The sequence below is a fragment of the Euleptes europaea genome, chromosome 4 (genome assembly GCF_029931775.1).
Source record: "Euleptes europaea isolate rEulEur1 chromosome 4, rEulEur1.hap1, whole genome shotgun sequence".
NCBI classification, from domain to species: domain Eukaryota; kingdom Metazoa; phylum Chordata; class Lepidosauria; order Squamata; family Sphaerodactylidae; genus Euleptes; species Euleptes europaea.
In genome coordinates, this window is record NC_079315.1 from 91522104 (window position 1) to 91666282 (window position 144179).

Sequence of the window (144179 nt, forward strand, 5' to 3'; positions counted from 1 at the left end):
TAAAGTCAGCAAAAATCTATGCACTCTTTTAAAAGATTATTTAAAAAGAACAGTTACTATTTTATTACTATGCAGCAACATAACCTTAAAATAGTAGGTAGAATAAAGTTAAATAATTAAGTGAGACCAGTCCGTCAGATACCTTGGGAGACAAAGAAAAAAAGAAATCAGTCCTGTGATTATGAGAGTAAGCTCCACTGAACCCATTTGGAGTAACTTGCCAGTAAATCAACAAAGTGTTGGGTTTCATGTGGAATTTCAATAAATTGTTATTCCATTATTATTCCCAGTAACTGCTGGTTTTGGGTGGTCTTTGCTTATAATAGCTATAGTACCTGCTATGCTGCTGTACTTGTAACTCACTTTAAGAAAGAAAATTCATGTCCATAGAATGATTACAATTATTAACAATTTATTTATACTTTTTAGCATTACACAGATAATTTTAAAGTACACATTTGGCTACCATTGAACAAATATCTCTAGAATGATATGTGTTGGCAATTAAAACAACAGTATGAATAGCATGTTTGGTGGATTAATTCAACACTGGCTATTGAAATTAATAATTTAGGGTTCTTATATAAGGCTGATCAATAAAGGCAGTAATTAAGCCATAGAATATTGCATATATAAAGAGCTCAAGGTTGCCATAGAAACTCTTTTGAGTTCTCCTCAATTTGCAGATTTAAAATTTGAGACCTAGCATTACATTAACATAGTATTTTGTATTGAATACATTTGCCAATTGAAGTTTATTTGAGTGCTTGACAGTTCTAAAGTGCCTAACACTGGAGTTAATTTCAGTTCAGTCATAAAAAGTAAAAGTATTAATACTCAGGTCACAAAACATCCAAGATGAACTGTCTTCCATGTAATTATGAAAAATTGATAGCATTGCATCAACTTCTTGAAGAAACGTTTCTTTTCTATTTGTCTGTATCTGAGTTGGAAAGAAAGGCAAACTTAAAACCATTATACTCAACTAAAGGAGTAAAAAAACCTCTATTAATGGGTCTAAAAACTAATCTAAAATCTAAACATCTAATTATCAGCAAGAAGGAAGTCCATGAGACAGTTAATGCATATTTATTCTATCTTTTAGTGTGAAGGTTTATCTTAGACCAAATCCTGAGTTCTTCTGGGATTCCTGAGAGACAGAAGGCGACAGGGATAGGGTTGCCAATCTCCAGGTAGTAGCTGGAGATCTTCCGCTATTACAACTGATCTCCAGCTAATAGAGATCAGTTCACCTGGAGAAAATGGCCATTTTGGCCATTGGACTCTATGGCATTGAAGTCCCTCCCCTCCCCAAACCCTCCCCTCCTCAGGCTCCACCCACAAAATCTCCAGGTATTTTCCAACCTGGAGCTGGCAACCCTATACAGGGATCATGGCAATGAAGGTTTTTGTCAAAGGATCAGGACCATAGCACTAGGAGATTCCATGGCCTCTCTTGCATTTTCTAGGTAATTTCTGCTGTATGAAGAGGGACAGTCTAAACTCCAGATATCATACCCTGCCGCTAACAAAGCCCTGACAGATATCACTGAGGGGAAGCTAGAATTCCTGTTTGGTTGTTCTAAAGATTCAGGCCACTGTGGTTCAGAATGCTACCACACCACAGTCTCCTCCAGCTTCTACCAAAGAACAGCACAGGTAGAGATTGTTCAGAGAAGTGCTCAACCATTGTTCCTTTCAGAGAAGTGTCAGGAGGCTCAACCTGCTGGATAAAAATTAAGTCAGCCTTCTGCAAACAGACACCAGTGTGATATCCCTTCTCTATCCACCACATTTAAAGCTTAATATACGAACAGTGCCATCCCGGGCAGAGTTAGAACTTTGACTTTGTTGGACTTAGAAGGCTGCAGCTTTGCTTAGGATAGCACTACTAGTCTAGCTGTGTCCTCGTTTTGAACTCAGTAATGAACTCTCAGCAAAATTGAAGACATGGGGTTTGATTCCAGGAAAAAATTCTGCTTGTGCTAGACTTCTTGAGCCAATGGAAATACAAGAAACAGACTGTGGTAGCTACTTGTGCTAGTCACACGTATTGTATTTGTATTCCCACTTGTACTTCTGCTTGTGCAAGACCTTGTGCAACCAACTTCCAGGTGCCATGATTAGGGTTGCCAGGTGGGTGGTTTTGGTGGACAATTGCTCGCCAATCCACCCAGCCACTCTGGAGATGTGGCCAAAATTTGGGGGTTTGAGTGCTAAATCAGCCGCAGCGATGTGGCGCTTCCAGAAGTAAATCCGGAAGTGATGTCATTGTGTGTGCACGGCCGCACGTGCCAGCCCCGCCCCCTAAAACCTCCTGTCAATGTAATAGGGCTTGGGTTTCAGAAATGGGAAACAAGGCATGAGTATTAAACATGACATATTAAGCAATGCAAGAAATGTTATTACTAGGTAGAAATAGAATGCCATGAGAGCAAGTGAAAAACATACAGCGTCAGATAATCCATATTAGTAGTATAGTCCACAGTTCTGTTCTGTCTACTGAAATATCTTCCTGGATCTTTTATAACGCAGCCCTGTTCCTTTATCAAAATGCCCTCCCTAACAGTTCTGTTTTACATAGTTTACAGAAAGCCAAACGTGTAGGAGCTTTTCTGACCTCCTCAGGCAGGCCATTCCATAGGATAGGGCCACTACTAGGGTTGCCAACCTCCAGGTACTAGCTGGAGATCTCCTGCTATTACAGCTGATCTCCAGCCGATAGAGATCAGTTCACCTGGAGAAAATGGCCACTTCGGCCATTGAACTCTATGGCATTGAAGTCCCTCCCCTCCCCAAACCCCGCCCTTCTCAGGCTCCACCCCAAAAAACCTCCCTTTGGTGGCAAAGAGGGACCTGGCAACTCTACATTCCTGTTTAGTATATATCTGCTGAGTTACTCTGCCCATTTGCTGTCCATCTCATTTCACAGGAAAATTAAACCAGATAGCAAGGTATAAGAATAACTCTTAAATCTGAAGGTTCCTGATGACTGCCAAATGTATGAAATAATGGTGTCTGGATTTGGAATATTTACTATATTTATGAAAGGGCGTGTTTGGGGACAATATTGATTTCCAACTGTGCATCTCTAGACTATAAGATCAAGCTCTGAAAATAGCACAATAGATTTCATACCCTTAGTTTCTGATCATAACCTATTAAAATAAAATTGATTGTCACTTAGAAGTATTGACATAGAAGCCTTGCCTTGTTTTCACATATTATTCTGTTATTGTACTGTTTCCTAAAGTGCATTTTAGAACTGCATGTTTGCGCTAGTAAAGGCCTGTACTGCATTTTCTGAGAAAGACCGTTTTTCATTGGTAAAAAAAATTCCTTTTACTGCTAAGCCTCTTTTTTGGCTTCCATCCCAGAATGAACTTCAAAGTCCTTCACTTGGGAATTATATTTAAAGAGCTACAATTTTTATCTGTGGATACTGGACCAAATTAAACCCAATGAATGTTCATTTATTTCTTTGCTTTTAGGATACAGTATTCACTACATTTAGGATTTCTAGGTCATACTAGATCTTGACATTTATTATAAACTTAATTATATCGAAAAAGAAAATTATAAATATTGTTACAATTAGGCAACATTCTAGAAAGACACTGTAATCACTATGTCACACTAGCGTTCTGCCCTGCACCCCCATTCAATCTGGTGTCCCCTACGTGGTGCACATGAGCACCATGCAGGGTTGCCAACTCCAGCTTGACAAATTCCTGGATATATGGAAGTGATGCCTGCAGAAGGTAGAATTTGGGGAAGCTCATCAGGGATGTAATTCAATAGAGTGCACCCTCTGAAGCTGTCATTTCCTCCAGGGAAACTGATCTCTGTAGTCTGGAGGTCATTTGTAATTCTGGGAGAACTGTAGTCCAGGCCCCATCTAGAGGTTGGCAACCCTAGCACCAGGGCACCTGCCTACACTAGGGTTGCCAACCTCCAGGTCCTAGCTGGAGATCTCCAGCTGATGAAGATCAGTTCACCTGGAGAAAATGGCCGCTTTGGCAATTGGACTCTATGTAGGGTTGCCAGGCGCCCGCTGATGGCGGGCAAACCCCCAGGAATTTGCCCCTCTGCCCGCCGACCACCTGAGGGTCGGCGGGCAAATGTCCACGCGCGCATCACTTCCAGTTTAGAACCGGAAGTCCTGCCTCACAAGGGGCCTTATACCTCTTAGTTTGAGTGGTAAAGGGCCGCTTTACCACTCAAACGTAGAGGTATAAGCCCCCTTGTGAAGTGGCACTTCCGGTTCTAAACCGGAAGTGACGCACGCACGCTTTCAAGCTACAGCCTCCCGCGAGAGGAGAAGAGGGACCTGGCAACCCTAACTCTATGACATTGAAGTCCCTCCCTTCCCCAAACCCCGCCCTCCTCAGGCTCTGCCCAAAAAACCTCCCGCCAGTGGCGAAGAGGGAACTGGCAACCCAATGTGGCAGCAATTTTTTTGTTGAGCTCACCACCCTATAGCAGCATTTCAAAACTGCCTGCAGGGTCAAAAAGGTTGGGTACCCCTGCCCTAAAGCATCCAAAGTCTTTAAAAACTCAGTGTGTCAGCACCCATCTGGAAGGCTAGATTGTATCAGCAAATGTGCTAAAACTACATTGTCTTGTGCAAAGAAGTCTACTGTTGGTCCTGAATTTACTGCCAATCAATTTTATGGGGTAGCCCTGAGTTCTAGCATTATTAGAGGGATAACATTTTCCTTCTACTCACTCCTTCCGTATTGTTAATAATTTTATGAATTTCTGTCATGTCGCCACTTAAATTTGTATTCTAAGCTAAACTAAAAAGCAACAGACAGCCTTTTTTGAAAGGAAGATATGCCCATCCCTTGATCATTCTACAGTATTCTTATGGAGAAGAGACAACCAGAACTGTACATATTATTTTAAAAGTTGCGGCACCATAGATTAAATAAATGACATATGATAATAGGTATTTATTTGCAATTCTTTTTATACTAGTTCGTTAAAAAAAGCTTTCTTTACACTCTTGAGTTGATGTTTTGGTTCAGTGTTTGAGCATCTGCTTGGCATACAGAAGGTCCCAGGTTCAATCCTTGCCATCTCCTAGAAATTGACCCTTGTTTACTCACCATGAAGGGTCATTCTCTCTGAGGTAAGAAGGGCATCTTCAGATCTGAGTGATTCACGCGGCTTGCCCGGAGAGGCAGGAAGGAATTTCCGTTTCCTGTTGCACGAGTGGGAATCCATCCCTTCAGTTTCTTCTCTTACCGAGCTAATAACAAGTGAATAAACAGGAGCAGAAAGAAAACACTAATAACATTGTCAAACAAATTGTTAACTAGTATAACTGCTAGTAGGAGCCCCGTGGCGCAGAGTGTTAAGCTGCAGTACTGCAGTCAAAAGCTCTGCTCAAGACCTGAGTTCGATCCCAACGGAAGTCAGTTTCAGGTAGCCCGCTCAAGGTTGACTCAGCCTTCCATCCTTCCGAGGTCGGTCAAATGAGTACCCAGCTTGCTGGGGGTAAAGGGAAGATGACTGGGGAAGGCACTGGCAAACCACCCCGTAAACAAAGTCTGCCTTGGAAATGTCGGGATGTGACGTCACCCATGGTCAGGAATGACACAGTGCTTGCACAGGGGACCTTTACCTTTATAACTGCTAGTAACTGATAACTAATTATAAGTGTAGACTAAGGATAGCCACATATGTGCGAGAAAGGTAGAGGTATATTAGTAACTGAAGCTCTTTCCAGACACCCCTGTCCATCTTCAGCATCCTCCTGTTGTACTTGTTCCACTTCTTGCCTAGCCTTGCAGGTAAATGTTTTTGACTTGTCTCTTCAGTGCCTTGTTCTTCTTCTTCCGGGTGGGGAAGATGCCCTTCTTACCTCAGAGAGAAGGACCCTTCACGGTGAGTAAACAAGGGTCATTCTCCACTGAGGGAAGGGCATCTTCAGATCTGGGACCTCCAAGAGTTGTCCGTTTCAATAGGGTGGGAACTTATTCATAAGCCACGTGCTGGAGGACTCTCCTCCCGAAGGCTGCATTGGCTGAGGAAAAGGAATTTATCCTATAGTGCTGGACAAACGTGGAAATAGAAGTCCAGGTTGCGGCCTTACAAATGTTTTCCACCGAGGCCTGACTCTCCAAGGCTGCAGAGGTGGCTGCGCTGCATACAGAATGAGCAGTAATGCCATCCGGAACTGGAATACAGCTAGATTTGTATGCTTGAGTAATGCATTGTCTGATAATCTGACTGATGGCTGACTTCGACAGTTTATTACCTTTGCTTGATGGAGCCAATGAGATAAACAGTGCCTCGGTTTTTCTGATCGCCTGCGTGCGCGCAATATAAATTTTAAGTGTTCTTCTAACGTCCAGGGTATTCCAGTCTTTCTCTTTTGCACAAGAAGGATTTGGACAAAAGGATCATACGTGCAACTCCTGACTTCGATGGAAGGAGGTATTTATCTTGGGAACAAATGCCGGGTCAGGGCATAGGACAACTTTGTCTTTGTGAAATACGCACAAACCTTTATTAATAGACAGGGCTCCCATTTCGGACACCCTCCATGCGGATGTTACAGCGACCAGGAACAAGGTTTTCATTCTGATCAAGGCCAACGAGGCTTCTCTGAACGGTTCGAAGGGCGCCTTTGTCAAAGCTGACAAAACTACATGTAGACGCCATGTCGGGAAATGATGCACTGTGGGGGTGAAATCTGAGATGCCCCTCTTAGGAAGGCTTTGATGTGGGGTGCTTTGATAGTTCGAAGCCTTCGAGCTGAGTGATCACCGTCGCTATTGCTGCTACCTGGCGTTTTTGGGTGGCCACCCTAAGTTTTTGACTAAGACTGTCCGGCAGGTAGGACAGGATCTGAAAAGTGGTAGGGTTTAGAGGGTCCAACCTCTTCCTCCTGCTCCATCTAACAAAGGCTTTCCATGAGCAATTATATACTCTCTTAGTGGACGGTCTTCTTGCCTCCAATATAGTGTCCACAACATCAATGCTGTAGCCTGCGTCTAAGAACCACTTCCTCTCAAGAGCCAGGCGGTCATCCTGAACTAACCTGGGTCTGGGTGGTAAAGAGGGCCCTGAGACAGTAAGTGCAGATGGACAAGAAGTGGCCACAGATCCCCGATAACTCTCTCAGAGCTGGGTACCAAGGCCTCTGGGGCCAATCTGGGGCCACTAGGATCGCCACTGCCCTTTCCTTTCGGATCTTCCGAATGACCCGTGGTAGTGACGGTACAGGTGGAAAGGCATAAAGAATGCCTTTTGGCAAGGGTTCATCAGTGCATCTGTCTATTCCGCCTCCCTGTTGTAAAATCTGGAATAGAACCTTGGGAGTTGATTGTCGTTGCTGGACGCAAACAGACCCAGAATCGGAATTCCCAATCTGTTGGTGATCTCCTGAAACACACTCTTGTCGAGGGACCACTCCCCTTCTTTGATCTGACACCGGCTCAGCCAGTCGGCTTGACTGTTAAGGACCCTTCAGATGTGCTCCACTCTTATGGATTTCAGGTACTTCTCTGCCCAGGCTAGGATGGGCTCCACCTCCCGGTGTAATCTGGAGGATCTGGATCTCCCGTTTGTTTAAGTACGCTTTCATGGAGATGTTGTCCGTGCGCACTTGGAGGTGATGGCCTTTCAGACTGGGTTGGAACGCGAGTATCGCTTTCTGGATCGCCCTGATTTCCAGCACGTTTATGTATAAATATAGATGGATAAATACTACATTTTAAATTATATATAATTTATATATAATTTTTAAAAATAAATATATTAAAATATATACTTTGATTATTTGTATTGCTTTTAAACCTAAACTTAGAATCATAGAGTTGGAAGGGACCACCAGGGCCATCAAGTCCAACCCCCTGCACAATGCAGGAAATTCACAAATACCTCCCCCCTTCTCACCCCTAGTGACCAGAAGATGTCCAAGATGCCCTCCCTCTCATCATCTGCCTAAGGCAGGGGTGGGGAACCTCTGGTCCGTGGCCTGCCTGCAGAGGGCCCCCTGCCTAGCCCCTCCCTGCTTCAACCCTCAGCAGGCGCGCGCTTCCCGCGCGGTCGCCAAGGGCCCCCTGCACGGCCCCTCCCCACTTGAACCCCTGGCTGGCTGGTGCGCACGGTTCCTGCACGGCGGCCGAACCCCCTGCACGGCCCCTCGCCGCTTCAACCCTTGGCTGGCTGGCGCGCACGCATCCCACATGGCCGCCAAGGGCCCCCTGCACGGCCCCTCCCCACTTAAAGCCCCAGCTGGCGCGCGCTTCTCACGCGGCTGCCAAAAGCTCAATGCACGGACCCTCCCCGCTTGAACCCCTGGCCGGTGCGCGCTCCCCGCGTGGTGGCCAAGAGCCCTCTGCACAGCCCTTCCCCGCTTGAACCCCCAGCTGGCTGGTGTGCACGCTTCCCGCGCAGCCGCCGAGATCCCCCTGCACGGCCCCTCCCCGTTTGAATCCCTGGCCGGCAAGCACTTCCCACACAGCCAAGAGCCTCCTGCATGGCCCTTCCCCGCTTGAACCCCCAGCTGGCTGGCGCGCACACTTCCCGTACAGCCACCAAGAGCCCCCTGCACAGCCCCTCCCTGCTTCATCCCCCAGCTGGTGCGCCCGAACTGGTGGTCAGTGGCAGAGCATCTGCTTTTCAGAGTTTGTGGCTCAGTGGCAGAGCATCTACTTGGGAGGGGGTGTGGATCAGAGTTAGAGCATCTGCTTGAGAGGGGGTGAGGATCAGTTAGAGCATCTGCTTGAGAGGGGTAGAGCATCTGCTTGAGAGGGGCTGAGGATCAGAGTTAGAGCATCTGCTTGAGAGGGGCTGTGGCTCAGGGGTAGAGCATCTGCTTGGCATGCGGAAGGTCCCAGGTATAGGATGGACTACCAAATGTGCAGCATCTCTGTGTACTCTGTGCCCCTCCCCAATCTGGACCCTTCCAAGTTCAATCCACAGCATTGCTGGCTCGGGCAAGAAATGAACAGAGGTGAGTTGGCATTGCCTTTCTCTGCATAACGACTCTGGTATTAAAAATACTGTCGAAGGCTTTCACGGTCAGAGTCCATTGGTTCTTGTAGTTTATCCAGGCTGTGTAACCGTGGTCTTGGAATTTTCTTTCCTGACGTTTCGCCAGCAACTGTGGCAGGCATCTTCAGTAACACACTGTGTTACTCCTCTGAAGATGCCCGCCACAGTTGCTGGCGAAACGTCAGGAAAGAAAATTCCAAGACCACGGTTACACAGCCCGGATAAACTACAAGAACCAATGGACTCTGGTATTCCTTGGTGGTCTCCTATCCAAGTACTATCCCGGCCCGACCTTGCTTAGCTTTTGAGATCTGATGAGATCAGGCTGGGCTGGGCCATCCAAGTCAAGTTCCAGGCAGCATGTAAAATTTCTCAATAAAAAAAGTGTACTTCATAGTTTCTCTGGGCCAAAATGGGTAGGCTGCCAAGATATCCAAATGGCCCTTGGCAAAAAAAAAAAAAAAAAGGTTCCCCACCCCTGGCCTAAGGTCACAGAATCAGCACTTGAACTAAGAAGAATATTTTGGGTCCTGGGATCCCTCCCTGCAAACCCATCCTAGTCTTCTCCAAGCATCACCAACGGCTTCTCGCTGCCCAGCCAGACGCGGCTACAGCGCATGCGCAGAGTGAACCAGTCGCGCGGAGGACTGAGGGGGAGGGAAAACTCGAGGCCGCTCTCTCCGATGCCCTCACTTCCTACCCGCCTGCTTTCCATCCGGGGCATAGGGAGATCTCAGCGGGGCAGTTCAGGTTTACTTCCGGATGGTTCCACCTCCCCTCTTCCCCTTTTCTCTCCAGAGAGAAGGGGAAGAAAACAGAGGAGGCCGTCGGGTTGGGACCGTGCTGGGCTTGGCCCAGTCCGCTGCTTCTCCCGCTCTCCGCCCGGCACCAGAGTAAGTGCTGGGCGGCGGGAGGCTACGGGAACCGAGGCGGAGAGGCTTGTTGCGGCCTGGGCCCGGGCCTAGCCCAGCGTCGGTGGAAGCGAGTGAGACGCTCCGGGCCTGACGGGTGCTTGAGGGAGGGGGCTTGTTTAAGAGGACCTGGTTGGGGGGCTGGAAGTGCGCGCAGGGATCCTTGCAGGGGCTCTGGCGGGAAGAGGTGTCGTGGTGGCGGCAGGCTGGCGAGTTGCTTCTGGCTCGGGCTGGTTTCTGTGACAAAAAACAGCCGATCGCGAGAGAAGCCAGTGGGCCTGTTCCCCATTTCAGTTAGGTGGAGTTATCAGCAAGCTGGGACTCGCGCTGCATTTAGGATTTCCCAGTGTCCTGCTTGCCCGTTAAAGGCAAGCAAACGTCTGTAGAAAAGGGCAAGAGTCCAGTAGCACCTTAAAGACTAACAAGAATATTTTCTGGTAGGGTATGAGCTTTCGTGAGCCACAGCTCACTTCTTCAGATACTGAAGCTACCAGAAAATATTCTTGTTAGTCTTTAGGGTGCTCCTGGACTCTTGCCCTTTTCTACTACTGCAGAAAGACTAACACGGCTACCCACTGTGAAGCAAACATCTGATAGTATATTTATGCTGCTCAAGATCAATTGATCAAGGAGCTTCTAAGGGATAAAAGAAAGGAAAAGGATAGTATAAATAAAAACGGCTCTGGGTTTTCTTTGTTTATTTAGTCTTCTGATTGAGAAGGTTTCGTGCTTTGGGGAACTCTGATAAGTTCGGGAAAGCCAGACAAGTTTCTGTAAAAGACTTGTTGCCCACCACTGCGTACCTTTCTTGGTAATCTGTACCACCTGTAGGAAAGTCTTGAAAGTGATCTAGATTGCCTTTTCTGTTCATATACTGCAACAGATCCTGCCAGTGCTCTGTGTGACTGAATATGGGCTTTAAAATGTTTCAAAATCCTCTGACGTGCACAAGAATCCAAAGGAAGAGATGAAGGGTTTCTTTAGTCAGATCAATGGAAACGCCTGTCTTTAGATAGGGTGTCAGAAAGCTATTACTATTCTTATCCATTGTCTGCTTATTGTTGTTAGACCTGCCAGAGAGCATCTGGTTTGATAATTTCTCAGTCAAGAAGGTGAATTTTGTGAAGTGGGACTCAGTTCTAGACTTTACTTTTTGAGATCCATCAATGCATTGCTTTTGTGTTGTTCTTTGGATCGCTTACACTGCACAATTGCTTTGTCTAATTCCTCAAGATCCATTGTTTTTTAATCATGCATGCTGCAAGCAAGTCCTTCCAAAAACAGTAAAAAAAAAAGGCATCTTGTGATCTAGAAATGGTCACAACCGTTGGTTGAAAATCATGGGTGTAGAGGTTCTGTGAGAAATCTGGTTCAATGTATATGACAGCTTTATCTCTGCAGATTAAAAAATAATAGAAGGGACAAATGTAAGTTATTATAATTAGTTATAACTTCATTTATAACCGGCCATTCTCACTGAGACTCAGCGTGGATTATGAAATATTTAAAAAGTGAATAGAAAGGGCAGGGAAAGGTGTGTTGCAGTGGCCTTCAACCCTTGGAATGTGTTGAGCTACCCACATGTAAATTCATAGACACGTTATATCAGATTAATAGGATGAGGGGAAGCCAAAGTTATACAATTACCAGGGTATGGGCTGTGATAGGTCACAGCAAATTAAGAGATTTGGGGGCAGAAAACAGAAAGCTGGGCACCAGGTGTAGTGAAGAGCAAGCAAGCCGTCAGAGCCATGGAGTTATATGCTCCATCACTGAGTGACCTTGTCATCCTGCAGCTCTACTCTGCATGCACTCAAAGACAGGCAGGAAGCATAGCATTCTTAAGAGTATAAAAAAGCCATGCTGGATCAGACCAAGGCCCAGAAAGTCCAGCAGTCTGTTCACACAGTGGCCAATCAGATGCCTCTAGGAAGCCCACAAACAAGACGACTGCAGCAGCATTATCTTGCCTGTGTTCCACAGCACCTAATATAATAGGCCTGCTCTTCTAGAGAGAATACACATCATGACTATTATCCATTTAGACCAGTAGCCATGGATAGCCCTATCCTTCATGAACATGTCCACTCCCATCTTAAAGCCTTCCAAGTTGGTAGCAATCACCACATGCTGGGGCAGGGAGTTCCACAATTTAATTATGCGTTGTGTGAAGAAATACTTCCTTTTGTCCGTTCTGAATCTCTCACCCTTCAACTTCAGCTGATGACCCCGCATTCTAGTATTATGAGAGGGAGAAAAGCCTCTCCCTGTCCACTTTCTTCACACCATGCACAATTTTATAGACCTCTATCATGTCTCCCCTTACCCACCTTTTTTCTAAGCTAAACAGCCCTAAGCATTTTAACCGCTCCTCCTAGGGCAGTTGCTCTACTCCCCTGATCATTTTGGTTGCTCTTCGCTGAACCTTCTCAGGCTCTGCAATATTCTTTTTTAGGTGTGTTGACCAGAACTGTACACAATATTCTAAGTGTGCTCTCACCATAGATTTGTATAAGGGTAGTATGATAGCAGCAGTTTTATACTAATTATGGCCAGCATGGAATTTACCTTTTTCACTGAAGCTGCACACTGGGTTGACATCTTCATCAAGCTATCCACTACCACCCCAAGATCCCTTCTTGGTCTGTTGCTACCAGCACAGATCCCAGCTGCGTATATGTGAAGTTGGGATTTTTTTTGCCCCAATATGTATCACTTTACACCTGCTCACATTGAATCTCTTGCGATTTTAATGCCTATTCCTGCAGTTCGAAGAGATCCTTTTGGAGTTCTTCACAATCCTTTTTTGTTATAACCATCTGAAATAATTTGCTGTCATCTGCAAACTTGGCCACCTCACTGTTCACCCCCAGCTCCAGGTCATTGATGACCTGGAGGTCTCTCAACAGGCCCACTAGCAGCAGCCCCTTCCAAAAGACAGTAAACAAGAACTCATTCAACTAGAGGTGTTAAGATGAAGTTTTAGGGCTAATTGACAAATTAGTAAATCACTGGGTCCGTATACTGCACCCAGGAATTGTTAACAAATTCAAATGTAAAATTGCTACTTGCCTTGCAAAGATGTGCTATTTGACACTAGAGTCAGTCTAGTTAGTAGAGGATTGGTATTAGTCTGTTTAACTCCATTTTTTTAAAAAAAGTGGACGCACATAGGGGCTGGGAAATTACAGGCCCATTAGCCTAATGTCTCTTTCAAAAGAATGGTGGAAGTTAAAATTAAATATATAGAAGACCAACCTTTGTTCAGACTAGGTTGGTATGATTTCTGTAAAGGGAAGGTCTACATCACCATTATTTGAGAGTGAGATCTGGTTGACATTATTCATTTGAGTTTTGGAAAGTTTTTTTTTTTAAAAAAAACAAAGTTCTTTGCAAAAAGGTCCTGAATAAACTTATAAGACTGGTAGAGTTATATATAAAAAGTAGAACATGGGACTAGATGTTAGGAGACCTGGTTCAAAAACTTTTATGCCATGAAGCTCACTGTGATTTTGGGCCAGTTGCTCTTTCATTCTAACCTACCTTACAAGATTGCTATGAGTGTAAAATGCAGAGGGATGATATCTATGGCACCTTTGAAGGAATCTAATAAAAGCAAGAGAATGATCCTATCGCTGTCTGGTTGAATAATGGAAAAGTAGAACATTTTTCAGAGTTGGAGAGGAGCCAGTCCCCTGAGGATATGGAATGCAACTATTGATACTTAAATTATCTTAGAGTGAACAATTAGTCAAATTTACATATGACGGCCAAAATTATTTAAGTTGTTACTGATAAACGTAAGAGTGTTGTGATGCACACTGAACCAAAAGAAAAATCCTAAGCATGTGTAGACCAGTGGTGTCTGCACTGTCATCTTAATCCCTTTATATAAATCTGTGATGAAGCCACATTTGGAATCCTGTGAACAGCTCTGATTGCTGCATCTCAGAAAGGATGTGGTATAGCAGAAAAAGTTACAGGAAGGGCGACACAAATGACCAGTGGTTTGGAGCACCTTCCTATGAGGAAAAACTGTAGTGTGTGAGATTTCTTAGCTGAACTGAATTAATTGAAGTTAATTAAGTGACGTCCTGCTAGAGATTTATAAAATAATGCATGGTCTGGAGAAAGCAAACAAAGAAATTTCTCTCCTGCATAATAATATTACGACTTAGGGCCACTCAGTGCACTTGATTATCATAGATTCAGGGCAGACTCCAGGATGTCTCTCTTAACTCCATAAGTCAATTTTGTATTGGGTAATCTGCTGCAAGATGCGATAGCTTTTGGGTTACACAGCTTTAAAAGGGGACTAGACAAATTTATGGAGGATAGGCCTAGCAAGAGCTATTAGCCATGACCTGTTCATGGTGGCTCACAACTAGAATAATAAACCAAAGCAACATAAAACAGACGTTGAGTTCCTAAAATTATATTTAGTCCTCAGGCTAGAAACAGACCATAATCAGCTAACCAAGATGGAACCCCTTAATTTTCAATTCAATTCAAACCCTTAATTAAATGTTAAAATAAATGTTTTGGCCCTGATAACTAAAGGAAAGTAAGGTAAGCATCAGGCAAGCCTCACGGGGCAGCACGTTGAGCACACTGAGCAGGGTTTGAAAAGAGGATCTTACCTACAGGCTGCCCATTCATGTTTTCAGATTTCTAAGGCATCTTCAGAGGAGTAACACTGAAGGACACTGTCCTTCAGTATTACTCCTCTGAAGATGCTGGCCACAGCTGCTGGCGAAACGTCAGGAAAGAAAATACCAAGACCACGGTTACACAGCCCGGATAACCTACGAGAACCAATTTTTAAATGAGCTTTTATTGGAAATGTCTTTCCAAGGTTTTAGAACTTAAAATGCTTTTTTGTATGAACCCTGAATGGGGAATTTGTTGATGTCTTCAGAACTGTAGAACTGCACATTTCCATTATTTTCAAGAATTGCTTATCTGAAATGGTGCTGTACATATTTGTGCCTTAATTATAAAAAATGATAATTTTTAATGCTGCTCATTAAAGTCTTAATTTCTTGGCTGTCAAAAATCAGGCTGAATTTATCAAAGCTTACTAACAACAACATAACCACTGTGATTTTTTTCTATTGCCTCACTTCATAATTTTTAAAAAAATATTGATTATAGGTAGAAGAATACATGTTTACTTTCAGCATAGAGGAGCATGTTCCCAAATTCTTCCAACTTGGGTCGTCCACCCTTCCCTCCAGAGCACCAACGATACAACTTCTTCAGTAATCTTCCAGTGAATATACCTCCTGTTCTTCTTTTTCACCAGCAAATTATTGATCATCCGCAATTCCAAAGTTCAATGTAAGTGTTTCTGGGAAGTGGTGCATGGAAAAAAAATGTTTAGCCTACCTGCAGGGCTGGACTTATTAAATTAATGATTTCAGGGAAGTGAGTAATTTCCACTTATTCAATTGGACTTTGAGGCCATTTTTGTTTATTGGAAATCAAATTTAATCAATCATCTTGAGAAGTTTGTTTTATGGTGCATAAGGCATTTGTAGATTGTTAAGAAACTGTTGTATTATTTCATGTAAGTTTCTGTAGTATTCCTTAAGCAACTGTGTAGTTATATTTAAGATAACGCATATGAAATAATCCTGCATTTTAATCTTTTTAGAGCTCCAGTGAGTGGTAACCTTTCAACTGTCCCTCCTGTTTCACCGCCGCCGCCACCCTTCACCTATAGAAATGGCAGCCCGGTGCATACATCAGCCACACCCACATCATTCCGAGGCAGAAAGTAAGGACACAGTGTGTAATTATTGGACTGTTATTTTGTCGCCGTGTAATATTTTCTGCACTGTGGTAATAAGCTGGTCCCCATGAAAGTGGCACCACAGGGTCATCACAGACAAGTCAGAGCGGTTCCTCAGTGGAATAGGCTTCCTTGGGAGGTGGTAAGCTCTCCTTCCCTGGAGGTTTTTAAGCAGAGGCTAGATGGCCATCTGTCAGCAGTGCTGATTCTATGACCTTAGGCAGATCCATGAGAGGGAGGACACCTTGGCCATCTTCTGGGCATGGAGTAGGGCTCACTGGGGGTGTGAGCGGGAGGTAGTTGTGAATTTCCTGCATTGTGCAGGGGGTTGGACTAGATGACCTTGGTGGTCCCTTCCAACTCTATGATTCTAAGTTAGCGACGTTTGCATACTTGGGACATTCTCTAGGTATGCATAAAAATATGACTTCATAACTTAACGAGATCATAAAAAGTCACCTTGATGAGAACTAAAAATTCTCCACAAGTGATGTGGTAACAGCAGTTGAGAGTTAAAGGGAAAAGTAGGCTATCAGAGGAGGAAATCAATCTGTTCAAGCCCCTGAGAAAACAGAATCTTGCAGGTGGGGGGGAGACAGAATGGTTGTCTTTTTTATTCTGTACATTTTTATCCTGACCTTCCTCTAAGGCACCCAGGGTGGCACAAATGGTTCTCTCCCCTGCTCTGTTTTATCCTGACAATAACTCTGTGAGGTAGTTTAGGCTGAGAGCGAGTGACCGGCCCAAGGTCACCCAGCGAGTTTGCATGGTAGAGGGAGGATTCAAACCTAGGATCTCCCAGGTCCTAGCCTGATACTTTATTACAGTTGTTCTCCCCTCCCACAACTCCTTTTGGGCTCCCAGCTTCTAAAAATATAAATTTAATAATAAAGTAGACCCCTGCTAACAAGTCATACCTCTTTCAATTAAAAGGAAAAAAATATTTAGGCTTTGTTCACATAAATAGTTTACTGAATTTGCTATCTCACTAGATGTCCAGGAATCTGAGTGGAAAGTTTAGGGTCTTTGTTTGTCCATATCGGAAATGGTTGCATGTTTTCCTACTCTTGTTCTGTAATTGTGGCCATGAAAACCGGGAAGAGATTACTCCCTTGCCACAGTCATACTTATAGGTGTCTGTCTGTTTCTTGGGTACCTGTACTGGAAACAGTGGAGTGGTACAGAGAAGACCAGAGCGATTCTATGCCTTGGTCACTGACCAGTATAAAACTAATGTGTGAATTTGCCAAAATACTTTATGTACATGGCTTTATTTATTTATAGTGTAGTGAACTCTAAAGGATTATTTTTATTTCAGATTCCAAGTTGTGTTTGATGGCATATTCAACACTTGGTTATTGTTTTTAGCAGGACACATTTAGAATTTTTTGCATGTATAGATTTAGTGTTTTTTTTAAGCGAGAGGTCCCATTCAATGCTGTGGCCAAACCATGATTTGGCTGTTATTAAAGAGCATTTTCCAGCCTCTAAGTTGGCATGAGCTGGTTCTCTTCTCCACTTCCTGGGCATCTACTTTCCTAGTTTGATCAGAATGATAAGTATTTAACAGCTTTCTTAGGGTTTTACTATTTCAACTACTGCTGAATTGACTTCCCTCCTCCCCAATATTCTCTCTGAAATTGCACTAAGGATCAGCTTAAATCTACTGATTATCTGAATTTCTGGGCATCTTCTTTTCATCCAGTGTTTGGTACCTTATCAACATCCTTCTGACAACTGTAGCTTTTCTAATGTCAGAGGCCTCCTTGACACTAGGACTGTAACTCAAAGATCCCCTTCTCTACAAGCAATTGACTACAGTTGTGACTCTAGTATAATGGCAGGATTGCCTGCAGGCACGGCAGGAACTTTGATCAGTAGTTCCAGCTCTGGCGGTGTTTAAAACAGCTTAGATGCTGTCCAGATAACTGCATTTTTCAATGTGTGTTTTGAAAGTAACAGAATCATGCCAACCTTGTGAAGGTTTTTGGAAGCAAGGCGTTTTGTACTGAGTTGACTGTAATAAGTTGAATGCAGATTAACTGCATTGATCTTTAAATATTTGCCAAATGAAATAGAGGTTCTTTTTTGCCCAGATCAAACACTTTACTGTCTGTACAATCTAAACCTGCACAGACACATTCTACATTTTGAATGGCTGTTGTGGTAAGTTTTTCTTTCTAAGCTCCCACTCTTTATCCACTTGTTTCACTGGGTGCACACCGCACACAACTTCTTACTTCAGCACTACTTGACGTTCAGAATGACTTTTGTGAATAGTGTCTATTTCAGAAAGAAAATTGTATGTATTCTGCACAAGAATGGCTTGAGCAGGTTTCAACTTTGGGGTAGTTAAAGCTGCATTTCATTTGCGTCTTTCCAAGGGACACACATTCAGCAGTTGTTGCATTCTGCATCAGTAATTGATGCATTCTTTTGGGTTCCATGCAAGATTTTCTTTTCTCTGAATCAAGGCTGGGCATCCCTGTCTTTTTAAAAGAATACATGATCTTGCGGGAATGTTCACAGTGATTAATTGGTAGCATTTACATTGTTTGCAATTAGCCTGCTTTATTATTGCATATTTATGTGCCAGAACTGGAGTAGCCAACACTTTTTAAAACATTTTTTTAGGAGACTGAAAGAGCAAAATGTTCATTATGAAGTGAAGCGCCAGCGGTTTCATTCGCCTCACCGTGAATCCACTTCAGCTAGCCAAGCAGTGCCTTTACCAGAAGATCACAGGCGTTCGTTCCCCGGATCAATTCCCTTGCCATTACTTCATGCGCATTATATCTCAGATTTGACTGGATGCGTGCCGCCCTTACAAGAAGCCTCATTTCCTGACCCTATAGAAACTGCGCTCCCTGTGGCCAAAGATAAGGTAAAGCCAGTGGTTCCAGTTGTGCTCGCTATTCTAGTTCCGTTTTCTGCATGAGGCAAAAAGCTCCAGTCTACGTGATAGGAATATTTGATGTGCTGTAAGAGGGACTGGAGTATGCCTGGAGAAATTAAGCCAGTCTGTTGGATAAATTCACTGCTCTGTAAGTAGGGAAAGACTGGGCAACACTGTTGTTCCTCTGCCAGCATAAGTGCAGTGGCATCCTCCCAAGAATAGGAGTGAGTGTGCACCAGGATTTCATGGCCAGTAGATGTTGTCGTTGAATGTGTGTGGGGAGGGGGGATATCCCTGGAATGTTTCTAAAAAAGCACAGCCTCTTCCTTGATCTCTAAATGACTAGGCGAAGGGCAGGCAGACCTCTGGGAGGTCATATTAACCAGACTGGCCTGCAATTGGAAGAAAGATGCATGCCCATTCTGGAAGTTGATCAAGGAAATATACATAATTCCTCTTTACTGCAGAGTGAAGCCTGCCTCCTATTCTAATCATATCTGAGGTAGGTGCGTCTGACAGAGGCAAACTGTGATGTAAGAGTTTGCAGTAAAAAAAAATACAGCTAACAAAGTCCCCCATCCCACCCGTCAGTTGAATTGGAGATCTCAGACTGAAGCCTTAAGTTCTGTTCTGCTTACTGAAGATCCTAGTAATGCCATCTTAAGCAGATTTATGACCATGAATTCTAAGCCCATTGAGTAAGAAGACCATGTCTCTGCTTAGAATGACACAGTGGGTTTTGTAGAAAAGCTTCCCCTAGTGTGGAGTGAGTTGAACCATTAGTAATAGTTTGTACCCACCTACTTGTGTGTCAGCATTAGCTTGTTTGTGGCCAGAATGGCACTTCAGAAACGTGTCTTACTTTGGAATTGGAAGTGTACAGTAAAGTGTATAGTAAGATGATTTTGTATGATCTTTTTCTGTATCGAACAGTTAAGTCAGCAAGTACTGGAGCTATTTCAGGCATGTCAACAACAAACCTATGACTTGAACAAAAAAGAGCTTTGCCGGACACAACTCCAAAGGGAGATTCAGCAGATCTTTCCGAGTATGTTGCAGGTCTACATGTTTATTATATACATTTTAAAATAAATGACTCTTCCTAAACGGTTGAATTTAATCTTAACGCTTTCTTGCCCTGCAGATAGTAGACTATTTTTGGTTGGATCCTCGCTGAATGGATTTGGTACTCGTAGTAGTGATGGTGATTTGTGCCTAGTGGTTAAGGAGGAGCCAGTAAGTAGAAAAAAAACTTTTCACACAATATGGCTAACCATGAAACTAATTCTTGACTACTGTTTTGTATTGACTACTGTATTGTATCTTTCTGAAAGAGGTCTAAAGAAAGGCCACGTTGTAGCTATTGGAAATGATGCCAAAAATGACACCAGAGATCTTTTACATACTTAAACACAGTCTAAATTTCCAGTTGCTGTACTGATAGCCACGTTCTACTGTGAAGGAGAGACCAGATGTCCCTTTTAAAACAGGTGCTAATGAAAAGTATCACTATTTTCACAAGAGGCACTAAAATCAGGCCTTTAAGGATTTCTGTAATTTTTTAGGTATTTGGTTGATAAAATTGTTACTGCATTGTGCACGGTCAAATGTTAACGTTTTTGTGTTCTTCGCGTCAGTTCATAACCCAGCTGTTAATCTTTCTACCTGGTGAACTGACAAGTACATAGGACATTCTTTACCACACCCATACAGTAATGTGTAAAATGATGGGTTTGCGCAGTTCTGAGTATGGTGGGAACAGATGTGCCCACCCATTACTGTATGTGAAGAGGATTGACGGTAGACCTCATACTAATTTGGGGTCTGCCATTTTATTTTTGCTTTTAACAGAAAATGTTTTTACCTGTTATTGTAAGGTCCCTTGAACCACAAGGAAATGCAGGATGTTATTAAATGTTTTATTAAATATTTAATTAAAAGTTTACTGAAGCAGGGAAAGGATTCTCCCCCCACCCCCAGGAAAAGCCGGCAGGTTGTCTTTTGGGGGATGGAGGGTGGGATTAATGATGCATAATGTGCATCATTTAAAATTGTATCTATTCATAGAAGTGGAAAGCACAATTCCTCCAAGTAATTTGAATGAAATTGCATTTCTAGGCACTATCATTTGTAGTAAAAGTGGTGTTTTCCTGCATTACATGCTGCATTTGCTTTAATCATTTTTTTAACTGTATTGTTCACATCACTTATGAAAGTCCCTAATGACTGACTAAACTAGCAGTGCTAATTGCGCTAATATGCCTTATATGTAGTCCTTTCAATTTATGTTCTAGGAACAATAATCGGTTCCTATGCACTCAATTAATTTAGCTGTCTCCTCTATGAATGTAAGCGAAGGATTATGTGTTAGCATGATGAATGTTTGGTGGTAAATTATGGGGGGGGGGGAATGATATTGCTTGAATGAGCCCTGTAAGTTTTGTTACGCTAGGAAAGTTCAGTACTAGGAAATGCCTAAGATGTTACAAGGGAAATCTAAAAATGATCTTCTTGTTATAATTTTATTGAAACAAAATATTCATATGTTGTTTTTGTGTCCAGCGGTTCATAACTATAATTTATTTCAGATGAATCAGAAGACTGAAGCAAGACACATACTCAGCTTACTCCAAAAACTCTTCTGTAGAAAACTTTGTAAGTTCTACTCTGTTATGTGGTGGAATGACTGGTGATACTTTACAATATTCACAAACAGGTTGGGGGTTCTTGCAGAGCTTGGTGACTTTGGGTTGTATCCAGGGCAATGTTTCTATGGGTGCAAGGACTTCTGACCATGGAGCATGAATTCCTTAGGTTCCATGTTGTCACTGCAGTCTTTCCCTCCCCTTGTCCTGTTCCTGGTGGTCCCATGTCCAGGAGCAGGATTTCAGTGGACTTTTCAGCTGCTGGGGCGGGGGTGACCAGTGAAGGTTGCAAGCAGATGACTTTGCACCTGCAGAAATACTGCACTGGATCCAACCCTGTGTGGGACATACCACAAGCAGAAATGCTTCTTATCTGGCTCTTTCAGCTGACACAAGGCATGGAATGGTTCTTAGTCAAAGTACGTTTGGATGATGGTGAGGCATGCCTTTTTAAAATTTTAACTGACAAAATTTTCACATGAATAAATGATATAATTAATAAATAATATCCAGCAGCCAAGGGGCAGGCTGGAACTTTTCTCCTGTATCTGATTTGCATCTGATTTGTATGCAGAAGACACCAGGTTTAATCCCTGACATCTCCAGTTCAAAGTCTCAAGCAGTAGGTGACATGAAAGGCCTCTGCCAGAGTAGTCAATGTGTTGTGAAGCTTTGTACTGGATGATGACCCCTCTTTCTCTTTTCTCCCTCCCCCGCAGCAAGCTACATTGAGAGACCTCAACTGATTCGAGCAAAAGTGCCAATAGTGAAGTTCAGGGACAAAGTCAGGCAAGTACTTGCAATTACTGCTGTTCTTAATTTAGGTCTTGGTTCCCAAAGGTGGTAGCCTATACTTGAAAACAAACCGAGAACGTGGTTTATTTTTTAATTGTTTGTGACGTATTTCATAATGGTTGTGTTCATCTTGTCCATTGCTTGGCATTGCTGCAGATATGTTCACATTCCATTGAGGTCTGAAGATGTATTACCTTTCCCAGCCTTTTGTTGTCTTGTCGTCTTTGATACATCCCTGAATGCCTTTATCCTTTTCCCATTAGAGTAAAATGCTCGCTAGGGTGATAGGCTGAATTTACTTTCTCCAGCAAACACGGATGGCTTCCATTCACATTTATAAGAAAATGTAAAAGGGATAAAATTTGATACTGAGGTAGCGGCTACTCCAGTATTACCACAACACTGAGCCAAGTTTGTTTGTTCATGGAAATATTTGTACCCCACCTTTCATTTTGGCTCAAGTTTAAATGGCTTGTCTGTTGAAGCAAGGCTACTTAGAGGGTGGTTGGATCCACCCCATTGTCTAGATGAGGGCATGACCTGCCCCTAATATGTAAGCTACCTAAATGGGGAGAGCAGCTAACTTGGAGACAAGGGGGTTGCAATTGGACAGATTCTCGCAAAATCCTTGGAAGAAGGTGTTCTTTAGTGCGCACTTGTTATTTCCAAGGGACACACTGCTCATTATATCTGAGCTGAATTCTTAATAGAAGAGTGCATACCTCTGTTTTGTTCTAGTGTATCCTTCTCACCTACAAGAGGTTTTGGCTAAATCCTTGCTTAATAACAGTACTTAGCAGGAATATAACACATCCAGTGTCCAAAGTGCTTAATGTACTTCTTTTATTTGTTGTTACTTCTTTGTGATCCTTAAAACAATCCTGTTAGGTAGGACAGTATTTTCTCCATATTATAGATAGGGAGGGCAGAGGCTGCTTAGAGAACTGGTGGCAAAGGCAAGATTTGAACCGGGATGACGGGTCATTCTTGTAATTGCACCAGCTCCTGCTTTTCTACTCACTGAAGCATAAAATAAAAATGTCACCATTACTATTCAAGACAACTCCAAACTGTACTAGCTTAAAACAGGAGGGAAAAGTGTTTTTGAAATGGAAGTTAACCTAATTTCGTCAGAGGGAGAGATGATTGTACAATGCAGCTCTTTACCATAGCAAATTCATATTTTGCATTTTGCTTGTTTGTTAGAAATTGCAGTAATTAGGTGCTTTCTGTATGCTTTTTAAAAGCGGGGTGCAAATTCCATAAAAAACGTTAACAAAAGCACCAGTCTATTACCCAGTTCACATTTTTTTCATGCTGCTAACGATAGGCTGTCATACAGGGCTTTAAGCCATTTTATTTGAGAGCCGGTGGGGTGAGCATGGGTTTTGGACATCCTAATCCCCACTCTGCCATGAGGTTTGCTGAGTAACCTTAGGCCGGTCGCACCCTTTCATCCTGACCCACCTCACAGGTTTGTTGCAAAGGTAAAATAAAAAAGGAAGAACTACATCCAGGAAGCATAGAGAAGTGGAAGAAAGGGCAAGATATAAATGATTAGGTAAATTATACTGGCAACAATAAATATTGAAAACTAAATTATTCTGGTCCTGTTTAGTTCAACTACATGCCACAGCATAATTCATTTGTGTAGGAATAAAATACAGATTCCATTCTACATCTTTGCCTCAGTTTTTAGGTAACGAAGAAATATAGTTTTATCTACAAAAATCCAAAATATTCCACTAGTCAGTGTTTTGGTTATGACAGAACAACACAGGTTTGCTTGTGAAATGGTTGTGTAAATTTTTATTCTTCCCTCCCCAGCTGTGTGGAGTTTGACTTGAATGTAAACAATGTTGTAGGAATAAGAAACACATTCCTTCTCAGAACCTATGCATACAGTAAGTGATCTGTAGATATTATTTTATATTCACTGCCAAATTTCTATAGACCCTCTTTATTTTGTTCACAAACGGAGAGGTTCTCTGTATGAGAGGAGTAAATCCTATGCATGTGTATTTGGGAATAAATCCCATAAATGTAAGGATACACAGCAGAGGAAATATGCATAGCATTGGGCTGCAACTGGGGCTTTGTAAAGAAGGGGGCTAGAACTATTGTTTAGTAGCTAAATATTTCCTGTTCACCACAGTGCTCTGTTAGACTAATCTTTGATGTGTGTGATAGGTCTAGATTAGCTTGATGAGGTAATTATTTATTTTATGTATGTGACACCATCAGTATACATGGTGGCTTGCAGAACAGAAGCTAAAAAAAAAACCCACTACTCCAATTTGAATGTCAGCAGTGCAGGGAGATGATAAAGGAGGAAGGTAAAGAGGTAACAGCGTGATCCAATGCAGTTGCATGTACTTGCCACTGAGTTCAGTTGGGGCGTTCTCTGTAGTTGGTATGGTTAGGATTGCCGCCTTAGGTATATTTCATGTACCGCCTTTCAACTAAAAGTCATGGATAAAAAATATGCTTGGGTTGGGGAGGCAGTGGTGGGTGAACCCGGAGAGGTGGTGTTTATGTTTAGATTCTCTAATGAGCCATTAGGAAAGCACTGAATTGCTCTACCTGATCAGCGTTTCTCTTATTCACAGTTGAGAGTCGAGTTCGTCCATTAGTGCTGGTTGTGAAGAAGTGGGCGAGCTTTCGTGGCATAAATGATGCCAGTCGAGGCACTTTAAGCAGCTATAGTCTTGTGTTGATGGTTTTGCACTATTTACAAAGTAAGTATGTGTGTAGCTTTTGAAATGTTTTTCCCCTGCCCTGCTTTTTTGATTTTCTCCCGGCTTACCTTTAACAGCTATTCTAGAACTGTAAGAGCATCTTCTGATCTTATAGATCTTTTCCCCCTCCTTTCTCAGAATGCCGCACTTCTCTATACTACTTAGGTATATTTCTATTTGCTATTGAATGTACCTAAACTGAGGCTATCGTATTTTGGTCACGTCATGAGACGACAAGAGTCACTGGAAAAGACAGTCATGGTAGGAAAAGTTGAGCGCAGCAGGAAAAGAGGAAGACCCAACAAGAGATGGATTGACTCAATAAAGGAAGCCACAGCCTTCAGTTTGCAAGATCTGAGCAAGGCTGTCAAAGATAGGACATTTTGGAGAACTTTCATTCATAGGGTCGCCATGAGTCGGAAGCGACTTGACGGCACTTAACACAACACACACAGGCCTGAATTGGACATAACTTTCTCCTGTCTCGGGAAGATTTTATAAGTTAGTCACATCTGCCTCCCATCTTAACATTTGACAGCTGCATTTGTTTTTTAACAACAACAACAAAATGGGACTGCTTTCTTGCAGTCTCTTAGATACAACTTGAACAGCAGGAAACAACTTAGAAAAAACAACAACCCAAGTCTCAGCTGAGGATAAACGTTTCTGTTGTCAGTATTATCATTCTTGTCACTGAAACGGGATTTTAAAAGGGGGGTTGTGTGTGTCGTGAATGTTAACAAAGAGGCTAATGCTGCTTATATTATTGTTTATATTCCCCTAGCGCTTATGCAAAGTGTTTTTTGAGGTTTATTCATTCTCACATAAATTCTGTGAAGTTGGGTTTTTTAGTGCCCATGTAATAGATGAGAAACAGAGGTTGGAATAGTGGCAAGGAGATACATTTTTAAATATTCCCAGAAACTCGGTATACTTAACTCTCTGTGCGCATGAAATGACTCACTGAATTATTGGCGAATGATAGATTCAAGTCCATCATTTTCTCCCCGTGCCTTGATTATGATTTGCCTAATTTTTGCTCACTTAATTTTTTTAATTCTTTAAATTTTTAATTAAAATGAGAGAAGCCCATGTACATAGCCTCTGAGCTGATCACAGAAAGAGCAAGATATAGTTATGATCTGCAGACCTTGCTTTTGGTTGGAAATTCATTTACTGCTGGATTTTTAAATGGGCTGATTGGGGAAAGAAAAGTGAGATCCTTTTAGAAATATAATTTTATTTTGTAGTCCATCCTGTTGCAGAATCTACCTTTAGAAATTAAATGCCTATGGTTTTAAGCTTATTTTGTAAGCCCAAGCGCCATATGAGCATTAACCTTTTCAGACAAGTCTCTAAAAGGCTTGCAGTAATGGTAGAGTAAACTTCTCTTAGTAAACGCAACACGCAAGTATCAACTTTCTGACTATGATAGTGGCCCAGAGAGCTTCTTGAGGTGTGTCATGGGGTTTGGGTGAAAGTGTCCTTGGAGAGAAAGAAAAATAGCATTAAACCACAATTATGTTGTTAAACATTTTTAAAATAGCTGAATGTCATATTCTGAAACTAGGGTAGCCCTATTCTTTATCACCTCCAGCCCCACTTAAATCTTTTCAAAACTCCATTTTATAGGATCCCCCTGTCTTTATGGGTGGACGTTTTATTAACTGTTTCCAAACTATGGAGGAACAATTGGGATATTATTAAGGTTGCCAGCAATGTGTTGAGAAATATTTGGAGTTTTGGGGGAGGAACCTTGGAGAGGGTGGGATTTGGAGAGGGACTTCAGTGGGATGTAATGCCGTAGAGTCCACCCTCTAAAGCAGCCACTTTCTCCAGGGGAACTCTTCTTTGTCATCTGGAGATCTGTCATAATTCTGGGAGATCCCCAGGCCCTACCTGGAAGATGGCAACCCCCGACATCATGGACATTCAGCCAAAGAGTTGGATCCAGTCTTTCTACTTTTGATGCCTTCTTGATCCTCCAGCAGCCCCTGCACTCTCCCCTCTCCATTCCCAAGGGTCAGCAAACAGCATGTGATATGTGGGGCTTCAGCCAGGAAGGGCAGAAATCACTCCCCATGCACCTCTTGTATGTGCCATCTTGCAGTAGCCCATCCATGCTCCATCCCACACTATTGTGGGGATCTCCTGTCCTTTATGAGTAGATTTTTGGAAGGGTGCCAGAAGCTGCTGGGCAAAGGGGAAGAGGCAAAAATCTCCACAAACTCACTCCTTTCATAGAGATATTGGATCCAATCCTATTGAATTATCTAGAATGTGTAACTCAACTGGAAGATGACTTGGATCTGTATAGCCATCAGTTTGGATCCAACGATGGGCAAGTGGAAGCCCAAACAGACTAAGCACAGTTGCACTTGTGCAGGAGTTTGTGCAAGGCCCAGTGCTTTCCTCTCTGTAGGTTGCAGTGCCAAGAAATTGGCTTGCACCAGATTTCATGCAGATGGAAACCGAAGTGGGGGTACAATAAGTTTGGCTCGGCCCAAGTGGCCACCGCAGTCCCTTTCTTGTGCTTCCATTTGTGCAGGAGCTCTAGGGCAAACAGACATTTTGGGCTGGATCCAACTGGTAGAGTGTAACATTTTGAAGTTATATCCCCAATATTTACTTGGCTTTTGAAATCATGTAGATATTTTAAAAGGAAATTGGTAAGAGACAGCTTTTTATTCTGTTTTGGTATTGACAATAGCTGTTTGTTGTGCATGGGCCAATTGTGTTTTCTGTATGCAAAGAAATGGGTAGTGTTAGGAAAGCCATTCACAGGTGGCGATTGTATTTTCATAGTTTCAGCAACTTTTGAACTGAGCAGTATTTGTTTTGCTGAAGTCCAGGTGGTACAGAATGCAGTTACAGAAGAAATTAACGTGTCTTCCTAGAGATAAAATGACCTTATGGCCTTAGATAAACCTTGTGTAAACTTAAACAGTAACGTATTAGTAGCTGAAATTAGTACTTTCATATTCTAGAGAGTTTCACACAAATTTATGCAGGTAATCTTAATTTAAGAGACCTAGTAATTGACACTTTGGAGTAACTGTTTATCCTAGACCTTCAGTTCACACCACTGGTGTAGCTGCTATGTTGTTTTCTGTGAAGTACATGAATCACAGCAACTTTAAACTTTTTTTTTATAGCCCTACCTGAACCTATCCTTCCATCCCTCCAAAAAAATTACCCAGTAAGTGCTTCTTATAAATTACTACATAATATGTTTATAAAAACTGATTATATCTACAATACAAATGTTGCTATTTAACTATTAAATTTGGGTAATGGCAAAACGTTCCTTGTTTGTTAGAATCTCACAGTGAGCCACCATTCTGTCTCTCTGTCTGTGTGTGTGTTTGAAAGTGCAAGATGAACTTTCCCTTTGTGTTGTCTGAGCTACTTTTATGGCCATGCTTATAGCCAGGAAGCAAGACCCATCAAATTCAATGGGATTTACTTCAGTTGAGTGTATAGCCAGGAAGCAAGACCCATCTAATTCAATGGGATTTACTTCCAGTTGAGTGTACCTAGGATTGCAGCCTATTCTCAATGTGTTGGTACATGTGATCTCTCCTACGTTTTTTGGCATGACTACACGGTGGGTTCTCCTCTTTCTTGGTGCTGTTCTGGATCTTAATGCTCATGACACGTTAGACTTTGGTGTTGTGGTTCACATGCTCCCAAGCAAATGCCGTTTACTTACTTCTGGAGTGCTCACAGGCCTCAGGATTTTCCTGGTTCAGCTAGTGTCACTTAAGGGATAAATGGTTGAGGATTGTCTGCCCTGCCACTTTCCTGTGTATTTCAAAATGTTCTTGTAGCAAATGTGCAGTCGAGTACTTTAGGCATAGCCATAGTAGCCGCAAATATATCTGCAGATGTGCAAGAAGAAACAACGAAGTCTACTGTTAACTAGCTGGGAAGTCTGGAAACAGACTGGCCTTTTTCTCACTGAGGTGGTATATTTGTGTTTGGGCTGTTAAAATTTCATACAGCCAGCGTGGTGTAGTGGTTTGGAGCGGTGGACTTTGATCTGGAGAACCGGGCTTGATTCCCCACTCCTCCACATGAGCGGCGGAGGCTAATCTGGTGAACTGGATTTGTTTCCCCACTCCTACGCACGAAGCCAGCTGGGTGACCTTGAGCAAGTTAGAGCTCTCTTAGAGCTCTCTTAGAGCTCTCTTAGAGCTCTCTCAGCCCCACCTACCTCACAGGGTGTCTGTTGTGGGGAGGGGAAGGGAAGGTGATTGTAAGCCGGTTTGAGTCTCCCTTAAGTGGTACAGAAAGTCGGTATATAAAAACCAACTCTTCTTCAAAGTGCAAGCCCGCGTGATTAAAGGCTCCTCCATACAAAAGAATTCCTCTCATAAGGAGGGTCACAGCTAGAATCCTTCTCCATATCGCTTTCTGTATGGCGGGAGGTGAGGTTTTTAAAGTATTTAGTCCATTTTTATTCTGCTCTTCTTTCAAGGAGCTTGGCGCAGCGTGCCTGTCCCCCCACCTCCATTTTACCTCCAGAACAACCCTGCGAGGAAGCGTAGGCTGAGTGCAAGTGGCTGGCCTAAGGTTACCCAGTGAGCTTCCATGGCAGAGTGCGGATGGCCCAGATGCTGGTCCAGCGCTTTAGCCTCTACACTGGACTGGTTTTTGTTTAATGGTGGTGCATGCAAGCCCCGTACTTGCTACCTGAAACCCAGCCCCAGTGCACATTTAGCACTTTAGCGAGAATTTGGCTGATGCATCCCGTGGTTTTGAAACCCGGGACACAATTTTTGCCTCAATTAAAATTGGTTGCTCATCTTCCTCTTAGCAGCTCAAAAACACCCTGCTTCAGAAGAAGCTAGGTAAGTCTGTCCCTTTTTGAACTCTCTCGGGAAGAGACCGCTGGACCTGCACCAGTGTGATTATGGCCTAGGATTTTTCTGAACAAGGTCACTTTCGCTGTTTAGTTAGGAAATGATGCTTCTGGATCTTAGAAGGGAGAGATGAAGTCTCCACATTGTTCCAAATAAGCCAGTTGTGGGAAAGAGCCATATACTATACATTAGAGCAGCTTAGTAAATGGTGTTGATAAGGCATGACTCTTGGTAACCAAGTCACTTCCAAGAGTAACGGCCTTTTCAAAAAATGTGACCAGGTTAATGGATTGCAGCAAAAAACAAACATCATATTTTTTTTTAAGACAAACACATTTATTGTGGCAGAAGATTTCCTGGACCAGATCCTATTTTTCCAATTCATGAAGTTGTTAGCTATGTCTGTAGTTATGTTTGCCCAGAATACAGAGAAGAGGAGGAGGAGAAAAAGGGGAAAATGCTGTTTTCTAAAGTGAGGTTGACAGGTCAAGCAGCATAAGAGATCGCTATAGGTACTTGCGGGTACCAGGTACAGCTCAAGGGAACACAGAATCGGGTTGAATGAGTAAGATTCATTGAAATAGAATACGGTTTAATTAGCTGATCAGATTTTTGTTATGGACTCCCTTGGCAAGAGATGGAGCAGTTTATATAAGGGTTATTTGCTCCTTGGGTTCATTTAAAAAAATGTAGTGGAAGATGCACAATGTATTAAAGATGGGTTAAAATTGGGGTTGAAAAGTTCTTTGGTGTCAAATAGTTCGATAATTCCCTTGGGTGTAACCTTTTGACAAAGAGAGAAATCATCCGTTTGTTTCTAACTAGACACTGGAAACCATATTCCTATTTTCCAGTTACCGTTTTTTTTTTTTAATTCTGTTGTCATCCCCTTTCTAAATGTGTGTGTAGAAAGAACTTGATGATGCATCATCCAATTCATGGCTCACCATATTGGGTACCCTACTAAGTTAACTGTTAGAATTATGCTGAATCATCTCCTTTGGAAAACACCATGTTATCTGCATATGGGTATAACTTTGCATTGAAATTGTGCTTTTTAAAATGCTGGTCATGCACAGTTTTAAGATGTCTAACATCAGCAACTGCACAGTTTTTTTAAGATTAGCAATGCACAATGGAAAACTTTCTTGACATGTGCTAGGATTTCAGAATAAGCAGGTTTGTCTGTAGTGTTAACACAGTATTTTATTTTTTAAGGAAAGTGTGCTTAATAACTGCCTAGCCATTGTACTCCATAGCTTATGTTTCTCATGTTCGGATCCACTTTAATGTGGCAATAATTCTGAAATCCAGTCGTACTGTTTTAGTTAATCTAATTAAGCCTGTCTGTTAATATAGCTGGACTGTTAAAATCAGTTTTTGATGCTTAACTGAATTCAGCATTCTTGATTAAGAGAATAGCTAGTCATACACACAGCTGTGCCATTTGTATGGTAACTTTTCATTGTGTTAGAATCTTTTCAATTTGGCAATATTTGATGCTGCTAATCAGTATAATTTGCTAAAATGATCTCCTTTTCATTTCCTGTTGAAAGGATGGGGGATTGTGCTTGTGTCGCCTAATCACACGGCGCTGGATCCAGATCACTGTGAAAAGAGCTCTGCTCTGGAAGGGAAAGTTGCCTCCCACTAATTCCTGCCACCCCCTGTGCCCCACCAAAACCTTTTCCTGGGGAGCAAAGGATCCTTAGACTCATAGAGTTGGAAGGGACCACCGGGGTCATATAGTCCAACCCCCTGCACAATGCAGGAAATTCCGAACTACCTCCCCCCCCACACTCCCAGTGACCCATACTCCATGCCCAGAAGATGGCCAAGGTGCCCTCCCTGTCATGATCTGTTTTCTCAGGGGCTTAAACAGATTGATTTCCTACTTTTCCCTTTGAGCTGCTGTTATCACATCACTTGTGCAGAATTTTTAGTTCTCATCAAGGTGACTTTTTAATATCTCGGTTGGTTAATTTATGAAGTTATATTTCTATGCATACCTAGAGAACGTCTCAAGTATGTAAAAGTCTCTAACTTAGAATCATAGAGTTGGAAGGGACCACCAGGGTCATCTAGTCCCTGCACAATGCAGGAAATTCCGAACTACTTCCCTCCCACACCCCCAGTGACCCATACTTCATGCCCAGAAGATGGCCAAAGTGTCCTCCCTCTCATGATCTGCCTAAGGTCATAGAATCATTGCTGACAGATGACCATCTAACCTCTTCTTAAAAACCTCCAGGGAAGGAGAGCTTATCACCTCCCGAGGAAGCCTGTTCCACTGAGGAACCGCTCTGTTAGAAAATTCTTCCTAATGTCTAGACGGAAACTCTTTTGATTTAATTTCAACCCGTTGGTTCTGGTCCTACCTTCTGGGGCAACATAAAACAATTCAGCACCCTCCTATATATGACAGCCCTTCAAGTACATGAAGATGGTTATAATATCCACCTCTCAGTCTTATCCTCTTCAGGCTAAACCTATTCAGCTCCTTCAACCTTTCCTCATAGGACTTGGTCTCCAGACCCCTCACCATCTTTGTTGCCCTCCTCTGGACCTTTTCCAGTTTGTCTACATCTTTCTTAAATTGCGGTGCCCCAAACCGAACACAATACTCTATGGAACAGCATGAAATGTGGCCCAGGACTGTAACAGGAAGGGGGGATCGGAGGGCATTTCTCCCCTTCCCCTTGCAGGAGCTTCTGCTTCATTGGCACAGGAGTACTGCGTGAGGATGACTTTTCCCATCTCTCACACAACATTCTCATCATCCTGGGGGCGGGGGGTGTCCCTCTGACCCTGAGGCTCCATTTACACATTGCAAAGTCCTTATGTGTGCTGAGGAACAACCCAAGGGCTTTGTATCTCCTGTACAATGTGTGCCTCCTAGACACGCACTGGCTCTTTTTTACGTTTGCAACCACAGCAGGTAGGACGAGGCAGCATCAGGCTCCCCTTCTGCTGTTTCTGTGTCCCCGAACTGCCCTGTGTAGTAGCTGTTCTTGGCGTGATTTTTCCAGCAGATCCAGTAGCAGCTCCATGGTGGGAGAGAATAGAAGGGGGGCAGGAAGAGACTACAGCCACTTCTCTCTGCATGCTGTGGTCACAAACAGAAAAATGCTGGCATGCATTGGAGAGGCACACAACTCATCACACACATAATACAAAGTCCTTATGTTGTTCCCCGACAAACACAAGGACTTTGTAAAATAGATGAAGCATAAGAAGCAGGGTGGGTTTTTTTGTTTTTTTGTTTGTTTTTTGTTTTTGTGCAGCATGGGATTTAGAAAGAAGAGGAAGAGTTGGTTTTTGTATGCCCATTTTCTCTACCTTTTAAGGAGAATCAAACCGGCTTACAATCTCCTTCCCTTCCTCTCCCCACAACAGACACCTTGTGAGGCAGGTAGGGCTGAGAGAGCTCCAAGAGAGCTGTGACCAGCCCGAAATCACCCAACTGGCTTCATGTGTAGGAGTGGGGCATCAAACCCGGTTCACCAAATTAGAGTCTGCCGCTCTTAACCACTACACCATGCTGGCTCTCTGGTGGTAAATATCCCTTCCAGACGTTCTGGTTATGGTAGTCTGCATCTAGCCCAGTATGCTTTTTTAAATATTTATTTTAAAAAATAAGTGTAATGGGTTGTATTTGTATCCATACTTATGGAGGTGAGTACAACTCCCCAGGATCTTTCCCATGCCGCTCAGTAAAGCAACTTTAGAATGCCAGCCATACTGAGCGAGCAAGATCAGGTACCCTCCATGGTGTGATACGGCAGCAGCCATCTGGTGTGTGGCATCTTTTCTACCAGTGGATCATTGTACCTAGCCAGTCAGTGCATGCAGATGTGGTTAAGCGCTGATAAGGATAAATCTGTGCAACACAAATAGATGAGCAAGCACCAGATGTAAGTATACACTTCATTGGTTAACATCTGGTACCCAGAAGGCTTGGATTTGATATCTGCTCTGTCATTACTTGGGTATCCTTACTGCTGAGGCTCAGTTAATCATGGTTTGGCATTACAAGAGTGAGCCTTCAGCTTTCGCGTTCCCTCTACTTTAAGGTTGCCAACAGGCCTGGAGGGGAAAAATAGTTTTGTCCCTGTAATAGAGGTTTAATGGGATGTTATTTACCAGGCGGTGTTATTTCCCTTCATGCCATGAAAAGCTTCAGCTGCCCATTTCCATGCAGAAATCCTCTATTAAGGGACAGGACATCTTTCCCCAGGCCTACTTGACCCCTGTGACTTCTGATTCTGGTTTAGAAATCCGTCTATCCTAGGACTTCCAGTAGCTGTATGCTGGTACGAGTAGTTTATTTGTTATAAATTAAGCATTGTAGCATAATTTATTAGCCTTTCAGAAAGCAGAGTTAATGTTCTTTTGGGTTTGGGTAATGCACAGAAGTTTTAAGATGTAAATCTTTATCGCAGGACTGCAAACTCACAGTGTTAGGGCGATGACCTTGAAACTGAAAACTATTTGTAGACTTGGTGTGCTTAATATTTGCAGTAATTATTAATGTTCATAACATATTTCTGTATATGACTGATATTACTGATCATAGTAGCTCTGTGCTCGAGTTACTGTGAACGCAATGAATCCATTTACAATCTGCTTATAGTGTACCCTTGATTTTTTAAAAAAATACAGGTGTTGAGTAATTCTCATGTAACATTCAGTGCAGAGGTCTCCACTGAATGTTACATGAGAAACACTGCCACAGCTTCAGTTCGGTAACAGTGTAAATCCTTGCAGTGTGCTAGCTGTAAAATAAATCTGCACAGCCAATCAGAAACCTTGGTGAGCAAAAGCCCTACCTGGCCCCACCCACTTCCTAAAAATACTTGGCAAGTGCCAGAAAAGGTGCCTGCAGGTGCCACAGTGCCCACTTGCACCATGTAGGGGACCCCTGATTCAATGCATGTGTTACGGAACATGTGATACAAACCCCACACTCACCCATATATTGGTCCCTGGTTTCAATTGCAAAGTGAACATGCCTTGGTCTGTCTTATGAACAGAGGAGCTCTCGTCCACGTTAATGTGTTTTCTGCAGCATGTAAACAGGGCTGGTGTGTTTCAGAAACAAGCAGTCCACTTTTCATTAGGACTTCTGTGAGTTCGTTCAGCTGTTCTGATTATCCAGTTCCTCATCACTGCTGCAGCACCCCAACCTGCAAGCTCATTTTGCGTGTAAGATTCTTCTAATCCTCAGAGCAGTTTCGGGTCAAACAAAAGGCTGTTTGAGAAAGGCAGGGAAAGATGTGCTCCACCTTCTCCTTCCGTGGACTCTTCTGCTGGTTCCAGCCCATAGGCACAAAATCTAATACAAGATGAAGTCCTTGATGAAGAGGTCACTGGAATTCTAAAATTTATATAACTCTACTAGCAAATCCATCGTATTCCCTGTTACTATGTATGGGTGTGAAAGCTGGACAATGAAGATAGCTGACAGGAAGAAAGTAGACTCCTTTGAAATGTGGTGTTGGAGGAGAGTGTTATGGATACTGTGGGCTGCCAAAAAAAAAAAAAATCAGTGTGTTATAGATCAAATCAAGCCTAAACTTACCCTAGAAGCTAAAATGACTAAACTGAGGCTATCGTATTTTGGTCACATTATGAGAAGGCAAGAGTCACTAGAAAAGACAGTCATGCTAGGAAACGTTGAGGGCAGCATGAAAAGAGGAAGACCCAACAAGAGATGGATTGACTCAATAAAGGAAGTCACAGCCCTCAATTTGCAAGACCTGAGCAAGGCTGTCAAAGATAGAACATTTTGTAGGATGTTCATTCATAGGGTCGCCATGAATCGGAAGTGACTTGACGGCACTTAACACACACACACACACACACACACACACACACACACACACACACACACACTAGCAAACTAAGCTGGTTTAGTAAGGGAGATATTGAGGCAGCAAATAACATATTGTTTTGTGTGAGGGAGATATATGCATGATTGAGAGAGGAAAAAGTCAATTGAAAACAGCACTGTGCTCTGGGATCCAGCGGCTTCCTCTACGTACAAGATGTCTTCTGCTCACAGATTGGTACTCTTATACCTTGGCCTTGAACACTGTGCCAGAAGATTCATCCAGAAACATTTCATTTGTGCAAGAGCTTGCATGAAAGCCTGGGCAACCCCTTGCATGACTGCTATTCCTGTTTATTGTAGCATCTGCACAGAGATTTGTGGAACAGAACCAATGGCTATTTTCCTCCTGCTCACTATTCTTTGGATTCACCCCAGTGTACTTTTGGCAGTTTTCTAAATGTATAGGGTTGGATCCTATGCACTTTCAGAGTAAGGGACTGATGGAGATGGGTCATTATCCACTGCCCCCAGTAGCGCCCCCCCTTCTGGACTCTGAAAAGACGATGGGGGGAGGTTGGGGGCTCCATTGACGAAAAACCACACAACATAAGTAGGGATTGAAGAGGGTGTTATAGGTGAAATTCCCCACCCCTCACTGTGTGTACAGAGCCCCATGGCACAGAGTGGAAAGCTGCAGTACTGCAGTCCAAGCTCTGCTCACCACCTGAGTTTGATCCAGATGGAAGTTGGTTTCAGGTAGCCCGCTCAAGGTTGACTCAGCCTTCCATCCTTCCGAGGTCGGTCAAATGAGTACCCAGCTTGCTGGGGGTAAAGGGGAGATGACTGGGGAAGGCACTGGCAAACCACCCCGCAAACAAAGTCTGCCTAGAAAACGTTGGGATGTGACATCACCCCATGGGTCAGGAATGACCCAGGGCTTGCACAGGGGACCTTTACCGCTGCATGCGGCTTACCCTTTTTGTCCACACAGGTCTGGCAGGCCCTGGTATTGCCTCTGCAGCATTTGTAGGGGCTGCTGGGGGTCGGGGATGGTGAAGAAGATCCGCCAGACCCTATGGTGGCAGTGCACAGGATCCAAGACTTAGTGTTGAGGTTGCGCGCACGCATTTACCTCTGAAAGCATCTTGGGAAACGGCTGTAGCACTCTGCAGGTACTCGGTGAACAATAATCTGTTCCTTTTCTTTTTTTTGTCTTGTTTTTTACAGGAGTCTTTTGATCCTACTATGCAGCTGCACCTTGTGCACCAAGCCCCCTGCACCATTCCTCCTTACCTTTCCAAAAACGAATCAACTCTTGGACACCTCTTGCTGGGCTTCCTGAAATATTATGCTACCGAGTTTGAGTAAGTGATTAGCTTTGCGTTTCTCTTAAGTTCTTTGCTTTCCTTTTTCTTGCTCAGTGCTCTTTCTGCACCGAGTACAGCTTCCGAATTAATTCTGTAGTCTTGTAAGAGGAAATGTTTCCTTTTTCTTTTTACAAAGAAAAGATAAAATCAAACGCATTGAAAGTGGAACGTTAAAGCTGCCTTTCTAAATGCTTACATGTAAAAGCCAGTTAAAAATGAGCATGGAGTGGTAAAGTGTGTGGATAATGCTTTACCATAAAGAATCAGTGGGAGTGTGCTTAATATTGGCTGGATTTGCCCTACAATAAGTGCTTGGCAGGCTCCTGAGTTTATGGAATGGAGTCTAGGGGGGTCGGTGAAAGAGCACATTTCCTGTATGTAACCCCCATGCTTTAGGATCTGGAGGCCCCTGTTACGTGTGCCTTCCCCTTCACAGGTACAACTGAAAACACATTAAGATCTGGGGGCTGCTTTAAATGTGGAACTCTAGTTAAGGAGCCCCTGCCAAAGTTTCACAACCCTGTCACAATGGCTCCTGCCGATTGTTCTGCTGTGCTGGTCGGTTATCATGTCTGCCAGCTCTCAAAGCAGTTTCCATGGGACGTTGTTGGAGCAACATCTCTAGCACTTGGTGCCTGATGGTTTTATGGCTTTGAGGAATTAAGATTTTATTTTAAAAGTCTTTTACTCTGATAATTGTATGTCACAGATTTTAATTGTCAACCACCAGGAGAGCCTGAATTGGTTGACGTCCCTCTCTTTCCACTGCATCTGAAGAAATTGGCTCTGATTCACAAAAGCTCATGCTGGAATGAAAATGTTGGTCTTTAAGGGGCTGCTGGGCTTCTGTTTTGTTTTGCTAACAGAATAAAAACATCGTCAGCTTAGATTGCTGAATAATGTATTAGAAAAATTAAAATCAGTTCTATAGCGGCACTAGCAAGCTACTTTGATAGTACAATTCTCAAATATTCAGTATTTTGCCATTTTGTTGAACATATAACTATTTTTTTAATGCTGCTTGTATTGATTTATGCAAATAAGTGGCTTTCTTAAATACAAACTGTGTTTATGCTTTACTTCTTAAAATGTTTTCTCTGCTTTAGCCTGGAAATATTTGGGGGAAGGGCAGAGAATAGCTTCCTGAATCTCTCTTCCAATTTTACAACCTCGCTTAAAGTCTGGGTGTCCTGTTTCATCTACTGTTTTGAGTGAAGGCAGCAGGTTTTTTATCTTGTAATGAGTAGCAAACCAGATGTTGATTGGATCGATGTTCTACTTGCATCCAGTGAGGATTGCTAGGGAATTTAAAATTAAAGGCTTTCTCCTTAGAATGGTCTCCTTACATAAAAATTAAATAAGTAAGATGCAAACTTTTGTGAAATAAGAACACTTTTATCAAGAAACAGTCATTGGAAGCTTGAGTCATTTGAAGAGCTTACACAAGAGGAGAGAGAAGAACAACAAGAAAAGTTGGTTTTTATATGCCGACTTTCTCTACCACTTAAGGGAGAATCAAACCGGCTTACAATCACCTTCCCTTCCCCTCCCCACAACAGACACCCTGTGAGGCAGGTGGGGCTGAGAGATCTCTACGAGAGCTGTGACTTGCCCAAGGTCACCCAGCTGGCTTCATGTGGAGGAGTGGTGAATCAAACCTGGTTCTCCAGATTAAAGTCCACCACTCCAAGCCGCCACTCTTAACCACTTAACCACACTGGCTCTCTGGGCAACCTCTGCTGATTCTTTCCCCCTTGCTGTAGCAACCCCTCACACTCACCATTTTGTGCTGTGTTCCCAGGAGTCCTCCCAATCTTCAGCTGCTTTTTGAGGGCCCATTCCTGGGATTGATTTATTCAGGGAGAACCTGCTCCCCTTTGGAAATATAGGGCTTGTTCCCATAACACTTAACATGGTTTGGCATTTCATATGAATGAATCAAGCTGCAGTTTGTCAAAGGAAATTCCATAAATCATCTTTTGGTAAGCTATCAAGAAAATGGCTGATCTATCTAACAAGACTTGAGGACTTGAGGCAAAGATTCCATCATCCTGGATACCCCATTGTGTACTGTATAGCATGTGAGTTCCTACTCTAACATGCTTCAGATATTAAAAAAAAAAACCATGACCTATGGTTACATGAACAAGCCTGCCCTCATGTATGGCTTAATTAAAGACTCCTGCTTTCATGCCAAACAGTATTTTGTTATTTCCAATTCTTATGAGCCATCCTCCAAAACAGGATTCCAAGCTGTGGTTTAATCCAGGTTAAGAGGTAGGAGCGTAAACAGTATTTTGTAAATTGGACATAATAATGAACAGTGATTTGTCCTGAAAGCAGGAGTTATTAATGGAATCCCACACATGGGGTTGGGGGAGAGCATGTGAGCTCAAGGATTTAACACGTGAAGCTGCCTTATACTGAATCAGACCCTTGGTCCATCAAAGTCAGTATTGTCTGCTCAGACCGGCAGCGGCTCTCCAGGGTCTCAGGCAGAGGTCTTTCACATCTCCTACTTGCTTAGTCCCTTTAACTGGAGATGCCGGGGATTGAACATGGGACCTTCTGCATGCCAAGCAGAGCCTACCACGAAGCCACACACACACACACCCCTGCTCATTTATCTCTCATCACACGGAAGGCATATCATTGCTTCCTTCATAATGCAAAAGGCAAAGGATAAGTATTTGGGGTATGAACAATTTAGAGGATTTTTTTAAAAGCAGGGTGCAGATTCCATAAAATCTTTCTTTATTAAATGGGAAAGGAAAAATGTAATTATAAAAGTGAATTACCCCTTTGATTTGCTAAAGTAGAAGTGCAAATGGAACCCAAACATTTCATACTGAAAGTACTTTATTAATATTTTGACTTTTTGAAGTAACAATAAGCTCTTTTTTGTGCTGAAGATGCAACTGTTTCTTTTGAGTGATGCGAGAAGCCAGATGGATTCTAGAAAAATTGTCTGTTTTGTTCAGAACGCGGCAGACAGGCATTACTGCCTGCTGTGATCTGCTTAATTCTGTTACATAACACTTCCCTTTAGCTTATTTTTCTACAATTTATTGACAAGTTGGGATGCAAGCCAAATGATGTTATAATGTTTCTCTTTCCTGTAACCTACATTTTGCTAATTAGAGTCATCCAGTCCAAAATAGGGGGGTCTATGAGCTGAGGGCCAACTCGGACACCCTCCCCCACCCCAGATTTCTGCTTGGTAACATGTGATATCTCTCCATTGCCCTCATTATTTTGGCCCAGCCAGTGCTACTTTCATTATCTCGATGGAGCATGCAGGCTAAGAATGGGTTATCTAAAGGATCTTGGTGGTGGCCAGGTACCATCTCCTTTCTTGTTCCCTACTTACTACTACATTTCTGGGGGCTGTATTCTTGTGTTACTGGCTCTGTCAAAGTGCTATGCTTACAGTGCTGGTGAGGATCATATCCAGGGATTATTATTTTTTTTGGTGTGGGAGTTTTTTAAAATGTTGAAGATTTCTGTAAATTGTTTTCCTCTCACTAGTTGGAGCGGTCAGATGATTTCAGTTCGTGAAGCCAAAGCCATTCCAAGGCCGGATGGTATTGAATGGAGAAACAAGTTCATTTGCGTAGAAGGTAAATTGTGGAACTTGGTTTATAACTTGAGTGTTTTGGTAGCAGCAAAAGGAGCATGAGCAGTAGTTCACGCAGACGTCTCAGACCAACCATGGTTTGACAAGAATGAGCCAAGAAGTCCTTGAGCGTGCAGGTTTCCTCTGTGTGTCCTTCATGTGCTGTGCTGAAGTGAAAAATCCTCTCGTTTGGAACTAACTTGCCATTTGTTGCGATGTCCAAATTAGGCACTTTATTAAATTGTGGTTTGTTTCTTGCCGGCAAACAAGGATTCTAAAATCACAGTTCAGATTTGATGTCATTACAAATTTTGGTCAGTCCTGTACTGGGAAATCTTCAACAGCATGTACGTTGAACCACTATGCTTAGATATAGTGTGCAAATTTGCAGTGTTTCACTGTCTTAAACCAGTTCATCTGACGTCTTACTAGAGTTACGAGTGGTGCTAAACCACTCCGGAATCACACCCACACAAAACAGATAAAAAACTCAGGAACAGTTCTGCCTGACATGGCATAGGGAAATGTAGATGACGAAGGCACATATTTATCAATGGATCGGATCCAAAGAGCTGTTTACAGAACTCAACGGTGGGGATTTTCTCCCTTTCCATTGCAGACTGCTGAGCCCCCTCCTGGGATCAGGAGAGCCTCACAAATGGCATGGGGGGGGGGAGAAGTGGGAGTCTGCTGGGGTAGGCTAGTCATCAGAAACTTTTACCCTGCTCTCCCACTAGCAGAATGGGAGCAGAGCAGCACTTTTGGATTGAATGCAACGTCGTTGTCCTTTTTAGCTGGAGCCTTTCTTAAAACCAAGCAAAATCAAGCAGTTGTGCCACCTGCCCAGCATATTTAAGTGCACTTCCATTATACAATCTTGAGCTGTCCTTTAGTAAAACGAGCGCCCTAAGAACTTCTAGCATTTTCTCTTTTCATCCTGTTGTCATGGCTTTTTCTTGCTTTTTAAGTATGGGTGGGTTAGATGTTAGATAGATGTTGTTCATATTCTCAGAAATGTGCAGTTGCTGTTTCCAATTTCATTACAGATTACTATGACTTGATCCCTCCTCATGTTCTACATAAAGATAAGCATGTGTAACTGCACTAGAACTGCATGTTTATAAATTACACGCAGACCATTTAATATGGTCTCAAAGCGTGGCCCGTGTTGTCTATAGTACAACATGGAGATACAACCAGCTAAAAACCTGTAGTGAAAAGAGGCTTTGATTCTCTTTCACACAGAGAAAAAATATATTGACATAAGGTCACCATTAAGGTGTGTGTATGTATATCTGCAAGTAGTCTAATTGATTCCAATAAAATTACTTGTATGTAATTAATGGTATAGCTGCTGCTTTGGATAAATTAAAAAAGCTAGCAAAAGCTACAGTGCTAACAGTATTCTCTTAACATTTCCAGAACCTTTTGACCGAACAAACACTGCTAGAGCAGTACACGAGAAACAGAAGTTTGACATCATCCTTGACGAATTTCGAAAGGTAAAGTATGCAGCAAACTTTACAGCAGTGATTGCGTGTAAGTAAACTTGTGTATACAAATTAAAACGTGGTGCATATTTGTGTTTCTTTTATCGGTTTTCCTCTCCCACCCCACTAATCAATTAAACTTTTCAGACTCAAGACCCGTCTTGGACCCCACTTGTAATTTAGCACCTATTTTTAACTGCATTGCAGGTGTCTGTCTTCTCCATTACGCTTTTCAATTCTCATCCGTGTAATGCAGTTTTTCTCATTTTAAAACACCCACAAAGAAAGTGTTGGTTGAAGTTCGTTCTGCTGGCTTAACCTGCTTATAGGTCCTGGTCCACTAGGTGAAAAACATGGTTTAAGTAGTGCCACTTGACTTCTTTTCCATGGCTGAGATGCAGAGAACCATTGATTCATTGATTAACATTGCAAATGCCCTGAAAAGCATTCATATCAGTTACAGAATTAAAATTGGAGAATATATAGTAACTAAAACTATAGGATATACGATTCATAGACAGTTTATATAATTTAAGCAGACCTCAAATTAATAAAACATTTTCCACTGCATGCTGAAGGGTGCTTTGGACTTTGCGCGCCAGCTTTTAACCTCAGAGGGCTTTCAGAACTGTTTTGTGGCAACAGTCTGCTGTTCAAAGAAAGGAAGAAATAAGGTGGAGTCCTTGTAAGGGCCCAGGAGTTCTTACCATTGTTCCTGGGTCGCTGCTCAGCAATCAAAGAGGATGATCTTCAGTAAACTTGACACTTCCTTTAGTTAGGCTTTTAAAAGAGCTTATTGGGGAAGTTATTTTGGTAATTTGGGCTGGAATCTCATGTAGACTTTCTAAGGGTGTAGATTCCGACCCCCCAGTAAACTGAAGTATCATAGTGGAGTGGTTGTAGGGAGAGGGTGATCTGGTATGTAGTAAGTATGTTTTATGCTTTGTCTACAGATATTTCTGTAGTATTCAGAAGCAGAGCCTTTAATTTCCTAATTCATACATTTGAGCTGGCTATGGTAGCACTGCTAATTGGTCTGTCTCTCAGCAAGCTCTCATAGAATCATAGAGTTGGAAGGGACCACCAGGGTCATCTAGTCCAACCCCTTCACAATGCAGGAAATTCGCAGCTACCTCCCCCCCACACCCCCAGTGACCAGAAGATGGCCAAGATGCCCTCCCTCTCATAATCTGCCTAAGGTCACAGAATCAGCTTTGCTGACAGATGGCCATCTAACCTCTTCTTAAAAACCTCCATGGAAGGAGAGCTTACCACCTCCCAAAGAAGCCTGTTCCACTGAGGAACCACTCTAACTGTTAGAAAATTATTCTCTTTGAAATGTGTTTTAAAAATACTTGTTTAAAATGAGAGAGTAGGGAATGCTTGACCTCTGTGTAGCAGCTTGTGTGCCATCGGACTAAAGCAAAATGTGGTAGAAAGTAAAATACGACTAGCAACAGAAGTACAAGACCATTTTGTGAATAGCTTTAACTTTTTTTGTTTGATGTTTTGAAACCACTGAAACAAAAATGGCTTAGAGTGCTTATCTCCCAGTCCTGAAAAAAAGTCCCAAACAGTACTGTTTTGAGCCTCTTCACACAAAGCATAGTTAAGTTGTGGAACTCCCTGCCCCAGGATGTGGTGATGGCTGCCAACATGGAAGGCTTTAAGAGGGGAGTGGACATGTTCGTGGACGAGAGGGCTATTCATGGCTGCTAGTGAAAATGGATACTAGTCATGATGCATACCTATTCTCTCCAGGATCAGATGAGCATGTCTATTACATTAGGTACTGTGGAACACAGACAGGACGGTGCTTCTGCAGTTGTCTTGTTTGTGGCTTCCTAGAGGCACCTGGTTGGCCACTATGTGAACAGACTGCTGGACTTGATGGACCTTGGTCTGATCCAGCATGGCCTTTCTTAAGTTCTCTTTTGTACTTACCATGTGATGTGGAAATTAACTCCCTTAACTTACTACAAAATTCAGTGGGTACACCCAGGCCCTTAAGCATGCTTCATTTAGTCCTTTGGCCTTGCTGTATTCATATTTTGATGGTAAACATTGCTATCAACATGTTTGAAAGGGTTTTAAATGGCTGTAATACAGGGTTAGACAAATTCATGGAGGAAAAAACCAGTTTATTTCTCAAGGTCCATTGCTGGGGCAGGGGGGACAGAAGGGCTGCTTTGGCCTCAGTCTATAGGTCTTCCGGGGCATCTGGTTTGGCCACTGTGAGGAATTGGATGCTGAACTAGATAACTATTGTTCTGATCTTAGGGTACTTTGGGCTGTAATACGCTATATTCATTGTGTATTTTGTTCTCTCCCACAGTCATGGCAAAGATTGAGAGACAGGAGAGACTTGAACTGTATACTACCTTTAAGAGCAACTATTCAGAAAAGATAACTGGCTTCCGTCTCCATGACCGAGACGTAAACCCCCAAATGAATTTTTTTCTCCGCTCTCTGCCCCTGTACTTTATTTTCCCCTAAGAGGAGATTTTTTTCTTTCAAGCTTTTGTCAAGGAGACTTCTGCAAGAATGAAGAAGAAAAATGCAACCTTTATAAAATTCATTCGAACCATTTGAAAGACTCACTTTTTGAAACGGCTTGAATCAGTGACCAATAAAGAGACTGCTGTAATACAAATTTGCATATCTGTTGGGAGTTTATTGAATTATTGTTAACATTTGTTGTAGCCGTGAGTCAACAACCACAGTAAATATTAAGATTTGAAGATGACGAATTACGTAACGTACCACAGCCAGGCTGTAACCTTAAAGAATAGCACACGGGGCCACATTTCCTGAAGAGCAGCCCCTGCTTTGCAACTGCACTTTGCCTCTATGTGGCTCTTTCCAGTTTTTAATCTTCTCGTAACTAGAAACGGCAGCTTCTTTGCAGAAATAACAAGCGGGTTCTAAATAGTGCTATTACTCTGTCATTGTTTTCACTGAGGTAGTAAACCTGTGTCTGTACCGTACCACTGCAGATGGGGATTCTCATGACTGAGTGCTTCTCTATTTGCCACCTGCCCTTTGGACATAGAAAGACAGATGTTCCGAAGAAGGAGTCTGTTGTATGAAGGAGCCCCGTCTGCAGTCTGGAAGTGTACAGCCTAAACACAGTTTATTGCCTTGGTGCGAATTGCCCGATGCCAGGAATTGTAATGGCAACTGGGTTTTGCAAGCAGCCTAGCTACTACAGGGCACTCCGATCTGTGGCAGGACTACACAGCTTGTGACTTACCAAACCGAATGCAGCCCTACCGGGATCAATGAATCGTTTGCACACCCTCCCTACTGTGGCTACAAGAAAACCCTCAAAAAAACCCACCACGGGGTCATTACATTTGGTGGGCTACTCGGCTGGTGAGTCTCAGGCTGTGCAGCTCGGCTTGTGGCGAGCCACTCTCTGTAGTAAAAGCTTAAATAATAATTTCAGAGCAGGGGGTGGCATCACACACGACGAGGAAATAGGCGGGGGAGGAAACAAAAGCAAGAGTTGCAGTTCCTACGTTATTACTAGCGGAACAGACAAAAAGAAATGTGCAGAGGTGGTAATGTTAATTGCGCATCTTGCCTCTTTCCGCCCCCCCCCCCCAAAGCAAAATAGCAATGTAAGGCAGCATTGCCCCTCTTCCACCTGAGGTGTTGTGTGGTATGAGGGCCGGTCCCTTTTCAACAGTTTCTTCTCCGTATAAAAAAATAATAGTGATAACTGCTCAAAACAGCTGCTATAATAAGCCAAGTTTCTGTTTCTGTGTAAATGTTTGTTTCTATTTCTGTGTAAATGTTTGTAAATTGGTCAGCTGCTATATAAATTGAGGTTTAAAGAAAAAAAATCTTGAAAATTTTAACCCTTTTCAAGAAGTACGGGACTTCTTTTAGATCTGCTGTAGCACAATTTGTGCCTCTCCTATTTATTGCCGACCAATTCATGTTTAACAGATGATAATTTTCTCTGATGTCAAACTTCCTTTTCCTCTTTTAAGTTTAATATTTTTATTGTGTCAAAGTGGAATAAAGTTTCTGTAAATAAATCCATTTTTTGTGTGTCACTGGTTTTCTTTCAAGCCCAGGTTTGATCCATGTTGGTTCTTGGTACTTTCAACAACCAGAATAATTAGATTTGCAAACAATTATTTTGTCTTACCCCACTATCCCATGTCTAGGAGTTGCCAACTGACCTGGGGAAAAATGTCCTGTCTATTCAAGAGAGCTGGCCAGCCCACTTCTGAGAACTGCTGTGGTGGAGATGGCTACCTTCCAGCACAGCACACACCACTGGTCTGCACCCTATGGACATCCTACAGGGGGAATAATGTAGCCTTTTAGGCACAGACGGCATAGCAAGCACCCCAGAGACCATAACAACCCTGGCAGCACCCACCAACTAGGTAGCAGTGCCCCTTTGAGTGGAATACACAGGCACAGCCAACCAGGCAGCAGGGCCGTCTGAGTGCCAGCCAATCACTGCCTGCTGATCTAGCAACTGACCCTTGATGCCTCTCCCCACAGAGAGCCAGCAGACAGGGAGGGGACAGATCCAGTGACAGTGCAACCCCAGAAGGCAGAGCAGCCCCCCCCCCCCCAGCCCATAGATGAAGTCCACCCCTCTGCGGGCAAGGGTCTGAGGCCAGGCTGGAACAAACACCGTGCACGCCCCCCCAAGACCAGTATCCTACTCACTGGGCCAAGAAAGCATGCCTCCTTTGCATCTGCTATCAGGCACTCCACTGCAGCCCTGACATCATCACCAGCCATACGGGGCCACACAGAGACCATTACACAGACAGGCTTAGCTCAGGAGATAGCTTACCCAGGGCCCCTGTTTCAGCCCTCTCCAAGACTTGCCAGCATAGCACCTTGTTGGTCACTTGAGCGCTTTTAGCCCTCTCCCCGCCCCCTCCGGATTGCACTGATAATGTGTGGGAATGGGTTGTTGAAGTTTAACATGGTGGGTAAATAACTTTGCATTAAGCCTCTGTTGAAGGGACAGGATGCTTTCCTTCAGGCCAGTTGGCAACCTTAACCATGTCAGTGTTAATTGGTTGTAGATGGGTTCCAAGGCCCAATGTACGCACTACTAATGTGGTATAATTGCTTGCTGCAACATGCCTGCAAGTAGCATTGGAAATGGCTTATCCATGCAGTCGGTGGCCAGTTGCGATCATGTACTTCCCACACAAAGAAGAATTGGTTTTTATACCCCATTTTACCTTAAAGGGATTCAAAGCAGCTTACAATTGCCTCCCCACCCCCCAAACAGGCACCTTGTGAGGTAGGTGGGGCTGAGAGAGTTGAGAGAGAACTGTGACTTGCCCAAAGTCACCCAGCAGGCTTCATTTGGAGGAGTGGGGAATCAAACCTAGTTCTCCAGATTAGATTCCACTGCTCTTAACCACTACACCATGCTGTCTCTCTCAGCAGTCAGCAGCCCCAACAGAGGAGCAGGGAAGCCATGCAATCCAAGCGTTTGATACTCATACAGTCACATATTAATGTGACGTGGAAAAGTTTGTTCACTTCACACCAACAATCCAGCAATCATGCTGCTTCAGTAACACACAAATTTCATTTGAGGGGTTTTCTAGCTTAGATGCAAAATTATGAGTTATCATAAGGGAAAGGGAAGAGACCAATAACTGAATCCTTGCACGCATGTGCAGTCTTTGCCAAATACCATTTGTAGCTGGACAGCTCCCAAGATTACCATTAGACTGCAGACTGGGGATCTGATTCAGTTAAACCTGTCAGCAACGAACCTGCAGAAATGGTGGCTCAGAGTTCATGAATTCATTACAGATCAATCAGAAGGGCTGATGCTTTTGCGTGACATTGTACTGAACGTCTGCAGTCAGAACAGACACCTGGTGGCTGGGTGTGTATTTTGATCAGAATACAGGCAGTGGTTTGTTCTGAGTTTGGACTCTTCCTAGTCTTGTGAATTATACCTTGCATTTTATTTCAGAGACATACACAGTGGAGCGGAGAGTTATTTCTGTTCCTTTAGAAATTTGCATTTAAATGGCCTCCCTTTCCTCGCATAAGATGCAGAGAGCTACATTTTTTTTAAACTATCAAGAACAGAGTGTATAAAATCCTTATGTTTAAATTATATAGCTCGGAGCTTTGTTTTGGTGGAATTTGTGTCACACCATCTAGTGGGGAATGAGAAGATGTCATGAAAAGTGGGGGTTCTAGCTGGCTACTGGAGTGAGGGAGGAGTTTGGGGTACTTCTGCTTCATGCTGCCGCTGTACGTGGCCTCCCTTCTCCCCACAACTGGCCCTGGATTTTGCCATATACACTTGCTCGTGTTCCTTGGGGATAATGTGGATTGTAGGTACAGTTAATTGGTGACAACCCAGAACCTGGAGTCCAGCCAGGCTACTTGGAACAGCCAGACACAGTCTTGGAACATATAAGTAGAGGACTGTGGAGAGAATTTAAGGAAACTTCATCCTGATGCAAGCTGTATAGCAGCAAGTCTGCATGACCTTATTTATACACAGTGCAGCTATGCGGGTTTTCCTAGAAGGCATCACACATGACAGAAGAACACAGTGCAAAATCTAAAGATAATGTATATCTCAATTCTGCAGGATCTGTAAAGTCTAATGCCATCTACTGTGCTTAGAAAGCAAGAAGCAAACACAGTTCTTGGAGTCCTAATGTAATAATAGACGCTGGTGGGCTCATGTTCTGCAGCTGCTCCCTCAAAAAAAACAAACCGATTTTGCACATTTTCCCACCTTGGATGTGGTAACAGTTGTGGAACTTATCAGATGTAGAAAGCATTCCTTGCCCTTTGCAGGTTGAAATGAAACCCAGGTTCAAGGCCACCCCAGTACAGATGACCTGAGCTACCACAAGACCCTTAGGGTATGCAAAGCTTTCTGCTCCGTTTCCTCTAGATCACAAAGGCTTGGCGGTAATAATTAGCTCCAGCTTTAAATTGATCCTGTGCCTCACCCACAGGGAGGGGCCATAGCTCAGTGGTAGAGTGGGTGTTTGACATGCAGAAGGTCCCAGGTTTAATCTCCAGCATGGCCACTTAAAAGCATCAGGTAGTGGGTGATGCAAACTATCACTGCTGAGACACTGGAGACCACTTCCAGCCAGAGTAGACAGTACTAGCCTAGATAGTTGAGTGGTCCTACTCAGCATAAGGCAGCTTCACTTGTTTACCTAACCTCAGACTGCTGGTAAGAATTAAGTTTACCTTAGAAAGGCTGAACAAGAGAGAGGGTGAATGCAGGAATGCTCTGATTGGCCACATTCAGTTTGAACTCAGTGACTGATAAAGTTATCAGGAAGTTTTATGTTCAATGTATATTCAGGTATATTCATGCATGCAACAGTATTACTTATAACACACATACTTTAATAGTAGGGTTGTGCAAAAAATTGGTAAATTTTGGGTTAGGGTTTATTGGGCCCAGTTTTTCTCCGGTAAACCTAAAATAAGCCAAATACCCATACTGGTAAATATTGGTATTCGGCTTATTTCCGGGTTTACCGAAAAAATTGTGCCCATTATAGTCTATGGGGGAAAATTTGAATCTCCTGTGGGGGTGTTTTTGAAGGTAAGGTTCCCAATTTTTCTGGGTAGCTTGAAGGAACTCTCCTTGCATTAACCCCTACAAGTAGGGGAGGTCTTAACCAATGGGCAATAGGGGCAGCTGCCCAGGACCCCATGCTGGGGGACCTGACTACCCAAGACCCTGCCCCATCAATGGAGGGAGCGACAGCTCGGGAGCAGCAGCTACTCACGCTTGCCTCACCCAAGGTTCCATTTCAATGAGAATCACTTCACATGCATGGTTCCTTATGCAGGCATTAAAGATATTTTCAATTCTCCTGTTGGGATGAAAAAAGCAACTTACGTATATTAAAAGTCTTCAGTTCCACAAGGGATACATCAATTCACATACATAGTTGTACAGACAATTCTAGACATTCTAGATGTTAACATTTGTATCCCTTTGGGAACATCTAGAATCGTCTGTGCAACTATGTATGTGAATTGATGTATCCCTTGTGGAACTGAAGACTTTTAATATACTTAAGTTGCTTTTTTCATCCCAACGGGAGAATTGAAAATATCTTTAATGCCTGCATAAGGAACCATGCATGTGAAGTGATTCTCATTGAAATGGGGCTGAGGAAGAAATGAAACGATCGTCCCCCTGCAACAACAAATATACATTAAGACATCGTTCCAGCTTCTACTTATGAACTTTGATACTTGTACCTTTTGGACTGTTTAGTGAAATTGTATATATTTATTTATTTATTTATTTATAGTCACCTCATGCACTTTAATACACTTTGCTTCATATAGTGATTGTAAGTTTCTTCAGCCATACTCTGTGCTTATTTCCTAACCTTTGGTAACAGTACAGTGGTGTTTATTTTGGTTGCTCACCCAAGGTTCAGGCAGCAGGCTTCTGGTGGCAGCAGTGGCTGCCACCTGCTTCACACGTGTACAGAGTCACCTCTTGCTTTGACCATGGTGGCAGGTGGCAGGGGGAACCTGCAGGGGTGGCAATGATTCTGGGGGCCCATCCTGGATTTTTGCCCAGGGCCCCAGAATTCATCAGACCACCCCATCTAAATCCACATTCCCAACAATTCAGTTGGCTGGATGTATCTTGTGATACTAATGAGGACACCTAATGGCATTCAGGGATTTGTCTGCAGCTCTCCCAGGATTAAAGTCAGTACTTTTGTAGCTCTGGCACATGTTGATGTTGACCGTATTGGCCCTGGGAATCAGGTGGTGTTAGGACCCAGCGGTAAGTCCAAGGTGGCAGCCGCAGTTGGGTGTTGCAACTTTCCATCGGTTCTATTTAAAGACTCTCCTGAGTCAGGAAGGTTGAGCTGCTGTAGATGACAGTTTGCTTCGGGCAACCCTGGGGAGGAGTGAGTAGAGGGGAGAAAACACAGCAAGGGACTGGCCTGGGGACACAAAATGGAGACTTATTGCAATTCGGAGTATGATGAATCACCCGATGTCTCCATGGAAGGTGAAGAGGAGGAGGAAGATGAGCCCCAAGAAAGACAACTGCTTTCTAACAGGTGTTGTATTTCCAAAAAAATGTGCAAGCACAGTGTATGGGCTGTCTAAATGGCCTGAAAGGACTGGGTGGGGAGACGTAGCTTTGTTCAGTTCCAGCATGGCATCAAAGGATATGAAAGTTTTAAAAAATAGGGGGACTTTTCTGATGAATCTGAATTGCAGCTGGTTGTGATTTGGATAGAGCTCGGTCTGTGTACCAAAGGCATGTTCTATTTAAAGATCCTGCGTTGTGCCCATTTACTGGCATCTCCTCCTGCTCCTCCCTTGTTGGCTGGCTGGCTCGTCATTACATATCGATCTTCAGTTACTCTCAGGGGATGCGTATGTGCGCGGTATGCGTGTGAGTTTGAAAGTGAAATAGTGGAGTCCGACAATCAGGCTTTCCCCTTCGTTCCCTTAAAATGCTGTCGCTCCTTCTGCGGTGAAAAGTGGGGGGAAACTTGAAACTCGAGAGACAAATTGCCTTTTGTAAAGGAAATGAGGTGGTTTTGTGTGGGTGTGGAGGCTGCAGGCCATTTGGTTTTAGGTATATTTTCTGCATGATTTGTTCAGCCCAATAGCACATTTTCCCTAACCAAAAAACCCAAAGCAAAACAAAACAAAACAAAAAGTCAGCCAATTACCTATTTCGGTCCCAAACCTGCTGGATGAATGGAGGGGATCTAAATATAAGACAGCCTCTGCATCTAGTGGAGCATAACACCGGGGAAGAGGAGAGAATCCTGGCTACAATGGTCTCAGGCACAAATAGGTTCTAGTTATGCAATATTAACTGTGGAAGGTGGAGGGGAGTCTTTTCCCCATCTTTCCGTGGTCCTGATTGATGGCCATAAAATATAATTTTTTAGTGCAAACGAAAGATAATCTTGAAATCCACATGGTCCGAGTGAGAGGTGGACCCCTTGCACTAGATTTGACAGTTGACCCTACCTAGTATTTGTCCCTCTGCAACCCCCCCTCCACTTTTAGATTTGTAAAATGACAGATCCCGTTTGAAAAAATAACAGCTTGTTTTTAGAAATAGGAGTAGTACTCCTGGAAAGGAAAAGGACAGTATCTTCTCCAAACTATCCACTTGACCTGTCCAGTTCTGCTGATCCAAGACCCCCCTTTGGCTAAGGTTTTTTTTTTCTTTCAAAATCACTCCCATCCATTTTTATGCTTAAGTGGCAGCATTTTAAAAATGTGCCTCTGTGCCAATGTGATTGTGAATATGGTGAGGTGTATGAAGGGGGTAAGGGGTAAATTGAAGCAACAATTGCTTTATTCTACCCCTTGCTAAACTCAGCACTAGGAGTCAGTAAAGTAGGGCACCCGTTGAGGCCCATGGATCTGGGAAGGAACCGCTGCCAACCGCTGATGGTGGATCAGTCCCCCATTGCTTAATGACAAGGACACTCGGCAATAGGGTTGCCAGGTCCCTCTTCGCCACCCGTGGGAGGTTTTTGGGGCGGAGCCTGAGGAGGGTGGAGTTTGGGGAGGGGAGGGACATCAATGCCATAGAGTCCAATGGCCAAAGTGGCCATTTTCTCCAGGGGAATTGATCTCTATCGGCTGGAGATCAGTTGTAATAGCAGGAGATCTCCAACTAGTACCTGGAGGCGGGCAACCCTACTTGGCAGCCACAGAGTGTCAGGAGGACAGGGCCCCATCCCTTCTGCTGCCACTGGGTGATCCCTTCCATTGGGAAATGGGATATTGTCCACAAAGCCACTTTGATGATGTGATAAACTTCCCAGGGCAGTTGCACAGGAAGCCTGGGCAGCCTTTGTCCTGCACTGAAAGCCAAACAGCTGAAGGAGTGGGATGTTACGGTAGTACTTTAATCTGTTAGTAAGGATGACATCTTTGTAACAGATTCTTCTGATACCCCAAACCCTGGAGAAAATCTGCCCCCAGAGACCTTTTGCTCATTTGGGCATGAGACCCTTTCAAGATAGCTTGCAATCAAGCGACATATTACGAAGCTCACAACAAGACATGAGTACAAAACTCTTATACAAATACAGAGGTCTTTTTAGTAGGGAAGGAGGCCATGCTTGAAGCTTGGGGGCCAAGTCTACCAAGCATTGTGTTTGTGCAGGCTCCATTAAGTTATCTGGGACATAGGCAAGTATCTTGTGGTTGCCGTGTGGAAATAGACCAATGCTGTAAAGCCAGTGTTTGGTGGGTTGTTCCGTAGATCTTCTGATATTTATGTTATTGCTTATTGCTGTCTGCCAACTTCTTGAAAAATTCACAATAATGCAATGCTGGAACTTCAGTACCACGTCTCTCCTCGCCCTGTGACCTCAATTTCACAGAACCCCTCGGGTTCTTTATGTCCCTGGCTGCACAAATGGCAAATAAAGAATTTTAAAATGGCAGGTAAATTATTCAGTGTGTATTTGCCCTTCCTTGAATAGTTCTTTAAAGCTTCTTCTCCCAAGCCTAGGATAATCTTCTTTATGTGGGCAGGGGGAAAAAAAATTGCTTCTCCTGTGGAGGATTTGGGAAAGAACCCCTCTCAGTTAAGGCTATAGTGGTACCCCATAAATTGAATAATTCTGCAATTATAATAGATTCAAGAGTATTTTATCATGTGCACTGTTGAAAAAAGAAACTTGTCCTTTCCTCCATAACAGTTAGAGCAGTTCCTCAGTGGAACAGGCTTCCTCGGGAGGTGGTAAGCTCTCCTTCCCTAGAGGTTTTTAAGCAGAGTTTAGCAATGCTGATTCTATGACCTTAAGCAGAAGATGAGAGGGAGGGCATCTTGGCCATCTTCTGGGCATAGAGTAGGGGTCACTGGGGGTGTGGAGGGGGAGGTAGTTGTTAATTTCCTGCATTGTGCAAAGGGTTGGACTAGATGACCCTTGTGGTCCTTTCCAACTCTATGATTCTAACCCTTACAGGATTGGGTTGGGGTCTCATTCTAGGGTAAGGGGCTCATCTTGATGTTGAATTAACCTCCCAGATATACACTGGATGGCGAATGCAGTCCCCCAAACTATGTTGAATTAGGCAGTGTTTGCAGTGTCCTGGTAAAATATCGTTCAAACATTTTCACATTTGGTCCTTGTTGATCAAACAAGATTTGTATGAATATAATATTAAGGGCATCTTCATTTTCATTAATTACTTATATGCACTTTAATTAGCAAAATGGATTCCCTGTTTGTGTTGCTTATGCAAACCAATGGGGATGTGATTAATGGAAATAACTAGTGTGGCCTGATCTATACCTTGGACTTCTCTGGGAACCCACCCAAGTTATTCCAGTACTTTTTTTCACAGTGAGAGCAGATATAGCTTTGAAATCTACCTGGAAGTTCATCTTCAGGATCATATCAGAATTGGTTCTGGATGTGAGAGCAGAAGGGTCAGGCTATTTTTGCAATTCATTCTACAAAAGTGTGTTTATGACCCCGTTAAACTTGCTGCTGAGCTGAGGACAGAGTAGGGTTGCCAACCTCCAGGTGGTGGCTGGAGGTCGCCCACTATTACAACTGATCTCCAGGCAACAGAGATCAGTTTCCCTGGAGAAAATGGCTGCTTTGGCAATTGGACTCTGTGGCATTGAAGTCCCTCCCTTCTCCAAACCCCATCTTCCTCAGACTTCACCACCAAAATCTCCAGGTATTTCCCAACCCATAGCTGGCAACCCTAGGATAGATTGCTGAGAACAGTGCATTATCCCTGCTTTATTATATTATTCCCCCCAGTAATGCGTAGCAATATTTACTTGTTTTGTGACATCATCACTTGCCCCCCACCCATATTAGTGGCTGGTGGTGGTGGGAGGGGGGAAATGATGTCACAGCCTAGGTACTGTAAATGCTACCTCAGATTATGGGTAGGGAGAAGAGTATGGAAATAGTTGGCCAAGAGTGCCGTTTTAGTAACATACCTGTGCTTCCTGTATTGTATTTCTATGTGCAGGCACATTATGTTTCTCTTGGTTCTGTCTTTTTGACTGGCCATTTTACTAAACGGCCCATTGGCGGTCATCCAGCTCTCTGGCTTCCATATCCCATCTTATGGAGCTGTCTGTCCCATTGTGTCCCAGGACCTTGCTTCTCTCTTGATGGTCTGCCAGAGCCATAACCGGCCAGCCTCACATCATCCAACACTAGGAGGTTTGGTTCATTCAAAGAAAATGGAGAAGACACACCACTGAGGCATGAGACACTGATAGATTACAGCAGGGCCAGGCAATCTGTTCGGCAGTGAACACCGCATTAAAAAAAAGTGTGAAGATTTGCTGCTATTACTGACCCTGGTCAATATTTCTTCTAGTTAAGTCAGAGCTCTTGTACTTGTGTATTTTGCGGGAAGAGGGGGAGGCAGAATTAGAGCGGAACGCTTCTGCTTATATTGCAGTACACATAACGATTCCTGCCAAAATGTTTATTTCTAAATATAGCCTTTTTATTCAGAACTCTAAAGCAGAACCCCCCCCCCCCCAATAACGTCTTGTTCTCATTCAATCCACATCCTAGTTTATATGTGAGTTAATACCTCTCTGCAGCTGCCCCGGTAAAACGAAGCACAGCGCCCTTGGATTAATGCAGGTGGATATCTACAAGGCTTAAGGCACTTCTGCAGCTTATGATTTTTAGCAAACCGCACAGACCGGAATAACCTTGCTCATTCCGAGTCACCCCATAAATCTGCTCTGCTGCTCATGAATTTATGGCTGGCCATATATGTAAGTGTTTGCAGATTCTTGGAATGCCAGATTTCTCTCTGGCTGCTCATATCCTGTAATAGCTCTGCAGCAAAGAAATCTTCGGTAGCTGTGACTTTGGCCACCATCAGTCTGCAACGGTTAGAGAAAATGTAGACAAAAATCTGTAGTCCCAAGACAGGGACAGAATCGCTAACAAAAAGTTATTTCCCATATCAAGGTCGGATCAAGGTACTTTGCTGCCCTGAGTAAGGTACACCTACCCATAGCCTCCTCTTGTGCTACTTTCAACTTGGGCCCGGCTGATATTGGCATGGGTCCAGGAGGCGACAGCAACACCTCCTGAGTTGCCCACAGCCGGAAGAGAACTAAGCCCTATGGTGTGTTGGGCCCATACCCATTGTGGCTCCAGGCAATCATTGGCGTAGCTTGGTCAGACAACCTGACCTGGCCCACAGGAATCATGAGGACATTTTCTGACAGGAACAGTGACAGAAAGGATGCTCTTCTGTTGTGACTTCTATGGCCAATGAGTTCATTCTGCTGTACACACCATTATGTCAGGTGCCTCCTGTCGGCATGAGAAACTACTCGAATCATAGAGTTGGAAGGGACCAACAGGGTCATCAAGTCCAACCCCCTGCCCAGTGCAGGAAATTCACAACTACCTCCCCCACACACACCCAGTGTGTGGGGCCAAGATGCCCTCCCTCTCATAAATTGTCTAAGGTCATAGAAACAGCACTGCTGATAGATGGCCATCAAGCCTCTGCTTAAAAACCTCCAGGGAAGGAGAGCTTACCACCTCCCGAGGAAGTCTGTTCCACTGAGGAACTGCTCTAACTGTTAGAAAATTCTTCCTAATGTCTAGACGGAAACTCTTTTAATTTCAACCCGTTGGTTCTGGTCCAACTGGGCCCCCTCCTCTATAGGACAGCCCCTCAAGTACTTGAAGATGGTTATCATATCCCCTCTCAGTCTTCTCCTCTTCAGGCTAAACATACCCAGCTCCTTCAACCTTTCCTCAAAGGATTTGGTCTCCAGATCTGTGAGCTCTTTCCTTTGTGGATGTATTTTTTGACAGAGCTATATGATTTCTACGTATATAAGTACAAAAGCAGTGGTAGTATTTATGATAGAATATCAAGAAGGCTTTTTCCCCATCACTGAGAAGAATATCAAGCTACCCTACTTCCGCTGAGGCTGGAACTGCTGAAAGCAACATCCCCAAATTGTCTCCTCTCTCTCCTCAGTCTACTTCATGTGCTCAAGTCTAGAGGAAGTGGGTGGTGGTGGTGGGAGAATCTATTTCAAACTAAACTGGAGTGTGTGTGAGTCAGGGCAACGTAATCCATTGTTTGAAAAGCTATTACCCTAGCCAGACTGGTATGGTCTTGTAAAAAATGTTGAAAGAAAGATTGAGGAAGGGAAGAACTGGGAAGCCAAAAGGGCCTTACAAAAGGGCCCCAGCCCTCAGTTTGCCCAGCCTCACCCCTAGCCTGAGGAAGGGAGAAAGAACCTGCTGGAATAAAGGAGGTTCTGTAGTGTCTTCTTTTCTTGCCCACCCAGCTCCACTCCACCATGACTTGTCCTAGTTGGGTGGCCAGAGATGCCAGGCCAGTGGCCAGCATCCCCAGGAACTTTAGAGGCAGGGTAGGGGGTGGAAATGACATCACATGATGTGTGATGTCACATCTGCCCCAAATTCCAGATGTGACATAAGCACATTGGAGAATGCTCTGGCCATTCCCGAAAACCCCATGGTACTTACCATCAACTTTTCAGGGACACCAAGATTGTCTCCAACATGTTTATGTTACATCTGGGGTTTGGGGCAGACATGATGTCATGAGTCACACAATGTCATTTCTGCCCCTGGCCCTCTCTCCTGCAGGTTTGGGGCACAGGAGCAGGAGGTTGGGTCCACCAGTTGGAGTCTTCCTACTAGAAGAAGGCAACTGATAAGCCTACGGGTGTTGCTTTTTACATGTGTGACTGTGCATATCCTGCAGCATAAGTAACTCAGAGGGCCCAGCCCAGGTAATGGGAGTTGAGGAAAGGGCCATCCCGGCCATCAGCTCACCAGGAAAAGTCCCGGTAGCTATAATGGTCAAGCGGCCTCTGCAGTGAAGTAATGGTTTAGGCCCTCTCATTTGCAGTTTGTTTTAATGGGGAAAAACCCAAAACAAAATAAAACCCTACATTTTGAAAATCCCAAGACTGAAATTTTGGAGGGAGAACCCCTTGGTGTGGGGGCCAATCACTGAAAATTTCTTTCAGATTGGGTGGGTGGTGAAAGACTTTTGGGTAATTGGAGATTGGCTTTATGACTACCTCAAGGTTCAGCCAATGGTGAGCAAGATAGGGAAATAGGAAGGGGAGGCAACTTTGTAATGTTCGCAGGGGCTAGCCAATTAGAATCAGCCTCTCCCAGAAAAGGGAAGAACCAGTTGCTTCTGCTGAGCTGAATTCCTTTTGGAAGTTAGTATGAGTGCCTGAAGAGGTGTTACTGTGGCTGCACATTTAAGGTATGCATGCCTGACTGTACCTTTAAAACCATCAGGAAAAAGGGCACTTCACACACATCAGGTGACCGTGTTCCTTCCTCCCTCCCTTTCCTCTCTCCCTCTCCCCCCCTCTCACCTCATTCTTGAGTTGCCACTGAGGTGACAAAGGAATATTTCCCAGAGTTTAAACTGATATTCATGTAACACAAGTATAATAAGACTTATGTTTGTAGCATTTATAGCACAACCTTATAGCGGTTTATTGACTGAATCATTTTTTTTCACTCTTTCTATAAAATCATACTTACTACATGAAGTGAATACTTTGATGTATCTTAATCTTTACGCTTTGGCTTTTTCTGTTGGAGAAGGTCACAGTTTGTCTTACCATTTGTTTCCTTGGCAGTTTGAAAAACTTTAAGCAGAACAGTGGAAGAGGAAAAACCACGTCACCGGATGCAATGGATGTTGCTCAAAGTGAAGACAGTGGATTGACGTGGGAGACCAGTTCAAGTCGATGCTCCACGTCCCAAGCCTCAGAAACTAGTGCTACATCCGGTGTTTACAGCATGGAGAACTCATTGGTGGATTCTCCTCCAGAGAGAGTCATGGATGAAGGAAAGACAGCACAGAAAAGAAACAGCTCATTAGATCAGATGCCGTCATTTCCAAACCAGAATTCAGGCATGGGTAGTAAAAGAGATGTGTTTTCTGAGAGGCACGTGCAAGAGCCAGCTCCAACAAGAGAACTGGATCCCGCCGATCCACATTCGTGGCCCTTGCAAGTACAACCATCAAAGATTAAGGAATATTTGATACAAATCACGCAGGAAGTGGAGAGTCCAGTGCTAGAAGAAAAAGAAAATGCTTTGAAAAAAAAGGGGGAGCTGCCACTCAAAGGGACAGTAAGAGCACGGATTGAGCAGATCACTGCAGTGTTGGAAGAGAGAAATAAAAGGATTTTCAGGAGGGTGAATGAAAAAGATTTGCCTTCAGGTGGCACCAGGAAGCCAAAAGAACAACCGAAAATATTCTCCAGGCAAAGCATTTCTGTATCTTTAAGGCATATTGAAAGAGATACCAGGGATAAGAATAACAAGAAGGAAATTATATGCTATAATCTCAAGCCTGTGCAGACAAACATTTCAAAGTCGAGGGTGTCTACTCCCTATAAAAAAGATGAGAGGGAAATGAGAAAATCTGTTCTGCCAGAAACTATAAACAAGGCTTCAGAGACACCACCACCCATTCTGTCCTCCCTTGCTGGCAAAGCAAACAAGCTGTATAATGAATCCTATTCACCTGTAACCCAAACATCAGTGTCAGAACATGCAAAGTTTGCTCCTCCAGATCGTCAGGATGAAGTGGAGAAAAAAGCAAAGCCATCTTTTCTCTCTGAGGCAGAAAAGTCATCCAGCTTTGTTGAGGAAACAGGGAAGCAGACAAGGGAGCAGCATTTACCAGGGGCCAGAGAAGTCCCTTATATCTCAGAAGTACCAGAGAGGCAAACAGCTCGGCCGTGCTTGCCTATTTCTGCTGGACCTCTTTCTTACTCTGCTCACGAAGAGGAGAACCAGACTGAATCAACTGCAGTTGCGCTATCAGAATCTGCAGATTGGGATGCACATCTTCCAAATATTATGAAGTCTGAAGAGGTCCAGCCCGAACGTGACCATTCTCTTCCAGCTGAAACTGCAAGCCAAGATATTGAACGGCATCCTTCAAAATTGGAGAGCGAAGATTTGGCTTTGTTGCATTCTGCTGAAGAAACCGGAAAGCAAATAATTCCTCCTTATTCACCTGCAGAGTCTTTGCCTGAAGAGGCAGAAGCACCACATTCTGTTATGGAAACAGAAAAACAAGAAACGAAGCAGTTGGAGGTGGAATATTTAAAGAAAGAAGAAGCACAGAAACAACCAACCACAGTGCTACAAACAGAGCCAGATCACCTGTGTGTGCTGCCTTCAGCGGAAGAATCAGCAATTAGAGAGGCTGAAACGGTACCTGCTTTCTCTTCCACAGCTCATAGCACAGAAATACAGGAACGCCAAAGTAGACAAGAGCATTTTGGGCTTCTTCAGCTCTCACATCTTATGGATGAAGCCGAGAAAGAAGAAAAAGAACAATTGGAATTGAATTTAGAAAAGCAGGGTGTTCAGACACAAATACTGGCCACCGTATCACTAGAGCCAGAATTTCAAGAAGTATCATATTCAAGAGATAAAGCAGAGAATCAGACAGAACATCTAGAATTTCAGCATCTAGATTCATCACTCCCCATCTCCACTGCAGAGAGAGAAGTTCAGCAATATTCTGTAGCTATAGTACAGTCGGATAGTGAACAGCCAGTTATTTCTGAACCCATAAAGGCTCTGCAGGGATCAGAACACGCAGAACCTTCACATCTCAGAGATACAGAAGTAAGTCTGCACTTGCCTACTGAAATAGGCAACGATACTTCAGAACAACTTCCATCTATTTCATCTCTTCTCACTGACAATGTAGAAAAGGAGGAAACTCCGCCATCCTCACTAGCAGCTGCAGTACCTAAGTCAGAACAGCCAAACTCTGTTTCACCATACGCTGCTGAACAAATGGGGAAACAAGACGACCTTCTGCGTTCTCCTGAGAAAGCAATTTTGATCTCAGAAGTGCCGTTTCCCACTGTGGCTGTCCAAAATGCTGCAGCGACAAAATTAGAAATTCAGCCAGACTCAACCACAAAAGCTCCATCTGAAGAATTAGTGTCTATTTCAAGAGAGTCTGCTATTGCTGAAGAGAAGACAATCTGTCCTGATTTGCCTCTGTCTGCTGAACCTCCTCCCAAAGCATCTGTTCAGCTACAAGAAACAGCAGACTTAGAAAATCGCGCCCCTCCATCTATAAAAGCAAATCTGTATTCTGGAGATCAGAATGCATTGTCTCACATTGGAGATGATGGTCAGGAAGGAGACCACCATTTATTTGCAACAACTCAGCTTGAGATGAAACAGTCAGTTACACCTGAAACAAAAAATCAGAAAACAAATGACTCCATACAATCCCAGCTGGAGATGGAAGCAACAGTGGCATTGAGTTCCGCAGATGAAGCAGATAATAAAATTATGAAAAAACCCATCACTGAACTTTCACATCCAGATTCATTGGGTCCTGTGCACGTGCCAGAAAAGCAAGAGAGAGTACAGATGGAGATGGAACAAACTCCTCAACGGCTATTGTCTACAAGTCTACAAAAGGAGGAGTCAAACGTGTCACATTCAGTGGAAGACATGGTGATAAATGGAATCCAGTTTCATTTGCCTGCAGCTTCAAAAGATTCATCTGAGTCAGTTTGTTCAACAGAACCACAAGATAATGGTGACTTTTCGACAGGACCAGCAGCCCCAGGTTCTGGATTGTCAAATATGCAAAACTCTACAGCGGAAGCAATGACACACGGCATTGCAGCACCCGAATGCGACCATGCGGCAAAGCTACCTATTCAGGCTGCAATTGCAGAGCTGGAGCCAGCCTCTGTATCAGTATTGCCCTCCATGCCTGAATCAAGAGAGCATTTTGATACGTCTTTCCCAGTGATGAGTGATGAGGAAGGAGACAGATGTGTGACTCCACGGTCAGACCACGAAAGTCTAACTTTATCAGAAGTGGAGGGAAAAGTAGCCGAACATGATTCAACCACAACTCTAACATCTTCTGCTGAAACAGAACCACAAGGAATTCAAAGCTGTTCACCTAACAAGGCATCCAAAAAATCTCCGATGATTTCATCATTATCTCTAGGTGACACAGAGTCTCCAGAAAGTTCTGTGCCATCTCCAGAGCAATCAAAATTTCTTTTGTCAGAGCATAATAACAAACCACAGAAAGAAGAAAATCAGTACCTTTCCCCCAAGAAATCAGAACCCGTGCCTGAGGAGCAGCTGTCCATTGCAGCCTTCCTCATGGGTGAAACTAGGGAACAGCCCCTTCATTCACCCAGGGCTGTAAAAATTGTGCCCGAAGAATCAAAGTCCATTCCAGAAGATGCAGCTTCTGAAGCAGTAAAAGAAACAGCTCCTTCTTTCTCACCTGCTTCAGAAGAACACCTTTCTAAAGAAACTTTTTCATCATTTGCTGTTGATGGAGGAGAGGAACAGGCTTGGTCTTTTTTGACTGAAGAGTCAAAGCAACTGGCTGCTGAAAAAGCAGATGTACAAGATGTTCAGTCTTACTTACTTGCTGCTGCACAGTCTGAGAGAAGGAATGAGGATGTCGAACTATACTGCCCTGTAACAGCACATTTGGACCAAGAAGACAGGGTATTATTGAATACTACTGAAGGGATCAGCAAGCAGGAGATGCCTCAATATTTACTTTCCACTGTTCAATCAGCACCCACACATCAGGGATTATTGTATCACACAGAGGAAAGAGATAACCAAGAGAGGATACCTTTGGAGATGGAACATTCAGAGTCTTTACTGTCACCAGTCTTGCAAAAGGAGCCAGAACATGTAGATTTACTGCAGCCAATAAAAGAACTGGAGATGGAAGCAATTCAGCCTTGTTCATCTGCAGCTGTTCAAGATTTATCCCAGCCTGCTGGAAAGAAGAGGGAAATGGAGCCTCGGGCCTACTTGCCTGAAACTGCAGACATGGATTTTGGAGTTTCTAAGTTATCAGGATCTATGGATGAAGCAGAGAAAAAAGAAATCCAGCCCTCAAGGTCTGAAGCTGAAAAGTTAGAATATAAACAGTCTGCTTCACCTCTTCTCACTGAGATAGTGGAAAAGCAGGAGGTTTGTTCACATTCACCAGAAGCCTCCGTGTCAGCAGTGTTGGGACAATCAAACTCTGCTTTGATGGATTTTACTGAAGAAGCTAAAAAACCAGAAGTCCAACCTTGTCCTCCTGAATCAGTGGTATCAGAAGAGCCCTTTTCTATTGCTGCATTCCTCCTTTCTGAGGCAAAAGAAATGCAAACCTATTTTCCTAAGCCTGCAGAAAAAGAGAGTCTAGACATTCAGCTTCCTTTCAAAGAACCCAATTTGTTGGTAGAAGGATTCACAAGTGGTTCAGCCTGGCCTTCTGAGATTGATGAGGCAATTAAGAGGGAAAGCCAACCTTCTCCAACACATTTTGAAACAGAACAGCTTTCTCATGAATTTCAAGCAGAGGTTACTGACCAAGATAACAGAGAAAATATCTGTAATATTCCCACAATAACTAATTTAATTTTGAATGAGTCTTCTGATACTGTACTATCACAACCTATGGATGACACTCAGCCATGGTTGGCAGACTCTGATAAAACTACCAATAAAGCTATTTTAATTAGCAGTGAAAATCTTTCAGGAATAGAAGACATAAAGAATTTACCTCATGCAGACATAACCTGGAAACAAACTGAAAACTTCTTGCAAAAAGAGAAGGAATTAAAAGACAATGAAAAGCCAAGAGAAAAAGCCATAGCTGCTCCTGAACTTGACCAAGGAAAAGACGCATCCAGTAATTCTGAAAATCATGAGACAGTGAATATTCATGTCCCTCCACTTGTTTCTTCAGTTGACAAAGAAGAAGATATGAACGTACCAGAGAAATTAAAATATCTGGAAACGGTTTCCTCCCTGAAAACCCAGCCATTTCATCTTGTTGAAGATTTGGTTGTTGACCAAAAAACTTCGACGGGTAAACTGGGTACAAAAACGTCAGACAGCTTAAAAACAGCCAACTCTGAAAATAACGAAAATGAATTAAAAGAACGTGTTAAAGAAAAAGAAGTTCAGGGTAGTATAAATAATGAAAAGGAAATTTTAACTGTTCCAGAAAGCAAAAATGATGGTATTTTAAATGTCACTGGTTTGGGTTGTTTTGGAAATTATAGCTTGACTGACGACAGCTCCTTCACCCAAACAGGAAAAGAGCAGTCAGTTCAGGGAGCACAGGGGCCGCTGGATGTTACAAAGAAAAATGCTGAGGAAGCCACATCTTCAGCTGCAAGCTTGGAAAATGTTTTGGAGTTTTCCTTACCAGAAAGTAAAATGGTGGAAACTTTTAATGGAATGGCAAGGGAAGAAAATGCAACAACTACCCACAAAGACATCTCAAAGGTATTAAATGAAGACAAACCAGTTGATGCTGTTAGGGAAAATGATAAAAATATAGAGGAGGGGCTAAACTTAGTAGGTGCACCTTTATTTCACACAGAAAATGACATGTTATCCCAAACTCCATTAATTCCCTTGCCAGACAAATCAGTCAACCCTGAGCTGACAGCAGGGCAGCCTGCTTTGGCATCTTGGAATAGGGATCTGTATGAAAAAGCAGAGATGGAATCCAAGGACGATAGCTGTAAACATCCATCTGATGAAAACGTTAAGAATACTGATGTGCCTTTGCATGGAAAACATGGTGCCCCAGATGATGAAATTACAGCTCACTTTGAAAGGGGCATTCCTAAAGATGGCAGTCCCAGTAACTTGGACGAGTCCCTAAGGGAACAACTTCTGAAGGACCAGCATGTTACAGAAGAACCACAAGTCTCGCAAGGTGGATATGGCTCAAATGAAAAGGAATGTGAGTCTGTTTACATTCCATCTGAAGCAACCGCCCAAGCAGGGGTCTTCTCACCAAGGGAAATGGTTAATGATGCCTTGATAGAAGGGCCAGCAGAGATCGCAAGTGATGTACAAGTTGCGACTTGTCAGCCAACACATGCAATACCCTTTGGAAGCAGGCTTTATCACTCAGGTGCAACCAGTGATGAGAGCAGTCAGAACAGAGCAGAAGAATCCTCGTCTTCCGAAGCAAGCCAGATGTTGCCAGAGGAAATAAGTGATGAGGAGTCTTGTCCAATACTGGATTATGCAGCAACTGTTTATCAAAAGGAATCATCAGTGCAAGATGAATCAAAGGTTGTTGCTTGTCTTGCAACTGACCAAACAGAACAATCTGAAGTAACAGAAGTTGATAAAGTAGATAATGATGTGGTAAGAAAACCTGTGGAAGAAGGTGCTCAGTTTCCTGAAACACTCTACCACGTTAGTCCTCACTGGCAAAGTGAGGGACAATTAGAAGAACATTTAGTTTCAGTCCCTGAACCTGTGGCACAAGGTACATATGCTTTAGATCACGAATGTCTTCCATCTTGGGACTTTGAAGGGCAAACATATGAAAAAAGAGTTAAAGAAAATATTGCCAGTGATCTAGCTAAGGATAACAGAGAAGATACAAACCAACAACCTTCAGCACCTGAAGCAAAATCTGACAAAGTATTTGGGGAACTTGACTTCTCTCTTTTGTCACACGATTTTGAATCTTATCCATTATACTCAATAAAAGAAGAAGAATATAGTGACGATGAAGATCTAGCTGAGCTCATGGGATACGAAACAGTGACACGAGATGATATTTTCCAAGAAGAAACAGCCTCAGAGCTAGCTCGTGAAGAGCTGCTGTTTGATGACAGGAAGTCTTTAGACCGCATTAGTGATAGCTATGAGTTTATATATGAAAAAGAAGCCAGTGCATCTGCTGAAGAAGAGGAGTTGATGGGTCTTAAACAGCTACCACACAATGTTCCAGAAAGTGAGGTCCTGCAGAAAGAAACAGAACGGGCACAATTAGATACCTATTGCTGTGAGTGCAAATGTCCCATATCTGCGGATGACAAGCTTTGGGGAGAGCATAAAGACCACAGTGTGACAAACCTGGACACAGGTGTGACCGAGTTAAAGGTAAGTGGCGAACACTGTAGAATTTCTCTCCAGCGTCCTCAGTGGAATTACCATCCTTATGTTGTCATTTGGCATTGATATTCAGTTGAGGATGTTTCAATGGAATATACGCAAGGTTAAGAGAAGAGCAAATAAGGGTTAGGACGTGCCATGAAATTTAGGTTCAGTTGGGGCCCAGAGAGGCTCATAATATCGTTCACCCTTCCTCCATTTTATCCTGACAACAACAAACCTAAGGTTAGGCTTAAAGACAGTGACTGGCCCCAGGTATCCCAGCAAGCTTCCATGGATTTGAAGCCAGATCTAAGTCTGACACTCTAACTACTAAACCCTGCTGGAAAAGATTTGGAGACTATTTTTGGGAGACGATTACCTGTATTTAAATAAAATCTGTTGAGTATGTTGCTATAATGTTCGCAGTAGCTCTTATTACAGGACGGTAAGCACCATTTTAATAGGCATACCTGGCTATAGTCCTAAGTACCTTGAAGAGTTAAAAAAAAAAATTTCCAGCATACATTTTTGAAAAATAGAGGCCACTTGTTCAGGTGCTCTGTATGGATCCCCAGCATGTACTCTTTTTGTACGAGAAAAAAAAACGGTAAGGTCAAGGGGCCATGCAGCAAGTACAGGTTGAAAGGTAATGATGTAAAATTCAAATCTGATCAAGAAAAGTACAAAGATGCAAAGTTAGTTAACATCTGTAAAGAGAAAGAAAGCCTAAGCATATTTACTAGGATGTAGTCCTACTGAAAATCAGTTCGGCTGTAAGTCCCATTTCATTTCATAAAGCATGCTGAACTTTTTTCTTGGCAGTGCGCTATTAATTCCACTTTAAAAGGCTGCACATGCTTTATTTATTGAAATAATTTATTTGGTAATTATGCTGCCTCTCCAGGGAACCTGCCCGAGGTGGCTTACAAAATAAAGCATGATAAAACTTCAATTTAGTGAATTTTTGTATTAGAAACAGAGAGCTGGAAGAAACCTCAAGGGTCATCAAGTCCAACCCCCCTACACAACACAGAAAATTCACAACTGCCCTCCCATCCCTCCAATCTGGCCTGGAGGAAAATTCCTACTTGACCCCCAAAGTGGTGATCAGCAATATCCTGGGCATGTAAGAAAGTGCCATGAGAGCTGAGCTGCCCTCCCTCTCATGATCTGTCTAGGTTTACAGAATCAGCATTACTGTCAGATGGCCATCTAGCCTCTGCTTAAAAACCTCCAGGGAAGGTGAGCCCACCACCTCCCGAGGAAGCTTACAAAGCAAGAGATAAGTGCAATGGTCTCTTCCCACTGCTGCTCCATCAGCAAACGATGTTCAGAGGTGCAGTGCCTCTGAATGTGGAGGTTTCATTTAGCCATCGATAGAGCTGTTCTCTATGAATTTGTCTAGACCCCTTTTGTCAATTTATTTTTAAAAAATCTACCCCATTCTTCCAATCCAGGAAAGGTTACAATAAAAATGAAACCATGATTTCTAAACAGGTTGAAGACTTTGGACTAGGAACATCTTGGCTCACAGCCATTACACTATTGCGTATTACTCCCATGAGCAACTTTTAAAATATGATTCCCATTAATGTCAATTATAAATTTCCCATTGATTTTTTAATAGAGTTTGATAACTTCTCAGTGACTACAGCTTTAATGCTACAACTGTGAATGGCAATCAGTTACTAAGAATATGAGTCATGCGCTTCAGAATCATCCCTAGAGTGGATTCTTCAAAGTCCAAGGTCTTGCTCCGAGGATGAGCATGTCCCATGACATCATCTCTTGGCTCTGCGACTTGCAGAGACAGCCAAAAATGAAATTAGCTACGGAGTACTCCATGTGACTTTCACTCAGCAAACTTTTCCTCCCCTTTACTGTTTTCTGCTATTCTGATGTTGTGTTCCTTTAGGAGGCACCCAGATAACAGAATCCTGGCCACTTCAGCATTGCCAGCAGTGTAATATGCTTAATGGCTATTTGTGTGTGTGTGTGTGTGTGTGTGTGTGTGTGTGTGGTTAAACTTTCCCAGCACAACACAAGTTCACCTTGGAAATGCAGAACGATTCTTCCCCTTGAGTATATATGTGCACTCTCAATTTAATGTTGCAGTTTAGCATGCCTTTTATAATCCATAGATGACACCAATGCTAATTTCCAGGCTTGTTTTTTAACCTTCGTTTTAGGTGTATAGAAATCTGATTAACAGCAAGGGTGTTTATGAAACACAAACAGCTTATGAACAGATGGCCAAGTGCTCCAGAAGAAGGTCAAGGCGGGCTACTGCATAACTCATGACTGTTGTCTCCATTATTTGAAAAGCCCAGTCTTCTCTAACCTTTCAAGAGCAAGGGGGTCAGGAAAAACAGGGAAGAAAGACCTATATCCACAGATTTTTTTTAAATTACTAAACACATTGAATGCCATTTCAGAGAGTCCCTTTACCTTCAGAAGTGGTTATTTATTAATTTATTTAATTACCATACCTTACAACATTCTCCCTTTCTCCATTTTATCTTCACAATAACCCTGTGAGGTAGTTTAGGCTGGGAGTGTGCTAGGGTTGTCAGGACCCTCTTTGCCACCAGCAGGAGGTTTTTGGGGCAGAGCCTGAGGAGGGCGGGGTTTGGGGAGGGGAGGGACTGCAATGCCATAGAGTCCAATGGCCAAAATGGCCATTTTCTCCAGGTGATCTGACCTCTATCTGCTGGAGATCAGTTGTAATAGCAGGAGATCTCCAGCTAGTACCTGGAAGTTGGCAACCCTAGAGTGTGTGACTGGCTCAAAGTCACCCAGCAGGCTTCTGTGGCAGAATGGGGATTTATTTACTGGTTGGTTTTAAAGAACAGATCAGCAGCACGAGTCTCCAGGTAGTCAAAGGAGAAACCTGGCTGGCACCTAGGTTTAAGCTAGTTATGGCTTCAGAGTGAAATTTGAATTCTCTTTCACTGCTTACAGGCTTTCACTGAGGTTGGATCCTCTCTCACACACAGGATTCAACCCACACCCGCCTGCCCTTTCTCAAAACTCAGGCTAAATGGTACAAGGTCTGCTCATCCCCAGAGACAGGCCTAGCAATCGGGTACTCTGTTCTCTCCCAGAGGCAGAGCTAAACCACTCTGCCACCCTACCAGGCAGAGCTACCCTTATGTCTGCCCTTTTACTGAGGTAGACCCCAAACTAGCGTGGCACTTTTCAAAATGCAGATCTGAATGTCCCCTGCTGTGCCTTTTTCCAGCATCCCCCCTTCTGAAGGGTGATTGGATGCTGGGGCAGCATTCCCATAGGCTCTGCTGAGAGGTGCTTTTCCCCTTCAGGGGCAGGACAGCCCCCAGTCTGTCACATATATGAATAAATGCGCACCTTATCAAAATGTTAAGTTGGGTGCTTAATAAAAAAAGCTACTGCTCATTGGTGGGAGAAAAAAAAAGGCTATCTCTAAGGGTTTCTTTTTTCTTTTTTCTATTAAAGTAATATGCTAGAGTCAAGATGGCTTTTTAAAAAGTGCATCTTTCTTTCTCACCCTTTTCATTTATAATCACTTCCAGCGATTACCCAAATACATTATTAGTGAATTAATCAGATTAAATCATTGAACGTTTTAATTGCTAAATAAAATGTAGCGTGGAATTGTAGAAAAATCCCACAGTGCCTCCCATTTTATTTTTTATGGAACTTATTACGTCTTTTAGGTCCCTCTCTGTACTTTCCCCCAAACTACCTTGTGGTTTATGTTCCAGTAAAGCTTCCTCAATTGAATGTCAACGTCAGTTACAATGTTGTGCATTGATCTCCAATGCAGGGGTTTCTGGATCCTGGCAGGCCTAATCCTTGGCCATTTCTGCACTAATCACTTACAACAGAGAATGCTCATGGTTCATCTGTGAGATTTGGAATTGTATTCAAAAACTTTCGTCCGCATGTTGCCTCTATTGCCGTTGTATTCTTTGTTCCTGAGACCCTGTCCATACTTCCTTTAAAAAGAACGATACGTTCCCTGGGAGAGCATGGTGTCATTTGTGACGTCGCACTCCTCCCTCTCCCTCTTTTTTGTGGGCCTGTGCACTAGCGTTGTTGATGCAATGAGATTGGTTGCCGTGCTCGGGTTTGGTATCGCCACTTAATCCATTTGATGTGAAAATAAACTCGTAACATGGGGAGGACAGGAAGGTAGCTCAGAAGGCAAGCTGCATGCTGGAAATCAGTGGTGCTTGTAGCCAATCTGGCACCCGTTGAGTGACCATGAAATAAAAAGGGAAACGTTGCTCTGCTCTGAATTGCCTTTCCCCCCACCTGGCCCCTGACAGGAAGGGGTTAAGCGCCCTAAAGTGTGTCAAAGCAAGGCGCCCACAACCTGCTGCTGAGGCCGGAGTGGCCAGGGCAGAAACTTGACAAGCCCCCGAGTTATTTATACTCTTGGAACAAGGCGACCAATGGTTAATGCCAGAGACAGCAAATGGCGGAGCCCCCCCACCCAGCTGGTGGGTGTTCTCTGGGTCTGTGGGAATAGCTACAGGGTGTGAGGGGCAGGTCTCGCTCCTCCCGCTCAGGAAAGTGGCCTTGGCCTTATTCCACTGGCCGGTACTCCTGCAGGATGCCAATTACATTGAACAACCGAAGAATCGCCTCCTTGGACTCTTCCATTGAAAACAATCCTGTGTTCTTTATGGGGGTTGCAGTCCTATGCCCAGGTCCCCCACGGAGGGGGAAGAGAGATGGGCTACGATCCAACGTTCCTTCGGTAGTCCAAATCCATTTAATTAAAAAAAATTAAAAAGCACAGGAAATGATTGGCAGAAGGAGAGGGGGAACAGGAAGGAGAGGGGGGAAGAGGGGATGGGAGGGAGACAGGCGATGCAGTGGGTGTTGCCAATGGAGGGGCAGAGAAATAAATAGCGTCTTAATCATTTCTACACCTCAGGGGAAGTCGTCCTTGAAACAGAGGTTCAGGAAACATCATTGTATAAATGTTTGCAGATAACACAGATTAAACGATTACAAAATGTTTCCAATACCAAACAAACGGAACATGGTGCAGACATGAGAAAATAAAATGTTTCATTAGATGTTTCAAAAACTTAGTGCGGAAACGGCCCTTGTGTTGTGAAAATGCTGTGACACAGGATTGCTTTGTGAGGGTTTTTTTCATTATAGATTGTACAATTTCTTCACATTTAGTGTATGCAACAATTAGAATCTAACTTTTTCTCTGACCATTTAAAAAAGATATTTAACAATTCTAATTTGTAGGGTCAATTGGATGGATTCCTAGACATTTTACAGGAAAGGTCTTTGAAGATTGAAGGGTTTGTCAGTGAGATAGAGGCCCTTTTCAATACTCTTGAGGTGAGTATGATATCTACATTCTCTACTCATTTAATACCTTTAGTTTCTTACAAAGTTTATGTTTGAATGTTCATGACTTTTAAGAATAATTGTTCAACAGAAAGGAGCTTAAGTTTTCTTTCTACACAAGATGAGATGGTTTTAGCTAACTATGCTCCATTTACCCAGTATTAAAATATTTCAGCATGAATGACCTTTTGACGAATCTAAGGAGAAATTGGATGGCATTACTGAACTTTGGGCTGAGGGGGAAATCAGCTTATACACACAATTTAAATCAAAGGTTTAACTTAGATTTTCACAATACCGATGTCAGCACTTTGATCTCTTTTAGAGGTGATAGATCCAATCTGAATGAATATTGTGATTACAAAGGAATTGTTATTAATTATTCCGAGAGGGAGAACACTCTCACTTAGTGGAACAGGGTCTTTGGATCCAACACAGTGTCTTCATTTGGGAAGCTTACCATATTTTTCGCTCCATAAGACGCACCTGACCATAAGACGCACCTAGTTTTTAGAGGAGGAAAACAAGAAAAAATATATTCTGAATCAAATGGTGTACTAAACTATTTAATAAGCTACCGGTATATTATCCGCTTTTGGGGGCATCAGTAGGTGGGGGCTATTGCTAAGTCCAGGTGTTGGGGGTGGGTGGGAAAGAGGCCTGCTTGGCTGCGGCAGTTGACCCCTCTATGGGGAGTTGGCCAGGCTGCAGCCAGAGTGACTGGATGGAGGCCCGGCGGGATCTCAGTCCCCCCCAGCAGCCTTCTTGTCATGGGCCCTGCCTTCGGAGCTGAGGACCCAGAGGACTCTGAAGCTGAAGTGGAGGAACAGGTTGCCTCTGGGCCTTCAGTACCTCCATTGCAGTCAGTAGTACAGGAGCCTGAAACAACTCAGCAGGAACCACAGCTAGGCAGAGAGATGGAACAAAGGCAGACAGAAGCTACTCGTCCCCCAACTCCTGCAGTGGAAGCTGAGAATGGCAGCCCTCCAAGCTCACCTGAACCTGATAGGCATATCAGGACTCGCCAGCGTATAGTTTTGCAGGGTAGGCGAAGGAGTGCTCGCCTGGAAAGCCTAAGCAGACAGAGAACTGGTGCTGAGTCGTTGCAGGATGAAGCCTAGCTTGGAAGTGCACTGACTGATAAAGGCAGTGCAGGCACGCTTTCACTTTGCGGAAGCAACCGTGCAATTTCCATGCCTTCTTGTTACTGCTATGATTGATCTTTCCGGCCGTTGACTCTTGCCTGTTTTGACGACGCCTCTGAATACTGACCTTGGGAGATAGCAGAATCTTTGTTGCCTGCTCCGAAAGGGGCTAGATACCCCCCCCCCCGCAAGTCTGAGGACTGCGGGCACCGCCCAGCCCTTGACCTACGCCGGCACACTTCTGCTTACAAAAAGTAAAAACAAAAAGGGGCGTTCCCGAGCTGAAATGGCTCGGGAGGCCAACTAACGTCAGCCCCGCCCCCAGCCAGGCGACGGAACGTTCTTTTCACAGGCAAAAAAAACGGGAAAACAATTGTGGGGCTGTTTGAACTAGTCCTTATGGGGGGGGGCTCTTTGGCCCATCTTTGCTACCCCTGCATCTCTGCCCTGGGAAGCAGCTTGGGACCCTGGGGTCTGAAAGGGGTCGGCCGGACTCCCTGCCCCCCAAGAGGGGCACCAGCGGAGACCCGCCCTGGGGACCTGTGCGGCAGCTGGTGCCTGAATGCCCTGTCTGCACGAGGGGGGGGGACGTTACGCCTGGGGAAGCACCCTGAATCCCTGAGCAGGTGGACGGCGCTCCGTGCCCCGCTGCCGCTGCGCTGGGCAGCTGGGAGGGACCTCCCGCCCCCCAGCTGGCGGCTTCCTAGCCGGCTCCTGGGGCGTGTGGGCTCCGTGCCTGGCTCCCTTGGCAGTGGTGGGTAGGGGCCTCCCGCCCCCCAGCTGGCTGGCGGTTTTAAAGCCGGCTCCTGGGGTGCATGGGCTCCGCGCCCAGCTCCTGCTGCGCTGGGCGGCTGGTGGGAGGGGCCTCCCGCCCCCAGCTGGCTGCCAGCGTCCCAGCCGGCTCCTGGGGCGGCCCGGCTCTGCACCCCGCTGCCGCTGCGCTGGGCGGCTGGGAGGGGCCTCCCGCCCCCCAGCTGGCTGGCAGTGTCCCAGCTGGCTCCTGGGGCACGTGGGCTCCGCGCCCGGCTCCCGCTGAGCTGGGCGGCTGCTGGGAGGGGCCTCCCTTTCCCCAGCTGGCTGGGGGCTTTAAAGCCGGCTCCCGGGGCACGTGGGCTCCGCGCCCGGCTCCTGCTGCACTGGGCGGCTGCTGGGAGGGGCCTCCCGCCCCCCAGCTGGCTGGCGGCTTCCTATCCAGCTCCTGGGGCGCGCCGGCTCTGCGCTGGGCTGCCGCTGCCGGGGGTCGGGCATGGCTCCCAGGGCCTCTCGGCAGCTTTGCCCTTCTCCCCGGGGGCCGGATTCACACACATTCGCTCCATAAGATGCACAGACATTTCCCCTCACTTTTGAGGAGGAAAAAAGTGCGTCTTATGGAGCGAAAAATACGGAAGGTCATGCTTTGGCTGCAGTTCATAACCTACTTATGTCATGGCAGAATGGTGGTATATGATAGAATAGTAGAAACTCTGCCTTTAATTTAAAAGGAAGCTTTGAGTACTTTACTATTTGCTGTATTCAACTGAAAACAACTGCATTAGTCCTGCTGATTTCAGAGAGACAGTCTTGTGGAAGCAATGGTAGATTTGTTGTCCATGCTTTTTAAGAAGCTAATGTGATTTCTCTTCTGAGAGTATTTCTAAATTATATATGAATAGATATGAAATGTTCATATACTGCTTTATGCTGTCAATGTTAAACTAAAGAACTGTGGATATTAAACTATGGGAAAGGGACATTCTAGAACAATTGTCCTAGAAGAGTTGTTTGGAGCAACAAAACAGGAACTTTTGAGACACATTGTTATCATGGGCTAGTCCCTTCTTACCTGCAATCCATGCTCAGAGAAGAAATCCAAAAATTAATGAAAACAATTTCAGTTAATTAACTAGATATTTGAGGTATCCTGGCCTGGCCTGCATACCTTGTGATCCACCAAACCAAACACAGCAGGCTAGTCATGTTAGCTGTTCTCCGGGGGTTCAATAAACCTCCTTTCCCTCCCCTCTTTCCTTTTTTTCCTGCCAAGGACTTCTAGTAATAAAAGGGAGTTGTCAGTCACATGGCAGGGCCACAGACTGTGGCTGGCAAGCTGCATTTAGCTGAGTGGGTGACAAGTTGTTCAGTCTTGGAAGAGGGCAAAGAACCTTCCAAATGCCTTTGGAATGAGATGAGATGCATTGCATAGCGTCTCCTGGATGAACAGATGAAGTAGTGGCAAACCTTGGACTGGATCTCAGGAAGCCACGACACTGATCTGTGTTAGGGAAACAGGGAAAGCAAGACTGATAGCAGCAGAATCTCTGAGTGTAGATATATATCATACATATGTATTGTATTGATAAACGCCCAGAATGGGCAGCCACTCTCCTTGCCAGCTACGTGATGGCTGGAGATCTCCTGCTATTACACCTGATCTCCAGGTAACAGAGATCAAGTCCCCTGGAGAAAATGGCCACTTTAGCAATTGGACTCAGTGGCATTGAAGTCACTCTCCTCTCCAAACCCCACCCTCCACCCCCAAAATCAAGTATTTCCCACCCCGGAGCTAGCAACCCTATTGCCTGCTGTGGGATAGCACAGTTAAAATTGCCTCCCAAGACCATCTTTGTTCAGCCAATGAGCATTCAGGAACTGGACTGTATTTTCTAGGCAGTGGTGGTGTTCCTAGGATTTCCCTACATGTGTCCTTTGTAGCACAAGTTGCACCAAGGAATCAAAGTGCATCCTTACCGCTTCTCATTGGCTGCTATCACTATAGATACATTGACACAAAGAGAGAAGAAACATTGCCCTATGGAGCTTTTCTGCTTCAATGACCACTGAGTGGTGATTCTGCCTTATTTTTTCAACATAGTGGCCTAACTTTTCAAGGCACACCAGCCTGTCTTGTAGCACACTGATGCACATCTTCCATGTGCTGCAGGATTAGACCTGAGAAAAGCAGCTCTGAAATCCCTAGTGATCGAGAGTTTTACCAATGAATGTTATGTTTCCAAAATGTGGGAAAATAATGTATTTATGTCTAGGAAAACTGTAAAGGAAAGGAACAGCTTTTGGAAGAGCAACATGAAAACATTGTCAAGACTGTGCTAGGACACCATGACCAAAAGGCGCAGAGGTTTGAAGAAATAAAGAACACAAAAATGGAGTACCTCTACGAACAGATGGTTAATTTTCAAGAATATATTGACACAGCAAAAGAAACCTTGGAGACTATCATAAAGGAAACTGAAGAAATGGATGATTTTGTTTTCCTAAGGGTAAGTACAAAACAACATGAATGCTAATAACATGTTTCATAACATTTCATAGTTGGGAGGGGAAAGTGTATAGATTGGACTTCTTTTAGTTAATGCCTCTTAATCAATGACCTGAGATAAAATGACAGTCAAACGCATATGGCCCAACATTTTCCTCAATTATTTGACCTTGCAAACTACCTGAAAATAGACTAGGGGTCATCCAGAAAAAAATAAGAGAAAAGGGGATTCTAATAGCCTACAAGGGCTGTAATGAACTCTCCACTAGGAGATTAAGACAATCAGGTCAATGAGGTCAATAATACGGCTACACCAGGTGTGGTAGAATAGCATAGTCTTAAGTCTATAGATATTCTTCTTAATCTAAACACCATACAGTGTATAAAATTGTGATTAATTTTAATTGATTAATTTTTGCATTTAACTGATCAATTAATTATAGGTAGGGTATCCCTTATCCAGACATCCCATATCCAGACTGATCAGAAAACTGGACCCTTTGAGCCAGCATGCAGGCAGATTCGTGCTGCCTGCTTTTAATGTTTCCTCTCACCTAAAAAAATAAAATATAGTGTACACAGCATTGCAGGTGGAAACGGAAAGCCTGCCGTTGTTAGTTTGTTTGCTGTTTGCTGTTGCTTTTATTTAACAGCTGATACGGGTATTCTGGTGAGATAGTTACACTTTTGCTTTCTGATGGTTCAGTGTACGCAAAATTATTAAAGACATTGTTTAAAATTACATTCAGGCTACGTGTATAAAGTATATATAAAACATAAATGAATTTGGGTCTCATCCCCAAGATATTTCATTATGTATATGCAAAAATTCCAAAATATTCCAACATATGGAAAGATCTGAAATACGGACCACATCTGGTCCCGAGCAATCTGGATAAGGGATACTCAACCTGTATATTTAAATATTTGTACATATTATCAAGTATATGTACAGTGATCTATTTGGTACATACATATCCACGCACAGTGGCAAGATTATTTTATTTATTTTATTTAATTAAACTTATACCTCCCTCTCTTCCCAACCAAGGCCGGGCTCAGAGCGGCTAACATCTGTTAAAATACAATCCAAAGTACATAATATATAAAAATTCAATTCAACTCTGATGATAAAATAAAATTTAACAATAAAACCAATTGGCACCTATTGGCACACTGGTCCATGGAGAGCCAAGAGAAAGGCAATCAAGACCCCACTTAGAACTCAGTAGGATGGAACAAAAAAGCAGAGGGGGAAGGGAGGCCAGCTATGATACACACCATTGCTGCCCTCAACAGTAGGCCTGGCAGAACATTTCAGTCTTACAGGCCCTGCGGAACTGTGTGACATCCAGCAGGGCCCTGGTCTTACTGGAGAGGGTTCCACCAGGCCAGGGCCCAGGGCCAAAAAAAGCCCTGGCCCTAGTTAAGGAAAGCTGGACACTCTTCGGGCCAGGGATCACCAGTAGGTTGTTGTTCGCAGAGCGCAAGGTTCTCTTGGGGGCATACCAAGCGACATGGTCCTGTAGATATGATAGTCCCAGACCGTTTAGGGCTTTAAAGGTTAAAACCAACACCTTGAACCTGATCCGGTACTCCACTTGGAGCCAGTGCAGTTGGCGTAGCACTGGCTGAATATGTGCTCTCAGCGGGGTCCCGGTGAGGACCTTAGGCAACTACAACTGATCTCCAGCCGATATAGATCACTTCCCCTGGAGAAAATGGCCGCTTTGGCAGTTGGACTCTGTGACACTGAAGGCCATCCCCGCCCCAAACCCCTTCCTCCTCAGGCTCCACCCAAAAACCTCCCACCGGTGGCGAAGGGAGACCTGGCAACCCTAGAGGACTTGCACTGCAGCATTTTGAACAAGTTGTGATTAATTTTTTTCTCAGCAACAAATTCACTAGGTGGCCTTGGTCAAGTCCTTTTCTCTTAGCTCACACTTCCCATCTTTAATAATAATATTGGCTTCTCTTATACAGCTATTGTAAAGGTCACAGCATGATAAAAGTTGCCAACTGGCGTGCAGGAAAATATCCTGTACCTTTAATAGAGGTTGAATGTATAGAAATGGGCAGCTGACTCCTTTCACAACATGGAGATAAATAACATCACCTCATAAATGCATGTGTGTGTATAGTGCCATCAAGTCACGGCTGACTTATGGTGACCTCAGCAAGGAACTTTCAAAGCAAATGAGAAGCGGAGGTGGTTTGCCGTTGCCTTCCTCTGCAGAGCCTTCCTTGGTGGTCTCCCTTCCAAGTACTGATCCTGCTTAGTTTCCGAGATCTGACGAGATTGGGCTATATCATTAGGCTTACCAGGTCCCTCCTCTGCTCCGGCGGGAGTGGTTGCAAGATTGCGCGCGCTTGTGCATGTGCGGCCGCCCCAACGCGGAAGTGTTGCAGCGCCTCGGGCAGGCGTGCATGCACGCATTGCCCGCCGACCCTCAGTTGGTCGGCAGGCAGCCAGGTGGATTGGCGGGGGTTTGCCCGCCACCACCTGGCACTTGGCAACCCTATATACCAGGGGTGGGGAACCTTTTTTCCGCCAAGGACCATGAGGATATTTATAACATTATTCGCGGGCCATCCAAAATTATCAACTGAAAAAGTAGCCTGCTACATTTGGTCCGAGTGTCTTCCACGTCGAGCTAGAGATCTGCCAGGAACCACGAAGGGCCAGACTGAATAATTTCGCAGGCCTTACGCGGCCCCTGGGCCTGACGTTCCCCACCCCTGCTATATACCATGTAGCCTTCCCTCCCTTCACCTCGTAAATAACATCCCATTAAGCCTCTATTAAAGAGGCAGAACATCTTCCCCCAGGCCAGTGGGCAACACTACAGCATGATAATGTATTTGAAGCACATTGAACAATGAAATCATTATGTGAAAGCTGTGTACTATTATGTGTAGATGCTTTTCTGAGGTATTGCAGAAATTTAGTAAACAAAATCTACCACTCATTTTATTTTATTCTTCATGTTCTAACGCTGTAGAACAGTCACACAAATGAATTGCATGACTTTAATTTGCAGCCCCACTGGTCAAAATTGGTCCTTACCGATTAACCAACTGAAGCCTCAGCCCAGAAAAAGTTTTTAATGCTTTATTCCTGTTGAAATTGGTCCAAGTTAGTCATGACAATTTAAACCATCTTGATTTCGGTGGGATTTAAACTCAATTAACGTTCCCCGGGATCGGGGCCAAAAGCTTTAGCTGATTAATCTACAGATTAAACCTTGCAGCCCTAATGCAAACGTTAAAAATACTTACTCTAGTTTTCTTCACTTTATTATGAATGAGGTTTTAAAATACGTTTGGGCACGTGAAGAAAGAAACCAGATTCTAAATGAAGTTGCAAATGGTGTCGTTCATAGAAAAGCTAACAAGTAAAGGGAGTCCACCACGGTAGGAGAAAACCAAACATAATGACTGTCCAAAGCCACCGTGGACTGGTTCGTGAGCTTTATTTACACGGTGGCTTTGTACATTCATAGAAAGGCAACACTTCCCCTTGACACAGCTCCAGGAGAATGTTTGTGGAGTAATCCGGTTGGGTGTGGGACCCCCATCCTATGTGCAACAGTCACAGGTGGCTTGCAGGTTCTCCTCAGTTCCTGTGCACCTGATGTCCCCTTTGGATTGCGACTGCAGTGCAATTGGAGAAGAGCCTCAGCATTGCCGGGTTGCCAGCTCCAGGTTGGGAAATACCTGGAGATTTTAGGGTGGAGCCTGAGTAGGGTGGGGTTTGGGGAGGGAAGGGACTTCAATGCCATAGAGTCCAATGGCCAAAGCGGCCATTTTCTCCAGGGAAACTGATCTCTGTCACCTGGAGATCAGTCGTATTAGCGGGAGATCTCCAAGCACCACCTGGAGGTTGGCAACCCTACTTGCCCCTACACACTATTTTCCTGACCTAAAACGATTGAGTGATGGGGTATTCTATTTGGCCTGTTAGGGAAATCCTTGAGAGTGGGGTATGAATTGAATAAAATAAAATAACACACCTTTGGAGGACCTTTGCACAGGTATGTGAAAAAATGTGCTGTTTAGCATTAGGAGGGTGGGGTTCAGAACCAAAGGAGAATTGGCCCAAATCGCCCTCCACCTCTCAGAGCTAAAGCTTGTACCAGAGGGAAGGAGGGCAATTTTGGCCAATTCTTGTGGCAGCCCCCCTTCCCCTCCTGCATGGCATATTGCTCTTGGGGGACCCCAGCCCTCACCAGCAGCTTTTGGAGAGCTGCCCATGACTGCTGGAAGAAGGCAAGGAAGATCTGCTTTCATGACCTCACTCTGTTTGCAAACTCATGGACATGGTCATCCTGTGATGTTGGGGCATCACAGCCTATTTGTGTTGATACAACCTTGGGCCGTGCTATGTCTATTAATGGCATCATGTAACTTTCATGTCAAGTTTCTTTTATAACAGGCATTAATCTTTTCGTTCCCTCCCTTTCCCTCCCTTAGACATCAGAAGAAGTAAACAAAAGGTATATGAAATGTAGTTATGTTGCATTGTTGTTAGTAGTAGGAACAGCATGTCTGACTGCTTTAATACTCTGAAATTCTGTACAAAGCATGCTGCCAAAATAAATGCTTCCTTTCAGAAATGCCTAGGTGGGTAAGAAAGAGTCAAATGGTGCGATTGGTACTGCAGCTGCAATGTTTGAAATGTTTTGCATGCATTCATAACTCAACCATTAATACCTATGGCATTATTGAAATCCAGCTCTGTTGCAGTGGCATCTGTATAGCTGTTTTTACGCAGGTGTTTGTCGCGGTTGTGCAAAACCATTTTAAGATTCGAAGCACATTCGGTTAAATGCCAATAGTTGAGAGTGTTCATGGTTTGCTGAATTAATCTCCCTATTAGATGAAATGTTAATGAAAGTGATTTTCAGTGGCAGCTTGTAGGGCTGGGCTAAATTTAGACCATAGTAAGTGAATGAGGTTTGCATTTGTCTTGTTTATTTTGTTTCTTTCTTGCACAAAAGGTTTGTGGTTGCTTTTAGAAGAACTCCTCCCAAAATAAGAATGAGTTGATCCAGGGACCATTGTGGTTTTTTGGCTTTGAGAAGAACCTTTGGCTTGAAACAGTCAGTCTATAGTTGAACGTGTTCTGAGACAAACATTGTTTTCCATAGTAGAAAAGGGCAAGAGTCCAGTAGCACCTTAAAGACTAACAAAAATATTTTCTGGTAGGGTATGAGCTTTCGTGAGCCACAGCTCACTTCTTCAGAAAGCTCATATCCTACCAGAAAATATTTTTGTTAGTCTTTAAGGTGCTACTGGACTCTTGCCCTTTTCTACTACTGCAGACAGACTAACACGGCTACCTGCTGGGAATTGTTTTCCATGATTTACACACTAATTTCTCTTCTGTACATTGAGTGGGGAAGCAGCTGTGCATATAGCACACCTGTATGATACATTCAGTATGAATAAGGTTGCCAGGTCCCTCTTTGCCACCAGCGGGAGGTTTTTGGGGTGGAGCCCAAGGAAGGCAGGGTTTGGGGAGGAGAGGGACTTCAATGCCATAGAGTCCAATGGCCAAAGCGGCCATTTTCTCCAGGTGAACTGATCTCTATGGCTGGAGATCAGTTGTAATAGCAGGAGATCTCCAGCTAGTACCTGGAGGTTGGCAATCCTAAGTATGAATGGTATGGGCAAATGCATGATACTTGCCCCTCAAAGCTATATGTGGAATATAAGATAGTTTGAGATTGAGGTTTTTTTTTTCATGTACATGACCACAAAGTTTGAAGGCTGGCCCTGGATTTTACATAACACGCGTTTTGTGAACTCATCGTCCCTGAGCTCTCTAAATAATTATCAGTGTGCTGATATGTGTATTATAAAAGAGGATACAGCATTCTTTTGCATGGAAATCTTTTCAGACCTTTTTGATATATTTTCTGTTTCTGGGTTAAAAATATATTCTTTTCTCCCTCTGTAATGAGCTCTGCAATACGAGCTAATTACTTCTAATCTATTTTGCGTTCATTTTCTCCTTCTTCCTTTTATGTGTGTGTGTGTGTGTGTGTGTGTATGTGTGGTATTGTTAACTTTTTAACACCAGCTGCTCTATGTCTTTGGAACCCATCAGCTTTCTTTAAGCTAAAATATCTGTTGTGTTTAAAAATACTTCAAAGAATATTATTCAGACATTTTAGCTATTGTATATTTACTGAGCACTCTTTAGGGTTCCCAGGTGTAGCCTGGCAAACAGCAGGAGTCTGGGGAGGGGAATGTGGGGGAGGGGGGAAGGGGCATCAGCATGGCATCACTTCAGGGGAAAACCCAGAAGTGACATCAGTCCTCCCTATGAATCACTGGAAAGTCTATGATTTTACCATAGAGTTCCCAGCAATTCCTAGAGAGGCTTGACCTCACTTCCGGGTTTTATCTAGGGTTGCCAGGTCCCTCTTTTCCACCTGCAAGAGGTTTTTGGGGCAGAGCCTGAGGAGGGTGGGGTTTGGGGAGGGGAGGGACTTCAATGCCATAGAGTCCAATTGCCAAAACTGCCATTTTCTCCAGATGAACTGATCCCTGTCGGCTGGAGATCAGTTGTAATAGCAGGAGATCTCCAGCTAGTACCTGGAGTTTGGCAACCTTAGCTTTATCCGAAAGTGATGTCCCTGCCCCCATGGTCTTCTAATGGCTACCCATCTAGCCTTCTCTTCTTTTGGGGCAGAACATATAAAGGTAGAGGCAGGATTATCAGGCTGAGATCTGGCAGGCAGCCATGTTTTCATGTGCCTTGCTTGATTTTAACAGTTGTTTATTTTTCATATGGGACAGGCTAGACATGACAGGAGAGATCCATGATTAGTATCTTCTTCTGCTTTAAAAAGAAAAATTAACTAATAGGCTAATGTGGTTACTTTGAAGTCTGGGAAAAGATAGCCATGCCTAATAACAATGGCTTCCCCCTGCTTTGAAGCTGTAAATCACCAAGTACCTTGCATGTCAAGCCGCTCCATACTCCATTTGTGAATAAACCTTCCTGAATGGCCATCAATCAACTCAGATACCTAGTACAAGCTCATTTAATTAAAACCACCTTTCTGGTTTTTTCACATGTGCTCACCAACTGAGGAGAAGGTCTGAAAAGCACTTTAAGTTGCCTGCAAGAATTCAGCTGTAGTTTAAAAAAAAAGATCTTGGAAGATCCTAATCACAGATCATATAGGACATATCTACTTCGACCTGTAGTCTATTTTAAACATGCTTAGTTAGGTGCTGTCCCCCTCTATCATTGTCTTCCTCCATCGTGCGGAGAGCTTTCTGTTTTGCTTGGTGTTCCCTCACTGACCCTCCTTCCTGTAAATGTGTTTATCAGTTTTTGTTTAATTGTTGTTTTAATTGTTTTGTATATACATATTTTAAAGCTGATGTTAATGTTTTTGATTGTTTGCCACCTTGGGGCTCCTAAATTGGGTGGAAATGCATCATAAAAATATTTTAAATAAAATAATATTAAAATTAAAATCTTTCCCTCTTCCTTCAGTCCAGTGCAGGCTGTTAAATGAGAAGCTGTGTTGGAACACTGGGAGGGGGGGAAGCTGTCATGCATGTAGGGTTGCCAGGTCCCTCTTCGCCCTGATGAGAGGTTTTTGAGGTGGAGGCTGAGGAGGGCAGGGGTTGGGAAGGGGAGGGACTTCAATGCCATAGAGTCCAGTTGCCAAAGCGGCCATTTTCTCCTGGTGAACTGATCTCTGTTGGCTGGAGATCAGTTGTCATAGCAGGAGATCTCCAGCTACTACCTGGGGGTTGGCAACCCTACATGCATGGCTAATGGATTATGGTTGGTTTGGTAGAACACAGATTGCGCAGGACTGAGTTAGGGAACTGCATTGCAGGTCTCAGGTTTTTCTGCATTGGCCTTAGTAATTGTATATTATTATGATGTCTTTACATGAGTAAATGTTTGTCATTGTATAGGTTGCTTTCTGCTGTGGAAGATATTCAGACTCTAGAAAAAATGCCCACTGCATTTTCGCATTTTGAACATTTTGCAGGCGATTCAGCGAGTGGCAACTGGACCTTAGAGCACATGCCTGGTAAGAGTCTGCATGAACATTTGATGGGAGGCTCAAAAATGTATCAAAACCTAAAAAAGGAATGTGCTTGAGAAAGGAAATTTGGTGTTGGGAGATGGTGCATATAATTAGTAATCAGCTGAGTTTGAAGTGAAGCCTGATTGTGCCTAAGTGTTTGGATTATGGTGGAGAAAATGAGAAGAAGCAACTAACACGTCTTGTTCATATTGAAAAGGCAAGTCACCTGCAGGTCTGGATTAATCACTATGTTAAGTAAACTACAGAAAGAATCTAGGAGTAATGAGGCAGTGCCAAAAAAGGAAGCACAATTTTGTGCTTCCAGAATAATGCACAAAGGGGAGAAGTTGTGCATTTCCCCTGTCATGTGGTACATCACATTAGGTGCTTATGCTCTGCCTTTTTCATCACTTTGATCCTCAAGATCCAATAAAACAATAAAACTGATAATAAAAACAGAAGTTGAAAATTACAAAAATGAAATCAGTCTTGTCAGTAAAAGCACACAGCCAAGCCAAAGTATCACAATCAGGTTTTGGCAGACCCATAAGCTTGCCAAGATGATATGGGCTTCACCCAAACATCTCTCTGGAGGGCATCCCACAGCCTTGGTGCCACCACTTAAAAGGATGTGGCAATGTATTGCTACCTACCTTACTTCAGATTGAAGGTCGCAAACAGAGCAATACCTCTAAAGATGATCAAAGAGGGGGGGAGTTCATAAGACAGAAGCCGCCGCCTCTTGTCCTGTTCCCAAGTGATTTATAGCCAAAGTTCAATGCTAGCATTCTGTGAATACCAGACAGTCTTCCAGACAAGAGATGTAGTGGAGAGAGCAGCCATTTTTACTACTGCTCCTTCCCCGAAAATTTTATAAGCAAATATCTTTTGAAAATTGCTCTGGATTGGTCACATGGGAATGGTTTGTGATAGAGAACAAGGGTGGACATGATGCAGCGCTTACTTTGGAGCACCAAAACAAACAAAACCCAAAATGTCATGATTTTGTAAATTTCCAAGCCAGGGTCCGATTTCTGTATAGTGCAAACATAAGATGGTGGCGGAAGTTGATTTTCCCCACCTCCTCCTTCGCTCAGTAGCAACTTGTGAGCCTTGATGAGACAAAGCCATGGACTGAGGGAAGAAAACCCACCCAACATGGGCCACTACATTAAAAGGTAAAGGTCCCCTGTGCAAGCACCGGGTCATTCCTGACCCATGGGGTGACGTCACATCCCGACGTTTCCAAGGCAGACTTTGTTTGCGGGGTGGTTTGCCAGTGCCTTCCCCAGTCATCTTCCCTTTACCCCCAGAAAGCTGGGTACTCATTTCACCGACCTCAGAAGGATGGAAGGCTGAGTCAATCTTGAGCCGGCTACCTGAAACTGACTTCCGTCGGGATCGAACTCAGGTCGTGAGCAGAGCTTTTGACTGCGGTACTGCAGCTTAACACTGCGCCACGGGGCTCCTAGGCCACTACATTAAGCAGGGTAAAAGGAGGGAAATGGCCTCTTTCTATGGAGACGACTCTTCACTGATGCTCCTTGCCAGGAGAAGCTACAACTTTCCTTGCTAACTAGGGTTGCCAACCTCCTGGTGGTGGCAGGAGATCTCCTGCTATTACAACTGATCTCCAGGCAGCAGAGATCAGTTCCCCTGGAAAAAATGGCCACTTTGGCAATTGGACTCTATGGCATGAAGTCCCTCCCCTCTCCAAACCCTGCCCTCCTCAAGCTCCACCCCCAAACTCTCCAGTTATTTCCCAACCTAGCGCTAGAAACCCTATTGCTAACATATACCCTCCTATGGAAATAGATTCTCATCTTTCTGATTATGACAGAAGGCAGCAGTTGATTTTTTTTCTTTTTTCCATCAAGTTTCCTTTATTAGTTTTCTTTGAAAGCATTTTAATGAGAAGGATCCATTCTGAGAGCTAGCTGCTCCTTTCTAGCCACTGACTCCACCTTTCTTTTAACAGCCTGCCAACTACAAATTTTACCTTTATAAGGGAAAAAAGGCTCTTGAGAAAAGTGGATTTTGGTGCCAAAAGCAGTACTGTACAAGCAGCCATTTGTAAATGTTACCATATTGCATTGCATTTAACCAAAAAATAAAAATAAAAATTACAGTATTAAGAACTGACTGCTTGCACGTTGCCCTTAGGCGTGGTTGTCACGTTATGTATTTATATCTATAACATGCCTTGTTATATTGAGCCAGCCTTTAATTCAGATCACAACTTCCTTAAAATATTTAAATGCTTTCCATTAAAATAAAAGGGAATCTTGTTTTTCCCCCAAACATACTTCCACCCTGATTTAGGCTTCCTCTGAAACAGGCATATTTGTTTAACAGGGCTGTCTTCCATACAGTGGTTCTTAATTCTGGAATTACCGTGGATTGGAGCCAGACTAATGTTTTCCATTTTCCTGCCTCTCATAACAGTCCAACATGCCCCCCAAACCCTGTTGCCTAGGAAGAGAGGACTCCCAGGAACATGATTTCAGAGGGTATTTCATGCTGCTGTGGGAGGTGGGGATATAGGAAGATCATGTGCCCGCAGAGACATTGATCTGGATCCATTTTGAGGATTATATCAAGTGCACACAGCAGTAGCAATTCCCATAGGGAATTGGTTGATTCTCACTAGCTGTACAGTTCTAAACAGACTGAGAGCTTTCTAAATCCATTGAAGTCAATGGCCTTAGAAATGTGTGCCTCTACTTTCAATTACACTATAATTCAAATAGTAGACTGGGAGATTTACAGGGATTGGTACTAATGGCTTAAAGTTCAAGCTTCACAAGATGTTGGAGTTTTGTACTTGGCTGTCTACATGGATTGGGCTACAGTGGTGGGGAAGAGGATAGTTTATGCTCTGTTTTCCCAGTAGAAAATGTCCCACTTCCACCCACACTGATTTTAACTCCAGTAGGGTGCCCGTCCATTTCTAGCTGAGGCTAGAAGTAACCCAAGGGAGCCATTTTCAATTTGGAAAGTGGTGTGTGTACTTTTCCGGGAAGGAGAAATTAAACCCCCTTTCTCATTGCTGCAACTCTAATCCCATGGCCAAAAATCATAACAAGGGTTTTGGCGATGGAACTCCAATGGCCCATTCAGTCAAAATTGAGATTCCCAATCAGAACTCTGCACTGTACACATTTGTTTCTTTGGGTCTGCTTGTTGCCTCTCTTCAAACAGGTTTTGCAAATTTCTGAAGCTTTACAAAAACCCGTTTACCAGAAATGACGGTGGGACCAGCAAGCACTGTACTTTCTATGATGCCTCTTTCATTCTCTCTTCAGTGCTCTGAAATAATTAAAGTCTGTCTCCAGCCTGAGTAAATAACGGAATAATCTAGTTTGGGTTCAGTGATGGGAAGGATAAATGTTTCGAATGACAGGCAGTTCTTTTTCTTAATCACATGAAAACTGCCAGCATCAGCATTTTTGGGTCTTCCCTTACACAGCAATTCATGACTGCCTCTGAAGATAACTGAAAAATAGAAGGAGAAAAAACCCATTTTCAGAGTGGATCTTTATACTCACATAGAATGGAGAAACTATAAGGCAGAGCACAAACAGGGGAGAAGGAGGAGGGATTTTATTTGTTCTCCCAAATTATTAGCATATAGGGACAGGTTTTTGATCCTTCTTTCAAAGACATCCCACTTTTACAGTGCAGTCCTAAGAAAACTTACATGTTTCTAAGGCCATTGATTTCAGTGGGCTTAGAAGGGCATAACTCTGCTTAGGCTGGCACTCTTGTGTTTGTTTAGTTTGAAATCAATAGCTCCACTGTTTGCATGCATTGCTGGAAAGGGTGTAGATTTTAATAATGCTATTTTCAGCCCCACAAAAGATCTCCATGGATCAGCTGTCTGAGGAGCTCAGATTCTCAAGTAGTGGGGAGGGAGGGAGCTTTAGGAATTATGCCCTTTTGCTGGACAAGGAAGAATATGAACCATTTCTTCCAGTTTAGTGAGAGGTCTGCTGCCTGGACACATTGCTTTCGAAAGTCTTTATAGTCTCTCAACTACAGAATTCTCAACCGTCTCCTCAAACTACAATTCCCAGAACTCTTTGGAGGAAACCATGATAGTTAAACTGGTTTAAGAACAATGGCATGTATTTTCAGTGTAGATATGCCCTTTATAAACTTGTTTAGGATTGTGATGAAAAGGTCTTTCAAGGAGGTAGTTTTGTCAGTCCTTTGAGAACTATACCCATCTGCATGCCAATCATTACATGTCCAAAAATTAGAAGCATCAGCTCATACCAGCCAGTGTCTCGAATGATAAACCATCATGAGTAGGGTTGCCAGGTCCTTCTTCGCCACCGGCAGGAGGTTTTGAGGGCGGAGTTTGGGGAGAGGAGGGACTTCAATGTCATAGGGTCCAATTGCCAAAGCAGCTATTTTCTCCAGGTGAACTGATCTCTATCGGCTGGAGATCAGTTGTAATAGAAGGAGATCTCCAGCTAGTACCTGGAGGTTACTGAGGTAAGTAATTACCTGTGCCGAATCAAGTAAAGACTAGGATAATTAACAGCACGTAGGCTCCATGTAGTCAAAAGGTGGATAAGACTAAGCTGACATTAATCTGATGGCTAATTATTTATACAATGAAAATGGTCAATAAATGAAAAAACCACCCTGTGTGATATTCAACTGAATCATCAAACCAAAGAATCAAAGTAAATGACACTGTTAATTAGTATATTGGTAATCATATACAAAATTGCAATTAGTTTACAAATGCAAAAAAACCACAGTGAAACTATTGAATAGTATATTGTTAGTCATATACAAAATTGCAATTGGTTTGCAGAATGCAAAAATAGGCACAACCGTGGAGGAAACATAAACATGAATGATTTATTGACATAAATGTGAATGATTTATTTCTGAAAACCTTTGATGGTATTTATTGTGTATCCTTAAGTTCCAGGGGACACTGGACAGTTGGCTAAATATTGTGCAATTTTAAAAAATTATTTTTCATATTTTGTTTAAGCCTGCTTATAATTACACTGTGTAGTTAACAGTTCCCTTGTTTAAACATGAGTACCTGGAGGTTGGCAACCCTAATCATAAGACAAGGTGCCTCTTCTTTGCAATATTCCCATGTCAGATTCAAGCCATGAGAGCTGCAGCTGCATGCTTTGCTTGACAATAACTGCCGGCATGTTTTCTTCTAGTTCCACATACCCCTGAATTACAACCTCAGGAGCCAAACTCAGCAACAAGCACCTCAATTGCAGTTTACTGGACTGTGAGTGAAGAGGATGTCATTGATTTCTTCCAAGTCTATTGTATGGAGGAACGCCCTGGAAGGCAAGAACAGAGTGGTACGTGAATGGGTAAGGGTGGAGCAGGACTGAGTGGAGGGGAAGTTTCTAAAAGAAAACCAAATTGAAAATATGAAATAACAAGCATCTTGAATTATTTGATTAAAAAAGCATAAATATGACATCAGTAACTTAGTAGGGGCAGGTTTTTTGTGTGATCTGTGACATAAAATTGTGCTATTGTCTGTGTGATTTCTGTTTCCTGAGATCATTTGCACAAAAACCAGACTACTTTAATGACATAACATAAACAAAAAAAAAAACAACAACACCCAAATCACCCTCCCTCCAAACCTACAACAAAAGAACCAGTCTCATTTAAACCATCCCAGAGGCTTGAAAACCTGCCTGTCAGAATTGTCTGGGAAACTTGTCTGCAATCAATGAGAGAAAGGGCTACTGGCAGTTCTAAGGGGAGGTTTTGAGATACAGGAGGCAATGTCACCTACCTAGAGGCCGCTTCACACTTCCCATGGAGTGTTTTTTTCAGAAGGAAATTCTGCTTTGGGTAATGGAAAAAAGGAAATTTGATGCTCACATATCACCCAGCAGGCAATTTGAGCCTGTGACTAAAATCACAATTGTATTGTAAAACGCAGACAGGTTGAAAGGTGATTGTTAATCAGCTTTCCTTCATGACTGTCAGCTGATTCATAAACCTAGCATGCATGCGTTTAAAACTGCCTGCCTTAGGCATGCACGCGAACAACAGGATAGGGGCCAAAAGAGTGTTTTAAGTGGCACATGGTCCAAATTTGGTCCAAAAGGCTGAGGGGCCTCAGAAAAGACCGATCTGATCTAATTAGCTGACAGTTTTGAAATTCAGCTAATAAAATAAATTCTGCGACCGCACCCTCCTGCATTTTGACAAGTTAGTGCCCATTCATTGTGTCGAATGGGTGTCCTGTTAGATTCTGCATTTATTATGGAGGACAAAACCCAGGTCCAAAGTACCAGAAAGAGATTAATAGGAAAAATATAAAGATTACTAATGGGATGGTGAGTGACAAAGTGCAATTAAGTGACATTTGGCAAAAATGATGGTCTGAATGTAATTTTAGGGAAATAACGATTGCATGTGGGAAAGGTGCCATATTGTTCTTATCTAAATGCAAGTCATAACTGAGCCCTCCTTTTGACGTGCCCCTGTGCAAGTCAGTTTCACCAAGGTAACAATAGCGCAGTAAATGAGTGTTGGATAGGACCCTCCCCCAGCCCCAAGGTCCTGTCCCCAAGGAATTGAGGAGCAGGAGGGGGGGAAAGCCTCCCCCAGTGACACTCTAGAAATTTCCCCTAGTCTCTATGGTAAAGACCATAGAGATTCAGGGGGCAGCCTACAGTGTCACTCTAAAGTGATATCACACCCCCAAAATCTCCTGACATTTGCTGAGGCAGTGCTGGGAATGCTAGTGTCAGATTGTGGGCACCCAGCTATGTCTGCAGTCACACTAGTGTTCCCAAGATTTCAGTTTAATTTTGTCTACCGGCACCTGACGGAACACATCAGAAAAAAATATCTGGCTGTGTAACACAAAGAGCACACTCTCTTTGTTTGCCCCAATCCCAAACTTTGAACAAACAGGTTATTAACTCAGCTAAGTGCCTTTATGTGTGGGGGGTGGGAGTAGATTAGACATATTCATGGTTAATTCCTGGACGTAGAATCATAGAGTTGGAAGGGATCACCAGGGCCATCTAGTCCAACCCCCTGCACAATGCAGGAAATTCTGAACTACCTCCCCCCCACACCCCTAGTGACCCCTACTCCATGCCCAGAAGATGGCCAAGGGGCCCTCCCTCTCATGATCTGCCTAAGGTTATCTAGCCTCTTCTTAAAAACCTCCAGGGAAGGAGAGCTTACCACCTCCCGAGGAAGCCTGTTCCATGGAGGAACTGCTCTGTTAGAGGAACATATAAAGTATACAAATGGTTTCCGTTAGAGAAGCACATTTGTCATGACCTTCTGTACATGTGGACCGATGCATGTGTTTGTTTCCTTGCTGTAGGGTTGGTGGAAGAATATCGTGTTACTGTGAAAGAGAGCAACTGCATTCTGGAAGACCTGGAGCCTGGCCACTGCTATAGTGTGTGGGTTATGGCTGTGAACTACACAGGCTGTAGCTTTCCCAGTGAGAAATCCACATTTAGAACTGGTAAGTAGCTTGCATTTAGGGAGGCAATTTTCTCAATATTGGCAGTGTTTCTATTTAAGGGACAGAAGAGATACCACAGAATGATAGAAGCGACAGCCTCAGCTTGGAGGTGCTCAGTCTGTGTATCCATGTCAGGTACACTTTTAGGGATGGTTCACATAACTGGAAATCTATGCTGGGTGTACAATGGGCCAGTTCGCACATGCATACATGTAACTTAATCACTCAGACAAACAGTATGTGAATGGATGCCTTAACTAGTGTAGCTTTTGAGGTTACCTTGCAACTTGTCATATTTGAAGATTTTGTCAGATTGGTCCTTTTCCCTATTGAGTTAGTTTTCCCAGTTCTGTGTTAGGCATTCCGGAATACGTTACGCACTTCTGTTGCGGGCTGAAATTTATCTGGACATGCAGTAACAGAATCCAGACAGAGACCTGTGCAGCTATGACTTTGCCCATCAGGGCTGATTTTTAATTGTGTAAATAGCTGTCGCCCTGACCTGGATAGCCGCAGGTCTAGATCTCAGAAGCTTAGATCTCAGAAGCTAAGCAGAGTTGTCCCTGGTTAGTATTTGGGTGGGAGACCTCCGAGGAACACCAGGGCTGTGACACAGAGGGAGGAAATGGCAAACCACCTCCGAACGCCATATGTCGGCTGTGACTTGACAGCACACACACACACACAAAACCCACAGCTGTCAGAGGGAGCAAAACAAAGGTCGTGTGAGTGGAGCCTTTAGTTAAGAGGTAGTGGCAGGGAAGGCTGAAACAGGCTTTATGGGTGAGGAGATGTTGCAGAAACAGACGTTCTGGATTCTTAGGGGGCAAGGAACAGTGGGCCAGAATTAGGGTTGCCAACCTCCAGGTACTAGCTGGAGATCTCCCGCTATTACAACTGATCTCCAGCCGATAGAGAGCAGATCACCTGGAGAAAAATGGCTGCTTTGGCAATTGGACTATGGCATTGAAGTCCCTCCCCTCCCAAACCCCGCCCTCCTCAGGCTCCACCCCATAAACCTCCTGCCAGTGGCAAAGAGGGACCTGGCAACCCTAGCCAGAATGGAAACTTGCCTTTCTCCATAATCTAAATTTGAAATTGTGTCATTCCAGCCAGAATTAAGCATTTAAAGGGCATTTAAAGGGCACTGGTTACATTGGGAGAAAAGTATGCACGTTCTTAACTCTGACTCTTACTGAAACAAATGGGACTTAAAAAGGGCTTAATACTGCCTGGCTCATGCCAGACACTTTCTTCTATCAACACTTTAAATTATTACATTGATATTCACGTTATAGGTTGTTGTATGCCTTTCTGGAAATGTTTAATAGATCTGAGCCGGCTCACGGGTTGCCATTACTCTATTTTGAGATGGATAAGGTCGCAGAAGGAAGCAGAGGAAGGAAACCAAATTACCTTCCGCCTGGGATTATGGGCTATTCAGAGTCCTCTTTTCACACTGTTTGCATCTTGTGTCCTTTCTGCATGTGTATTTTTTCTCTCTGCCCATTTCATACGGTCCCTTGAGCTTAGATGTAATAAGCCACAAAACTTCAGAATCGAATTTGAAGCACCTCTGTTGTGAGGATAAACTGGGAATAGTTAAGGAGCCCAGCCTTACATACTGTTTAAAATGTGCCCCCCCTTTTTTTAATTCTGAGGCTGCAGAGGACAGAAATCCCATAAGTTTGCTATATAATGTATCCCAGTGTCATTCCGTTGCTCTGTTCCTTAAAGCGGAACACAAATTAGCACAAATGCGGTGGGGAGAAAGGAGTGAAGGGTGGGGAGGAGATAAAACAAATAATCATGTTTGGATTGCTAAGTAATTCTAGATGTAATGGAATAGATACATATGACACTATTCTCTTGTCAGGAGGGAGAATCTGAAAATGCAGCTGTTTGCCATGAAACAACATGCTTTTTGCTTACGCTACAAGAGTAGACCACAATTTACCTTTTATTTATGCAGAAGCATTTGAACTGCTCCAAGACAGCATTCGAACAGGATTTTACAAGCATCATGCTTTATGCTGCAAACTACCTTGAAACCTGTTTGTCTTATTAGCTTCTGTGACTAGTGTTTCCTGCCCCAGACAATCAGGTTGTCTTCAGATGCCAAAATAAACTTCGGCTTAAAATTCGTTCTTTGATCAAAACCCTGATTAGGTGTGAATCTACACAGTCCCACAAAGCACAGTTTGTTGCATATCTCCAACCCAGGATTTCAGACTGGAATTTCTAGTTGGTTTGTTAACCACAGCTGGTGTTTTTGTGGTGACACTGAGATTCACAAACTACATTTTTGTTGAGTAGCACTGTCCTTCATGTTTGTCTGGCCACAGGGAATGCAATATACCATAAAGAAGATGTTCTCTGTGCTGGGAGTGAGTGGGAGAAAGGTAAGAAGCAAATAAACACCACGCTGGGAGTCAGCTTGGTGTAGTGGTTAAGAGTGATGAACTTTAATCTGGAGAACTGGGTTTGATTCCCCACTCCTGCACATGAGGCCAGCTGGGTGACCCTGGGCTAGTCAGAGCTCTGTTAGAGCACCCTCAGCCCCACCTACCTCACAGGGTGTCTGTTGTGGGGAGGAGACGGGAAGATGATTGTAAGCCAGTTTGATTCTCCCTTAAGTAGTAGAGAACGTCAGCATATAAAAACCAGCTCTTCTTCTTCTTCTAAACTGAAGTATACACCCAAACTAAGATTTGTTATTGATATCTGAGAAGGTAACCAAGGTTCATTACACAAACCCCAGTTTGCACAAGCCATGGTTTATCATGTCATCTGAATGCAATCAGAAAATAGTGAAGAGAAGCTATACATTCCTAAACACATTGTCTTGACGGAATGCCTTCTCCATTAGGACTCCCACCCACCATTAAAAAATAGATTATCTCATGTTAGTCTATTGTGATCATGATACATTGCCATTTTCAAAAACAAAAGGAAATTTTATGGCATTTGAACAACCAGTATGTTTACTGTAGAATAAGCTTTAGTAGTCTAGGGTGTGCTTCATCAGATGCATGAAATGAATCCTCAGCTGGCAGCTATACCCACACACAGATGGGGAAAATTGTGAACAATTGTTGCATTAAATACAAGAGGTATAATCTGTTAAATGTCTATGTAAACCTACAAAGGAATGCAAGATAGGCAGATTGACCCTATTTTAAGTGGAGTGGTTTAGAAGGCCCATGGCTCAGTGGTAGAGCATCCGCTTTGCATGCAGATGGTCCCAGGTTCAGTACCCTGCATCTCTAGTTAAAGGAATAAGGTAGGTGGGTGGTATGAGAGATCTCAGCCTAAGGCCCCGAAGAGCCACTGCCGGTCAGAATGACAATACTGTCCTTGATAGATAGGGTTGCCAGCTCTGGATTAGGAAATACCTGGAGATTTGGGGAATTGGAGTCTGGGGAGGAAAGGGTTTGGTGAGGGGAGGGACCTCAGCAAGGTATAATGCCATAGAGTCCACCCTCCAAAGCAGCCATTTTCTTCAGGGGTCACCTGGAGATCAGTTGTAATAGCGGGAGATCTCCAGGTGCCACCTGGATAGCATTTCCAGGTCCCTCTTTGCCACCAGCGGGAGGTTTTGGGGATGGAGTCTGAGGAGGGCGGGGTTTTTGGAGGGGAGGGACTTCAACGCCATAGAGTCCAATGGCCAAAGAGACCATTTTCTCCAGGGGAACCGATCTCTGTCGGCTGGAGATCATTTGCAATAGTGGGAGATCTCCAGCTACTACCTGGAGGTTGGCAACCCTACACCTGGAGGTTGGCAATCCTATTGATCAGCCTGTGGTCTGTAAGGCAACATCATGTGTCCAGTGTCCAACTGCTGGATTAGGATTTACCAGTAACCTTAAATGTAATTTAAATGTAGTTATTGTATTTAAACTGGCCCTTGAACAGAAACGACTCTTTTCACACACATTATGCTTAAATTGCCTAATATAACAGAGGAAACTGTGTTGTCTCCAATTTCAGCTGTTCTGGATGGTCACTGTGCTTATTTTGTATGCGCTGTCCCATATATAATTTTTTGCACTTCGTGACCATTTAACCCCGTGGCTCAGCGTCCCCCAATATGTGTTTCCGCTGATTGAGGATTTACTTCGTGCACCCGATACAAGCTGTTCCCATGCTGTTGGATAATGCACCATAGCAATCATTTGCAACTGGATTTTCCACAGCAGTTGCAAACGATTGCTACAGTGCATTGAGAGTGCATTATCCATTGTGTGTGAAAGCAGCCACAGTGGGCCCTAGGCCCGCAGACGCTTCTGCTTCCGTAGATCTATTGATGTTGCGACAGGCTGCTGTGGCTACCCTGCTGGAGTCTGTAACTGATCTTTTCGGTGATTCTAAATTGCGCCCGCTGTAGCTTTCACGGCATTCTTTGCAGTGCAGCTAACATCACGCTGTATCCGCAGCTCCCCCAACCCCTGTACTAAAGGCTGAAGACTGCAGTGTGTGTTGGGATACTGCCACCATTCGCTGGAGCACTGGCAACTCAGGAGCAACAGACTCTTTCACGCTTGAGTACTGCAGGCAGTATTCTCCAGAAGGAGAAGGCCTCAGGTCAGTCATTACGCTTTGACATGCAGATGCAGTGGAATGAGGGGGTTGGTGGGGTGTAAAAAAAGGAGTTTGCCCAAACTAGGCTTATTTAGGAGAAAGGGTATTGTGTTGGCCTGGATCTTCCAAAGGGAGAAATCAGCTTTTGCCTTGTGATTAACATTTGCACCAGATGCTAATCTCTGAGATTATGCTCAGAAATACCTTTAGTTTCTGCCAGTAAAAGTTGAGACTAAACACCAAAGCCTTGCTTGGGTCCCATCCAAGCAATCCTGAGCTGGATTTGCAGACCCAGGGGCATTTAGGCAGCAGCGTCCTCTCTGTTGTGTTTCCTCTCCTGCCTGCATTCATGTGCAAGTAGAAAGGCAGCCGTCGTCCTCACTGCTGTCCACCCTCTGGGGCTGGGGTTGCCAACCTCCTGGTACTAGCTGGAGATCTCCTGCTATTACAACTGATCTCCAGCCGATAGAGATCTGTTTGCCTGGAGAAAATGGCCACTTTGGCCATTGGATCCCGGCCCGGATTTCGCTGGCCCCGGTGCAGCACTCTGCCCCAGATAGGGTTGCCAGGTCCCTCTTCGTCACTGGTGGGAGGTTTTAGGGGTGGAGCCTGAGGAGGGCGGGGTTTGGGGAGGGGAGAGACTTCAATGCCATAGAGTCCAATTGCCAAAGCGTCCATTTTTCTCCAGGTGAACGGATCTCTATCGGCGGGAGATCCGTTGTAATAGCGGGAGATCTCCAGCTAGTACCTGGAGGTTGAAACCAAAAACAATCACACCTATGCTGTAAGATGTAGTCAGTGGAAAAAAGAGCAGCATGCAGGCTCAAATGAGAGAAACTGTTATACAACCACAAATAATCCAGTAGGTTATCCCAAGTGACATACAAACAGTACATATCCAAAGGGACCGGCGAGAAACGACGTCGGTCCTATTGGGGACCTGCAACACTTCTTGCCGGTCCCTTTGGATAAATACTGTTTGTATGTCACTTGGGATAACCTACTGGATTATCTGTGGTTATATAATTTGTATAAGTATTTTGTATGAACGTTGGTACAGATATTTGTATGTATAGTATATAGAGTTTGATGTTTGTTTATTAATATATAACAGTTTCTCTCATTTGAGCCTGCGTGCTGCTCTTTTTTTCCATCCAGTACCTGGAGGTTGGCAACCCTACATTGAAGGCCCGCACCTCCCCAAACCCCACCCTCCTCAGGCTCTGCCCCTAAAACCTCCCACCAGTGATGAAGAGGGACCTGGCAACCCTATCTGGGGCAGAGTGCTGCACCGGGGCCAGCGAAATCCGGGCCCCAAAAACCTCCCGCAAGTGATGAAGAGGGGCCTGTCAACCCTGAGATCCCTGTGCAGGCAGGGTGCTCACCATGTGGGTTTGAGGAACAATCTCATATAGATTAACTGCTCTGAGCTCCTTGTGTAATAGCTGGGTGGTCATTGTTCTTTCTTCCCAGAGAGCGAGTGGTGTGTAGCTGTGGGAAAAGTGAGTCAGGCCTGGGCAACCTGGACCCTACTTGTTAAAAATCCTATTCTGTAGTTTGGCCCTTTGAGCATGTGAGTCTGTGTGTGGGGGAAAGAATCGCATATCACTGTCTCATCTCCCAAGTTTTGCATATTCCATTTAATGCCACAGAGGGTCTGTGCGTGTACAGGTGTATACACATAGGGATCTCTGCACGCATTGGGTTCACTGCACATAATCCGGAACCCTGGAAGTCATGTGCTAGCAGACACTGAACTGAATGCAGGCTTGGAGTGGGGATGCCAAGCGTGATCTGGTTCTCTTCCTTCCCATGTGTTTGAAGAAATGTCTGTGTTGGGCTACTGTTTTCCCAGGTAGTGTACTCATTTGCTGGTTGTGTGAAGGGGTCACTACTATTTCAGACACCAGCATTACTTCTTATCCCCAACTTTGCTGCTCGTTATGCTCATGATGTTTCATTTGAATTCGTTTTGAAATTTCAGGGGATAAATTTAAATAAACCAAAAATTCAGGCAACATATGCTGAGAGTGTGGGGGCAGGAAGCAGGCCTTGCCATATTCCCAGTCTGTGTGAACAGTTCTTATGCACGCACAAACTGCTTTTCATAATGTTCTCTGTTCTATTTGCAACATATAGGGCTCCTATCATATGTACAGTGTCTACATACGTACCTTTTGTATGCATATGGAATCTACACATTGATTAAGGGCGTTTCTGGGAAAGAGGTTGAATAATCAGATGAAGGGAGACGTATGCACTGCATTGTGCTGGTAGAAATTTCATTGCCCCTTCCCACCAGCTCTCCTGTGAATCTGTATGGTCAGATTATTCGTTCTTCTAGCCAAGTATTGCTGGATGCAGCTCTTCAAGTTCTTAGGCAGAGATCTTTCTGAGCTTAGCATCCTGAAATCGTTTTAACGGGCGATAACAGGGAATGAACCTGGGATCTTCTGCTTGCTAAGCATGCACTTTTTCTCTGAGCTGTGGACCCTTCTTTGTTAATGAGTGGAGGTGGTAGGAGTTTCACACGTGATGCACTAAACATTTTTGTATTCTTTTGTCTAAATTACATATAAAATAAAAATGCCCTGACCTGAATGACTCAGGCTAGCCTGATCTTGTCAGATCTCTGAAGCTAAGCAGACTTGGCCCTGGTCAGTATTTGGATGGGAGACCACCAAGGAAATCCATGGTTGCTGTGCAGAGGCAGGCAATGGCAAACCACCTCTGTTCATCTCTTGCCTTGAAAACTCCATGAGAGGTTGCCATAAATCAGTTTCGACTTAATGGCATTTTCCCACCACCACCACCACCACCAAATTACAAAAATGCAAATTCTTCATTGTATCTATAGGTATCTACAACTAATTAACCACACTAAAGAAGAACCACACATTTATTTCGTACTTTCCCAAGAGAAGCTGTCAAACTGCCTAGACTTTTGTTGTACAACAGCTTCCAATTTACAAAAAAAAAAGTTCCACGTAAAGTTATTTCAAATTATATTAATGATATACATTGTGTGTATTGCATTATTTCTTACTTAACTTTCTGTTTATTTTGATAGTGTTGACTATATGTCTGCTTTGTGCATCGCTTTCATTTTCACTCAAAGCATTTCACACATGATTTAAGTGGACTTACCGTATATACCCATGTATAAGCCGACCCGCGTATAAGCCGAGGTGCCTAATTTCTCCCCAAAAATGGGGAAAAATTAGGCACCCGCGTATAAGCCGAGGGTCGGCTTATAACCCCTCCCCCCCCCCGCAGGCTTATCTGAAAGGCTCTCCAGCGGCGAGGGTCCGGCGGCGGCGCGGCCCAGGGGGGCCTGGGCAGCCTTCCTGCGGCTGCAGGAGTCTGCCCAGGCCGCTCCCGGCGGGAGGAAGCGGCGGCGAGGCCCAGGGGGACCCGGAGCAGCCTTCCTGCGGCTGCAGGAGGCTGCCCAAGGCCCCTCCCGCCCGGGAAAAATGGCGGCGGGGGGCGGGAGGGCCTTGGGCAGCCTCCTGCAGCCGCAGGATGGCTGCCCAAGGCCCTCCCGCCCGAAAAAAATGGCGGCGGGGGCGGGAAGGGCCGGGGCAGCCTTCCTGCAGCCGCAGGATGGCTGCTCAAGGCCCCTCCCGCCCGAAAAAAATGGCGGCGGGGGCGGGGGGCCTTGGGCAGCCATCCTGTGGCTGCAGGAGGCTGCCCAAGGCCCCTCCCGCCCGGGAAAAATGGCGGTGGGGGGCGGTGGGGCCTTGGGCAGCCTCCTGCAGCCGCAGGATGGCTGCCCAAGGCCCCTCCCGCCCGAAAAAAATGGCGGCGGGGGCGGGGGGGGCCTTGAGCAGCCATCCTGCGGCTGCAGGAGGCTGCCCAAGGCTCCTCCCGCCCGGGAAAAATGGCGGGGGGGGGGGCGGGAAGGGCCGGGGCAGCCTTCCTGCAGCCGCAGGATGGCTGCCCATGGCCCCTCCTGCCCGGGAAAAATGGCGGCGGGGGCCGGGGGGGCCGGGGCAGCCATCCTGCAGCTGCAGGAAGGCTGCCCCAGGCCGCACCCGGCGGCAGGAAGCGGCACGGGCCCGGCGGCGGCGACGGCGGTAAGTTTCCTCCCTCCCTCCCCCGTATTGACCTGCGTATAAGCCGAGGCCGGCTTTTTCAGCCCATTTTTGGGGCTGAAAAACTCGGCTTATACGCGAGTATATACGGTAGTATAACTCTGTTTAAGATTGCAGTCAAGATTTCTTTGTATTCACGCTCGTGTGAATTCTGTCAAACTAAGTCACAAAGTACAGGAGTGCCTTTAAAAATGGGAATATTTGTAACTTAAATAATTTTAGATTTTACGTTCCATTTACAGGCCTGGCTAATGCAAAAGCAGCCTTCAGCCTCACATGTGAAATGACTTAGAACTGCTTCCCTAGATCATACCTCTGACATTTCTGATGCTAAAGAATGTGTAGGAATGGATTGAAATACCCCTGTTTAAAGTAGGACAATTTTTATTGAGTGCTGCAAGCCAGCTAAGCTGTCCTGCGGCATCCACCCCTCCGTTGTTGGATATTGCACTATTGTTGCGCTATAACAACCTTTTACAACTGGGTTGGTTGGTCCAGACTAGGTAATCCAGTTGCAAATGATTGTTGTACAATAATTGTGCAATATCCAATGATGTGTGGGTCAAGAGTTTTTTCTTTAATACTGGTCCTGATGTACGTCTTACTGAGCAAAAATGTTACGTCGTTTACGATGAGAGCTAGTAATGCTCAGGTAGGTGGGAGTTAGTCATAGAAGAATATAATTATATATTCCTGAGTTACTGAATATGTAGAGGAAGATGGTGAAAGATGTACTTTTCACCTGTCCTAAGAAATACTTGATGAGGTTTTTCACAAGTGTTCGAGAGAGGGATTACTTTTGCTTGTTTCCCCTGGAGCTTGTCATTGTGTTTATTATAATTTTGAATAGCCATGGAGTGTTCTGACAATAATATAAGACATAACTATTAATATTAAATATATAACTGTAACTGGATTAATTACCAGACCCCTTTTGAGCATGTAGGGTTTCCCCACCACCACCACCACCGCTGAATTTTAGCCAGCCCTTGTGTGAGAAGATGAACTTCCCTCTCTTCCTTCCTGCTCTCTCCTCAGTGTGGGGCATTAGCAGCTCAGGAGAAAGAATGAGAATGTCATGGCTCTCAGAGGAGAGAAAGGGGAATAAAACAACCACCGCCTGCCCCCTCACTGTGGCCAGCTGGCTCGTTCCCTGGGTGGCTGCTGGGGCCATCTCTTTGCTGGGACCCAGCTTGCTCTTCTCTCGACAGTTGCCCAGGAGCTGGGACGAGGGTGCAGAGTCTGTGGAGAAGAATGGGGGTTTACTGGAGAGGAGGGGCCTTTATTTCCATCTTGGCACAAGGCCCGCAGCTCAGAGAGGCTTGCCGCTTACCCGTCCTCCAGGCCCAGTGGGGGTAGCTGTTCCCACCTCGAGTGGGAATTATCTGCCAACCACAAGCCTCTCTGGGAAATAGCCTTGCTCTCTTGTAACAGGGGCTGGTGGCACATTGGGGAACAGTGCTCGGAAGAGCCACAACAGCATGCCAAAGAGCCACATGCAGCTCCTGAACCACTTAGTGAGTATCATCCCTGCTCCACTCTGACCAGCAGTCCCTCTCCAGGGTTTCAGGACAAGATTTTTCACATTACCTACTGCCTGATCTCTTCAACTGGGAGGTGTTGGGGGTTGAACCTGGGACCTTCAGCATGCAGAGCAGGTGCTCTACCACTGAGCCACAATCTTTCTTCTGAGTAGTTCACAGTTGTTCAGGTGGATTAAAAAAGGTGAATTCATCCTCACCAGATGCCTTAGGAATCATTAACTAGGAGTCTGAGATAGAACTATTGTAAATGCATAAATAAAGAAGCCCTGTTATTGATAGGCCATAACCAAAAGCAATGGGAATTAGGCGAGGGTGGCCGTGTTCCGCTATTGTAGAGCAGAATTATTTTTTTAAAGAGTCAGAGGTATTTTGCCCTTTTCGTTGACAGGCCCCCTGCTTCCCATCTAAGCCCTGTAGCAACAGCACAAACAAAAGGCAGCATCTTGAAAAAGTGCCAGGGATCCATCACACTGTCCTCGAACAATGGAGCGATTATCTTTCCAGCATCATGGAAAGCGTGTCACTGTGCTTTATGGAGTCTGCTTTGTAGATCATCCGTTAACAGTCAGCGTATTTTTCAAGATTGATTTCCACCCCACCCACCCCCGCCCTCCCTTTCCTTCGTGATAGAAATTATATGGTTCAACAGTTCAAGATAGAGATATATTAAACACTCAGGCTGATCATGGAGCCTGAGAAACGAATTAACCCTTTCTCTTTGCCATGATCAATATCTGGTAAATTATCTACTCTCTTCCACAGTATTATTATAGTTACGCTAGCTAAAGGCCTGCTGAGTCTGGTGGGCAGGGAGCCCTGCCTTCTCCCCCACTCTCCCCACCCCTAGTTCAGGCTTAAATTCGCTGCCGCAGCACAGACACACCTGGGACTGATAGAGGCCTGCATCCCCAAACCTGGATCTGCACTGTGTTTTCTCCTGAGAAGGAGAGAAGGATTACTGCCCCCCTTTTCCTGTGGGGTGGTGGTAGAAATACTTGCCTTCTGTGCTTTACCCACTTGGCTTTGGGGCTAGAGGAGCCACAGAATTCAGCAGTGTTGTACAGTTGTGCTGTGGGAGAGAAGAAGAAGAAGAGTTGGCTTTTATATGCTGACTTTCTCTGCCACTTAAGGGAGAATCAAACCAGCTTACCATCACCTTCCCTTCCCCTCCCAACAACAGACACCCTGTGAGGTGAGTGAGGCTGAGAGAGCTGTGACTAGCTTCGTGTGTAGGGGCGGGGAAACAAGTCCAGTTCACCAGATTAGCCTCCGCTGCTCATGTGGAGGAGTGGGGAATCAAACCCGGTTCTCCAGATCAGACTCCACCTCTCCAAACCACCGTTCTTAACCACTACACCACGCTGGCTCTACAGGAAATTAACAACAGGATATCAAAGCACTCCCAACAGATGGCCATCCAGCCTCTGCTTAAAGACCTCCAAAGACGGGGACTCCACCACCCTCCGAGGCAGTGCATTCCACCGTCGAACAGCCCTCACTGCTATGATCTGAATTTCCAATTTTCATTTTTTAGAAAGTAAAAACAACAATTCTATGAAATTGTTACCTTTACCTCTGTGACCACCGAGGAGGCTTTCCTTTGCTGTGGCACTTATTTCCTGTGCCTCTAGCACTTCCATTTCTGTAAGGGCTCCTTGAAAAACATTGGTCTTGAGCACGAGTAAGTGCTTGTGCCAGGAAACAAGTTCCACAGTGGAGGAAAGCCTCCTCAGCAGCGAAGAAAAGTGTGACGGGAAGGTTGTCATTGGATCCAAGCCATAGTCTTTAGCCCTTTTCATTGCATGGATACAAACATAGAATATGGAGGAGGACACCCACAAATGTGAGAGCTCTAAACACCAGTTCTGGTACATTTCACATCAGAAATCAGGTCCTAGGCAATGGGCGTGAGATTTATTTCTCTCAGCTAGTTTTCATCCTGAGGAAGGAGGGTTTGCAATGCCATAGTTTGAATTTTGAACTACCTAGCCCCCAAACGGCTTGCCGCATAAACCTGAGTCTGGGTAGGTGTATTATGACTGGCTCCCCTGTGAGAGGGAGGGCTGCTTTAAGACTGCTGCCGTCTTTTTGTAGAGCCTGCTAGTTTGTTTTCCTGTGCATGCTGCTGCATATGCTGGCACTTCCTTGAAGGCCTGGAACAGCCTGCATTTGCCAGCATTTGTTATGTGAAAATATTGTGTGTGTGTTGATGGTGTGTAGGAAGGCACTGATACCAGGCTTGCTAGCATTTATCATTTTTATGATGATTTATTATGGGTATAGAGCTATAAATGTACTTGATGAGTTACAGAGGACAAAACATCAGACAAATGCCAGCCCCAAGGAGCTTACAGTCTAACATTGCTCAAGTAACTGCTCTCTTCTTAATTAGAGCCATGCTGAAGATTCTCTAGTATTGATCACATGTACCTCAAAATGACCCAGCCAAACTAATACATCTCCAGACATTTGTGTGGTTTCAGTACTGTTTCTGCCCCTTATTCTGCGGGCTGCTTTTTTTCTCATCTTCATGTTTCTTTGCCCCCATCTTTGCCTTCACCCCCCTTGGCTCAGCTGACTTTAGTGGTAAAAAGTGCCACCGAGTCGCAGCTGACTTATGGTAACCCCATAGGGTTTCCAAAGAAGAGATGAACAGAGGTGGTTTGCCATTGCTTGCCTTTGAGTGGGCTGAGAAAGTTCCAAGAGAACTGTGACTGGCCCAAGGTCACCCAGCAGGCTTCATGTGGAGGAGCAGGGAATCGAACCTGGTTCTCCAGATCAGAGTCTGCCGCCCTTAACCACTATACCACACTGGCTCACCAGTTGCCTCTACTGCTCTTTAACCGGATTGACTGTGGCAACTTTGTGTATGGAGTTCTATATTATCATTACAGCAAGCATGGTGTGAAGGTGTCATGTGAAATACCATAACTAGTCATTTTAAGTAGCAGTGAAGGTGAAGGGAAAAAAGTGAAAATATCTGACATTTGTCATAGAATCATAGAGTTGGAAGGGATCACCAGGGTCATCTAGTCCAACCCCCTGCACAGTGCAGGAAATTCACAACTACCTCCCCTCCCACACACCCAGTGACCCCTACTCCATGCCCAGAAGATGGCCAGGATGCCCTCCCTCTCATGATCTGCCTAAGATCATAGAATCAGCATTGCTGACAGATGGCCATCTAACCTCTTCTTTAAAACCTCCAGGGAAGGAGAGCTTACCACCTCCTGAGGAAGTCTGTTCCACTGAGGAACTGCTCAGACTGTTAGAAAAGTCTTTCTAATGTCTAGGCAAAAACTCTTTTGATTTAATTTCAACCCGTTGGTTCTGGTCCTACCTTCTGGGGCAACAGAAAACAACTCAGCACCATCCTCTATATGACAGCCCTTCAAGTACTTGAAGATGGTTATCATATCACCTCTCAGTCTTCTCCTCTTTGGGCTAAACATACTCAGCTCTTTCAACCTTTCCTCATAGGACTTGGTCTTCAGACCCCCTCACCATGTTTGTCATAATTAGTCTGATGCTTGAAACCTAACGGGAGGGAGAATGTCTTCTGGGTGTCTTCTGATTACTGGTTTGGATCCAAATATGTTCTTGTACAACTGGAAGGTACATTATTTTGGGAAAGGGGGTTCCCAATGTTGACTGAATGCCCCAGCCAACTAGAGCCAACTGAATGCCCCTAGCAGCTGGTTGGCCTCTGTGTGAACAGACTGCTGGACTTGAGGGACCTTGGTCTGATCCAGCATGACCTTCCTTATGTTCTTGTGCTCTTATGTTCTTAGAGCCTCGACCCCTCACACCCCACAGCCACTTTTCTGGTGGTGCAGAGGGACAGGAGGAAGGAAAACTGAGAAGAAGGTTTAAATAGCAATGAGGGCAAAGGAGACCGAGACCGGAGAGAACAAGAAGGAAAATGAAAATAGCACAGAGAAGAACAGCGTTGAAACAACATTAATAGGTTCGCAAGGAATGTCGAAAAATCACCCAAACCAGGAGGCGCTTTTTAACACTCACAAGTGAGGTTGAAATAAGCAGTTGCACATCACTCCTAGTTTTAATTAATGAGGCTGTAGCTTTGCAGAAGACGGGGATTGTGGGGGTTGTAAATTAGAGACTGTCTTCATCTGTCAGTGTTTCAGCGCATTTATCCGGCTAATTTGCTTTTAAAAATGTCTTTCTTAGCACTTCCATTAAAACGAGGAACCAAAGCACTGTCAAAGACGACAACAACAAATAACATACCTAAAAATAAACATACCAAAAGTATAGAAATTTAAAAAGATATCTTTCATTCTGTTTTATAGTACGCTGAAGGAATCTATTATCGGTTTAGTATTCTAGCGTTACATATTCAATGATCGGTCTCCAAAGTCCATTTGATGCTTGAACCATAACCGGGTGGGCAGGCTGTCTTCTAAATACTGGCTGGGATTCAGATGCTGTTAAGAACATAAGAACATAAGAAAGGCCCTGCTGGATCAGACCAAGGCCCATCAAGTCCAGCAGTCTGTTCACACAGTGGCCAACCAGGTGCCTCTAGGAAGCCACAAACAAGACGAGTGCAGCAGCACCATCCTGCCTGTGTTCCAAAGCACCTAATATAATAGTCATGCTCCTCTGATACTAGAGAGAATAGGTATGCAGCATGACTAGTATCCATTCTAACTAATAGCCATGAATACCCCTCTCCTCCATGAATATGTCCACTCCCCTCTTAAAGCCCTCCAAGGTGGCAATTGGAGCAGTGGATTCTAATCTGCAGTGGATTCTAATCTGGAGAGCTGGGTTCAATTTTCCGCTTTTCCACATGAAGCCTGCTGGGTGACACTGGGCCAGTCACAGTTCTCTCAGAACTCTCTCAGCACCCACAGAGGAAGGCAATGGCAGGCAAACCACCCCTGGATGTCTCTTGCCTTGAAAACCCTACGGGGTCACCATAAGTCAGCTGTGACTTGCCTTGATGACAAAATTACACGCACATGCAGAACAACAGCGGAAGTCATTTTCCTTTGGAAAGGGGACTCCCTGTCTTCACTCATGCCCCCACATCTCACTGCAACCTTGTGGCCCAGGAGCAGCTATTCTGAGGGTACCAGGGTAAGTGGGAAAGCCAACCATGAGCAGACTGCAGTTAGAATCAAAGCCATTATCATTTTAACTAATCCCATGAACTGTTAAACGATCATTAATCATGCCCTTTTCCTAAACATTTTCCAGGATACTGTCTCTATTTGTATTCCATCCATTCTTCCAGGGAGTTCGGGATGGCCAGATGATCTCCTGTAATGGTGAAAACCAGGAATAGAAACATTCGCCATGCATATTAGACATGCGCCTTACGGCATTAGGGAATACGGCCACTGGCATTCTATTACACAGTCTTAATTCAATTCAATTAAATCTGATTATATATTTGTTTTATTGATTCTAATGTGACAGTGATCAAACCTATCAAAGGGGTTCAGCTCAGAACAAAAAGATCTTAAAACCTTTGAAATCTACTATGCCTGGAAAAAAATCAGTTCTCTTTTAAGTTTTTTTTTTTAATGGTGAGTGGGTGTCCTAAAAGACATAATAGGAATAAACAAGGGGTTAGTCCTTTAAACCTCTCTGATGCAGAACAGTGTGGTCATTAAGTGGCCTTTCTCCAGCATAAAGAGAATTTTGACTATACTTCAGAAAAAAGCATATGCTTAAAAAGATTGTGAACACCAGGCAACTGTAAGTACTGATTATTCTGCAGTTTCTAGCACTCTCTGGTGGAAGATGGATGAAAAACAGCTTTGAAGGATGAAGTTAGGCAACGCTTTTAAAAAGAGCTGAAGGTGTTAGGATGTATAAAGTTATTTTCAGGGAGTAGCCATGTTGGCCTGCTGTAGAACAGTTAGGTTTGAGTCCAGTAGAACCTTCGAGACCAACAAAAGTTTCAGGATATGAGCCTTCAAGAGTCGAAACTTCCTTCATTAGACACTAGTCGAAATGGAAATCTCTGAGTCCTTTTACCCTTGTCAGAAGATGGCAGGTGTTGGAAAAAAGGCTTGTAAAGGATGCAATGGTATGATGCCTATTGTAATCAGCTTGATTAGAGCAGAGGGGGAAATGCTCGGGGGCAGAAAATTGGCATCTGTAGTGAGATAAGAATCCTGTGACTCTATTCAGCCCCGAGAGTCCATTGTTCTGAATTTGTGAATGACCTCAAGTTCAGCAAACTCGCATTGTAATCTCCTCTTGAAGTTTCTTTGTTTGAGGACTGCCACTCTTAGGTCAGCAATAGAATGACCTGGATGATTAAAATGTTCTCCCACTCGTTTTTGAGTGCTGTGGTTTATTTAATGTTGGATTTATGTCTATGGTGTCTCACACATAACTGGGGGCTTTGATGGCATAGGGTCTGAGAATAGCATCCATGTATCCAGATGCCACTACAGTGATGGTGGCTAGAGACAATAGGATGTCCTGGGTTGCTGGACTTGCATATTTTGGGCAGAAAATACAAAAAATGCCTAGTTGAGGTTCTTGTGGTGCGTCCATATAGATCTGTTCCTGTATGCGTGTGGGTAATTACTTCATAATACTGTTTAGTTCTTTTTGGTATACTTGAGTGAGATCTGAGGATAATTGTTTGTAGAACGTGGTCTTCGAAAGTGATACTGGAGGGTCTGTTGCCTGTAGCGTATGCAGTACTTTCTTGCATCTTGCTGTTGTTTTTGGTCAGGTAGGCTTTTCAGGCTTTTGAAGCAGTGCAGAAGCCTGCAAAAGCTGTTTTCTCAAAGTGAAAGCAAGATGTGCGCACATCACAAGCAGATTGTCTTCAAGAGTCGAGACGAATGAGATGCTAGGAAATCTGTGATTGGATCGTGATTCAGATCAGAACCACTATATAATGGGTTGGTTGTGCCAAATAAAACCACCAGTCAGCCTCCTTTGTTATTAGCCTGTCTTTTGTTCCCTTCTAGGGATAAAAACCACGTAGAGGTTGGTTTCAGTTGGTAAAATGGTATCCAAATTGGGGTCCAGTACATGCTATTGCATGATAAAAACTGCTAGGAAGATGCATTCAGGGCTCTTCCAGCATCATTCCTGTTTTTGCCTTAATGCTGTTTGTGTGGAGGGAAATCCTGCTTTTTATTTTGAGTTTAATGGGGGTGGTATTCTGAAAGTAAGGCAAGCCTTTCTCACATGCTGGAGAGTCAAGGAAAGCTGGGAAGGAAAGCAGACAATATGGGCTTCAAACTACTCTAGACGTACCCAAGAGCTTGAAAACATAACCAATGGAACTTTGCACTTTCCCTGTTGAATAGCCCACCGCTGTATCACAAATGGCTTCTGAAGTCCCTGAGTCTTGAAAGTGATTCACACGAGGAGGGAGGGGCAATTGCTGTTTGAAAAATACAAGCCCAAAAGTCCACCATCCTTCCAGTGATTAAGACCCAGTGTGGTGAACTGTTGAATGTGTTGGGCTAGAACTGAGGGGATTCAGGGTCTGACCCCCCACTCAGCTATGAAGTTCATTGTGCCCTTAGCCAGTCAGACTCTCTCAACCTAATTTTCCTCAGAGGATTGTTGTGATTGTAAAAGGGAGGAAAATTAGAACTCCAGCATAGGGTTGACAACCTCCAGGTACTACCTGGAGATCTCCTGCTATTGCAACTGATTGCCAGCTGATAGAGATCGGTTCACCTGGAGAAAATGGCTGCTTTGGCAATTGGACTCTATGGCATTGAAGTCCTTCCCCTCTCCAAACCCTGGCCTCCTCAGGCTCCACCCCCAAAATCTCCCGCTGTTGCTGAAGAGCGACCTAGCAACCCTATTCCGGCGGCACCTAAAAATAGTCTTTAAGGTAGCACTGGACTTCTGTTCAGTTTTGCTGCAACACACTAACACAGCTTCGTCTTCCAGTTTTATAAAACGGAGGAGGTTGGCTTGAACTACATGGAGGTAACATATTAAAAAGGTAAAAGTCCCTTGTGCAAGCACCGGGTCATTCCTGACCAATGGGGTGACGTCACATCCCGAACTTTACTAGGCAGACTTTGTTTTTAACGGGGTGGTTTGCCAGTGCCTCCCCCAAGGTAACATATTAGGTAAATAGAATCTAGTTTCTTTCTCCTCCTTGCCAAAAAGTAGCTCAGTTTTCTTGATATGATTGTGGCCCACTCATAGACGATCTGCCTCTTGGTTTGTTTTTCTAGGGACTGCATTTTCTCAGTACATGTACCCTTGGGGGGGGGGTATGAAAAATTTCTAATGCAAAGTTTATCCTTTGTTCACTGTCATATAAATTATTGCCTTTTCAGATCTCTGGCTGGAATTAAAAGACTTGAGCTGAAAGTTAATCTAGAACCAAATATAAATTATTTCTTCTACGTGAGAGCTGTTAACATCTTTGGAATGAGTGAACAGAGCGAAGCAGCTCTTATCTCGACAAAAGGTAGATACAAATACTTTTTGATGCTAAATCTAGCAGGAAAGCTGGGGAAGAAGGAAAACAGGCACAGATCTGATATGAATTCCATAGAATGCATTACTTGATTCCATCTCCCAGAAACGCCAGTGTCTAAAGAAGGCCCAGTTGTGGCATTGACTCACCTGTGTAAAACTCAGGTGTAATTCACCACGTGCCAGTGGACAACTAGTATAGAATCAAGCTCAATTAGGCCATTTATGCATGGTCAGTTTTGATGCTCGCTCAAAGGTCTTTTTTAAAATGCAACTTTAAAAATGCCTGTTCACAGTCCCGACCCAAAAGGAGAAATTCCACCCTCCCCCACTCGCCTGCTCCTTTGTTCCTGTTTGCATAGACATTAGTATGTGCATAGCTAACGTGCCGCTGTTATTTTGCATGGTTCCTTCAGGGGATTCTTCGCGACGGGGGGGTGGAGCAAACACCAAAGGTCGCTTTAAAGGGGCTCTTAAGTAATGCGAAGCAGGTTTGTGCTGGCTTCGCAGTCACTTCCGGAATGACTGTTCAGCATGAAAAATAAAAAAAATAATATGCGGGGCGATTCAGCCTGGAACGCGCTGCTAATTACCAAGCATAAATGGCCTGAGACATATCTATTTCTCTGTGTTTTGCTAGGCAGGCATCTTTCAAATGATTTATAGTTGGCTGGTACTGCCGGTAGCCTCTTGGGTGTATTCGAGATGCCACACCAATAGACTTGTGACCTGCCCAGGACTGTGTGGAAACACACAAAGGCAACATAACAGCCACGTGATATGCTTCATTTTTGTACTGAAGAACCGATTCTCAAGAATGTAATATACTCCTAATAGAAATTCACTGCCTTGAGGGGAGCTGTGCGTGGCCTGCGTGCAACAGTGCAAAACAAATTGCCTTCTTGGCACAATAAAACAATTGTGCAGAAAGGACTTCCAAGAACAATTAAGGAGGGAAAAAATATATGCACAAAACAGCCTCAAAATTGTATACACTAACTTGTCCATCTGGATTGGCTTTAATTCCACTGAGCCCTTTTAGCCCTGGCAGATGAAATGGGAAATGGATAGGTAAGGTATGTATAGGCATGCCGCAGTTTTGAAGTGAAGCTGACCCACGGCTCCCCATTAAAGTTATTAATGGTTATATCCCAAAAGGAGAGCAAGCTGGTTGGGAAGGAAGGAGAATAAGTCCACCCTCCCCAAACTGCAGCCAACTTGCTTCTACCCTGGGTGGTTGCCATGGTGATGGTGGTGGCCGCCACCGCCCTCTTTCTTCGCTGTGGCCAGCTTGCTCTCCTCCTGACAGTTGCCCAGGTGAACACACATGAACACATGACGCTGCCTTATATTGAATCAGACCCTTGGTCCATCAAAGTCAGTATTGTCTACTCAGACCGACAGCGGCTCTCCAGGGTCTCAGGCTAAGGTCTTTCACATCAGCTACTTGCCTAGTCCCTTTGACTGGAGATGCCGAGGATTGAACCTGGGACCTTCTGCGTGCCAAGCAGATGTTCTACCACTGAGCCACAGCCTCTCTCCAGGTGCTGGGATGAGAGTCCAGAGGCTGCAGAGAAGGGTGGGTGGAGGGCAACTGGAGAGGACATAACGAGGCTTGCAGCTTACCTGTCCTCCAGTCCTTGGAGTTGTGGCTGTTTCAAGGTTGGAACCACCTGCCAACCACGAACCCCATAAGGCCTTACCCAGTCTCCTAGAACTTGGGGTGGGTGCCACATTGGAGGACAGAAGAGCCACAGGTGGCATGCCAAAGAGCCACTTCTGGCTGCCCAGCTCTATCAGTGCTTTAGTGCAAAGGATAAAGCAACTCTTCTGCTAGCAGCAAACACCTTCACATATGGAAGGGCACATGTGGATCTCATTAATGTGCTTTCCACACCTGGAAGGATGAAGCAGGCTAAATGCTATTGATGCAGTATTTCTACGTGCTGATTCAAGGCTAGGCACTGTGTGTACAATTCTTCGTTATCCCTTTTAGAAAATAGAATGGATCAAAGTTGGTTGAAAGTGCCATCAAGTCGCAGCTAACCTACAGTGACCTCAAAGGGTTTTCAAGGCAAGAGATGAACAGAGGTGGCCTTTGCCTGCCTCTGCATAGCAACCTTTGTCTTCCTTGGTGGTCTCCTATCAAAGTACTAACCAGTACTCCTATCAAAGTACTAACTACTTAGGTCTTTTATGCAGGGACGTTTCCCTGAAGTCACCCTGCCGACTGCTTCGGGGCTTCCCTTTGGGTTATTCATGCCTTTTCCACCCTTCAGAGGTCGCCTTGCTCTCCCTAAGCGTTTCGCCCTCATTTTCCAGATGCTATTTTAGCTCGAATCTGGAAAATGCGGGCAAAACACATGGGAAGAGCAAGGCAACCTCTGATGAGTGGAAAAGGCATACATAATCAAAGGGAAGCCCTGAAGCGGTTTGCAAGGTGACCATGGGGGAAAAGTCCCTGCATAAAAGGCCTTAGCTTCCAAGATCTGGGCTAGCTTGGGCCATCCAGGTCAGGGCAGATCAAAGTTGTTCAGTTGAAACAGAATCGACTAGTACAGGAGAAAACTGAAATTCACACACAAACCCATGGATTGAGTTTCGCTGTGGTAGCCTAAGCCCTTCCCCTAACCATACATCGCTCTTTTGCTGTGTATGAAGCTGAGCACAGATGCACATGAATCTGCCATATACTGAACCAGACCGCTGGTCTGTCAAAGTCCACATTTTCTATTCTGACTGGCAGTGCCCCTCTAGCATCCCAGGCAGAGATCTTTCACATCACCTACTACCTTATCCTTTCAACTGGCAATGCCATGGAGTGAACCTGGGACCTTCTCCATGAAACATAGAGGTTGTACCACTGAACTATAGCTGGGAATAGCTTCACCAAGCTGGGAATAGCTTCTGAATCCCGATGAGCATTACATGTTTGGCATGGTATATTTTCATGTCCTCTATCCCCATATGTGAACATCAAAGCAAAGCTTTGATAGAAACACTAATATTCTGTGGTGCATTGTTTCAACAACAACATTTGCTACAGTTTTTGTGATCACTACAAACTAATACTGCAGTCATCCCTGAGGTGGTGTTTATTTCTACTTCTGAATCACAACAGGAACTAGATTTCACATAATGAAAGAAACTGCTCACCCTGCATTACAAGTGTCACCCAGTGGAACCATTATATGCCTTCCCAAGGAAACCCAAATCACTGGGTAAGTACAACTCTGATGTACTCCCATGTATGATTTAGAATTGTTCGTGCCAGTGGGCTGTTAGAAACTGGACAGTCATCTGAAAATGAATTAATAGGTTTTCTTAACTCAGAGAAAGCAGAGGTAGAAGAAGAAGAAGAGTTGGTTTTTATATGCCAACTTTCTCTACCACTTAAGGGAGACTCAAACCGGCTTACAATCACCTCCCCTCCCCACAACAGACACCCTGTGAGGTTGGTGGAACTGAGAGAGCTCTATCAGAACTGTAACTTGCCCATGGTCACCCAGCTGGCTTTGTGTGTAGGAGTGGGAGAACAAATCCAGTTCACCAGATTAGCCTCCGCCGCTCATGTGGAGGAGTAGAAATCAAACCCGGTTCTCCGGAACAGAGTTCACCGCTCCAAACCACTGCTCTTAACCACTACGCCATGCTGGCTCTCACACTGAAGGAAAATGCACTGTGTTGTGTTTTTCCTTGTAATGTGAGTTCAAGGCACTTACATTAGTTTTCCCTTTTTCTTTCTTGAGTTTTTTTTTTCTTCCGCTGCTTCATTGCACCTAAGTTGTTAATTCACAAAACGAGGCCAGTGAATTGCCAATTGCAAAAAGGCATTATTCTTTGTGGCTAGAGCACTTGGATGTAAAAAGAACAATAACAACCTCGCACTGAATATTAGGCAACCTTTCATCTGCATGTATTTAAATGCACTAAAATAGGCTGTTGAGCACAGGCTGATATTGTTCTGTTGAGAAAGTGAACTGTCGCTGTTAATTGTGGAGTGTAGGGCACTTAAGCTGCAATCCTAAGAGCACTTTCCTGGGAGTCAGCCTTAATGAATAAAATGGGAATTTCTTCTGAGTAGACCCTCTTAGGATTGCTCCCTTGGCCCTTTTGATGTTTGTGCTTTAAAGTATTAATTGAGTTTAGCCAATATCTGAAAATGCCAAATTTGCCTCTCTCTGTGCATATAGAATCTTACCAGTTTGGGGAGAGCTTTTAGCTCCTCGAGGACGGCATTACTGGGAAGTCACTGTGACTGGCTGCGAGACTTACAAGATCGGGATCTGCTACTCCGTTGTTCCACCTGACAGTATCCTGGGGCAGAACAATTCTTCCTGGTGCTTGTATTGTTCTAGCAAAACCAGGTATCCAAAACAATTCATTCCAGAAAAAAAAAGGATTGTGAAACGATAGGCATCTTGACTGAATTCCATACATTCCCCAAAAGCAGCTGGGGAATAATGTAATCTTGACCTCTAGCAACCAACAGGAGCCAATCTATATTAAATGACAGTATAAAAGGAAACTATTTTTGTTTATTCTGATATTTCCCCTGTCCCCTTCCTTATTCTTCTGATGTCATGCAAATCATAGGCAGGATGTGGTTGGTTTTCTAACAATTATACACCATCTAACTCAGCACTGGCATTATTTAAGGTTAACATCAATCAATAATGATGCAGATTTGGACCTCCCAGGAAACAGAAGGGACCATATGCAGCAGTGATATCTGAAGGGGGATCCTTTTGGGAGAGCTGAGTAGGTTCCAAATACAGTGCTAGCTCATCTGTTGAAAACATGCAAAATTTGCCTGTAGACCTTACACTAGTAAAGCAGAATATGGAGACACGATTCACTGTGCAGGTACATGGTCCTATGGACTGTGACGTTGGCTTTTTTCTATACAACTTTTTTTTTTACACTCTCTTTTTGAGCTTGCCTTCACTATATCCAAATTTCTGTTTTATTGATGGGGTGTCAAGGCAGAGCAGTTTGGGCTTGCTCAAGGCCCTAAAAAGAATCCACGGCAAAGGTGGCATTTGAATGCAACCGTCTCTCTCGGTGGATCATGAGGGATGGCTTGTCAATTCTCTTTCCTGCTTTCATGGATGGCCCAGCTTTCATTAAGTGAAAGGAGAGCAGCAATTTGTGACTCTAGTTTTTTTTTAATTATTTATTTAACTTAAAATGGTCACATCAAAACATCATAAAATACATAGAAAAAACTAAGTGAATAATAAGAACCCCCATAAACTCCCATCTAGGCTGCCAAACCAACTCTCAGAAAGGGCAAAACAGGCAACAAAAGGACCAATGCCCCCCATTAATACTGAAAAAAACATCGTAAAACATTACGAGATAGTTCAGTGTCTTTGACAAAAGAAAATCTTAAAAACAGAAATATAACACATGGATACCAAGGTGATTTCAAATGGAAATAACCTCCATCACTAAACACTCTACAGCCCCCGCAATCCATAGTCAAAATAAAGTTTCCCAGTTCTGCTGACCTTTCTCATAAGCAGCCATCATAAATTTAAAAATCCAAGACAGTCGAATGAACCCCCCCAGATGGATCAAACCTCTCACACTACCCGATTTTTATTTTTTTCCTGCCCAAACGAATACTCCAACCACACAATCCACTTGTCCTTTCCCAGGGCTGATTTTACAGTATACATGATACATTTCTACCATAGCAGTTTCACTGGAGGCTATGCCAATGATTTAGCTAGACAGCGAGGAGGAGGAGGCATGTTTTTTTGGAGTGAATCCAGAACTCTGAGGCTCGGGATGATTGGTGGCTGGGAAGAGTGCTCAAACGATAGGCTCCCTTGGTTCTTGTAGGTTATCCGGGCTGTGTAACCGTGGTCTTGGAATTTTCTTTCCTGACGTTTCGCCAGCAACTGTGGCAGGCATCTTCAGAGTAGTAACACTGAAGGACAGTGTCTCTCAGTGTCAAGGGTGTAGGAAGAGTAATATATAGTCAGAAAGGGGTTGGGTTTGAGCTGAGTATTGTCCTGCAAAAGTATTGTCCTGTAAGTATCAAGATAATGTGCTAATGAGGGTATGGTATGTTAATATGGAACCATTGTATCCTGAAGTGATCTGTTAATGTGTGTAATCCAAAACTAATCTGTATGGCTATTGTTGAATGTTGTCTTTGTCTGGAGGTTTTTCAGGGCAGGAAGCCAAGCCTTATTCATTCTTAAACTCTCCTCTTTTCTGTTAAAGTTGTGCTGATGTTTATGAATTTCAATGGCTTCTCTGTGCAATCTGACAAAATAGTTGGTAGAATTGTCCAGTCTTTCAGTGTCTTGGAATAAGACCCTGTGTCCTGTTTGTGTCAGTCCATGTTCAGCCACTGCTGATTTCTCAGGTTGGCCAAGTCTGCAGTATCTTTCATGTTCTTTTATCCTTGTTTGTATGCTGCGTTTTGTGGTCCCGATGTAAACTTCTCCACAGCTGCAAGGTATACGATATACTCCTGCAGAGGTGAGGGGGTCTCTTTTGTCTTTTGCTGATCGTAGCAGGATAGGCTCCCTGTCCTTTACGCTGGCAGCTAAGGTTACACTCTGGTGCTTGGGAGCCTTCCATGTTCCATAATCAGATCAGGAGTTTTAGCACTGCGGCCATGGAACAGTCATAATCATTAACACAGCAGGTGGCGGCTAATGCCGGTCATCTTGCGCTTCAGTGTGTCTGGCCTGCTTCCTAAAATACAGTAACAGGAATATTTAGCACCGACGTCGCACATTTCAAGCAGTCAAAGCACATTGCTTACATTTTATCAGTGATGAACACATGAAGCTGCCTTCTACTGAATCAGACCCTTGGTCCATCAAAGTCAGTATTGTCTAGTCAGACTGGCAGCGGCTCTCCAGGGTGTCAGGCTGAGGTCTTTCACATCAGCTACCTACCTAGTTCCTTTAACTAGTGATGCCAAGGATTGAACCTGGGACCTTCTGCATGTCAAGCAGATGCTCTACCACTGAGCCACGGCCCCTCCCCAAAGTGATCCTTCCAACAACTCTGTAAGGTAGGCTGGCAATGTCAGCCTGGTGGAGAAGCTTTATTTCCATGTTAACACACAGAAGGAGGGACCTAGCGACATGCTTAGAGGCTTACATGTGTTCACCCGGACATGCTTAGGCTATATATGCACGAGTGATAGCTTGCAAATAATGGAGGTTGTGGATTAGGGTTTCAGAAGCAAACACAGAGCTTCTGGATCCCTCCAGGTTTTTAAAGCTGAAGCTGAGAAAATGGGTGTCCTTTCTGTAATATTAGGGGACTAGAAACAGGAATAAAAAACCATGCAGAGTGGCTAGGCACTTGTGTTCTCTTAGAGATGATGTCTTAGTTGATGAACCTTATGACTTTTAATCAAGAACACTGAAATAAATGAGTATGGGAGTTTGCTGAAAATCTCCTCTGCCATTAGAAAAAGCAAACAGTGTACAGGCTATAAAACAGTCCCAGCAGAGACGGGAGAGGGAAGAGAGAGAGGGAAGAGAGAGAGAGAGAGGGAAGAGAGAGAGAGGGAAGAGAGAGAGAGAGAGATGGTTGGGGAAAACAGACATAATAAAGGGGGTACCAGAAATGGGGAAGCAGAAATGCTTGGGTTTTCCACCATTAATCCTTTTCCCCCTGAAGAGTTCACACTCCTCCTGAAACAGGTTTTTTTTTGGGGGGGGGTTGGTTTTTTGCTTTGTTTGCCTTTGTAGTGCAGAGGGGAGAAAATCCATGCAGACTAGAACTCCACCACCGGCCCCAGGTTGGTCTGGCATCCCAAACAGGATACAAGCATGGCTGCCAACTTCCTTGCCTTGCCTCCAATCCCCACCAAAGTCTCCCCCAGATCTTAGGAGCAGAGCAAGGTGACGAAGTGAAGCTCAGAGAATAGGGTTGCCAACCTTCAGGTACTGCAAAAAAGAACAGCACAACGGCCAAAAAACCAATAACAACGCAACAATGTGCATCTATATATCATTGTGTATTGAGCAAATTCAATCCTATGGTAACTATGCCAATGTGTAATTGCTAGGCTAAAAGTAAAAGCCCACCAACAAGCATATTATAGGTCAATTAGTGAAGAGTAATATACATTCCTAAAGTCATACTGACTTTAAGGATGTATATTACTCTTCGCTAATTGACCTATGGTCAGCCCTGGTTAGTATTTGGATGGGAGACCACTAAGGAATACTAGGGTTGCTGTGCAGAGGAAGGCACTGGCAAACCACCTCTGTTAGTCTCTTTCCATGAAAACCCCCCAAAGGGGTCGCCATAAGTCAGCTGCGACTTGACGACACTTTACACACACACACACAATTGACCTATAATATGCTTGTTGGTGGGCTTTTACTTTTAACCTAGCAATTACGCATTGGCATAGTTACCATAGGATTGCATTTGCTCAATACACATTGATATATAGATGCACATTGTTGCATTGTTATTGGTTTTTTGGCCGTTGTGCTGTTCTTTTTTGCCTTATCCACACTTTCAGCACACACTCTCTTTTTTGCAAACCTTCAGGTACTAGCTGGAGATCTCCTGCTATTACAAGTGGTCTCCGGCCAACAGAGATCAGTTCACCTGGAGAAAATGGCTGCTTTGGCAATTGGACTCTATGGCATTGAAGTCCCTCTCCTCCTCAGGCTCCACCCCAGAAATCTCCAGGTATTTCCCAACCTGGAGCTAGCGACCCTACTTGGAAGGCACCAGGAAATTTGTCCACAGTTAGTGAGCTGGGGAACACTGACATAAAACAATAATACTTTGTGATCTGCTTCCACAGGATTTGCAACCCACTTTTGATTGGGAAACACTGCTCTAGAGCAGGGCTTCTTAAACTTTTTCCACTCGCGACCCCTTTTCGCCCGAGAAATTTTTACACGACCCCAGGTATATAGGTATATAAAATAGGTATACAAATCTTTTACTGTTGCCCAATTTTTCACGACCCCCTATATTCAGTTACGCGGCCCCATATGGGGTCGTAGCCCACAGTTTAAGAAGCTTTGCTCTAGAGTACCCTTCCGGTTGGTAACAGTTGGCAAATAAGATACAGTAGAAAATACTGCAGTGTAGAAATTTATTGCGATGGACTACGCAGTGGATTCCTATTTACTTTAAATTTTCTATTCTCTGCAGTCTCATCTATAAAGTACTCCACAACGGCGAGTTGAGTGATGTTATTGTGACGGAATGGCCTGCCCGGATTGGCATTCTGCTGGACTATAACACTGGAAGACTGTTATTTTTCAATGCAGAACGAGGACAAGTCCTCTTTACCGTCAGGCAGAAATTCACTGCTGCAGCTCACCCTGCCTTTGGCTTGGAGAAGCCAGGAACCCTTCACCTGCATACAGGCATGGAGCTACCAGAATTTGTGAAGCATAGCTAAACGTTTTCTTTTCCATCTACCTGCAAGACAAATAATCAGAATTTTATTGTCGAAGGCTTTCACGGTCAAAGTTCATTGGTTCTTGTAGGTTATCTGGGCTGTGTAACCGTGGTCTTGGTATTTCAGAATTTTATTTTTTTAGAAGGCTTAGGACGGTCTTTTCCACCTCTTTAATATATGCAATACACCGGAAGCTTAATGGCCCAGTAGGTCTGCACCATTTGTTCCCCTTCTAAAAGCAGCTTCCTTGCCGCAGAACAACCCAAAATTTTAAACGGGGGGGATGCCTCTGAAGCAGTTTTCAGTGCGTATCCAGGAAGCTCCCCTTGACAATGAGAATGTAAGAAGAGATCTGCTGGCCCCAACCAGTGGTCTAGTTGGTGTAGCAGTCTGCTTCCTGCAGGAACCTACCAGGGGCTGTTACCCAAATCAGTTGCCGTGTCAGGCTTGTCACGTGAAAAGCATCCCCTTAACTCAAAGAACCAAAAACATGAGTACAAGGAAAATGGGGGGGGGGGGGCTTGAAGTCTGTTTATACACTGCTCCCAGTTTGACACAATAAAGCTCCCAGTGAGCGAGAGATGGAAGTGGGACAGAAATTCAACCAGAAAGTAATTTTATTCTGCTAACCCAAATACAGAATAGAAAAAAATGAGGTATCAGTACTGAAGAACGAAAGAGCAAGCTATTACATCACAGACACCAATAAAACTCAGTCACTTTGCACGAACCTAATGTGTAGTTGTGTTACTTGAAATTAAATGTCTAATTAAAGTTGCTTTTAGTCCAAATTATATTCCTCTCATAGGACTAACCCAGAGAAAACCAGCCGCAAATGCATACAGGAGAAACTTAAGAAGGAGTGGATAGGAAAATGTGGAGGGTAAATTCCAGGAAGGGAAGAAGTAGGGGAAGGAGAATCATACTGCGCCTGTCTTGACAAGGAAGATTCAATGATTTCGTGCTCATGATAATGTTAGTTGGTTCTGAAGGGGAGCCAACAACAAAAATGGAGAGCTTGTGATGCCCTTTTTATGCACCCAAATTTATCTGGATGCCAATGGAAGAAGGTTGCTATTGGCCCACTTTTGAGCAGAAGAGAGTAGGACTGAGGTGCCTAATGGCAGAATTTGGGCTGCATCCTGAGTGATGCAATTTTAGGATCTGGGACCCCATTGATGTGAGTCCAGGACCCGGGATGTGATAGGAGGATTCACTCTGACTACTGTAGAAGGGGGTACTTCAAGGTTCCTAGGAAATGGACTGGATGGGACACCTGAAGTGGTTCTGATTGTAAGGGATTGAATTAGAATGGTGAGTAATTTCTGCCACCAATATTCAGGAGATGGCTGATGGCCCTTCCTGGGTTTATGAATCGGTCACTCAGTGTCACTTGTGAAGGAGCTTTTGAAAGCTTTGGTTATTGGCTAGTGGACATGGGTTGATGTTTTCTTCCCAAAGGAATGAGGTGCTCTGGGAGTTTAAACAAAAGAGCTTGATTGCTGTTCCCCTGTAGGAATCAGGCCGTTGGCTGCTTCCTTTTGAAAGTGCTTGGGGGACTTCTTGCTTCCATCAAGAGGCTTTAATTCAATATTAAATAGGGTGCATTTCCCTTCATCAATCTGAGGGCAGGAGATATGTATAAGGAAGCCAAGAATAATCACGGATGCTTATGTGGTATGTGATAAACCTCTCACCTGACTTATCGGAGCATGGATGGCTAAGAATGAATCACGCAGCAAACAAAAAAGCAAAGTTCTAGGTCAGTTAGTTACAGTGTTTCCCAAAGTGGGCAATAATGCCCCCTGGGGGGCGCTGAAACAATCCAGGGGGGCGGTAGTTGCCTCAGGTGCAATTGGGGGGCATTGAATAAAAATAAGGGGGCGGTGGAAGCATAAAGGAAGAAGAGAATCTTTTTTAAAAAACTGTTCGTACATGTTTCATCTGTTGTGTAACATAGAGTTAAAGTCATAGTGATTACTTTATTTTTCAAATAAACACACAAAGTGTAAGTTGTAACCAATCAGTGGTAGAGGCAAATCTACTGTGAAACTAATGGAGCTTAAGCTTCAGGGCCCCTAATGCTGGAGGGGGCCCCTGAAGCAACTTTTTTAAAATGAGGGAATTTCTCAACAAAAATCGATGGAGTTTTTTAGTGATAGAATAATAAACCAATGGGTTGAAGTAGTTAATATTGACTTTAGAATATGCTCTAATACCCATTTCATATGGCCTCAAAAATGTCTCTGTAAATGGTCAAATGTCAAAATTTTCTTGGGGGTTGTAGCGCTTGAACCCCCAGAACCCCCTCACTGAGCTTGCCAGAATCTATTCATAGCCTACATTTTGGCAGCTGGATCCTCAAATCCTTTGTTGGTGCTTGGCTTAACAGTTCTATAGCTCAGCCCTTAGGCTAGAGCCAATCAGAACCATAAAAAGACATCTGAATTCTTAATTCATGCTGCACTCATCTCGCTTGTGCATTTTAATACCAAAAATCAGATTTTCACCTCTTTATCCTAACAACACCCCTCTGATGACCTTCTACTTCCCTGTTATTATTTATTTATTAGTTAAATTTATAGCCTGCCTTCATACTCAGTCAAAGCCAGGCTCTGGGCAGGTTTCATGATCCTAGGCCTCAAGTGCACCCTACAGGCTCTAGGTAAAGGTCCCCTGTGCAAGCACCGGGTCATTCCTGACCCATGGGGTAATGTCACATCCCAACGTTTACTAGGCAGACTTTGTTTGCAGGGTGGTTTGCCAGTGCCTTCCCCAGTCATCTTCCCTTTACCCCCAGCAAGCTGGGTACTCGTTTTACCGACCTCGGAAGGATGTAAGGCTGAGTTAACGAGCCGGCTACCTGAAACCAACTTCTGTCGGGATCGAACTCAGGTCGTGAGCAGAGCTTGGATTGCAGTACTGCAGCTTACCACTCTGTGCCACAGGGCTCCTAATACAGGACCTAGGGAGGCCTATATTAAAGTAGCTACCAGGCCTATATCTTCCAGGTATAGGGTTGCCAGGTCCCTCTTCGCTACTGGTGGGAGATTTTTGGGGCAGAGCCTGAGGAGGGCAGGGTTTGCGGAGGGGAGGGACTTCAATGCCATAGAGTTCAATTGCCAAAGCGGCCATTTTTCTCCAGATGATCTGATCTCTATTGGCTGGAGATCAGTTGTATCTCCTGCTACTACCTGGCAGTTGGCAACCCTATCCAGGTACCTTCTGGGTCTTGTGACTGGTGGAAGAGGATTTGGAGGGAAGGCTAGGACCAATCAGGGGTAAGGGAGTGGTGCATGGGGAGAAGGAATAAAAAACCTTGCCTGAAAAGGGAGGGGGGGTTCACTCCTAAGGAGCAGGGCTGGGGAGAGGCTGCTGCAGACAGAGGGATCCCTCATCCAGGAAGGGTTGAGTTAGCTTGAGGCCTAGTGCCAGGAGACAGCTAGGGACAGGTGAGTTAGCCTGAGGCCTAGTGCCAGGAGACAGCTAGGGACAGTAAAGATAGACGCCTTAGGGTTTTTATTTGTTTCATTTCCTGCCTTTACTGGTTTTGTCATCCTATTGTGGCTTGAGTTATCATTATTATTAGACCTCTTTAATAAACTGTTTGGTACTCTGCCTGGGTCCTCACGCCTCATTTGATCACCTAGAAAGTACACCGTGCTGGGAGAAGCAGCAGCCAGGGGCAGGGAGGGTGCTCTGGGCCCTCCTGAGTTAGGCCCACACCAGGGTGGTGGCAGCTATTGAAGATCCCATACCTCTCCCTTACCTGACAGCAGGTAACAACAATAATAATAAAATAATATATGTGTGTGTGTGTGTGTGTATAATCAATAAAATTCATAAAACCATTCAATACAATTAATACAGTTAACAAGATGGTACTTATATAATTACAGGGCCATTGGAGGCCTGGCCAAACAGCCAAATCCTTATATCAGAAGTCCAAAGGGAGAGGGAGGCCAGTAATGATGACAACCTGGGTCACCCTCCATTGTAGGTCTTGTGGAATAGCTCTGTTTTACAGGCCCTGTGAAACTTCTGAAGGTCCCTCAGGACCCTGATGTCACTTAGAAGAGCATTCCATCAGACTGGGGCCAAGGCTGAAAGATAACTGGCCCTTGTTGGGGACAACCATACACTTTTAGAGAAAACCAATACTTTCCTCCACACATTGATGTTGGTTGGTGTGACTTTCATTCCTCTCAATTTTCTTTTTCTTCATTTTTGGTAAGTTTTTTTTATTATCTTTGCTAGTGTTTAATGTTAAAGATGTATAGGTCAAGGTGTGCTTCTAAGCTTGGTCCATAGGTAGCATGGATGAAATTTTATATGTGTCTAATTCTACTGGGTTCGTTAACCAGCAACTAGTGCTTCAGTTCCCATATTTACTGAGATATTTCTGTTTTCTAGCATATATTTTTTTAAAATATTTTGCTTACTCAGTTGAGTTTTTTGGAAGTGGCAGACATGGCTTATTTCTCATTTACTGAATTTTTAGTGGTAGAATTCTTTGTAGACAGTTCAACATAAGTATTCATGTGGGTCATGTCGAGGGTAATGCCTTTACAATGGTTGACCTGAGTCTTTCTTCCTCATGGCATCTTCAGTCCTCCCCAATGCCATCTATTGAGTTTTTATATAACTATTATATAACATTTTTATTCACACCAGTGACTGACATGTGAGATAACCCAGTACAGCAATTTTAATCAAAATCTGAGATGTAGTGGTTAATTTTTTTAAAGTTGTGGTAATCTGCCATAGAACAACCCCATTGAAGAAGATAACAGCAGTTACCCAGACCTCATTGCTGGTGGGAAGGAACTCATTGTATGGCTCATTTTCAAGGACTCCACTCTACCACCCTGTTCTCCACCATTTGGCCCTCAAGGTCCTTGCAAGGGCAGCAAGGCCCTTTGGACCTTGTTGGATGTTGCCCTATTGTTGCTGGTTGCGAAGGGGCCCCCATAACAATTCAAGCTTTAGGGCCCCAAAAATGTAGGTCTGCCACTGATCAGTGGTCAAGTCCACTGACAGGCAAGTGTTGGCAGGCGAGCATGTTGCCCATTGTTGGGAAGTCCAGCATGCATCAGCAGGAATATGTACGTGTAATGAATTATTTACAGTGCTATACTATAAATAGGCAACATGTATGAAATTTAATTTATGTTGTTTCTGAATTGTGTGACAAGCAGTTAACAATAGTGCAAGTGCAATAAGTATTTAAAAAATTTAATTCATCATCAATACCTTCAATCATTACAGATTATGGAGAACATATAAAGCAAAGTGTACTAATATTTCAATATGTTATTCATGATTTCTATTTTAATATCCTTCATTATCTAAATTTTCTGTGTGTAATGCAAATGTTACTGTGGTTGATTTTAAAAAATAATTTTACAATTTCAAGCTTCAAGGTGTCTTATTTACAACATCTTTTTTTACTGTGTTGTAGGACGTAGGTAGAAATACAGATACATAAATGAACGCTAATTTGTCACTGCATCTTTCTGTTTGTTCGCTTAAAGAAGGTAGATTTCCAGGGGGGCGCTGAGTAATTTTTTTTCTGAAAAGGGGGTGGTAGGCCAAATAAGTTTGGGAACCTCTGAATTAGTATAAATAAAACACCCTTTTTTTTCCAGAGCCAGGGATATTGGTGTCACTCAATGGTCAACCCATAGTATGTATGGATGTCAACGATGGACAGGGAAGAAAACTGATTCGTTTGATGCATGAGGTTGGAGGAGAGTTTTACAGATACCGTGAACTGCCAAAAAGATAAATAAGTAGGTTCTAGGTTAAATCAAGCCTGAACTCTCCCTAGAAGCTAAAATGACTAAACTGAGGCTATTGTGGCAATGATTTGCGAGATGAAGACTGTTAGCTACATAATGTGGTGACTTGCACAAAACCATGTAGTGAGTTCCAAACCAAGGAATAGACATGAACTTCAAGAAACTATCCGCTTTATAACTTGGATAAAACTATACCTGTCTGAAGATTAGATGTACTTGTAAAAAGGCTGCAGGCAACTGTACCATCTGCAGAGATTACCCCACACTATGCCATTTGGCTTCACTGATGGCATAGGCCAGGAGTCAGGTACCCAAGGTTGGGTGGAAAAGATAAAATAATAATAGAGAAATATATTTTATTTTAAGGTGCTATATAAGGATTAAAAACATTAAAAATAATAAAACATGGCACAATGGCATCTTAAAAGGTTGATAGACCTATACCCCATGCCAGATGCGTTTCGGCCAGCAAGCCTTCATCAGTGGTCAAATTAACCCCCCTTAAAAACCCCAAAAAGGGGTCGCCATAAGTTGACTGCTACTTGACAGCACTTTATACACACACATATAATGCATACACAAATATTTACTAATATCTCAACATATGCAGACAACCATATACAGGCCAGGCTTGTACCGTATGTGGGGTGTTAAATAAATTTCAAATTGTAAAGCCCTCTAGCTGGAGTGCCTGCAAGTTGTTCTTATACTGGGCTGTATTAGTCTCCCATACTGAATGTGTTTGCAAGTATCAATCAGGTAAAGCAGTCCCCAACATGGTGCCCGTGAGTGCCATGATGCCCACCGACACCTTTCCTGGCGCCCGCCAAGTGTTTTTAGAAAGTGGGTGTGGCCAGATTGGGCTATTGCCCAACAAGGCTTCTGACTGGCCATTGGAAATTTGATTGGCTGTGCAGATTTTTTTTTTAAATGTTGGTTTGGCAGCAGCTGCCACCACAGCTCAAGGATCTTCACTGTGTACGTGAAGGTAAGTGGTGGCAGCCATTGTGTGGTGGTGGATACCACACCGTGTCAGAACTCCAAAGGCGCCTGCAAGCTCAAAAAACTTGAGGACTCCTGGTGTAGTCTCTAGCCAATATGCTCCCATAGCAGCCATACAAAGATCTTTCCAATCAGACCATTTAATTTCAGAAAGGTTTTCTCCAGTTCAGCAAGACTCATACTGAAAACATGCAAAATTAATTTAGCCAAACTCTACTGAAGGAAAGGAGAATTATGTTTGGGTTGCAAACAGCGACGGTCCTCTCATCCTCCGTCTAACCCTTCGCATACCTGACTGCAGTCAGCACTCTGGATTCCTAGAAAACAAGAATGCCCCTTTAAGGAAGGATATCTGGGCAAACTTCTTATTTTCTTGTACTGCCAGTTCCTCTGTTGTAAGGCTGTTGCTTCTAGTCGCAGCAGCAGGCATCATAAACTCTATTGAAGTCTGTGGAAAGCCAGACTTCAATAGGCTTGGATTGGCCTCTGTAATCCTTAGGTCCTGAGATGGAAATATATGTCTGACTCTAAGGGAGAAGCATTAGTTTCTGCTGTCAAGAGAGTGCTGAACCAGAATCTTAGCAGTACAGATGCTATCGATCTGCAAATCACACTTAAAGCTTCATGTTTTAGTTCAGTGTCAGTTTCGCACACTGTGTGTCAAACACAGGCGAGTGTTGCGACTGTACTGAATAGTATATGCCGATATATAGGTAATTTCCCCCCTGTTCCACTACAGGTGGTGGGATGATACATTTAAAACAAAACCTTTATTTGGTTCTTGTAGGTTATCCGGGCTGTGTAACCGTGGTCTTTGAATTTTCTTTCCTGACGTTTCGCCAGCAGCTGTGGCAGACATCTTCAGAGGAGTAACACTGAAGGACAGTGTCTCTCAGTGTCAAGTGTGTAGGAAGAGTCAGAGAGGGGTTGGGTTTGAGCTGAGTACTGTCCTGCAGACGTAATGTGCTAATCATTGTCCTGTAAGTATCAAGATAATGATACTCTCTGACTCTTCCTACACACTTGACACTGAGAGACACTGTCCTTCAGTGTTACTCCTCTGAAGATGCCTGCCACAGCTGCTGGCGAAACGTCAGGAAAGAAAATTCCAAGACCACGGTTACACAGCCCGGATAACCTACAAGAACCAATGAATTCTGACCGTGAAAGCCTTCGACAATATTTTGAAAACCTTTATTTCTACCTCATTTCTCCAAATAAACATGTCTAATCATTTTAACACAGGCTTTTATGCAGGTATGTTTCCCCGCGGTCACCCCCGCCTATTTCTTTTGATTATGCATACCCTTCCCAATCCTGACCATCAGAGGTCGCTTCACTCTCCCCATGTGTTTTGCAGATGCTGTTTTAGCTAGAGAATGCAGGCAAAACATGCGGGAGCGCGAGGCGACCTCTGAGGTCGGGAAAGGCACACATAATCAAAAGGAAGCCCCGAAGCAGTCGGCGGGGGTGACCGTGAGAAAATGTCCTTGCATAACAGGCCATAGTCTCTAGAAGAGAAGAATGTGCCTTTCCATATGATCTTAAAAAAAAAAACCTAGATTAATTTTCATGTCCCACCCCATTCCTTGCAAACATTTTGTCCGAGTTTATTAGGATCTTAGGTTGTTTATCACATTTGTTGCCCAATCTCAATGACATAATTGTAATTCCTGTGTGATTTTTCTGATGTGTGTGTGTGTGTGTGTGTTAAGTGCCGTCAAGTCGCTTCCTACTCATGGCGATCCCATGAATCAATGTCCTCCTTTATCTGTCAACAAATGTGGGAGATAAATAAACCTTTCTACCAAAACATAACAAGAAGTTTAATCCTCACAACAACCACATGAAGAAGATTTAGTAGGGTGACATGACCCAGATCTCCAAAGCTGTCATTCTATCCACCACACTGCACTGGTTTATATACTACAGAGCCCTGGCATATTGCATGTTCTGAGTAAAGTCCTATACTTTTGAACCCAGGGAGGGATACAGTACATCATCCAAAGACTTCATGTGTTAACTGTATTGTGCGTTGTGATTCCACAGGTGTCACTGATACTTTGAAACAAAACAAGCAAGACTCTTGGGACATGTATACCTTACGCTTACCCCAATGGTGCAAATGGCTTAAGTCCCCATAACTAGGGTTGCCAACCTCCAGGTACTAGGCAGAGATCTCCTGCTATTACAACCCATTGCCAGCCAATAGAGATCATTTCCCGTGGAGAAAATGGCTGCTTTGGCCTCGGCGAAGAGGGACCTGGCAACCCTACCCATAACCTTTCTCAGTTCTGCAGGGCCTACAAGATGGAGATGTTCCACCAGGCATATGGTTGAGGACTTTGTGGGTGCTCTGCAAAGTACACTGGCAACAGACAGAGTCCCCCCCCCCCGGTGTTTCCCCCCCTTCCCCATTATTTTTTAGAGGATGATTTATGGGTCTATTAGAGCAGGGTAAGATAACAAAGGAATTTTAGTGCACCATCTATTTGATGACCATTGACTGCTTTTGATTATACACTGGGATGCTGTATGGAATATTGTTTTTAACTTTCATTGTTAGCCACCCTGAGCCACACACTATAAGTTAAATAAATAACCCTAGCATCACAGTCCTGATCCAATTTGGGGCCCCCATGCACTTGAGAACTGGTTTGTAAAAAAAATGCAGTGAGCTCCAGATAGGGAACAATCAGCATACATAGGGGTAGAGTTAGGGTTGCCAGCTCTGGGCTGGGAAATACCTGGAGATTTTTGGGGCGGAGCCTGAGTTGGGCAGGGTTTGGGAGGGGAGGGACTTCAGTGCCATAGAGTCCAATTGTCAAAGCGGCCAGTTTCTCCAGGGGAACTGATCTCTATTGGCTGGAGATCAGTTGAAACAGCAGGAGATCTCCAGCTAGTACCTGGAGGTACTGTGATATTTGTGTATTTATGTGTATATTTTTGGTAATAGTAATTACAATTCTTGACTTTCGTATATATAGTGTTGTACTTTTGATATGCTTATTGTATTTATTAGTGATTCCTGATGAAATCGAAACAGGAGAATACCGGATCCCTGTCCCATTGAAAGGCTTACAGGAACCACGGTTGTCCAAGTAGAAGGTCATTGTACCACATTAAGAGAGCCCTGCACTTTCTATTTAAACTCCAGGGAGGTCGGCACAGACTTTGGAGCACGGTCTCAAGGAGTATTTTGCATTGAGGACTCTATTCTTGGACTTTTGTTAAAGTTTTGCATTTTGGGTACTAAAGTTGCATGTATATCTATGTTACTGTTTACTAGACAATAGAAATCTATTAAGCATTCGTATGTAGCTTCATTGTTACTTGTTGTTAATTGTTTGGCCTCACTGTTGTTTGTTGGCTCGAGCATCTGGAGGCTGGCAACCCTAGACAGCAGGCCTCTGGGTTCATTTGCACATCTGGGTGGTCAGGTTCACATGGCACAGTTATGGGGATGATTTGAAAGAGGGTGACCACCCTGCTTCACCACATTCCATTTTAGGCTCCAACATCATCAAACAGTGGGAGATTTTACAGGCCCCAATCTAGTTACAGTCGTGGGTGTTTAAGTCCCACTTACAATACTAGAATGAGTTAACTGTGGCTAATTTAGTTCCATTGTTTTCAGTAAGATTTAGCCATGACTAACTATAGCCGTACTGGAGCTGTTGGTTTCAAACACAGAGGGGGAAGGGCGGTCAGTTTCACCCTTCTGCAGAATTCCCACCTCTTTCCCTGTTGGATGAGTTGTGTCTTTTAAACCGTGCAGCTAACCCTTTATTGCAGCTCCATGCCAATAACTGCACCTATTGGATTCTTGCCTGGCTGCTGTTACATGTAAAGAAAAAAGTGGCAACACAGCTCTTTGTTCTTCTTTCCAGCACTCCTCCGCTTTTATAGAAATAATCAGCAACCTAATAAGAGAAAGGCAGACAGTTGTTGCTTCAAGGCAGCTGATTTCCTCAATTAATTGGGGAAATCCGGCACATTACCACACCTCTCCTTTAATGAATACTATATCGATTTTGCGTTAAGCGGCTTGATATGATCTTCTACAGTTTAAAACAGAAGTAAACCCATCTCTTAGCAACTGAGACGAGGATTGATTGCACTGCTTTTAAAGGGGAGGAAAGGGGGGGGATGATTTGACTGTATTATCTTCATTATGCCCTGACCTGTATAGCCCAGGCTAGTCTGATCTCGTCAGATCCCACAACTAAGCAGGGTCGAGCCTGTCAAGTATTTGGATGGTTGACCTCCAAGGAATATCAGGGTCGTGACACGGAGGCAGGCCATGGCAAACCTCCTCTGAACATCTCTTGCCTTGAAAACCCCACCAGGGGTCACCATATGTCAGATGTGTAGGGTTGCCAGCTCCGGCTTGGGAAATACCTGGAGATTTTTTTGAGGTGGAGCCTGAGGAGGGCGGGGTTTGGAGAGAGGAGGGACTTCAATGCCATAGAGTTCAATTGTAAAAGCAGCCATTTTTTATCCAGGTGAACTGATCTCTATTGGCTGGAGATCAGTTGTAATAGCGGGAGATCTCCAGCTAGTACATAGAGCCTATGACTAGGAGTCATTCCTTTGAACTGCAAGGGTGCAGTCAGAATATTAATACATGGTCTGAAGAAGCTAATTATACACAACGCGAAACAAGAGGCAACCGGGATCTTGTTACATCTTTGTATGCTGTATATGAATATTGAATGGATCCACATTCAAAATACACAGCTTTTTACAGCCAAAAGAGAAACACCGGCAGGAACGAGATTCCATCATTGTGATTGGACCAGTCCACATCACCTGACCGCGGAAGTGGTGCGGAGTACAGCTTTCCTCACAACATTGTCTTTATATTGCTTACTTGCGAGTAAGGACTTAGCTGCCGGCATTTTGTTGTTCCCGAGGAGTACTCATTTATGTTAAAGATTCTGAGAAGGTATTAAGTGTAATGAAGTAATTGTATAGTGAAGTTAAACTGTATTGGAACTTATAACCTTGTTGTTGTATAAATTGTTAAGACAAGTTAAGAAACTTTGGAAAGAAAAGAAAAAGAGAGAAATATATTTGAAAGGAAAGTTGTGGCAGTGTACTGAGATTTTTTTCTTAGGATTGCACAGTACCTAGAAGTTGGCAACCCTACTGCAGAATAATAGGCAAAAGGGAAGCTACTGCAGACAAGCATTTTAATGAGAGGCCAGCAAAGACAGACAGGTTACGGAATTAGAGGCTAATAAGAAGCTAAGAGGTTAATGAAAGGGAAGGGTAAATAAAGATGTTTGATATTTATTTTATTTATTTATTTACTAAAAGAAAAAATGCCCCATCCCTTTAATAGAAGCTTAATTTGTGCAAATGGGCAGGTGAACCCTCTCATGGCACAGAGGTAAATAAAATCACCTGGTGCATCACATTAAGGCTTTATTAAGGGAACAGGACATTTTTCTCTCCAGGTTATTGGCTTAGCTAGTGGCTGCTGGCATTATTTTAAAATCTTTCTAGATAATGCAGAATATCTAAAGGAGCTATATCAGGACTCAGACCTGCCTTGAAGGGCACTTTGTTCAGACTCAAATGCAAGGTAGGGGAGGGGGGGCTAGTTCTGTTTATTCTGTCTTCAAATTCTCAAAGCCAAGCTCTTCTTCACAGATTACATATCTGCACACTGGCTAAGGTTGCCAGCTCAGGGTTGGGAAATACCTGGAGATATTTTGGGTGGAGACTGAGGAGGGTGGGGTTTGGAGAGGGGAGGGACTTCAATGCCATAGAGTCCAATTGCCAAAGCAGCCACTTTCTCCAGGTGAACTGACCTCTGTTGGCTGGAGATCAGTTGTAATAGCAGATCTCCTGCCACCACCTGGAGATTGGCAACCCTAACACTGGCACTGGAATGAAGTGTCAGGGTCAAGACCTGGAGATCCCTAGTTTACAATAACGGATCTGCCTTGGAGAACGATGGTTCGTTTTAAGAACGGTTTTGAGGCAAGACTTGGAGATTTTTCTAAGCCCCTTATCACCTCTTCGAGCTAAGCTACAAAGCTTCAGGAACTTTCAAGCTATGCACTGGGGAGGTCTGAGCTCTTATTTTTGCACACTGAAGGTGCCAGGTTTAATCCTGGTATCTCCACTGTGAAAGGATCTCAAGTAGCAGATGCTAATACATGAGTGCCACGGCGCTACCAGTCAGGCTAGGCAGTGCCAATGGTCTGATGCAGTGTTAGGCAAATTTGTATATTCACATGCAGTAATTTTCTTTTTAAAAAATGCCCCCACCCCGGAAAGTCAGAACAGGATCAGGCATTCTTGAAAATCAATACACTCTCCACATTTCCAGGTGGAGGCTTTTGGAAAATGCCAACACAGATTGTAACATACTGCAGAGAGTTACACAAGCAAATATGTATCGGAGCTGCCTGTATTTATTTATTCTTATGCACCCAACATGAACCCTTAAATGTTTGGTGGTTTCAGTCTGTATCTATAGGACAAGTGAGAACCCACCAAGGGTTCTTCAAGAATGAAGGCCAGTTCTTCTTTAATTTTGGTGTTCCTAAAACGGTTGCAGTCTACAGTAAAGTTTGGGACATGAATTAGTTCCCGGTGGATCAACTAGCGCCTGTGGATCATACAGGGACCTAGCGTGGTGTAGTGGTTGAGAGCAGTGGTTTGGAGTGGTGGACTCTAATCTGGAGAAACGGGTTTGATTCCCCACTCCTCCACATGAGCGGCAGATGCTAATCTGGTGAACCGGGTTGGTTTCCCCACTCCTCCACATGAAGCCAGCTGGGCGACCTTGGGCTAGTCACAGCTCTCTTAGAGCTCTCTCAGCCCCAACTACCTCACAGGGTGTCTGTTCTGGGGAGGGGAAGGTGATTGTTAGCCAGTTTGATTCTTAAGTGGTAGAGAAAGTCAACATATAAAAACCAACTCCTCCTACTCCTCTCCAGACAATCCCAGTGTGTACAATTGACTCACTGTATAGGGAGGGAGTGCTGACACATGCTCTGCCCCCGGCCTCTACCTGATATAATGCATGGGACGGGGTCATAGAATTATAGAATAGAATCAGAATCATAGAGTTGGAAGGGACCACCAGGGTCATCTAGTCCAACCCCCTGCACAGTGCAGGAAACCCACAACCACCTCCCCCCTATACCCCCAGTGACCCTCACTCCATGTCCAGAAGATGATCAGTCCTGGACTTCTGGGTTTCTTGCAAAGAATGTCAGACTATGCTGATCTTCTCATCTGATTCATTAAGGCGCTGTTAATTTTTTTTTGTTTTAGCAAGAGTCAGGATCTGTTGTAGTTATGCCTTAGTATATGCCCTTGCTTTGTAAATTTAAGAACACCTCAGTGGATTGTATTGATTCTAGAAAAATAGAATTAAAAGATATAAAACTCAAGTCCTATCACCACTGCCTCAAAGGAGACTTAGGTAAAGTCATAGCTCCACCTGCTGACAATTAAAAGAAGAATAGTTGGTTTTTATATGCAGACTTTCTCTGTCACTCTTCTGCTAATTTATGCCACAGCACAGCTGTCATGTTCAAACACCGGCAGCCTAGCAGACAAGAAGCAGGGTGGGGGAACAAGTGAGAGAAAATTCAAGGGGTCCTCGTGAGCCTGGGGTGGGGGGTCCTATGATTTGTTTCAGAAAGAAGCTTTCTCTGGGGATGCGTGAGAACTCTCAACAGCTCTGCTGGAAGAAGAGTTGGTTTTTATATGCCGACTTTCTCTACCACTTAAGGGAGAATCAAACCAGCTTACAATCACCTTGCTTTCCCCCCCACCCTGGGCACCCTGTGAGGTAGGTGGGGCTGAGAGAGCTGTGACTAGGCAAAGGACACCCAGCTGGCTTCATGTGCAGGAGTCGGGAAACAAATCCAGTTCACCAAATTAGCCTCCACCTCTCATGTGGAGGAGGGGAATCAAACCTGGTTCTCCAGATCAGACTCCACCGCTCCAAACCACCGCTCTTAACCACTACACCACACCACCACTTTAAAAAGTGAAGCCACCACTTTAAAAAAATCAGAGTAAAGCTAGGGTAACAGAATACTGATGGTTTTGCACCACCATCTTTTTAAAAAGAGGAAAAACCATGCAGACCAGTTCATCCTCCATAGAACTCTTGTCTGCAGGGCTTTCAGTTACTGTCTCCAGCTGTAGTAAAGAGTAGGAGCCCAGTAGCACCTTGAAGACTAACAACTTCTGGCACGGGATGAGCTTTTGTGGGCCACAGCTATCTTCTTCTCCAGCTGATTTGGATAAGAAGAATGTCAGCCATTTTCTGTCCTTGACATACATATTAGAAGTACTGAATACAAGTGGATTCAGAATCCAGACCAGTCCACCGCAGGATACGTTTTGTTAATAAATAATTGGAGCAAAAAGCCTAGTAAGGTCAAGAGTCCAGCAACTCTGATGTGGTCTTATAAGAGTTTGTAAAGGTGAAAAGGATATAGTATACTGATGGGAACATGGGTAAATTTTGAAATGTGATTTACTTTATTTTTATTTATTGTTAGTCTTGAATATAAGTGTACATATACATTATATATACATCATATCATTGTATCATATAATTGGTCATAATAAATTAGAGGCCAATTTATATGACACTATTATACAACATTAATGATAAGTAAAGACACACACATACCCAAAGTGGCAGACTAGGTAAGAACAGTTCATAATCAGCAGGACCAAGCACATCTAATTCCTCAGACCTAGAATCCCAACAGGAAGCTTTTAGAAGAGTTGAGGGACATTACCTGATGTCCACTGAGCTATTGGTACCAGAAGGCCTCTCCTCGGCTGGTCTTTCCTAAATTCCAAGCTGTGGCATATCAACTGAGTCCCACCAGAACACCCCTCAGTTCACCAGGTCAAGAATTACTGTGAGCTTAAGTACTCTGCTGGTACAGGACCTACAGAAAAAGGTAACAGAAGCAGATCTGGCAATTATGGCAGGTTTATACACTTGTGCTCCTATCATGTTTGTGACATCTATCCATTATATTTTTATCCTGTCAGTCTTCCAAGAAGCTCAGGGCAGTATCTCCATCAGTTTTCCTCACAACAGCCCTGTAGAATGGGCTAGGCTGAAGGAGGGTGACTGGCCCAAGACCACTGGCCCAAGATCATAGGGTTACCTGAGGATCAAGATCCTCAGGCAATTGGATCAGGGTTGCCTGAGGATCTCCTGGAATTACAACTGATCTCCAACGTATTAGATCAGTTTCCCTGGAGTAAATGGCAGCTTTGGAGGGTGGACTGTATGGCATCGTCTAGAGAGATTTGAGCTGGATTATCATCAATATGCAGATGACACACAGCTGTATCTTGTGCTTCCATCCGGTCCCAGGGAGGCTGCAGAAACCCTGAACTGGTGCCTAAAGGCAGTTTTGGAGAGGATGAAGGCTAATAAACTGAAGCTTAATCCTAACAAGACAGAAGTACTACTAGTGGGTGGAAGGTCTGATCTGGGATTTAAGGGATTGAAGGTGTCAGCCATTCTGGATGAGGTTGCATTCCCCTTCAAGGAAGGGGAGGGGCTGTGGCTCAGTGGTAGAGCATCTGCTTGGCATGCAGAAAGTCCCAGGTTCAATCCCCGGCATCTCCAGTTAAAGGGACTGGGCAAGTAGGTGATGTGAAAGACCTCTGCCTGAGACCCTGGAAAGCCGCTGCCGGTCTGAGTAGACAATACTGACTTTGATGGACCAAGGGTCTGATTCAATATAAGACAGCTTCATGTGAACAGGCCAGTAGTCTGGGGGTGCTCTTGGACTTGGACCTACTTCTGAATAAGCAGGTGGCAGCTGTGGCCAGGAGTACCTTTTACCAACTTCAACTGGTTACCCAGCTATGGCCTTTCCTGGGCAGAAAAGATCTGGCCACTGTGGTGCATGCCCCGGTTACATCTAGATTAGATACTGCAATGCACTCTGCGAGGGGCTGCCCCTGAGAAGTGCTCAGGAACTTCAGTTGGCGCAGAATGCTGCAGCCAGGATGTTGACTGGAGCGCGTCAGAGGGACTGTATCACTCCAGTCATGACCCATTTACACTGGCTCCCAATGTTTCTGGGCACAATTCAAGGTGCTGGTCTTGACCTTCAAAAGCCCTATATGGTTTGGGACCAACATACCTGAAGGACCACCTACTCTAGGGTTGCCAGGTCCCTCTTCACCACCGGCGGGAGGTTTTTAGGGCAGAGCCTGAGGAGGGAGGAGTTTGGAAAGGGGAGGGACTTTAATGCCACAGAGTCCAATTGCCAAAGTGGCCATTTTCTCCAGGTGACCTGATCTCTATCGGCTGGAGATCAGTTATAATAGCAGGAGCTCTCCAGCTAATACCTGGAGGTTGGCAACCCTAGCCTACTCCCTTATGAACCTGCCTGACTACTACGGTCATCTTTGGAGGCCCTTCTTGGGGTTGCCCCCATCTTCTGAGATTAGGTATGTGGCAACTTGGGAGAGGGCCTTGAGCAGGTCTCTGAAGAGGTTACATAAACATTTTTCAATAAATACACAATGACTACATCACACTGGCTGAGGTACTACATCATACAGAAAGACATGTTTAGGACCGTGCACACTTGGAAGACAAAATAGAATATCACATTATACCTATTGATACCTTCCCCCACCCCCACCCCCACCCCGCCTTATTTCATTGCTTGGATAAGTTCTGGTCTTTTTGCTTGTTTAGCATCTACTTCAATGTGCCAGCCTATCGGTATGGTGGCTGTACTAATTTCCACCCACACCGTATGGCATTTTCAAGTTAGGACGTCAGAGAAACTGATTTGATGCTTTATGAGTCACAAAGAAAATCCCACACATCTCTATATAGTCACAGGTTCTCTAGGTTAGTGGGCTGAAGAAGGTCCATGGTGTTCTGTCAAGTCTTTTGCAGGGGTGGAGGCGATCGTCACTGGTTCCTCCCTGGTGGGGAACAAAATAAGAGTCTCAATATGCAGTCCCTATGGATGGAACACCATTAATGCAGCCTTGTCCTTATAAAACCTTCTCCAACCATTGCAACACACACACACACCCTCAGCTGACTGATAACTTTAATTGCAAGATTTTGGTTAAGCCAAACTCAAGAGTTTTGCTGGTTTGATGCCCACATAGTTACTCAAGCAGCCTGCATAGCAACCAAGAGCAACTTCCGGATCATAAAATACCCCACTTTTCTGTATCATTATCCAGTAAGTAGGTGTACAGGAGCAATTATTTCAGATGAACGTCTTGGGTCCCCCCCCCCAAGAGGTTTGCTATTCAAAATTTCATTTTACCTAGCTTATTTGCTGAAAGTTTCTAGCATATGAAGGTAGTAAAAGATGCATGTTTACTAGCAATGCCGAGGTTTCCGAAATCCCAGGTGTGCATTAAATGTGGCTGGTTATCTGTGGGGTACTGTTGGTGGATGCTCCCGGTTTGTGACTGGTAATTACGATATACTTATTCTTTCTAGAGGGAAACCCATCCATTAAGATCCTCCTCACAAGCCCTGCTCTTGGTGTCTCTGCTTGCAGCTGTGAGGCTGGTGGCAACCAGAGGCAGGGCTTTTCCAGTAGTGCCACGTTGCCTGTGGAATGCCCTTCCCCTTGAGATTTGCCTGGCCCCTATCCTACTCTCTGTTACACCAAAGCATTTCTTTCTACTAAGGCTTTTAATTAAGGGGTGGATCTTTTAAAATGGCATTTACAGTCTGCTTCTACACCAACAACTGCTTTATGAGACTTAGGTCATTTATGCATGGGAGTTTTACCTGAGGTTCGTTGCTCGCTGGACCCACACTTTCCAGTGGGGAAGCTATGCACCAGCAGTCTCCAAACTCAAATCAAGTCGCGCCCCTTTAAATGCTGCTTTGTAATTGGCTTATTTCACAGTGCTGAAGCTACAAAAAGTGGTTTTTTAATGCTCTGACTGGGATTTTAATACTGGGTTTTAAATATTTTAACAATTTTATGCTGTTTTATTTTTTCCTTCCCATCTTCTGCTTTGCAAGCCCCCTCAAGTGGTTTCTATGGAGAAGTAGCATAGATAAATAAATAAAAATGCTTGATGGGTCATTCTTCAGCTACACATAGTTTTTGTAAAGATGTATATACAGAGAAAGCTGCCCACGTACACAAAAGCATCTGAGACTTGGTCATCGCTGGAAAGGCATGTAAACATACAAAAATTGCTTGAGGGACCAAAGAAACATTGAGTTTTTCTTCTTCCCTGAGCACCATGGTACTGATTCACTTAATCTCATCCCACACATCTCTAGCTGAGTCAACCACAAAAGACCAAGAGAGAGCATCATCGTCATTAGGAAAGAGGTTTCAAAGAGGATAATGATTCTGCTCAGGTTGCAATAGCAGAATGATTCAGAAAAGCAAGTCTGAATGAAAGCAGACAAACACAGGAAGTATTAAAAGTGGAAAGAATTTTAAAATAGAAAAACAAAACTGCAGAAAAAAATGGAAAAACCAAGGAGTTCCAAAGATTATTCAGAAGCAAGACAAGAATAAACACTATGTGGGACAAAAGGGATATTTTTGCCTTCACAGAACGATGAGATGGGGGGTATATTTCTTGACTAAAGTGGGGTGTCGAAATTGTAAGTTTATCTGTTTTATTAATTTTTATTATTTTTTAATAAGTTTTTATATAAGCACAACATTAGGAATTGGGATGGGAAAAGAAAAAAATGATTTCTGAGATGCAGGATTTTTTTAGTTTCTCTCCAAAGGACCAGCTCAAGATGACTTACAAAGTGGAACATGATACAATTATAAAACATCATTAAAATTTGTAAAAACCCTAAACTGATGTCATGCCTCTCTAGGAGTCACTGGAGACTCTATGGTAAAACCATAAAGTTTCCAGGGATTCCTACAGAGGTGCGACATCTCCTCCAGGGAAAGCCCGAAAGTGATGTCACACCGTTGGTCCAGCAGCCATTTAAATATTTTTTTAACCTGCCACTGCTGTGACCAGTAGAGTGGCAGCAGCGGTGGAAAAAAGGAGCTGGGATGTTTGCAACCCTGAAGGAAAGGTAGACGTCTGCCATTGTCAGAGTTAGTAACGGATGGACAGATAGGAAAAAGTAAATCAGAAAGACACTCTCTTTTGTATACTTTGGGGGGGGGGGTTGTATGGAAAATCAACTTGGAATTGTTTCTGCAGTTCATATGTTCTAGAAACCAGTTTTAAAAATATATACTAAGCCTGGAAATAAGAGCCAGTATAATTCAAAGCATTTTGATGGAGGATCATGTTGTAATTCCCTAATGTTTTAAACTCTGCCTTTCCTATTGGTAATAGATGTATGGGAAAAAGGTGAGATTTTATTGTGAGCCTTGCTCCAAATCCACAGTGGCACAATGACAGCATATAAAGCATGACCCGAGGAAAGCTGAGGGCCATGTTGTGCCAATGAGAATTCCAGATACTCCATGACGTTAGAAAAATATATATTGTGTTCTGGTTCAAAGCAGGCAGCAGTTTTAAAGTCTGGATTTCCTTTCAGCTCCCTTGATTTTATCGACATAACACTCAATGGAAAAAATTCAGAGGTGACCAAGACTGAGGTCTGGAGCCATTAAGAGTTTTAGCTTAAATTTATCCTATTTCTTGGTAAAAAGAGCAGATGTTTCATTCCTGAAATGCGGTTTGATTGTCAGCTACGGCTACAGTTAACTCTGTCGTGTTTGTTTCACTTACCGTAATACAATGCAGTGTAGATGGTATTTTCAAAGCAACCAGAAAAGATGGCTTTGACCACACATTCCACAGATTTCAGACACTGGTAAAATTAATTGTGTTGGGTCCTAATGTCGCTTATTGGCTTGTTACTTAGAACACGCTACTGCAAAACAACTGTTGAATATCAAATTATGTTTTTTATAGGTTCAGTTCATTACCATTGTAAAAAGATCTTGCCCTGGTCAAACCTCAGAATGCCCAGAGCACCGTGTTATACAAACTTCTGAATTTTCCCCATGGTTATTTTTTAGAAGTAATGCTTTCTCTTAAATTACAGTTTATTTAGCAACAGGTTTTCAAACTGAAATATACTTCAAGGTGTTTCTGTTTTTTTTTTTTATTAGAATTTGGAAATATAGAATGTGGCTGATATTGGATGAGGACAGAATGGATCAGGTGCAGAGGAGAGCGATGAGGATGATCAGGGTCTTGGAGACTAAGCCCTACGAAGAAAGGCTGAAGGACTTGGAAATGTTTAGTCTGGGAAAGAGGAGGTTGAGGGGGGTCATGATTGTTCTCTTTAACTATTTGAAAGGCTGTCAGAGGAGGGCAGGGAGCTGTTCCTGTAGGAAGCAGAGGATAGGACTCACAATAATGGGTTTAAATTATGGGCGGAAAGGTACCAACTGGACATTAGGATTTTTTTTTTACAGTAAGAGTAGTTCAGCAGTGGAATTTGCTGCCTAGGGAGGAAAAAACTGGAACACGTTTTATATTATATTGGTCTGGGTCTTCTTATTTTAGTTTCGCAACTGTTAGTTAGAGCCCTTGATATTTCTCTAGAGTGAGGACACTCTGAATATTAATATTCTAGTTTAATTTTATACTAGTTATGTTTTGAACTATTCATTATCCTGATCTTCCAAGGAGCTAGAGATGGTGCTATATGGTCCCCCCTTTTATTCCCACACCAGCCCTCTTGAAAGAGATTACTTAGTGAGGTAGGTTATGCTCAAATATGGTGCTTAGCACATGATCACCCAGTGAGCTTCATAGCTTGAGTGGGGATTTGATCCCTGATCTCCCAAGTCCATAGGGTTGCCAACCTCCAGGTATTAGCTGGAGATCTCCCACTATTACAACTGATCTCCAGCCAATAGAGATCAGTTCCCCTGGAGAAAATGGCCGCTTTGTCAACTGGACTCTATGGCATTGAAGTCCCTCCCCTCACCAAACCCCGCCCTCCTCAGGCTCTGCCCCAAAAGCCTCCCGCCAGTGGTGAAGAGGGACCTGGCAACCCTACAAGTCCAACACTTTCACCATTCTTCCACACCGGCTCTCATCCATGTATAACTGGAGGATAGCTAGGGTGTAGAGGACAACTTCATACACATGCTCCTGAAAACAACAAAGCTGTAAGGGAAGCCAAAATCGAGCAAAACTTCCATGTAGAAGCAACAGTAGTCATAACAGATATAGTAAGCATCTGTTTTGCTTTATTTCAAGTAATATTTGTTGGAAAAACTCACACAACAAAGAATATAAATAAAACAGTTATAGATTAAAAAAAAACACTTTGATGGTACAGTAATGACCTGGTTTGGGAAAAAATAAAGAAAAGGAAACAATTATCTTTAGCAACTGTAAAAAGCCAAAATGAGAATCATCTGTGAACTTCAAGAAGTAATTCCTTTAATTTCCTGTGTTTTGTGCTATTCAACTGTTTGCAGTGATTTTTAAGAGGAAAAGAAAGCATCTACTGTTTCACTTTGAAGATAGCACAGAAGCGTACATTGCAAAAATCTGCACGTTTATATGATGAATATATTTTACAAAGCCTGTATCTGTTCCAAATAGTTCACTGGTTTTCAGTCAAAAGGAGGAGACAAGCTGCTTCCGTCTGTTTTTTTTTTTTTAAAGAAAAATATTAATGTCTTTCCATATGTCAACTAGCAGATTCTTGTTTATGTGCAATGTATAATGGAGTTATAGTTGATGGAGAAAAGGCTTCTGTTGTTAACATCCAAAGATGAGTTTACTTCTTTCTGTTTCACAGAATTTCTGTTCTAGAGTTTCCCTAGATAGGATTCTGAATAATTTTATTTATTATTTTCACTACTATGCTGGTTTTTGACTATTTAAGCCCCTAAAGTAGTGAACAATAACGTTATAACAATAACTTAAATACTATTAAAATACAGTGCAACAGCAACAAATAACATTCAGAACAATAACAGGGAAAAATATAAAGCTGGAACATACAAATTAGGCTTGGCAAAACTACCCTTCCAGCAGACCCAAGAACATGGAGCTAGTGAGGTTTCCCCTCAGGAGGGAATTCCGCTAAGTAGGAGCCACCGCCAAGAAGGCTCTGTTTTTGGTAGATGATAATTGTTCCTCCCTAGGTGGCAGAAGGACATAGTTGCATGACCTTGGAAAGAGTTCATAGGAGACGGTGTTTCCTCAGATAACTGTGGGGAGACCTCGCTTAAAGGTTAAGACAAGCCCCTTGAGTTTGACCAGGGAAAAAAATTGGATGCCAATGGAGAGCTCTGGGCTCAGTCCAAATCAACAGTTGTGCCACCACGTTTTGGAACAACTGACATGGCAGCCCTACATTATAGTAGTCTGTGAAGTTACCAAGACATGCATTCCTGTAGCAAATTCATTCTTACCTAGAGAGGAATGCAGCTGGCATATCAGTCCACATTGCCACAATCTGTCCAGGCCACACCAACTGCTTGAGTATCCAAGGGCAAAACAAGGTCTAGGAACAAGTCTTATTCTTTAAGAATAGTGTGACCACACCATAGAAATGCACACATATTTGCATTGTATGACCTTCTCTTTTATGGTAGAGAAGGTGTGTGTGTGCGTGCATACTTCTTCCCCTGACATCACTGTTCCTCTGAAACTCTTTCCTCTCTCCCACAGAGGTGCCTTACCTTCTACACACTCCAAGCCCATATCTGAGAGGTAGACATAGGTTCAGAACACTAGCAAGAGTAAATACTTGGGAGCGTGGCACTCAGAGGAGAATTCACAGCAAGCGAAAGCTGAAGTACACTTTCCTGAGCAGCTTCTCTGTTGCAAAGTGGTCCCTCTTGAAGGTATTTGGCAACGGGGAAGGAGATACGGGTTAATGTGACACATGGCTGCACATGTGGGCGGTTCCTAAAATGTTCATACCATGAAAGATTAGCTCTATATGGGTTTCGTAGCATAAGGGTTTAAATAAATAAGTGGCCACCTCTTGAAATATTTTTTGCCACAGGAAGCAAAGTCTGAGATGACAAGGATTAGAAATATGGAAACCTCATTCATCAAACACCAATGTATTTTTATTTTTGCTATCAAGTCACATCTGACTTATGGCGACCCCTAGTGGGATTTTCAAGGCAAAAGATGTTCAGAGGTGGTTTGCCATGGCCTGTCTCCACATCACGTCACCACCCTGGTATTTCTTGGAGGTCTCCCATACAAATACTTGCGAGGGTCGACCCTGCTTAGCTTCTGAGGTCTGATAAGATCAGGCTAGCCTGGGCTATCCAGGTCAGGCAATGCATTATGCACATTCTGGGATTTTTGCAGTGTACTGAGCCCTTCCTCACCCCCCTCTCCCCTTTTATTTCTTTTCAGATGCAAACCAGATTTGAGTGCATCCAGCCATTTGCCATTTGGGTACTTTACAGACATCTGGTGATGATAATAAATCTCTACATCGTTTAATTCAGCTCACAGCTGGACTAATTCTAAGGAAAACACACCACTTTCCCCCCATGGCTACTGGGCAGCTGAATTAGCAATGGATAATAGCAGGAAAAGGTAGGTTTTCATTTGAAAGCTTGGTCTGATGAAGGGGAAATGCTGAAGAGGGAGAAAGAAAATTCTGGTACTCTTACTACGAAGAGAAGCAGATAATAGACATTCTAACCTGGGGAAATATGCCTCCAGAAAAGTATTCATCATCACAATGATGTCATTAACATGTGTAATTATAAGAATCTTCAAAACAAAAGCATACTACATCTTCCTCCATTATTAGTTCTATAATTATAGCCATGTCATCAGTTGGCCTCAATTATGTTAATGACTCCAATCTGAGCCGCTGGTTGTGACCTTTAAAGCCTTTCACAGCCTGGAACCTACACATCTAAACAACAGTGTCTCCCTGTATGTCCTTGGATCTGTGCTCCAGCTGTGGTCTTCAACATGCCACTTTCAGGATGTTCCTCACTCAAATGGAACTCCTGGCTTCAGTGAGGGCCTGTGCTTTCTCAGGGGCTGCCACCACTTTATGGAACAGTTTTCCCAG

At 43.9% G+C, this 144179-nt stretch overlaps 2 protein-coding genes across 2 annotated transcripts; both read left to right on the plus strand.

Annotated features, from left to right (window-relative positions):
* The first annotated feature begins 15083 nt into the window (after positions 1-15083).
* Positions 15084-44416, plus strand: TENT2 (terminal nucleotidyltransferase 2). Its single transcript, XM_056848613.1, has 14 exons — positions 15084-15263; positions 15580-15702; positions 18352-18601; positions 19547-19661; positions 19758-19849; positions 21202-21268; positions 21978-22047; positions 23881-23957; positions 24663-24791; positions 27947-27990; positions 36717-36853; positions 40385-40476; positions 41895-41974; positions 44298-44416. Exons 1-14 carry the CDS (start codon positions 15115-15117, stop codon positions 44370-44372), a joined length of 1500 nt encoding a protein of 499 aa, XP_056704591.1. The 5' UTR covers positions 15084-15114; the 3' UTR covers positions 44373-44416.
* A 6528-nt stretch (positions 44417-50944) lies between these two features.
* CMYA5 (cardiomyopathy associated 5) lies at positions 50945-119375 on the plus strand. The gene is made up of 13 exons (XM_056848611.1): positions 50945-51051; positions 58632-65940; positions 71188-71283; positions 75461-75694; positions 80167-80189; positions 83644-83762; positions 88958-89107; positions 91114-91260; positions 95697-95844; positions 109786-109919; positions 113049-113148; positions 114121-114294; positions 119090-119375. The coding sequence occupies exons 1-13, from the start codon at positions 50945-50947 to the stop codon at positions 119340-119342; spliced, it is 8994 nt and encodes a 2997-aa protein (XP_056704589.1). The 3' UTR covers positions 119343-119375.
* The last annotated feature ends 24804 nt before the right edge of the window (positions 119376-144179 follow it).

Bases quoted from the DNA above. Each gene is read 5' to 3' on its own strand.
- CMYA5 (XM_056848611.1), top strand. From the start codon at position 50,945: ATGGAGACTTATTGCAATTCGGAGTATGATGAATCACCCGATGTCTCC. The intron at 80,190-83,643 runs GTATATGAAATG...GTCATTGTATAG, and splicing joins TCAGAAGAAGTAAACAAAAG to GTTGCTTTCTGCTGTGGAAG. The intron at 89,108-91,113 runs GTACGTGAATGG...TCCTTGCTGTAG, and splicing joins TGGAAGGCAAGAACAGAGTG to GGTTGGTGGAAGAATATCGT.
- TENT2 (XM_056848613.1), top strand. From the start codon at position 15,115: ATGTTCCCAAATTCTTCCAACTTGGGTCGTCCACCCTTCCCTCCAGAG. The intron at 22,048-23,880 runs GCAAGTACTTGC...TTCCCTCCCCAG, and splicing joins AAGTTCAGGGACAAAGTCAG to CTGTGTGGAGTTTGACTTGA. The intron at 27,991-36,716 runs GTAAGTGCTTCT...TGTTTTTTACAG, and splicing joins CCCTCCAAAAAAATTACCCA to GAGTCTTTTGATCCTACTAT.